The 144179-nt window shown below is 41.3% G+C and overlaps 2 protein-coding genes and 1 pseudogene across 2 annotated transcripts; 2 read left to right on the top strand and 1 right to left on the bottom strand.

The window, feature by feature from the left end:
- The first annotated feature begins 63074 nt into the window (after positions 1-63074).
- JADE3 (jade family PHD finger 3) lies at positions 63075-106944 on the top strand. The gene is made up of 8 exons (XM_040999469.1): positions 63075-63239; positions 74746-74936; positions 76206-76417; positions 81496-81663; positions 84333-84449; positions 99634-100104; positions 101966-102083; positions 103859-106944. The coding sequence occupies exons 1-8, from the start codon at positions 63109-63111 to the stop codon at positions 104776-104778; spliced, it is 2328 nt and encodes a 775-aa protein (XP_040855403.1). The 5' UTR covers positions 63075-63108; the 3' UTR covers positions 104779-106944.
- On the bottom strand, positions 87182-87623 carry LOC121169044 (annotated as a pseudogene).
- RGN (regucalcin) lies at positions 99410-138997 on the top strand. Its single transcript, XM_040999481.1, has 11 exons — positions 99410-99419; positions 104763-104774; positions 115193-115198; positions 116154-116159; positions 123633-123735; positions 124282-124462; positions 127857-128039; positions 134715-134930; positions 136428-136559; positions 136885-137039; positions 138599-138997. The coding sequence occupies exons 6-11, from the start codon at positions 124300-124302 to the stop codon at positions 138647-138649; spliced, it is 900 nt and encodes a 299-aa protein (XP_040855415.1). The 5' UTR covers positions 99410-99419; positions 104763-104774; positions 115193-115198; positions 116154-116159; positions 123633-123735; positions 124282-124299; the 3' UTR covers positions 138650-138997.
- The last annotated feature ends 5182 nt before the right edge of the window (positions 138998-144179 follow it).

The following is a 144179-nucleotide window of genomic DNA, read 5'->3' as shown; positions in this document are numbered from 1 at the left end:
TGAAATGTTGAATCTCCCTTTAGATGAGTATGACATGTTTCCTCATTTATTTAGGTTTTCCTTCATTTCTTCCATCAGTGTTTTTGTATATATGTTTTGTTATATTTATACCTAAATATTTCATCTCATTGGAACTGTTATAAATGATTTTTAAAAATTCAATTTCTGATTGTTCATTTCTAGTGTATAGAGATTGGCTTTGTATTTTTTTTTTCTATTCCTTAATTGCTGAGGTATTAGTTTGAGGAAGTTTGTTGCTGTTGTTTAAAAGATTTATTTATTTATTTGAAAGAGTCGCAGAAAGGGAGAGACAAAGATCTTCCATCCGCTGGTTCACTCCCCAGGTGTCCGTAATGGCAGAACCTGGGCCAGTCTGGAGGTATGAGTTTCATCTGGGTCTCCCACATGGGTGTAGGGTTCCAAGGACTTGCACCATCTTCTGCTTTCCCAAGCCACAAGCAGGGAGCTGGATCAGAATTACAACAGTCAGACATGAACCAGTACCCATCTGGGATGCCACATCAGCCCAGGTTTTTTGTTTGCTTGCTTGTTTATTTGTTTTTAAATAGCAGCTTAACCTGAGATTTTAAATGCAAAAATGTTACCTAGGAATAAGGATAATTTTGTTTAGTCTTTTTTGTAAATTCCTTCTTGCACAAGCTAGAACCTCCGGTATGATACTGAATAGAGGTAATGAGAGAGGACATCTTGCTTCACATTTGTTTTCATGTTTCACAGTTAAGTTCTTCATCAGGTTGAGGAAGTTTCCTTCTATACCTAGTCTGCTGAGCATTCATATCAATGATGCAAAATGAATTTTAACAAATTTTTTTTACATCAATTAATATGGTCATGCCATTTTCTTTTTAATTCCAACTTAATGAATAATTTTTTAACATTAAACCTGCCTTGCATTCCTAGGATAAGTCCATTTGTGGTATATTATTATGTTGATATATTATTATCAGACTTGCTAACATTTTTTAGGATGTTTGCTTATATATTTTGCTATTTGGGGCTGGAGTGTTCTGTGTATGTTAACTAATTCTGCTTGCTTGATGATAGTGTTCAGTTATATATTCTTGCTGCTTTTCTGTCTACTAGTTCTTTATGTTAATTAATTGGAAGTGTTGTAGCCTCCAGGGTTTCAAAAGTTTATTGAAAGTGCATATTATGGGCTGCATGCTGGGCCTGGTGGCTAAATCCTTGTCTTGCTCATGTTGGGATCCCATATGGGCGCCAATTTGTGTCCCAGCTGTTCCACTTCCCATGCAGCTCCCTGCTTGTGTCCTGGGAAAGCAATAGAGGATGACTCAAAGCCTTGGGACCCTGCACCCATGTGGGAGACCAAGAAGAGGCTCCTGGCTTCAGATTGACTCAGGTCTGGCCATTGTAGCCACTTGGGGAGTGAACCAGCAGACAGAAAATCTTTCTGTTTCCCCTTCTCTCTGTAAATCTGCCTTTGCAAGAAAGATAAAACAGATATTTAAAAAGAAAGTGCATATCATGGAAAAACTATGCATACATTTCAATTTTTCCACCAAAATATCCATTTTTGTATGAACTTTTTTTGAAGTATCTTTCTGTTACTGGATTTTTCTGTTTCTGATTTTTACGTCTATAGTTTTTACTCTAAACATTTTAAAGTGCTGTTATCAAGTGCTTCAAAATAATTAGAATTCTTTTTTTAAAAAAATACTATTTTTATCTTTATTGGAAAGTCAAATATACAGAGAGGAGGAGAGGCAGAGAGGAAGATCTTCCATCTAATGATTTACTTCCCAAATGACTGCAATAGCTGGAACCAAGGCAATCTGAAGCCAGGAGTTTCTTCCAAGTCTCCCATGTGGCTGCAGGGTCCCAAGGTTTTGGGCCATCCTTGACTGCTTTCCTATGTCACAGGCAGGGAGCTGGATGGGAAATGGGGCCTCCAGAACTAGAACCGGCGCCCATATGGGATGCCGGCATGTTCAAGTCAAGAACTTTAGCTGCTAGGCCACCATGTTGGGCCCCGTGATTAGGATTCTTAAGAAAACATTTAAAATTGTTAAGTTATATATTACTGTGTTACAGCTCCCTATATCTCTCTTTATCTTTGTAATTTTTATTACTTTTGGTCAGTATTTGCATCCCAAGTTTTGTCCTTTAATTGTTTATCTGTCTATAAAGTGATTTTCTTACAGATAACATGGGGTTTGTTCATGGTTTTAAAATGTTTTGATAATCTCTGTCCTTTAACTGCTATGTTTGTAATATTGCATTTAATGTAATTACTAATATGCTTGATTTAGATTTACTATTTTTGCATTTTACTAGCTTCTTTTCGTATTCTATGATTTTCTGAAATAATTTTTTAGGAGCTGGTGAGATGGCTCAATGGGCTAATCTTCCATCTGTGGATCCAGCATCCTATATTAGGATAGGACATAGGAAGATCTTCAATATTCCAGTTCACTCCCCAGCAGCCTGCAACAAGGGCTATGCCAAGCCAAAGCCAGGGGCCAGGAAATTCGTATCAAAAATGAAAATACTTGGGCTGTCATCTGCTGCCTTCCTAGGACATTAGCAGAAAAGTGGATGGGAAGCATGGAGTAGCTAGGGTTCAAACAAGACACTTTAAATATGGGAGCACTGCACCCCACTGTGCTGCAACATTCAAAGTAGAATAATTTTTGTCAGATTACGTTATTGGATGCTTTATGGTGTTCTACAAATGTAAGCATATGTACATATGTAAGCATAGCTTTGTGCAATCTACTTAGAATTAATACTTTACCACTTAAGAAGAGTGTAGAAACCATGTTATCTGTTGTTAGGAGTGAAGAAATCTTATAATCATTCATAATTATATACATATATAAATGATTATAATCTTATATATATCTTATATATAATATAATCTTATATAATCTTAATAATCATATATAATATATCTTATATATATCTTATATATATAAATGATTATAAGATTATAATCATTTCCCTAAATATTTACCAATTATATTGTTTATCTTTGGTTTCTAGTGTTCTAGGTTGCCGTATAGTGTCATTTACCAACTGTCAAAAAAAATCCTCTAGTAATTCTTTCAGAAAACTATGTCATATACATTTTTATCCTGAATCAGGACATTTTTCTGGGTACAGAATTCTGTTTTGGCATTTTTCCCTGAGTGTGTCAAGCATGTGGGGTCATGTCCTTTTTTTTTAATTTAAGATTTATTTTTTATTGGAAAGTCAGATATACAGAGAGGAGGAGAGACAGAGAGGAAGATCTTCCATCTGTTGATTCACTCCCCAAGTGAGCACAACGGCTGGTGCTATGCCGGTCTGAAACCAGGATGCAGGAACTTCCTCCAGGTCTCCCACATGGGTGCAGGATCCCAAAGCTTTGGGCCGTCCTCACTGCTTTCTCAGGCCACAAGCAGGGAGCTGGATGGTAAGTGGAGCTGCTGGGATTAGAACTGGCACCCATATGGGATCCCAGGGCGCGTTCAAGGCGAGGACTTTTAGCTGCTAGGCTATGCCACTGGGCCCCGGGTCATTTCCTTTGACTTCCATGCTTTCTGATGGAAAATCCAGTCAGTCTTATTGTACTCCCTTTAGGTAACGCTATAGCTCCTGTTTTCAAGGTTCTGTTCTTTGTGTTGTTTTTAGCAGTTTGATTTATGTATGTCTGGTTATGAATGTTTTTTGGATTTTTCTCATTTAGATTTTTTTCACTGCTAAGGTTATTCAAAGTATGAATAAAATGTATTCCAGAAAAGATTGAAGTAATCACTAAAGGCTCCTTCTGAGAGTAGTTTTATATCTTAGGGACTCAGAGCTGTAAATATTTGCTATATATCCAAGACAGCATTTAATATTAGCTTAGTAAATTGTAGTACCTACCACTCCCTTTCAATGATATGGAAAATTATTAGGAATGGAATAGAATGAAGAGAAATGAGCTCCACAGAGAGTAAATTTTATACACCTAGTAAGTTGTAGGTATTAATTTTAAAGTACTGTTTCTATTATTATATATATCTACATACTTATAGAATTTTCCTTCCTCCAGCTTGAAACTTCAGCATATATTTATCATGATTTGCAGCTTTGAAATGTCTACTTTTTGTCAGAGAAAGTCTGAAATTTAAGTTCTTTCAGAGAGGCATCAAGTATTAGCAGGAGTTGCCATATGGGACATGCTAGCCAGGTTTAGGCCACCACCTATTTTCATATGGCCCACAAAATAGAAATTTTGTTTTTGCTCTGAAACTGTTGAGGGCACAGCATGGTGGTTCAGTGGATAAATCCTTGCTTTGCATGTGCCAGGATCCTATATAGGCTCCTATTCATGTCCTAGCTGCTCCACTTCCCATTCAACTTCCTGCTTGTGGCCCGGGACGGCAGTCGAGGACAGCCCAAAGCCTTGGGACCCTGCACCTGTGTGGGAGATCTGAAAGAGGCTCCTGGCTCCTGGCTTCAAATCAGCTCAGCTCTGGCCATTGTAGCTACTTGGGGAGTGAACCAGCAGCTCCTTCTCTCTGTCAGTCCAACTTTTCAATAAAAATAAATAAATCTTGGGCCCAGCGGCGTGGCCTAGCGGCTAAGATCCTCGCCTTGAACGCACCGGGATCCTATATGGGCACCGGTTCTAATCCCAGCAGCTCCATGTCCCATCCAGCTCCCTGCTTGTGGCCTGGGAAGGCAGTCAAGGACGGCCCAGAGCTTTGGAACCCTGCACCTGCATGTGGAAGACCCGGGAGAAGTTCCTGGGTCCTGGCTTCGGACCGGCACAGTACCAGCCATTGCGGCTCACTTAGGGAGAGAATCATCAGACGGAAGATCTTCCTCTCTGTCTCTCCTCCTCTCTGTATATCTGACTTTCCAATAAATAAATAAATCTTTAAAAATAAATAAATAAATAAATCTTTTTTAAAAAGAAACTGTTAAAAGTCTCAAAAGAGTACTATTTCCGTATTTGTAAAACCTAACACTGGATTTAAATTTTTGGTGTCCACAAGTGAAATTTTGTTGGAACGCAGCCACATCCATTTATTTGAATATTACCTGTGGTTTGTTTTGTGCCACAAGGGCAGAGTTGGTTAGGACAGACTAAATGTCCTGAAAATCAGAAAATATTTACTGTTCAGCTCTTCTTAGAACGTTTGCAAATTCTTCCTTTAGAATAATTATCTATTGAATTGAGTTAGAGTGCTAGTGATATGAACTGTGCAAAATAAGTAGTTGCTCTCTCAGTGACTATCCTACATATAGCAAAAGTAGAATAGAAGAATTAGTTGATTACAGTCCTGGCCTGTTAACATAAATTAAGCATTTCAGTCCTGCAGCCAATTCCACATTGTCTATAGTTATGCCATTAGATCAACAGAAATTGATTGAAAGGAAAGCCAGAACATTTTTACCAAGTTATTTAAAGAAGTGTGTTAGTTGGAGACACTTGAGACCTGAGTATAGGGGATTCAAGGACGTTTCCTTGGCTAGAAGATATAAATTTATTTAAATTTCTGCTTTCCTAATTGGATTTTATATAGACCCAACTGCCTGATTGTCTTCTGGTAAGCTTCTTTTGTGAGAGTGTTTTTTTGTTTCTTTTTTTTTTCTTTTCTTTTTTTTTTTTTTTTGTGGGTAGTGGAAAGAAATAGGTAGCTGCTTTTAAGTGACAAGTAAAACCCATCTCTGACCAGGAGCCCAACCTGCTATTCCTCCTCATTCCATTAGCATACCTTTCCTATGTACCTACTGACCTTGCCTTGCTGGCTGGCATCAAAATTCCCCAAAGATGTCCATGGCTTGTTTATTCCAATCTTTTCCTTTTTTCCTCTGCTCCATCTTGAGGACCAGATGAGCTGCATCTGTACTGTGTATGCATTTAAGGATTTTTTTTTTTTGCAGGAGGTGGGTGGAGGCACAAGTACACATTGATGTAAGCTGCTTGTGGGTCAGCTAAGAAGCAACCAATCTTAAATGCATTATGAACATTTTAGCATAAAATAATGTCTTGATTTGGAAACTTAGCTTTCAGATGCCATGAAAGCATCTGTAGTATACATATCTATATACTTTCCATATATTTCTGTTTTATAACTATATATTCATTCGTAGATGTATTCCTAGCATGGAAGACAGCTGTTCTAAATGCTGTGGATCTTAGAGTCCTAGTGATGCAAGCAGTGTGTATAACATTTATTCATAGACTTTAACTAACTCTGGTAGTTCTCCAGCTTCCAGAGAAGTCTTCATCAACTATACTCAACTTACCCTAGAGGTATTCCCTGTGATGTCCTGAAAATATACTCTAGAGTACAGCATGACATCCTCCTCCTCCTCTGCTCTTTCTTCTTAGCACCTTTGGTGGTCTCTGGGGAAGAGTCCTTGCTAGGCTGCTATGCCTTTAAGTCCCTGGAGGCATCTTTGTTTGTATTCCATGAATGCTGTGTCTCTGAGTTGTATGGGAGGCCAAGCCATCTTCATGAGGTTGTGTCACAAGTATGGACTTGGACCAGGGATTTTAATAATGTGATTTTTATATGTGAATTATCACCCAGAGAGCTCCTTTTGGTCCTTCTCTGCAACTGTGCTGTTCATATCCCTGAGCCCAAAGGGGTAGGTTCTTGAACATTGCCTGCATCTCCTCTATGTCATTCTTAGATGGGAGCTTCTTTATTTCTACAACCTAAGTACAATTTAAATGTAATTGTTCATTTGTTTTTACTGAATTGTAGTTGTAGTACAATCTTGTCCCCCTAGAATGAAGCTAAAATTACCTTTTTCTTCTTTTTTTCTTTAGGGGCCGGCACCATGCTATATAATAGGTTAAGCCTTTACAGTGCCAGCATCCCATATGGGCACTGGTTCATGTCCTAGCTGCTTTACTTCCAATCCAGCTCCCTGCTTATGGGAAGGTAGCAGAGAATGGCTCAAGTCCTTGGGCTTCTGTACCTACATGGGAGACCCAGAATAAGTTCTTGACTCTTGGCTTTAGATCAGCTCATTTCTGGCCATTTTGTTCATTTGGAGAATGAACTAATAAGTGGAAGACCTCTCACTCTTTCTCTTTCTGTCTCTCTAAAATTTGCCTTTCAAATAAAAAAAAATTAAACCCTTAATGTAAAAAAAGTATTTATTTTGAAAGTCAGAGTTACAGGGGGCTGGGTGGAATAGAGAAATGTTCCATCATGATTCACTCTCCAGATGGTCATAATGGTCAACACCGAGCCAGACTGGAGCCAGAAGCTTCATCCAGATTTCCTACATGGTAGTCAGGGACTCAAACACTTGGGCCCTCTTCTGATGCTTTTCCAAGATCATTAGTAGGGAGCTGGGTTAGAAGTGTAGCAGCTGGGAAATGCACTGGTGCCTGTGTGGGATAACATCACAGGCAGCTGCTTCACCTGCGCAGCACCAACCCCAAACTTATTTTTTAAATATACGTCATTGCCAGGTTAATTTGCTTGGAATTTTGTACTTTTTGGTCCCCTATACAGGCAGTATCAGAGTTTGTCCCTATACATTTCCAGTTGTATCTAAATGGGATTTTACTCATCTTTCTCAGAGTAAACACTTGGACTTTTCTCATCTACAAGTTCTTGAGATGTGCCTGCTGTTTACTGTTTGCTTTATATCCTGGTAACATGTCACTTCCAACATGGAAGTGCCCTCTCTGGACAGAGTTAGTCACTATACTTCCATGTTCCCAGGACAAATAGTACCTTTCTTTGTTTTGTTATAAAACTTATCACCTTGGGTTGTGATTCTTTTCCCCTCTCCTTATCCCTCCGCCAGAGTCCTAAACCCTCTCAAGATTATAGACCTTGCAATGATATCTTCCAGTGTGTGTAGTAATAACTATGATATCAGACTTCTAAAAAATTTCAAAGATTTGATGAATTAATAAGATTCTGTGAAATTAAAGGGATTTTTAAAAAGATCATTGTCTAAATTCAGATGTTACCATGTCAGTTAATAATTAATTCCTAGACAGCCTTTTTTATGTTTAAGTGTCCTAGTCACTAGCAAGGAAGATCTAAGTACCATGTATTACTGATAGTTCAGCAGACAAGAGTGCAGAGAGTGAGGGAAATGGTGGTAACAATGAGAAAAGAAGGAAGGCCTTAAGTATATGTACATATAACATAAGAGACACTGCCAAGTGAGTATAAAGTATTGTATGCTGAAGGAAAAGTGAACATATCTTAAGTGTGCAACTCAATTAATAATCTCAGCATGAACAGACTCATTCAGTCAGTGCTTAGATCAAGAAAAAACCATTTCTTACCTGTTCCTTTACTATCCCAGAAGTTACCAGCTTACAACTATCCTGAATGTTATCACTGTGGGTGAGTTGGTTTTTTTCTTTGTTTGTTTTGTTTTGTCTTGTTTTCACTTTGCAAAGATGGAGAATATATGTGTGCACACATACATTTATAAAATATATACTGAATATTTGGGGCATGTTTCTCATTTGGAGTTTAAACAGGTATGGCATCTCTAAAGTTTGATATGTCTTTTAGATAAAGTATGTATTTCTGTCAGATATATAACTCAGCTAGGGAATGCATATGTTAAGCATTAATACATTTTGTCAAACAGCTTTCCAAAACCTTTATCCTGATGTACATTCTTAGCAGCGTTATATTGGAGGTATGATTTGCCCACATCTTTGTGTATGCTTGTTAATGTTTTGAATGTCACCATTCTGATGGATAGTGTTGTATTTCATTGTGACTTTCTTATTGCCTTTTTAGTGAAGTGTAATTTTTTTAAGACTTCTTTATTTTTATTAAAAAGTCATATATATAGAGAGAGGAGGAGAGACAGGAATATCTTCTGTCCAATGATTCACTCCCTAAGTGACTGCAATGGCCAGAGCTGAGCCAGTCCAAAACTAGGAGCCAGGAGTTTCTTCCAGGTCTCCCATATGGGTACAGGGTCCCCAGGCTGTGGGCCATCCTCGACTGCTTTCCCAGACCACAAGTAGGGAGCTGGATGGGAAACGGGGCCACTGGGATTAGAACTGGCACTGATATGGGATTCCAGCGTGTTCAAGGCAAGGACTTTGGCCGCTAGGCTATCGCATCAGGCCCTATAAATTTTTTAAGATTTATTTTTATTGGAAAGGCAGATTTACAGAGAGAAGGAGAGACAGAAAGATCTTCTATTTGCTGATTCGCTCTCCAAATAGCTACAATGGCTGGACCCTAACTGTTCCAGAGCCAGGAGCTAGGAATTTCTTCCAGGTCTTCCACATGGCTGCAGAGTCCCAAGGACTTGGATCATGCTCTGCTGCTTTACCAGGCCACAAGCAGGGAGCTGGATTGGAAATGGAGCCACCGGGGCATGAACCAGCAACCATATGGGATGCTGGCCCTGCAGACGGAAGCTTAGCTGTGTTTTCTCTCCTCCTCTTAAATAAAAATTAGGGGCCTGATATGATGGCTCAATTGGCTAATCCTCTCCTGTGCAAGTGCTGGGATCCCATTATAGGTGATTTAGTGCTATCTGCAATTTCAGGTGTCCACTGAGTATCTTAGAATGTATCCCCCATAGATAAGGAGGAACTACCATAAATGTGCTTGAGATACATCCATAATGTTTTTTTTTAAAGATTTATTTATTTTTATTGGAAAAGGAGATATACAGAGAGGAGGAAATATAGAGAGGAAGATCTTCCATCTGATGATTCACTCCCCAAGTGAACACAATGGCCGATACTATGCCGATCCGAAGCCAGGAGACTCTTCCGGGTCTCCCACGCGGGTGCAGGGTCCCGAAGCTTCGGGCCGTCCTCGACTGCTTTCCCAGGCCACAAGCAGGGAGCTGGATGGGAAGTGGAGCTGCTGGGATTAGAACCAGCGCCCAATGGGATCCCAGCGCATTCAAAGTGAGGACTTTAGTCACTAGGCCACACCGCCGGGCCCCCATCCATAATGGTTTTTTTTTTTTTTAAAGATTTATTTATTTATTGGAAAGTCAGATATACAGAGAGGAGGAGAGACAGAGAGGAAGATCTTCTGTCCGATGATTCATTCCCCAAGTGAGCGCAACAGCTGGTACTGTGCTGGTCCGAAGCCAGGATCCAGGAACTTCTCCCGGGTCTCCCACACGCAGGTGCAGGGTCCCAAAGCTCTGGGCCGTCTTTGACTGCTTTCCCAGGTCACAAGCAGGGAGCTGGATGGTAAGTGGAGCTGCTGGGATTAGAACCTGTGCCCATATGGGATCCCGGTGCGTTCAAAGTGAGGACCTTAGCTGCAAAGCCACACTGCTGGGCCCCCATCCATAATGTTTTATATTTCAGTAGTCAATTCTATTTTGTTACTCATATTTCATTGTTTATGTGTACTAGAATTTATTATTGGAGAATGTTTGGGTTTGAGTTTGTTTTTAAGTATTATTGTGGTTATAATTTGTAGTTCCATTCATTTTAGAAGATACAAATGGACAGAAAGGCAGACTGCAAGAGGGAAAGAGATCTCCTGTTTACTAGTTTACTAGTTCACTTTCCTGCTGACTGAAATTTCTGACTGTAGTCTAAGCCAAAACCAAAAACCTGGCAGCCAGTCTCATTCTCTTACATGAATACCAAGGACCCAAGTATTTGAGCCATCACCTGCTGCCCCTAGGACATGCATTAGCAGGAACCTGAAAAGGAGAGTAGAGCAGGGAACCAAACCCAGCCACTCTGGTAAGGAGTATTGGTATCCCAGCTGGTGGCTTAACCACTGCACCTGTTAACATCTTTTTATAAATTTATTGCTATTTGAATATCTTTTGTAAGAAGCCCAGTTAAGGCATTTCAGTTTTGTATTACTGTATTACTTGCTAATGGAAATTATCTTGTTAATAGATGGAATTCTTTGTACAGCATGGATATGATATGAGTCCATTCTACTCTGAGGCCGGACTTGTTACTATTGTAAGAATATCCTTTTCACACCAAAAAAACTACATGGCAGTGTTTATAGTGGCTTTGTTTGTAACTGTCAAAAATTAGAAACCATTTAGATATCTTTCAGTAGGTAAATGTAAACCAGTGTGGTACGTGCTTATAGTGGGGAAAAGGGAATTTTAACTATTAATATATGGAGTTTCTTAAATGAGTCTTGAGTATTATACTGAATGAAGTAAAGCCAGTCTCAAAAACATACATTTTCTATTATTTCATTTGGAAAAATGTTTAAAATGCTTTACTGAGATATAGTTTACATAACACAAAATTCACCCAATTAAATATATAGTTAGGTGGGTTTTTTTAATCAGCTGACCCAGTCACACAACTGTATTCATAATACACTTTTAGAAGATTTCCATGCTTCTAATGAAATTCCTATGTCCATCTACAGTCATCTCACTCTTCTCCCCTTAGTCCTAGGCAACTATTCTACTTTCTGGCCCTGTAGATTGGGCTTTTGTGGACCTTTCATACAAATAGAATCATACAATCAAGGTCTTCTCTGTCTGACTTCTTTCCATTAGTAAGTTTTTTTAGACTATCAATGGTTATATCATGTATCAGTAGTTCACTCCTTTTAATTACTGAATAGTATGACATCAGATTGAAAAATGACTTTTTGTCACACATCTAGGCCTATTAAGAAAGTAATCAAGAGTATAGAAAAGTTAAACAGCACCACCTAAAAAAATGGCATAACTGGTATCTACAAAACACTCCCAAAAGACAAGCAAAATTTACATGCTTTTCAGCTGCACAAGCTACATTGCCCAGAAATTGTTGCTGGGATAATGAAATAGTTTAGCCATTTTGTTTATGAGATTCTGCATCTTGTTTGAATCCATTAATGTGTTGATACATTTGCTTTAGTGATAGTTGACCTGGTTAGGTTTAGACTTCAAATTACAACTTGGGTTCTGTGAGCCGTAGTGTCAATATCAGTTTGGTATTCATTGCCTTTGCACTGCAATTTAGAACTATATCGAGTATGCCACCCACTGGTCAGTCAAGGACCTGAGTGGACGTTTGTTAACTCAATTCTCAGTCTTTGATGTTATCATTAAAATCAAATTTGCACATGAGCAGGTAGGGGTGAATCCCAGGAGTTCATGGGTTTGAACTTTCTTATGTTTTTTAAAGATTTTTTTTTATTGTAAAGTCATGTTTACGGAGAAAAGCAAAGACATAGATCTTCCATCTGTTGGCTTACTCCCCAAGTGGCCACAATGGTGGGAGCTGAGCTAATCTTGAGTCAGGAGCTTCTTCCAGGTCTCCCATGCAAGTGCAGGGTCCCAAGGCTTTGGGCCGTCCTCGCCTGCTTTTCCAGGCCACAAGCAGGGAGCTGAATGGGAAATGGAGCAACTAGGACTTGAGCTGGTGCCCATGTGGGAACCTGGCAGATGCAAGGTGAGGATTTAGCCACTAGGCTACGCTGCTGGGCCCCATAGGAAGCTTTATGGATTTCCTTTCCTGAGCCTTTCCCTTGGCATTATTTCTCTGGTACCTTCAGGTTTCTAGGACTTTCCTCTCTGATTTTATATCCAGAAATCCCCACTTTCACAACATACTACATCTAGATCATAAGGGGCACAGAGACAGAAAAAGATTTTAAAAATGAGATTTGACTTTGCCCTCTTGTAGCCATACTTCTAACAAAGGAAGTGGAAGACTCTTATCCCTCAGAGTTTTAGCTCCTGGGTGTCCTTTTCTTTGCTGCTATGACAGCCTCTACCATGGGATTTCCTAGGTAGGAGAGAAGAGAGAAAAACCCAGGGGATTCCCCCCACCCCACACCAATTTAGTTCCCTCTTCCAAAAAAGCACCTTAAGCCAGAGCATGTGCTCTAACCACAGTGCTTACTTTCAGATTTCATTGTGTTGAGGTCATGCCGGAATAATGGCAGGAAAAGTGGTGAAGGTTGTCACTTCGGTTGTGCTTCACTTTGTAGTGTTCATTCCCGATTGTTTCTAGTTACATACTTTTAAATAGCGGCCCGTGTATTCTTTCAGAATATGTAGTTGAATTTGCTAGACAGAAAGGTGAGTGTATGTTCATCCTGTCTTACCTATAACCAAAAGTCTGAACTAATATTTTGGTAGATATTTTGAGTTGATTTCTCCTCTTCATAGTATTTACATCTCTGAAATAATGGTTTCAGAGATGCAGTGTCTACTGTACTTAGGTGAACAAAAGTGCTAAGGGTAAGCAGAAGAGCTGCATTGTTGACTGGATATATAATAATCCCCTGAAACACAGAGCCACTTTTTTAAAGGCATACATGGTCATCTCCTCTGGAAGTGCAGTTCTTTGTCCTCATGTAGCATATCATTGATCTTGTTGTTTTTCTTGGCCTGCCTCTGTCACAGTCTCTTGCTTCTATCCTATTTTCCAGTAACCTTTGCCCTTTCGGACTTCATTCATCAACCCTTTTCACCTTTCTTCCCTGTTTGTCTCTGGTCTTCTACCTCTTTCCTAACTATCTTGTAATCCATCACTAAACTCTAACTTTCAAGGGTAAGTGTACTGCTCTATAACATTTGAGATTTGAGTACTTGGATTTGAGGAATGGAGAAACTAGGCCGGTTAGATTGGGTAATAAATTTTTTCCTCATTGATTAGGGCCAGACTTGTTTCTCTGCAAGGCATGTGGTGGTCTTGCCAGCTGCTTTTCCAGCCTGTTTGAACTTTTTTTTTCTTTTCTGGTAGCTAGTGGGGGGGCAAGCTATGTAAAGTTCCAGCATAGCTAGGAATGTGGGTCTAGAAAGATGATAAATATTCAAGCCACACTGACCTCATTAACTTGGGAATATGTAAGAGCTTTGTGTGCTGAGTTTGGTTTGGTTTGTGTATAGTTTTGAAACTTAATAGAAGAAACTATTAAATAGCAATTACTTTTATGCAAGTATTTGCTATTATTAATTATGTGTTATAGAATCACCATTTAGGAAGAATATCTTAAACGGGCAAAAACACATGGGCAAAAGCACAAATTTTCTGTTTCAGCATGCTTTCAATATTTTTATGGTGGAAACATACTTCTTTAAAAACCACAGTGGGCTTCCCAGATGTCTATTCAGATCCATTAGGTTCCAAGCCTGCAAAAACTGCTCAACTCATAATATTCTAGGTCTGCATTAACCTTGCAGAAAGAAAACTTGTTGGTACAAAAGATATGGTGCCTTTTGAACAGAAAATCTTCAGGTACTGCATGTTCTCTCATTTACTCCTATTGAAATCCATTATCTTCTTGGCTGAGTGCAGGGCAGCAGCAGGGAGCTGCCTGAATTCTGACCCTGCTATCTTTATGCCAGCCTGCCTTTCTGCCAGAAGGACAGGTCAGTGGTACTTGTTTTCCATTGCTAAGACTTTTATTTATTTTTTTCTTAGCAATAGCCAAAGCAGCTAGTTCAAAAGAAAATACGATAATTACTCTGCATTTTACAAAGGGAATGTTCATTTCGGTAGAATGTTTCTGCGTAAATTACCTTAGCTGTGGAAGCAATTTGATTTTGGTATTGGGAGAGCAAATAATAACTCACAAAAATTGATTAAATAGGCAATAGTTCTCCAGATAACATTGATCGAATTATGTGTATGAGGTGAGCGCAGCATGAGAATTAAAGCTAGTTTTATTCAAGATCAGTGTCATTTTTGTGAACCCTGTGCTTATATAATTTTAGTCCCAATTAAGTGAATTATTTTTTATTGATAGTGAAGTATTCCCAGCTAACACAATTCAGGACTGTGTTGAATGTAGATTGTTGCATTATTTTTTTTTTTTAAGATTTGCCTTTAAAAAAATTGTACTGTATTTTTCAGAACCTTTGAGGTCTAAACTCGGATGATTCAACCCAAGGTTTATAGAACCTGAGAATTAGAAGGGCCTTAGAGATACCAGATCCATATGCCTTTCCAGTACAGGACTTTATTTTTTCTTCACTAAAACAATATATATGTTTCCTTCATACATTTTTGAGGATAGTCGCTCATCTTTGTTTGATGGGGTTATTTATTCCCAAGCCAAAAAAAAAAAAAAAAAAACCTCACCATTATTCCCAGTATCTCTAAAGCCATATAGAGCAGATCTTGTTTGTCCAAAATACTTAAAGTCGTCTGTTTTCCTAGTTCCCCTCTACTTTTTCCCTACTTGTGGTGTGTGTATGTATGTGTGTATATACATATACACATGAAATTCATGATGATAACAGTCTGTAGGTGTAGGTGTTCTGCTCCCTCCCCGTCCTCCCTTCCTGTTTTCCTCTCCTGCTATTATTCTCAAAATTACTTGTCTTTTAGACTAAAACTTTCTTGATTCTTCTAGCAACATGTTTTTTTTTTTATTTCATAGGTTTTAATACATTGGAAAAATTCAAAGAGCAATTTACAAAGTTTGTGGAGTAGTTAAAATATAGGTTAATTAATACAAAAGTTGAAATCTATGCACAATTACTTTGTGGTATGTATTTTCTTTGAACTTTTTGAAGGCCTCTTCAGTATTGAATACTCAGATTCTTCACAAGCTAGAAGAAGAGCTAGAATTACGACCAATTAACCTTTTAGATAGTCTAAAAATGACAATGATTTGAAAATTGTTTGATTTTTAAGATTTATTTATTTGAAACGAAAAGTTAAAGAGAGAAAGAGACACAGAGGCTAGCCTCTTTCATTTTTCTAAACGAAAGGTGTTATAAAGCATTGTAAAAATGGCTATTTTCCCTTTCATCCTTTTACTCTTGTCTCATCTACCTCTAGCCTCAGTTTCATGTATGTATAGGTTTGTATAAACAATATATAGAATTATGAACTTTTAACTTACATAAATTGGGATATTATGAATGTGTCTATGCTTTTGCCTCACAGTAAAATGTCTTAAATCTTTCATATATTTTCTCTGTCCATTTCACTATTTGTGGAGTGAACCTATGAATGGAAAGCTATTATTGGGGCCAGTCCCATAGTGTAGCAAGTTAAGACTCTGCCTGCAGGGGCTGGCATACTTTATGGGTTCCAGTTTGAGTCTCAGCTACTCCACACTTCCAATCCAGTTCCCTAATTGTGGCCTGGGAAAGCAGTGAATCATGGTCCAAAGCCTTGGGACCCTGTACTCATGTGGGAGATCTGGAAGAAACTCCTGGCTCCTGGCATTGGCCTGGCCCAGCTCTGGCTATATAATCATTTGTAGAGTGAACCAGCAATTGGAAGATCTCTGTCTCTGTTTCTTCTCTCTGTAGTTCTGTCTTTAAAATTAAAAAGAATAACTATGATAAGGTCTTCTGCAAATCTGCCTTAGGAATAAATGGACTGGTTATGGTAAGCCACTCAGATTTTAGTTTACTTTTGTTACTCTGGTAAACTTAGCTCATCCTAATTGATTTATACACCCACTTTTTAAGTATTACTGAGTATCTCAGAGTGTAAATAAACCTTATTCTATCCAGCCCTTGACAGAAGTCTAAGTACTTCCTAAATTTTGCTTTGGTAAACAGTTGTCTGTTGATCTTTCTACAAATTTGTGAGAATTTCTCCAGAATATGTATCTGGAAAGGATTTCAGGGTCATAGGGGTATGGATATTTTCATCTTTGAAAGATTCTTTGTTCTCCAAAGCAGCTCTACTGATTAAATTCTCTCCCTTTCAGCTGTTAGTTCTGTGACACCATCCCCAATTCTTTTTCTAGCCTCCATTCCCCTTTTTGGATCAGTTTGGTTCATTGTTGACATTCAGTCTAGGATGTGGTATCCAGTTTTTGTCCAAATGGAGTAGACCTGTTTCTGAATTCAGTCTCCAGTTTTAACAGTTGTAGCACCCTGTCATATTTGCTGACATCAAAACCTGAAAACTATCCTTCTGTATTTAGGAATCAGGTTTTGGTTTATTTAATTTATAGTGACTATGCTGATGCTATATTTCAATTTCAATTTCATATCAATTTCAATTTGCATATCATTCAAATGTTGAATTCTCCCCTTTTCTTAGATGACTCTTAGTTTTCCTGGAGTCAGTAATCCTAAATTTATCTATTACCAATCAGTTTTGAACAAGACAGCGCCAAAAGCATAGCTCTGTATTCTACCATAAAACACATTACTTCTAATTCACCTGCCTGCAGTCTGAATTCTTTAGCTTATCAACAGGAGAATCCTCATAGCCCTTGTCAGCAACTTCTACATATACTGGTCCTGTAAATAATGTTCTTGATAGAGGAATTGAAGTGCTGGCCTTTTGACACAGATTAAGTCACCACCTGCAACCCTGGCATCCCATTATCAGAAACTGGTTGAAGTTCCAGTTACTCCACTTCTGATCAGCTCCCTCCTAATGTATCTGGAAAGGTAACAGAAGATAGTCCAAGTGCTTCTTGCTTTCCCACTCGTTTGGGAGATCAGGATGGAGTTTCTGGCTCTTGACTTAAGCACTGTACCACCCTTGGCTGCTCTGGCATTTAGGGAACGAACCAGTGGGTGGCAGGAACCAAAGTACTCAGGCCATTTTCTACTCCTTTCACAGGTGCCTTAGTGGGGGAATTGGAGCAGCATAGAAGAGCTGGTGTTCAAACCAGCCCTGTGATATGGGATCCTGATATCATAAGGGGTGGCTTAATCTCCTCTACCACAACATTAACCCCTACTATTGTGTCTTTTCCTGTTTTTTTCCAGTCAGTGCATTATTAATGTGTGGAATTTACTTTGAGTATTATTCATGATCTTTATTGGAATCATTTATACACACACACATATACATATGAAAATATGGGAGAATTTTGCCTCTTTTATAGCATTCTGGCTTCTGTGAATTTCCATGAGTAAGTGTTTTAGGGTAAAAACCAGCCAGGATGCCTTTGCTCTACTCCCCAGCACATAGTCTTGTCTCCTTATGCTAGAATCAAACTTGTTCTAAGTGAATTATAAGGACTCCTTAAGCCAGTAGCTCAGAGCATTACAAGATGTGCTTGCAGATGACAGTCTTTCTCTTGTTCTTTGGGATCATCTATGTGTCTAATTCTAGTTACAATTTTTATGTAAGAACTCTTTAAGTTACACATGTCAGAACCCCAACTTAAATTAGCCTAAGGAATAAAAGCAGAGTTTACTGCTAGTTCATGAGCTGCTGTCTGTAAGAGAGTTTATATCTAGTCACTCATGCAGCCCTGGATCTTCTTCCCTCACCTTTGCTATCCTTTTTTGTTTTTGTTTTTATGTGTATTTATTTGAGATACAGAGAGGTGCTCGCTCGGTAGCACATATGCTAAAATTGGAACGATACAGAGGTACAGAGAGTGCTCATCTGCTAGTTTACTCCATAAATGCCCGTAATGCCCAGGTAAAGGCGAAGATCTGGAAACTCAACCCAGATCTCCCATGTGAGTGGCAAGGACCCAGTTATGTGACTCACCGCCTCTGTCTCCCAAGGTCTGCATTAGCAGGAAACTGGAGTCAAGAACCATAACTGGATATAGAATGCAAGTACTCTGATCTAGGCCTTTGGCATCATAACCCCTGCTTTCCTCTGATTTCGTTTTACTGAGGCAGAGCATCTATAGCAAATCATTGCCTCTTTTCAGATACTTATGTGGAAAGTCTTGGGTGCTTTGTTGATCTTGCCAGGGTCATGTCCCTTAGACCCAGGAGGTATGTATGTGTTGAATGAGGTTGCACTCCCTCAGATCACATGGACTGAGAGTGAGCCCTTACTCTTCATGCAGAAATTTTATGAATCCCTGCTATATCCTAGGTATCATCTAGGGGTTGGTGTTACCAGAGTAAACAAGAGTATACATGTTCTCTATCTTCTTGAAGTAGAAATACAAAAATTAGACTTTAGTGTGTTCACAGTACTAATGCTGGAGAGCAGATGCTAGGGATCCTTAGCTAGTCTGGGCAGGTTAAGGAAAGCTGACATGAGTGAGGGTTACATTAACATGGGGTAGGGTGATGGTGAGCAGTCTAGAGTAAAGGATGTGGGAGGATAGCACAAAGAGCCTTGGATGCAGAAAGAAGCATACTCCAGGCACTAAAATGAGGCCTGGATGGTTGCTTCTAGAGACTGAAGACAGAAGTAATAGATGCAGCTGCAGGGAAGTAAGTTGACACCATCTTTGACAGAGCCACATGGTTTGCAAGTGGTTTGAAACCATACAAAGTTTAAGCAGCAAATAAAAGTGATTAATAGCCCTGGTCCACATAGGTAACTCACTTCCTGAAATTTAGCTAACTAAACAAACTCACTGACTTCATTGACATTAAAATCTAGACACACCACAAAATCTGTTGCATGTTCAAACCTAGCTCACACATTGCCTCTTCCAGGCAACAGTGCTTACCGTCCCTTTCTTCTTGCTTCTGGGAGACAGTGAAGTGTTCTTTCATTTCTGTTCCATTAGTTCGCTGCTTGAGCACTGTCGTGGTTTGTTTAGCCCATCCAGATCTGGTCAGGACATGTGGATTGCCAGCCATAATGATTGGCATCTGTGCAAAAACAACATGTTTTTGTAAGCTGTTGTTATCTGCTGTGCCACAGAATACTAAAACTAGTTTCTTCTATCTAAATGTAGTTTAACACTTGCCTGTCCTCTGTTCATCCCCCATACCTTTACCTTTCCTAGTCTCTAGTGACCACTATTCTGCTCTGCTATGAGACCAACTTTTCTGTTTCCACACAACACATCAAAATTATATTTAAGGAGATGGAAATGCTAACTACCCTGATTTGATCGTTATACATTGTGTGCATGTGTCACATTATGTACTTATACCCCATACATATACACAAATATAATGTGATGACTAAAACTTTCTTAGATCCTATTACACACTTAAAAAAAAAAAGTTAGCATAGCAGGTCTGACTTTCAGAGCTTGCTTACAAGGTTGAATCTGGAATGGCATCTGGGATCTTGGTTTTCAGGAGGGTTCCCACCATTCCCAGAACTGATAAGGGAGGCTCATTGTGACTGAGCTGTTTATACAGACAGTGTGATTTATGCTGAATACCTGCTTGTTTGCTTGCTTGGAGTCTGGAATTTGGTATGCACCAGGTACAAGATGCTATGTGACTAGTTTCTCCTCAAACCCATGAAACCCCTGGATGCTGAGTCTCTAATGAGTTTCCCTAATAGCATTTCACATGGGTGGTCACAACTTGTTACTAGGTGAATTAGGCATGTCCTGTGTATACACTGAAAGAGGACTCTTACACTTTTGTGCCTGGTCTCCTCTAGACTGCATCCCATGAGCCTTTTTCCTTGGCTGATTTTGCTTTGTATCCTCTAAACAGTAATAAATTGTAGACACGAGTATAAATATAAGCTGAAACCTGTGAGTCCTTCCTAGTGAATAAGAGAACCTGGGATTATATTGGGGAGCCCTAATGCTTTCAAAACCATTGTTAAATATTTGCTTAATACTTGCTTGTGGAAAGAATGAGCCTGGTGAGCAGGCAGGGCAGGGAGAGGCTCTCTAGTGGCAGCACTGACTTGTTCTGTTAAGCTAAAGTCCTACAAAGACCTACAAGGAAGTCTGGGAGCATTAGGGAGTGATAGGAAGAATTTATGCTGAGTATTGTGAACAGGTTCCCATTTGGGAAAAAAAGAAGACACCTCCAAATCAGGAAAATTTGTGAGAGTAGTTTATTAGATTAAAACTTACACAGCCACCATAATAAAAATAGTATGATGATGGGCCAAAAAAAATTGATCTAACATTCAGATTTTCAAATTTGAGCCCCAGTGCCTTCATTAAACCTTGATGGAGTTCTTCTGTGGGCCTTGTGAGAGTGAACATGTGAGAATCAGTTCCTCCTTGGCTTGACTTCTGAGATAGGTCATACAAAAACAAGTATCTGAACTTGCTTTTAGGTGACTATGATGCTGTCAGCTGTCACAGTAGGAATGTACAGTTTTGATTTTAGAACACAGGAAAGATAATAAGTGAACAAACAACTCTTTACCTACCAGTCTCTTGTGAATTGCGAATATTTCAAATCCGTGCATATTAATACGGGAGAGATAGTTTTGGCTTATCTATTTATTTATTTATTTATAGTTTTTCAGTTAGTAAAACTGAAATATTCCTGTTTCCACAATTTGCTATCATTGTTTTTGTCTTTTTTTTGTGTCAGGAGTGGTGTTTCCTAAGGGAAAACTTAATTAGACTGCAATAATCTTCTTGGGAAAATAGAGAAAGCTGGGCATATAAAATATATTGGATGAAAGATCTTATTAAAAATCCTTTGAAGGAGGAAAACATCCTGTACTGAGGGAACAGAGGCGGGATGATGGAGTTTTGCTGTCCCTGTTTTGCATTTCTAACAGTAAGCTTGAAAGCACAGGATCTTCTGACCATTGAAGCTGAAATTATGTATGCAGTGTTTTTCATGAAATAACATTTACCATAAAAAAGATTGCATTTACACTTGTCTTGGGTGATTCTAAAAATTTCTATGCAGACAATTCTAAAAATATTAACGCAGAAAATTCACCAGTTTAAGGCCACATGAGCACACAAAAAGCCTTACACTGATTACATGTCTGTGTATTAGCCAATCTCTGAAATGGTGTCTCCGAAGGATTAAAATTGAGCCTCTGTTCTGACCATGTGGTGTCAGCTGTGGCCTGGGTGTGTGCCAGTTAGTCAAAGCACCTGTGCCTCCTCGCAGGGTCTTGTGGCTGCCCAGGAAGATGGAGGGAAACTGCCTCACCATTCTAGTCACACATGTGGGGCTAGGAACCCTGCTTATGAGGCTTTTCCTGCTCTGACTGACAAGACTCTCAGAGATGATAGTCTAGCCATCTGGTTCCAACTCTGAGGCAGGCAGGAAAAGCTGAAGAAACTAGAATAAAATCAAGCAACCTTCCCGCCTGTGTGTGCAGGTTCACGTACACACGCACACACACACACACACACACACACACTAGTCTAGCCATCTGGTTCCAACTCTGAGGCAGGCAGGAAAAGCTGAAGAAACTAGAATAAAATCAAGCAACCTTCCCGCCTGTGTGTGCAGGTTCACGTACACACACACACACACACACACACACACTAGTCTAGCCATCTGGTTCCAACTCTGAGGCAGGCAGGAAAAGCTGAAGAAACTAGAATAAAATCAAGCAACCTTCCCGCCTGTGTGTGCAGGTTCGCGTGTACACACACACACACACACACACACCACTAAGCCCACCCTCATAGTAATGATCAGAACACCTTTTTGTCAGCAACCTCTTGAATTAAACAACACTAAAGAATTCTGGGTGTGATGGCCTATTTGCAGTGTGCAAATAGAACATGGCATGTGGGTGTTCAGATTTGACCTAGAAATTTGAGATATAGGAAGAGAGACCTAATATCACACTGGGGACCCACAAGCCAATTATCTTGAGTCTGTTAAGTGGAATACAACCCCTAAAGGAAACTGTTTTGAACTAAAGAAGAAAAAAAAGTATTTACAAGAGAGACTTTATGCATTTCTTTGTTTATTGTACACTCTCAAAAGTTTATAGTAATTAAAGCTCTCTAGAGTAGGTGAGGGCTTTGAACATAAAAGGAGAGAACCAAAGGAAAAAGGCTTTTCTCTCTTATTTTTAAGAGTAAAATCCCATACTATTGGACTGTATGAAACTGCTAATACTCAAATATTTTTATGTACAGCATTTCTGTGGTTCAACCTAATATAAACTCATTTCACAATACAAATTCTTTGAAAATATTCTTATTTATAGTAATTTGGTACATCCACCTCTTATTAAAGTAGTATTTGTTTTAATTTATGTTTAACTTCTCTCTCTGAGAGAATCCCAGAGAAATCCCAAAAACCATGGTCTACTGTCTACAAATTAATGGTGTTGTGGTCCATGGTCTGAGTAGATTGAAGTGACCTGGAATTTTAGTTCAATTATTAGACATGACTTCAAAGCAATTGCTTTTCCAACATTTCAGAACATCTTCAAAATGTATGCTGAAAGCTAACTACTTATTTTCTCACTCAGAATTTTTTTTTTTGAGCTCTTCTTTTTGGAATTAACTTCAAAACCATTTTTATGAGCCACCTGAGGAATTAATCATTCATTTTGTTCATTTAGTGAATATTTACTTGAGTCCTGTATAATGTTGAACACTGAATGGGGAATATAGACTGAAGACATAAACTCGGAGAGTGGTCCGGATGAGGGGTCAGAACAGGTAAATGAATTTGAGAAAGCACCAGGACATGTGAGAAGGCGCAGCTTTCCTGGAGAGACCATTCAAGGAAAATAAGACTGGAAAAGTAGCTGTTGCCACATTGTGCAGTACTTTGGATGCTGGATATACAGCCTTGAAATCTGCTTTGTGAGCTGTAGGGAGCTGTTGTAAGTTTTTTGTGCATTTGGAACTTCAACATGCCAGCTAATGACAGAAGAATTGGTGTTATAAATCAGGCTTGCAGGGTTTTTTTTTCCTCGGCTTGCTGACTAAACTTGGTTTCACACACCTCAATTGCATCTTCACTTGAGTGAATTTTGAATAGTATTTGATTGGTTTCAAAAATCAAATTAACTCTGAAAGGAAAAAAATTGCTTCCATTAACCTTATTCAAAGAAATATGAAATGCCAAAGAAACAGAAGGCAAATTAATCCCCCTCCAAAAAGAATCATAAGTATTTTTGAGAAGTGTTTACTGTCAGTATAAATATTTGCTCCCTAGATGGTCTCTTAGAAGTTGCCCTATAATTGGATGTGTGAGTTTTGGTATATGAGTGTTTGTAAAAATTATTTCAAGATACATGTGTATGATTAGTCTTTTGGCTTGATATCTGCCCTATCTTTACTGGAATGTGTGGAAGGGCAACACTGGTCTAAATAAAGTAATATGCATTATAATTAAAGAGAATAGAGATTTTAATAGCAATGTTAAAGAGCTTAAAATTCCTCAGATGGGCCCTTAGGGGTTCTGTAATGTGTTAGTGTGACATTCTAGTTATTTAGGTAACTGCTAGCTATAGGTGGCACTTCTCTCTGACGGGGAAGGTACCTCATGGCTGCCTTGCATCAGATTGCATGAAAGACATGGAGAGAGATTGACACTTGCCATTTTTTTGGGTGCTATTACAGGCTGATGTTTTAGAGTCAGATATTTGACCACTGTATCATCTTGGCATTAACTGGAATGCCTTCCTTAAGGAATCTCAGCATGGTGGCTATTTGAAGAATTAACTATTGTCTAAAGTGATTTAGTTTAATAGGATAGGTGTGTGATGAAATTGCCATTCTAAAGTTCATCCTTAAAACAACCTTCCAAATTGTATCAATTGATTTTTGCTGTATAACTATCTCTTCTTACATTTATTTAGTTTATTCTGTGGATCCACCTTTGGGTTGGATCCTTCTAACCAGTTCTCCTGTTCTCAGTCTCCCTTACTTACACTTAGGGTCAACTATAGAACAACTGGTAATTCCCTTTGGGGGTTGGTTGGGTTTAAGCCAGGGTGACCTTAGGGGGTAGGAACACCAGGCCACACATTTTTTTCATCTTGCAGCAGCCTAGCCTAGGTTTGTTTTCATGGTAACTAATAATGAACCAAGAATGAATAGATATAGCAAGGCCTCTACTGTGTTCTGTTGCCCTAGAGAAAGTCACAAGGCCAATCAGATTCAAGCAGGGCATCAGTCAAATTCAAGAGTATTGGGGTCTTTTTGCTATTACACAAATATGTATCCCACTCCTTAAAGGCTCTTGTAACATTTTAAAATATATGTGTTCTGTATATTCAGAGTTAAAGATCAGAAACAATAAAAGACTAATCACACAAAACAGGAAGTATTAAAATTGTTCATGTTTTCAGGATCATGGTGCCAGTCCTTTGTATGAGGCTCAATTTTTTGAAAGTTTGATGTTCTGATATCCAGAAATGTCTTGCATTTTGTTTTTTTATTATTTTTTAAAGATTTACTTATTTTAATTGGAAAGTCAGATATACAGAGAGGAGAAGAGACAGAAAGGAAAGATCTTCTGTCCACTGATTACACAAGTGGCTGCAATGGCTGGAGCTGAGCCAATCTGAAGCCAGGAGCCTGGACCCTTTTGGGTCTCCCACATGGGTGCAGGGTCCCAATGCTTTGGGCTGTCCTCAACTGCTTTCCCAGGCCACAGGCAGGGAGCTGGATGGGAAGCAGGGCCAGTGGTACACAAACCATTGCCCATATGGGATCCCAGCATTTGCAAGGTGAGGATGTTAGTCACTAGGCTACTGTACCTGGCCCATGTCTTATATTTTAAATCAATCATTAATCCTGAATCCTTGCTGCAAAATGGTGTAATACCCTTAAATATAGAGTTAAAACATGGCTGCAGGAATTGGATATTGTAGCACTGTAGTTGAGCTGGCAGTTAGGTTACCGGCATCCACTCTGCTTCTTATCCAGTTTCCTACCAATGAGCATGTTGTAAGGCAACAAGTAGGTGATGGGTCAAGTACTTCAGTCCCTGGCACCCCTGTGGGAGCAATGGATGAAATTCTGGCCTCCAGACTTTAACTTTGCCCAGCATTAGCTGTTCTGACATTTGGGGAATGAAGATTTATTTTTATTATTTTTTCATTGGAAAGGCGGATATACAGAGGAGAGACAGAGAGGAAGATCTTCCGTCCAATGATTCACTCCCCAAGTGAGCGCAACGGCCGATACTATGCCAATCCGAAGCCAGGAGCCTCTTCCGGGTCTCCCACGCGGGTGCAGGGTCCCAAAGCCTTGGGCCGTCCTCGACTGCCTTCCCGGGCCACGGGCAGGGAGCTGGAAGGGAAGCAGGGCTGCCGGGATTAGAACCGGCGCCCATATGGGATCCCGGGCGTGCAAGGCAAGGACCTTTAACCACTTGCGCCACCGCGCCGGGCCCCAAATGAACTTTTAATTAAATTAAACATGACTACAGATTCTTTGATCGCCTCAGATGGTGGAGCCCATGTCTCCTTCAACTTAATCTGGGTGAACTAGTCATTATAGCAATACAATAGAGTATGTAACTTCTGAGTCTAGTCGTAATGGCAATGCAGCTTCTGCCTTGTTCGTTGGAATTAAATATGGAACTCCTGAGCTGCCATATAAGAAGACTGACTTCCCTGAGCCATGCATGCTGTATAGATCTCATGTAGGTGCTCTGGAAATAGCCTCCGCAAAGGCTAGCCATTACAGTCAAATGTGTCTGTCAGTGAAGGGTAAAAAAAACAAAAAACAAACAGATGACCCCAGCTGTTTGAATCTTCCCACCTGAGACCCCATTCATGTAGAGTAGGAAAAAAAAGCCATCCTTACTGTTCTTTGTCTGAATTCCTGGATCTTAGAATTCATAAGATGACAAAATGATGCTTGTTTTATGCTACTAAATTCTACAGCAGTTTGTTACACAGTAGTCAGTAACTAGAACAATATAAATAAATGCTCATGAATGTTCCAATAAAACTTTATAGACACTGAAATATAAAATCACATAGCTTTATGTGTCACAAAATATTCTTTATTTTTTCAACCATTTAAAATTTTAGAAACCATTGCTAGTTTCAAGGCTAACCAGAAATAAACAGTGAGCTAGATTTAGCCTATATGCTCTATTTTGCAGACCTTTGAACTAAAAGATTATATAGGATTTGTAAAACTTAAACTTAGAGCCTCCTAGATGAGGTAATATGTTTGCTGAGCTTTGTAAGATGAGTTTATGTATTTTAAAAGAGAGGAAACAAGAGGACCTTCCAGGCAGAGGGAAGTTAGAGGTATGCAGGGCATGAGAGAGGGAATTGCAAGGGTTCATTGCTAGTTGAGCATAAAATTAGAGTAGAGTGTAGTTAGGAATCATGCTGAATAAGAATGTATAGCTTAAATGTGGAAGGTCACGTTGAGCTTGATGAGAACCTTGGTAACATTCTAGGAACAATGAGCATGTGACATGGTCCAGTTAGAGCTTTAGGTATCTGTCCAGGTCTCTGGCTGTTGGATAGAGAATGAATTCGATGGAAACGGTATAAGGAGTACTAAGACCAGTAAGGAAGCTCTTGTTGTACTTTAAGGAAATAGATCCTAAACTGAGAAAATGATAGCTAAGATGGGAAAGGAAAATTGATTTAGAAGAAATTTCAGAGGTTAATTTGGCAAGAGTTAATGCTTAAGTGGATATTCGAGGGTGTGCATTAAGAGATTTTTCTAGATTTCATGACTGTAAGAGGAAGATATCAACTGGCTGTAGGAGAAGGGAGGAAGAACCACTGGAGAGAAGACAACCACCACAGTGCTGATTGATGTTTCCAGTAGGCCGAATGTTTCTCCCTTTTCTGCTCCTATCTCTTCTCTTTTTTAGTTATTTTCCTCACTCCCTTCCTTTCAAATTTCAAGGTCTAGCAAAAGCTCTAGACTTGGACAACATTTCTGGGATCTGTAAGCAGGTGGGTGGGGCAATTCAGAGAACCACCATCATTACAGACTGGTTAGAAGAAGAAAAGTATCTTAGTTAGCATTTATAAAGACAAATAAGTTGTTTCGAAAGAAACAGAGGGGAGATCAGCATCCTAAGTGCAGCACACCTAGAGATGAGGGCTGGGAAATACTTAGTCTTCAGTCCTTTTCAACAACTCTGGTGTGATGTGAACCAGTTGAAGAGAGATCAAGAAAAATGAAGGAGAAAGATTATAGACTATTTTTCTAAAGAGTTTGCTAGAGAAGGGGAAGGAATTGATTATTAGCTGGAAAGAAAAGTAAGACCAAGTGTCTGTGTTAGAATCCCAGCTCCAAATTATAGCTTCCTGCTAATGCATGCTCTTGGGTCCTTGCCACTGATGTGGAAAACCCAGATTGAGTTCCTACCTTCTGCCTGGCCCAGCCCCAACTATTATAGAATGAGATCTTTTCTAAATAAATTTAAAAATTTTAAAACAAGATATAACTCAGGAGTTAAATGACATATTTAAAAGGTGTTTGTTTATGTATTATTTAGAACTATTTAGACATTGGAATAGATTGCCTTCTTGGGTAGTGAGCTCCCTCTCACAGGAGTCGTTAGGCAGAGATTAGATGTTTTCTGGTCATCTGTGTAGAAGGATAAATTCTTAAGTGCTTTCAAGAGTATTCAATTCCCAACAGTTTTCCCAAAGTTGCTGTAAGCATTATAAACTATTGAATTATTTTGTGCACCCTCCTTGCCTGGCAGCTCTCCAGAGATCTGTTGAATCACTGAGTCAGCTTGCTTTATTTGCCTTTGATCTTGAAGGATGAAATTAACTACAGATTCTCGGATAAGAAAATATTGAAACTTGGGGTCCAGAAAATTTTCATCCTGAAAAACAGTAAGCCATATGCTAGGCTCATAGGTGTTTTTGACCAAGTAGTCACATACTCCTCGCAATATAACTGGTTCGAAATTTTGAGGGTTTCGGGGGGTTGGGGAGCGGGAGTGGAAATCCTAGGACCTATGGAACTGTATCATAAAATAATAATGATAAAAAATTTTCAAAACACAAAATTTTGAGGGTTTAAAATCTGTTGATTGTGTAAAATGTTGTTATTCAGAATAATTAAAAACACTTGGACAACAGAAACGAAGAATAATCTGCTTGCTTTTCTCTGATTTTTCCTCTATGAATGTTTTGTAGTTTACACAGAATTTGGTTTTCTAGGGCCAAGAGAAGGTAATTAGACTCCAGCCACATTGCCTGGTGCTCATCTTAAATCGTTAGTGCTCTCTTTAGTTATCATTTGAAATAATGAAGAGGTAATTTGTGCAGTTTTCTCCTGAGTGACTCAGGTATTTATCTGTAGCCAAATCTGTCCTTCTAGTGGTACTGAAGCATGAACAGCATAAGTGACTAAACTGGACTAATTCTCAGAAAGCCACATTTTAGTCAGTACTTTCCAACTTTCTCAGTAATCATTTCTTTGCAGAAGTGATAGAGCTAATCAATTAGAGCTTTATACCTTTTCAAATTATGTGTTTTAAATTCTATTAACCCTTTGGAATGCTAATGTGGAATAGAAATGACTAAAATTCAAGCAGGCAGATGAGAAAATGCAAGTACTGGAAAATTAGCTTCACACTCTCAAAGAAAAATCAGTAACACTAGCTGTAATGAATTTCTTTTTAAGGAAAACTATATACATCCTTGTTACCAACCAGCTTGGAGTATTGGGAGCCACAGATAGGAAGTCGGCCTCCCAAATACCTCCATGTCTGCACAGAGTTTTATTTGTATCTTATCTTGTCTCCTTACTCTAAAAGAATACAGGAAGCTAAAATCTCACAAGACCATAGGATGATTTTCTTTCCTTTCTCAATTTAATGCATCCAAATATGTTGGGAACATGAACAAATTGCCCTTTTTATCATATGCTTGCTTTCTTAACAGTTAATTTCTTTTGCGGTAGCAGATTTTGAGATAATAAACTGGGGAGTTGCAGAAATAGTGTGGGGTAGTTGCTATTCTAGACAAGATAGAATGGGCATATTTCAGTGTATTCCAAGTAAATATAATGATACAGGGAGTTTAAAAGTAAATTGATAGAAAAAGGAGCTACCATAAAAACACTAATCAAAAGAAAGTAAGATTGACTCTAATAATGTCAGATAAATTAGACATAGCAAACAGAATTTATCATAGGATCAACCCACCAACAAAACATAGTAATCTTAAAATGCATAATAGCAAATAACAAAGCCTCAAAGTACATGAACAGAATTCAACAGAACTAAATTGAGAAATAGACCAATTGCATCACCAGATTTAATTGACATTTATAGAATGCCCACTCTATAAACTGATTTTTCCAAATGCAATATGTATTATGTATGAAAATAGACTATATCCCAGACATATTAAAAAAACTCAATAAATTCAAAAAAGCTGAAATCTTAAGAGTATATTCTCTGGCTATAATGGAATCAAAGTGGAAACACAAGCTGGAAAAACTACAGAAAACTCTCTAAGACCTTGAAAAATAAACAATATACTTTTCTCTAAGTCTCACGGGAAATTTCTGAAAAATAAGTTTGACCTGACTGTAAATGAAAATATAGTGTATAAAAGCTTCTGGGGTATAACTTAAATCTGTTCTAAGAGGGAAATTTATAGCACCAAATGCTTATAGGAGGAAAAGATGAGAGGTCTCAAATGAATAAGCTTTTACCTCAAAAAACTAGAAAAGGAAGAGCAAAAATAAACCCAGAGCAAGGAAATAAAAGAGAGAGAAGTCAATGTGATTGAAAACAGAAAAACAATGAATCTAGAAACTGGTTCTTTGATAAAAAAGAGACTTGATCTAATTGGTAACAGGTGTAATTTGAGCAGCAAGAGTTTCATGAACACCCCAGACAATTCCCAGGTGTAATGAGGGCTGAGACCTTCTGCTAGGAAGGCCAGGTACATTTTCTAGGGATTTAATCTACTATTGGCATCTATCTCCCAGGTCCTTTCATTTCTCCTGAGGGAAATTTGAGGCCATTTTCCTTCATTTTTTGTTGCCCTCAAATTCAGTACTGCCTTGTACACTGATTACTATATCTGACTGCTTCTTCACCATGGGCATTGCTCTGACCGTGGGTGGTTTAAGAGCAATCCTCCTTTACTTCACACCCACACCCTGCCTTGATTGGTTCTGGTATTAACTGAGAAAGCCCCTCTGATTGGTTTGTCACACATCATTGGTTACCAGCTTTTAGGCTGTGATCACCCAAACCATACTGACAATGTGTCTGGTGCACCTGGTCCTATGACCCTGGCTTTGCGGGGGCTGAAAGACTGGCTTCTCAGTTTTTCCCTTTTCCCCTTTTTGGTGGGCAATGCAGTGCCTGCCCTCTATTAACATATTAACTGTTGGTGTGTGGTGGATTTGAACTTGCTCAGTAAGTCTGGAATTGTTTCTGAGTGTTTCACCATATATGTGAGGCTTATATGCCTGTTTTCTTACTGAAATTTTGGATTAAAGTTATTTTTCCTCAAATTTAATTAGTTTGATTGCTTTCAATCAAGTGATGGTTAGATGATATTAGGGATACATGTGGGTGAAATTGTCAATGTGGAGGCACCTCACAACAGCATGTAGGATATAAAGAAAATTATTTTTGAAAGAAATTTGAGTTTCTATATGGAGAATTATATGTTCAGTAGTGAAAGAAATTCTTGTTGATTTGTTTATTAAGAGGGTCTACCTGCAAATGTTTTTTTTACCTTAAAAGGAGTTAATATTTCTACATATATATCTCTTGATTCTTAAAATTACCATTTTTTAAATATATGTACATAAGTTAAAGAAAATATATTGCTAAGTTAAAAGTTGCTGGAATAGGGTTTTATTTTCCTCAAAGACATAAAGCAAAGTTTAATTTAGGGTGGGCTAGGTCCATTAAAAATATGTCAAGATAGCCTTACCAAATAGGAAGTCCAAGGTAAAATCTGTATCAGCCAAACAGCGAGCTGAGAAATTGGGGATAAGAAGGGAGAGAATTTTAGGTAGCTGTTAATTCAATTTTATGTTCCCAATTTACAATGTTCTCTTTTTTTCATTAAAAGAAAAAAAATTCTTTGTGGCTTAGACCAGAAGTTGACAAACTGGCCTATAAGCCAACTCTTATTACTTATTTTGACAAGCTGCAAAACATTCAGAATGGTTTTTACATTGTTGGATGATTTAAAAATAATCAAGGGAAGAATACTATTGATGACACGTTAAGATATGTAAAATTCAAGTATGAGTATCAGCATTCTGTTGGAACAGAGCCATGCTCATTTGGTTATGTTCTGTCTATGGCTGCTGTCATGCTACAATGGCAGATTTGAGTAGTTGCAGCAGAGATCATATGGCCCACAAAGTCAAAAATATTTTGTCTCTGGTTCTTTACAGAAAATAAATTACTTATCCCTGGTTTAGACTCAGCTCTCAACCTAACATTCACATCTAGGAGCTTTCTACTTAAGGAATGTGAAATCCCCAACTAAAAAGGGTTAATTGCTTCTCGGTTAAAGAGGGTCAGCTGCCTCCTGGTCGCAGCTAGAGTTGTGGGAGACATTGAAATACTTGTCCTAGTGGCAGGAACCTTCCCACATAAATTTGCTTTTTCTTTTTTCTTTTTCTTTAATGTCTTTGAGAACTTTGGAAAAGAGATCACTTCCAGACTCCTCTCTGGTCACAGGGAACTGAAGAATCATATGGCTTATCTTAATTCTTAAAAATCAAGCTTTAATATGATGAGGCAATAGTCTTTTAGGAAATGCAGAAAATTTTATCTACTTCAACTTCTGATATATGTCATCTTTAATAGAGATGTGTTGGTGAGGTGAATCAGAATAAGTAGAGTATTTTTTTTTTTAATTTTGGGGGGTTTGGTTACTTAGTTTCTAGATAGATGTTTAGGGCTTTAATCATTGAACAACTGAGATGTGGTTTAAATGGAAGATAAGCAAGGTGATCAGGCTTGAAGGGAAGAGTTTTGTTTCCATGACATTGAAGCAGTTATAGACTGAATTGTTTTGTAGAGGGGGGTGAATTCTGAATAAAAGCCTTGGAACTCAAATAGTCTGCCAATATTGTTTACCCCAATGCAGAAACATTTACAGCATTCATGGTTTCTGGTTTAAATAATCTTTGAGGGAGAGAGATTCCTTGACCACAAGGGCGGGAATTGACTCTTAGGGATATAAGAATTGCATTGCTCTGGTCTGTTTCTGATAATGGCTCTTAAGGATTCTTTTCTGAAAGCGTAAGGGACCTGGACTTTCAGATGCTTCTTTACTTAAGGATTACTTCTAAATACCATCATGGATTTATCCTCCCTGGTTTTATCTCAGTCCTTCTTAAACCTGTTTACATTTTCATTTTGTTGTACTTTAAGAGCTGATGAGTTCTCTAAGTTCCCCAAGCATTACAAACAGTCCTGTTTTCCTTTTGATAAAATTGTCTTTTGGGAACTTCAGGGAGAGCTCCTTTGTTACTTAATTCTGTGATTGGGTGAATAAATTCCAGTTCATCTTTTGTACCTTCTTGAGCCTTATCCATTTCTACATCATTCCATTAGAACAAGATTTCTCAACCTTGAAACTGTTGACATTTCAGGCCAGATAAGGCTGTGCAGTAAAGGATCATCCTGTGCCTTGTAGGATGTTTAGCAACATTCTTTCTGACCCCTATCCCCCAGATGCCTGTCATACCAGCTATTGTGACCACCAATAAATGTCTCCAGATATTGCCAGATGTTTTCTGGGGTGTAATTTTGTTTTTCATTTGGGAACCTTGACCTTTGGCTTTTCCAAACTGCAAGATTTCCTTTTTTGCAATATCTTCATGATATAGAGTCTTCTGTACCAATTGGTTGCACTATGCCTCTCTAGATTATTTCCAGCTCTGGTTAATGTTCATCTTGAGTGACAGTAACAGCTACTTTGACAATTCAGTATTCCTAGTCAGATACATCATTGTAGGGTGGCATGGGGACAAATACTTTGAAATCTTACAAGATTTTTCTGATTGCAAATGTTCTGTATGTGTATTATAAAAGCTTGGAGGTTGGGAAAATATGGAAAGAATGTTTTTATCGCTCAGAAATTCGTCATTTCAACTAATAATAGTAAACTAATTTATGAACTCCATGTATTTTATGTATCCCCATGTATTTTATTTCAAGGATATAATTTTACTATAAAACCAAATTTTTCCCAGTTTTATTTCACTTAACATCTTACCACAAATGTTTTTGCTATATACTACAATATTTCAGTGACTGTATAAAATACCACATTATTAGTGTCCTTTAATTTTTTTCTCTTTTGTGATTGCTTTTTCAGTTATGACTTTTTATCATGATGTTTTAATGACAATTTTGTTCATGAATCATTTTCTGTGTTTTGAATTATTTTTCAAAGATGAAAGTTGGAAATACAATTGCTGGGTAATAGGGTATGAATATGTTTAAAATAGAGCCTTAAATGATTTTGTAAAGCCGTTGTATAGTCCCACAGAGGACAGTAAATAGAGGTTCATTGCACTGAACATATATTTCAGAAATATGTCTCATGGATGTATTGTACGAGAGGAAAGGACTGTTTAAGTTCATTACTTTTCTTTTCCTGTGCCTACGTGCAGTTCTGCAGGAATATTAAAGGAGTCAAATAACCACAAATCTGTAGACGTAGATTCCAGGTCCAAATCATCCCAGTTGGGTTGACCTCCAGATAGTGCTCCTTTGAAAGGTATTTCACCCAGACGAGACATTTAACTCATTCGTATTTTGGCTCTTTTAATAATCACCATTAAAATCGGTGTGCTTTTAATAAATGTGCTTGGTATTACTCTAGGAATAAAATCTGAAAACTCATCAAATTACTGTTTTCCAGAGTGCAAAGTAAAGTCTGTTGCGTATTTCATTTCTTTCAAAACAAAGGGATACATTATGAAGATAAGGGAAAAAAATGCCTTTCTAAAAAGTTGTACTCTAAATAGAAGACAAGAAAACAGCTGAATTATATACTCACATATTAGGCATTAAGGCACATCAAAAGTTACTCCAAGACGGCACTATACTTATTTATGGTTTTATTTAACAGAGTGTTTCATTCCAGGATATTTTTTGTCAATACAGATAAAAGCAATTTATCTGTCTTCTATCTTGTTTTATGCTCTTTTTTTTCTCAAGGAGTTACTTTGATGATCACAGACCTTATCAGACCTCCTTCCCTTCTAATTCTTAAGTGAATATTTGTGACAGGACTGTCACAGAAAACAGTTGCTTGCCTGCAGCACTGTATGCTTTCTGGGTGTCATCGGGCATTGTGCTCAGTCCCCAAGCTGCTGTGACTTTGTGATCTTCCTGGTAAGCTAGGGAGGGCTAGTCCTATGGGGTTTTCCTTTTCTCTCTGACATACAAAAAGCTGTACACAGTTAATGTATACTTTGAAGATGAGTATACACTTGTGAAACTCATCACAATGTTTGCCATATTGTTCATTGCCTCCAAAAATTTCCTCCTCTCATTTTCTGATAAATTTGTTTGACTATTTAATAAGTATATAATATAGTGTTATTAACTATATGCGTTATATTGTATGGTAGATCTGTAGGACTTACTCTCTCATGTGGTAATTTTTAAATGTACTAATGAATAAAGATTGACATGTTTTCTTAAATATGGATGCCTAGAAGCAGAACTGAAACAGTATTCACATGTACACTATTTATTAAGGAGTGATTTCACAAGAAACAAGTAAGACCTTGGAAAAACCTAACATTTGCCTGTTTAGGATACTGGTGGGCAGGGGGAGAAGGAGAGTAGAACAACTGGCTGATGATTACACTAACAGAGATAACGGAAAAGGGCAATCCCTAATTTTTGCTGGTGGGGGTTGGAGGCTGTTCCTGTAAACCATTAGCAGATCGCAAACAGTAAGTAGCTGGGAGCTGAGTACACTAAGAGCTGAGTACACTAGCTAGGTGAAGAAGAACTGGGTGGTGCACCACAGTGTCTGTTGCCTTTTTCATGTTTATTTTGTGCGGGACACTGCTGAGAGCTGGAGACAAGAGATGAATATTACATAGTCCATGCTTTCAAGATACTTGGGTTATATTGGAAGGGCTGACCATGTGAAGAATTGTTCACAATATTAGTGCTTTTTGCAGAATTACATAGAACATAAAGTAATGCTTATGGGGGAGGGTTGTCTGAAGAGATTCATAGAAGGAATCCAGCAGAATAATAGGAAAATGAGTTTATCAGGATATTCTGGGGAATCGTAGGCAGAAGGAAGCACCTCATACAAAGGCCAGCAAGTATGAAGCAAGATGTTTGTGGACTCACATGGCATACCACGTGCGAGATGATTGGGAGACAAGGGAGTAGCAGCTTCTGAGGTCTGATAGACTATAGCCAGAATGCTATGGACCTCACAGAGACTCTAAGGAGTCTGGACTTAGAAGAGGCTGCATTCCTGTTGCCATCCCTCCAGCCTGCCTGAGGCATCAAGGTCAACTGAAGTGCTGCTTTTCACTGACTGTACCTTCCTGCTCTGCCCTCTGGTGGCCAGCCATGTGGCTCCAAGCATGTTACTTCACAGTTTCTGAACCCCAATTGCCTCATCTGTAAAATGGCTGCTGATAGTATTATAGGACTGTTGTGATTAAAAATAATAGACGTATCTTACCATTATGGGTTCATTCTGACATTTACTATTCTGTTATTTTTTTTTACAATAATCAAAACAGCAGTGGACAGAGAAACAGAAATGGATAGGTACAGATCAGTGAACTTTTAACACCCCAACCCGGAAATTAGTTTGCTTTGTTTTCAATTCTGAAGTTCTTTGCCAGTAATGCAGTAACTGGCTTTAGATGATCTGTTTCCAAGACTTCATTGATAATACATTTTTTGCTTTGTAACTTTTAAAAATGGTTCTTATTATAATAGTTTAAAGAGCAAGACATTTTAGAATCTCAAAAATCTCTTTTTGTCATGAACAATTTGGCAGATCTTTCATTTAAATAACAGAATATTATAGAGTGGAGAAATTATTTTGTCCAAAATAAGGACATGTTCATCACCTCCCCAAAAGAAGCCTTGTACATATTTGCAACCAGTCCCCAGCCTCGCCCCCAATCTAGACATCACAAGTATATGTCTAAGCTCTGTAGATACGCCTGTTCTGGACATGTCATATTAATGAAATCATAACAATAAGTTGTCTTATGTAAAATTTCTTTCACTAGATACAATGTTTTTTATGTTGTTTTAAAATCTGTTTTATATTTGTCTTACTTGTTGTATCATGTATCAGTATTTATTCCTTTTATTGCTGAATAGTATTTAATAGTATAATACCACAGATTATTTAACCATTCATTTACTGGAAAACATCTCAGTTATTTTTAGTTTGTGTTTATTGTCTGTAAAGGTGCTAGAAACAGAAATGCGGGAATGCAACATCTGGAGTGTATGACACTTGCCTGTTTCTTCTTCTTCTTCTTCTTTTTTTTTTTTTTAGCTTTATTTTTATCACAAAGTCAGATATACAGAGAGGAGGAGAGAGAGAGAGGAAGATCTTCCGTCTGATGATTCACTCCCCAAGTGAGCGCAACGGCCGATGCTATGTTAATCTGAAGCCAGGATCCAGGAGCTTCTTCCAGGTCTCCCACATGGGTGCAGGGTCCCAAGGCTTTGGGCTGTCCTTGACTGCTTTCCCAGGCCACAAGCAGGGAGCTGGATGGGAAGTGGAGCTGCCGGGATTAGAACCGGCTCCTATATGGGATCCCAGGGCACGTTCAAGGCAAGGACTTTAGCCACTAGGCCACGCCGCCAGGCCTGGTACCTTCTATTCTTATGTCCTGTCTCTCTTCTTGGGGAATAGAATCTGAGCTCCAGCTCTGTTGCAAGAGAACGAGTGGTAACCTGAGATCTCCTAAGTTTGGCTCTCCTGATACAAAAGTCCTACCCCACATGGGCTGTCACTGTAGCATAGTAGGTTAAGCCTCCACCTGGATCATCAGCATCCTATATAGGTGCTAGTTAGAGTCTTGGTTGCTCCACTTCCGACCCAGCTCTCTGCTGATGTGCCTGTGAAAGCAGCAGAAGCTGGCCTAATTCCTTGGGCCCCTGTGTCCACATGACAGACCCAGAAAAAGTTCCAGGCTTCCAGCTTCAGACCAGCCCAGCTCCAGCAGTTGCACCCATCTAGGGAATGAACCGGCAGATGGAATATCTGTCTCTCCTTTTCTCTTGTAAATCTGCTTTTTGAATTTGAAATATATATATCTTTTTTTTTTCAAAAGAATAATAAAGTCTATACCACAACTTGAGGTTAGGAAAATCAAACCATCAGTATTCCTGGTAACACCACACACAGGCATGGCCTCCATCCCATGCCTGGGAACTGAGTAGAAGAGTGCCCTCAACTTACAGTCACATTTTCCTGAAACTTAGCCTCAACAGCAGGTGTTTGGGAGCAAAATGAAGAATACTGATATTCTGCACTTCCCAGAAATAAAGGTTTCTAAATGGGAGCTGAGGATAAGGTGTGTTGTGTTCTTGACCATACAAGTTTGTGTTTTGTTTGTTTTTATGACTATGCAGGTTTATTTTATTTTATTTTTATTTTTATTTTTGGTGTTTATATAGTTGACCAGAGTGGAAAGGGTCAAGGACTGTGGGAGTGTGAGTGAGACCATTGTTTTCAAATCTTCCCCATCTTCCTACTCTATCTAGGGGGAAAGGGGAAAATTAGGGGAGAAGCCACACCCAGCCTCCCTGCTGCCCCAGTATGCAGGCATGGGGAACGGTACCCCAATACCATCCCAGGGTCCCTGATGGGTCTGTTCTGAGTTCCACTTGAGTGGTTTCAATGATTCTGAATCTTGCTGATGCAATGATGAGGAAATGCTTCCAAGGTCTGTCTGCTGACACAGTCCACCCCAGAGTCTTCATTTGTCCAGATATTTGTCTCAGTGCTTGGCTGGGGCAGTTCAGCAATTTATTCTGCTCTCCTTCCTCTGCTGTAGTACCAAATGTCCCCTACAGGCCCTAATGGACTGCCATGTCCTCCATGTGCATCTGGGCATGCCGTCCACTGCTCCATCTTAGTCACTGAGGAAGCCCAGTTCTGACACATGTACTCCACAGTCAGTCCACAGATCCTGCTGTTCTCCCCATGGTAATAATTCTGAGTCCAGCAGTTGGAAGGATCCTCACAGAAACCTTATCTGAGGTGATGTAAGACTTGACTCCTGTGTGTGCCAGTACCGGGTCCAACTGATCTGTCACACATGCCAGCTTACACACACACTGGTAGTTGCAATTGCTGGGTCAATTCTATCTCCAACCCCATCTTTTAAGTAAACTGATGGATGCTGTGGCCCAGCCTATCACTGCCCACCATACACTTAGCTCTCACGTACACCATTGGGAGCAGGACTGTGCAATTCTGATGTGGCTACTTCTAAGGCTCTAACCAATGCAGTACCAGTCATATCCTGTGGATTGCGCTTCCTGCTAAGACTAATAATATATGTCCTTGCCCAATCTTCAGCACACTTTGTATTAGAAAAATTGGTAGTATTCATTTCCCATTTCACTGGGTCATTTGAGCATATTCTTGATTGAAACATTCATGTTCCATGATCTGCTTTCTGCTGCTTCTGGGATCTATGAGACAGCATTGACTGCTCTCTGGGGTGGATACATGTGCACTGTTTCATTCAGTGTTGTTCTCTTTCCCAGGATGCGCCAAGATGAAACGCCATAGGCCTATCACCAGCAGTGAGAGTTCAGATGAGTGTGAGTAGAACTGGCTGGAGGCTGGTAGCCCCTTTATCTATACTCCTTGAGGATTTCTTCTTTGACTTGATAATAAACCCTTTTTATGCTTCTTTTAGTTAAAAAAATGTTTCTGGGAATGCAAGCTCTGAGCACCATTATTCTTATTTAATTTCATTGAAGATAAATTAGATGTAAGAATTGATTTTGTGTGGCATATAACATTTTATTTTTCACTTTCCATGTATTTAAACAAAAGAAATATCTAGCAGTGTTTTACTGGAGACTGTTTAGAAAGGAAGAAAAGTATGACACATGAATTGTAAGCCCGGGTTCTAATTGTAGTTCTGGTACTAAATATTTGAAAATGGATCAATCATAATTTGTAAAATTGACAGCATCATTACTTACAGCCTTTATGAAAGTTCTGAAACATGCACAGGTTACTTGTTCTACAACTTCAGGTTTTCCATTTGTCTTTGTAGATAACCTTTTCCTTTGTAGATAAGTTTTTTAATAATATGAATTGTGTTATTCCAAAATACTCTTAAGATATAGGTGCATCAAATTACATCTTCCCAGCCTTATCAATGTTGATGATTCTGTACTCTGAGAGGCTACCTATAAATGTTATTGAGCTCCATTATGGGATTATCTTGGATATATTTTAAATGTTTTCTTCAATAGAATGAAATCTTTGTGGTGGTCTTCTTCATTATTACCTTTAATATTATTACATGATGCTTGGTTATGTTAGGGAGTAAAACATCTCAGTATTTTTTCTAATTATCTTTTCACAGGTCCTTCTACTTCCAGCTCAATGTATAGGGGCAAGTTAAAAAGTCCAAAGCAGCAAAAGAAACCTGCTGAGGTGAGATCAGATGTTCAGCTTTTAGATAAAAAAAAAAAAAGCAGTTGTATGGCTGTCTCTTGCCTGCTTATATACAACACTCAGAATCTAAATACATGAAAAGTAAAGTATGTGTGAATGGATAGGCTTCTGCTCTGATGAACTCTTTTCTTGATAAAGATTCCATTTTCTTACCCTTTTAGGAGAACAATAACGTTCACATTGTAATTTCATTTTCGTGATGACACTTCTGGTTTGGCTTTAGAATTACCCTCTCTTAGCCAGGCAGTTATAGGGAGTCAGAATTGAGAAATTGGGTACAATCCAGAGATCTTCTGGCCTTTAACTAGAAAGAGGTAAGCCGACAGGTGGGAGATGCTATAGGAAGGGATAGGTGAAGAGATTATAAAAGGGCCAGGGTAGAGATCTGGACTGGGAGTGATAATGGTAACATCTTTTAGAGCCTTATCCTGGTGATCCAGGAAGAATGGGTCCCTGTTTGTGAGGCTTGTCATCTTCTGACCATTAGCTGCAAAGTGCCATGATTGGACTTTGTCATGGTATAGTGAATCCTGTAGACTTTTCCTCTGTGGTAATTAAATGACAAAAAAACTAACCTTACGTATCTTCAGTTCTATCATGAATAGGCTTCCTTGACTATAAAGAAAAATGTATTAGTTACCTGTTGCTACATTACAGATTATCACAAAATGAGTAAGGCAGCATACATTTATTATCTCAGTTCTTGTGGTCCAGAAGTCTGGGCACTGCATGACAGGATTCTCTGTTCAGGGTCTTTCAGGGCTGCAGTCACTGCATTAATTAGAGTACATTCTCATTTGGAAGCTTGAGTAGAGAAGAATTCACTTCTTGAAGTTATTGGCAGAAATCATCCTTAAACTGGAGAACCTTGCATCTGTGCTGTTTTAGCAGAGAAATACTCTCAGTTCCTGAAGCTTACAGTTCCTTACCATATGACCGTCTCCATAGGTCCTCTCATAACATGGTAGCTCACTTTTTCAGTGCCAGTAAGGAGTCTTTCCCTTGACTCTGCTTAGATGGAGTCTTATGTAGGATAGGTGTAGAGGTGACATCCTATTATATTTACCATGTTCTGTCGGTTAAAAGGAAGTCACCTTGGGCCCAGTACAGTAGCCTAGCAGCCAAAATCCTCACCTTGCATGTACCAGGATCCCATATGGGTACCGGTTCATATCCCAGCAGCCCCACTTCCCATCCAACTCCCTGCTTGTGGCCTGGGAAAGCAGTCGAGGATGGCCCAAAGCCTTGGGACCCTGCACCCGAGTGGGAGCCCAGGAAGAAGCTCCAGGCTCCTGATCAGCGCAACTCCAGCCATTGTGGCTGCTTGGGGAGTGAATCATCGGATGAAAGATGCTCCTCTATCTCTCCTCCTCTCTGTATTTCTGACTTTGTAATAAAAATTAAAAAAAAATCTTTAGGAAAAAAAAAGGAAATCACCTTCCCTCACAGAAAAGCGGTAACCAATTGAGGACCATGTAGAGAGCCTTCCTCCTTTTCTCAGCGGTCACTTTTAATTTTCTCGTTATGCCAGATTTTTCTGGGCACAGTAGAATATGTGAGCATATTTATGTGAGGGTACTTCAGGAAGTTTATGGAAACTGGGATAGATTTTTTTAAAGATTTATTTATTTATTGGAAAGTCAGATATACAGAGAGGAGGAGAGACAGAGAGGAAGATCTTCTGTCCGATGATTCACTCCCCAAGTGAACACAACGACTGGTGCTGCACCGATCTGAACCCAGGAGCCAGGAACTTCCTCCAGGTCTCCCACATGGGTGCAGGGTCCCAAGGCTTTGGGCCATCCTTGACTGCTTTCCCAGGTCACAAGCAGGGAGCTGGATGGGAAGTAGAGCTGCTGGGATTAGTACAGGCGTCCATATGGGATCCTGGGGCGCGTTCAAGGCAAGGACTTTAGCCACTAGGCCATGCCGCTGGGCCCAGGAAAATGGGATAGATTTAAGTAAACAAAATTTGAATTCATGGTACAGAGAGTCTTCAGAAGAATTCATAAGAAAAAAATGTATTGTGGAGAGCTAGTGTTGTGACACAGTGGGTTAAGCCAACACTTTCAATGCCAGCCTCCCATATCAGAGTGCCAATCCAAGTCCTGATGACCCAAAACCCAGCTGATGCTACTGGGAAGGCACAAAAGATAGTCTAGTATTTCCTCTGTTACCCATTTGAGAGACCTGGGTTGAGTTTGTGGCTCTTGGCTTCAGCTTGGCCTAGATCTGTTACAGGCATTGAGGAATGAAGCAGAATGTGAACAAAAATAGAATATGTATTTCTCTCTCTCCTTCTTCCTCTTTATCTCTCTCTGTGACTTTGCCTTTCAGAAAAATATTTTCTGCACAAAAATAAATCTATCAATTTCATTTCCATGAACTTTTTGAAGTCCCCTTGTATGTGTCTGTTACACAGGAAAAACTTTGGGAATATGAGGCACGTAAAGAAGAGTGGAAGAAATTTCTTATCTTTCCATAGAAGGTTTTGACTATAGAATGGTTAGAAGGAAACCTTGCTACCTTAAGGGCACAGCCAGTCCTAGGACATGAAGTGATTCAGGGACACTGAATCTTGAGGTTGCTGCTAGGTCAGGGGAAATGGCAGTCTTTGTTGCAAAGGAGGGAACATGTACTGCTAGGAGAAAAAATTCTCACTTATAGTTCACATTCTGTAATAAAAGGAAGAACCTGGGAATATTCTAGGACAAAACTAGCCTTTCCCTTAAAGAGCTTGATTCTCTTCTTTGTTTGTTTGTTTCATCTCTCTGAAATCAAAGTTTTGTCACCGAAACTTGGACATTATCATACCTGCTTTTCATAGTCACCATTTACTAAAGGAGGTAGCTGTACCAACAACTTTGTTTATATTACATAATCTGCTTGTTTCCCAAACTTAAACAATTGAGACTCTTTGTGTGCTTATTAAAGATACTGATTCTGGACACACCCCACCCCGTGACACTGGTGAATTGGTGTTTCAAGGAAAGCCCCTGGGATCTAGTGTTTTAGAAAAAGTAGCTCAGGTGATTTTTATGATTAGGCACATTGGGAAAATAATATACTCCTGTTTCATCTGTCAATAGCATTATAAAGTAGGTACTGTTCTTTCTGCAAGTGACAGTTCTAAGCCTTAGGAAAGTTACTTGCCCAGAGTCATACAAATGAGAACGAAGCTGAAATCCAGACTCTGGTTCACTTGAATCCCGTCCTGTTAACCAGTGTATACATTGAAAACATTGTGTATGATACAGTAATCACTTAGTATACATTTGCTAAAACTTCAGCAGTTAAGAAATAGGGAACTCAGTGAGTGTTTAGCCTACTGATTAAGATGCCTGTACCCCCAAATCAGAGTTCCTAGATTGGTTCTCGGGTTCATCTCCCAACTTCAGTTTCCTGCCAGTGCCAGCTCTGGGAAGTAGTAGTGATGGCTCAAGTAAATGGGTTCATGGCCCCCACTTGGAGACCTGCATTATGTTCTAAGCTCCTGGCTGCAGCCTCAGTTGTTATGAGCACTTAGGGAATCAACTATGAACTCTCTCCATCCATCTCTCTTGCACATGCCTCTGCCTTCTCTCTGTCTCTCTCTGCCTTCCTTCCACGCCTACATTCCAATTAAATTTTTTTAAATAATATTTTTAAAAAGAAATACAGGACAGCACTATTTTCTAGTATTGTTATAATCAAAGTTTCTGTGATGAAGGGAGAACAATGAAGAGAACACAAATGCCTGTAATTGAGCAGGGGCTGGGAACCCAGGCAGTGAGCAAAATGTGAAAGGAACCCTCGGTAAAAGAGAAATGGAAGCAGGAATTAGTGGAGGTGCGAATCATGCACATAGACTAGCTTTCTAACTATAACCTATATGAGTCCTAATACAAGAAAACATATTCAAGGAGTGCACATTTGGCTTAGTAGTTAAGAAAGCCATGCAACCTGGGTTTGATCCCTGCCTCTGGCTCCTGACTCCAGCTTCCTGCTAATGCAGACCCTGCGTGACAGTGGTGATGGCTCAAGTGGTTGTGTTCTGTCACCTTTGAAGGAGGTTTGGATTGAGTTTCTAACTCCTGGCTTCATCAGGCCAGGTTTCAGCCATTTGGGGTAGTAAACCAGGAGGTAGAACCTTTATCTATGAAATAAACGAAAATATTTCTGAAAGAGGAAGGCATATTTCATTTTTAAAAGAGGAGTACAGTTTTTGGTTTCTTAGTGTTCATCTTTTAAGTCACTTTCCATGTGTCTTATATACTTCAGAAAATTGATATCTTTGCTTCTTTTACTCAGTATTTCTGAAAACATTCCTTTATCATCCAAACCACTGATTCATCTGGATTCAGTCTGATGGTTTTTTTTTTCCTAATAAAATTTCTGTTTGGAAATTGTTTTAAATTTACAGAAAAGTTACAAAGAATCGAGAGTTTCTGTATATTCTACACTTGGGTTCATTTTCCTAGAATGTTAACATCTTACATTCTTACAGTTATATTTGTCAAAACTGAAAAACCAATAATAACTGTTACTATTATTAGCTATTATTAGTTACTGATATGAATAATCTCTATAGCTAATAGTTAGTAGCACTATTGACTCTAGACTTTATTGGAATCTCATCAGTTTTTTCCATTAATGCTCCCTGTCTGTTCCAGGATGCAGTTCAAGGTACCACATTACATCTAGTTATCCTGGCTTCTCAGTCTCCTCTGCTCTGAGTTTCACAGTTTTTCCTTGTTTTGTATTTACCTTGACAGTCTTGAATAATGTTGACTATCCCATATAATTTTTTCCAATCTTGATTCAACCAATGAGTAGATTGCAATTCTTGTTTGGAAGGGAAATGCACAGAGATGGTGTGCTTTTATCACATTATATCAGAGACCTTATCTTTTTGTTTTAATGAGATGTCTCCATTGTAAGATTACTATTTTCCCCTTTTGCTATTCTATTCTTTAAAAATCATTAAGCCTGGCCTATCGTTAAGGCAAATGATGTTGGACAGGGATTAAACTTTACTTCCCAAAGAAAAGAGTTATAATCAAAATTTCTATAATGAAGGGAGAATAAAATGTTAGACTAAAGAGAACAAATGTCTGGAATTGAAGAGAAACTTGGAACCCACGCGGCAAAATTAACATGGAAGGATCTTTGGTGGAAGAAAAGTAGAAGTAAAATTTTCTTTGTGCTTTGGGTTTGTTTTGCTCTTCTAGATTCTTAGGTAATTCGGTTATTAATGAATAATATACCTTAAATATGTCATCTGATAATTTAGAAGGAAGATTTATCTCTTCTATTAAAAATTCATATCATTACAGAAGCATTTGTATTTGTTTTCTGCTTTGGGCTATGATCTGTTGTGATTTGATCAATATTTTGCTGCCCAAATTCATGCAGCTGTTTAAGCCCCCAAGTGTATATTAATGGTTAATGGATTAATATTCATGGTTGATGGTGTTTGAAAATGGGGCCTTTTGGGAGTGATGGGATTTGATCAGATTGCTAAAGAGAAGTTCTGTGATCAAATCACAATGGCCTTATTCTTATTAAGAGAGCCAGATAGGTGTGGAAAAAGCATGCTCCCTTACTCTGCTTCCTGACTCATGTTATTATTCTGTCATCTCTGGCTTCACTAAATGCCTGAACTTACCTGATCTCAAATTGTGACCCTCCCAAACTGCAAACTGAAATTGATGAACTTTCCTCTTCCTCCTTCGTAACTTGTTCCTTTCAAGTGTTTTAGTTAAATTAATACAAGACTCTAACATAACTCAAAGTTACTATATAACTTAATATTGCTCAAATTCTTTAAGTCAACTTGGTTCTTGTTTTTTTTTTTTTTTTTTTCACGTCCATCTCTTTTTTTTTTTTTCGTTTCTTGTTTTTATTTTTTTCCTTTTTTTTCTTTTTTTTTTTTCTTATTAATAAATTTTATTTTGACATTCTTTACATAGTTAATTAGGGTAAGAAGGTTCAAGGGCTACAGGAAAGTGGATAATACTAGTATGTTTTCCATATTGTTACCTTCATATTCAAAGGGGGGTATTTAAGGGAGAAGCCCACCCAATTTCCCACCCTCCCCAGGTCCCGGATATAGGGCATGCTCTGAGGTTCTTGCTCAAGTGGTCTTGATATTGCCACAGTTATGAATCACTGTCAATCTTGCCACTCCAAGCACTATGAGATCTTTGAAAAATCCACTGATTGACATAGTCCATCATAGCTGAGATGGTTGGTTGACCTGTTCTGTCTTCTCTCTTTTCTTCGTTAGGGTTCTGAGTCCAGCATTTAGATTAGGAAGATCTCCAAAGAAACTTCTTGTATGTGCTAACAAGTACAGGGCCTGGCACCGTCCATCGCTCCAATCAGCTGGTGGTTGCAATTCCTGGGTTGGTTCTGTTTTCACTCCCGACTTCCACTGGAACCAATGGGTGTTGCAGTCCAGCCTGGTTCTGCCCAGCACATACTTGGCCCTCACATAAACCAGCAGGAGCTGTAGCCTAGGTTGGAGCGACCCACAATAACCCCACCAGGCCCACCCCCTACCCTGGTTTGCCAGTAAGTGTAGCAGTAATCCAGTCTGTCCCACATCCCATTCCACCCCAGCCGCTGTCTTAGTTTTATGTCCTCCCATGGAAGTGGTAACCCAAGAGGGATGAGCCCACTATTTCCCTCCCAGGCCTCTCCCACTCCCAGATTCCAGTTGATGCTGCCCAAACAAACCTCGCCCACTTTAATTTTGTTTGCACCAGTAGGAATAATCCGCCCAGCCTGGCCTTTCCCTGATCTAGTCCACATGAGGCGCACAGGTGTGGTAGCTCTGCCTAGTCTGGTCTGCCCCCATCCCAGCCCATGCTCTCCTGTGGAAGTAGCTGTCCAGCAAAGGAACCCTCCCTTATTCCCCTGCCAGCTCTGCCCACTTCCTTTCTTGTTCTCAGGCTGGTTGGGCGCTGCAGTCCCTTCTGGTACAGGCAACCTCACCTCGGCATTCCATAATGTGCACTAGTCTTTGTTGCGACCGAACCTGGGTCGACCCACTCTGGTGCCTGGATTTGCCAGTGGATGACGTGGACAGATTCAGCCTGGTCTTGCCCCCACGTCTGCCAATTGTATGCCAGTGGGTAGTTTTCCATGGCTTTTTCTGGGCTGTTTCCTATCATGTTTCTTGCGTTTACCTGCTGGGTCTGTGCCCTGCCAGAGGAGTTGCCCAGGCTCCTCCATCAGAACCTCTCCCAATGCCAGGTTTCACGCTTACCAGTGGGTCCATGAGCCAACCCTACTCAGTCCACCTCCTGTCATAGCAGGAACTGTGGCTTTTCCTGACTGGCCTTCAACCCAATCTGGTTCTTGCTGTTGGATGTTCCAGCCCAGACATGGTTTGCCCATACCCACGTATGGCTCACACATGGCTCAGTAGGGGTTTGAGACCCTGCCTAGTCCATCCCACATCTGCCCTGGTCCTCCAGAACACCAGGGGGAGTCGGGGTCCGGCCCAGTTCGGTGCATTCAATCCCAGTCCACACTTGTGCCAAGGGAGACTACAACTGTTTCCAGATCAGAACGCAGCCCCCTTCCAGGCCACGCGCCTCTTGGTGGGAACCTCAGCCCAGCTAGGGTTGTCCCCTTTGCTCCCCAACCGGGTCTGTTCCCAGCCATAGATCACATGCCTGCCAAAGGATGCTCTGACTCAGCTTGGCACAGCCCCTCCCCTGTCCCGAACTCTGCCTTAGACACTGTGGCTTAGCGTCCCAGGCTCCCACAGACCAGCAGGTACAAGAGCCTAGCTCGGCATGACCTCTGCTCCCTCCTGGTTTCTAGTTTTACTTGTGGGCTAAGGTTTGCTCAGTCGTGCCTAATCTACTCTGTTCCATTACCAGTTGACACTTTGGCCAGCTGTTGGAGCTACTTGTGCAGGACAAGCCCCAAGCCATAGCTTCTGCATGACTGGTATTTGGTGCTCAGCATTATTAGTGATTACAAGTTTTGCTAAGGAAGAGTTACTGCCTGTTTCAGGTCCAAGAAGAACAATGGGTTCAACCTGGAGCTAATTAAGCAGCAACTCAAAGAACCAAATCCCCAGAGCTCCCGGGCCGGGCGGCCAGCAGGCGGAGCCTGGCACCAATGGCGCACTGGCCGCCAGGGAACGGCTCACCATGTGCCCATGGCGGCTGTCCTGGATCCAGGCATGAGACGCCCCGTCCTGAGACCCACCAGCTGCCAGGAGGCTGTTGGAGGTTTAAATAACCCAGGCCCAAGGTCGCGCCCCTCCCAAATCCCATTCACCGCCCCATGAAGGCGGCGGGTGGGCCCCGGACCTGCCCAGTCCCGGAGGCCTCCCCCCCTCGGTCTACTCACCCCGAAGGAAGCGGCCCCCGAAACCCAGCAGGCCCGGGGAGAACGGCTCACCATGTGCCCATGGCGGCCGTCCTGGATCCAGGCATGAGACGCCCCGTCCTGAGACCCACCAGCTGCCAGGAGGCTGTTGGAGGTTTAAATAACCCAGGCCCAAGGTCGCGCCCCTCCCAAATCCCATTCACCGCCCCATGAAGGCGGCGGGTGGGCCCCGGACCTGCCCAGTCCCGGAGGCCTCCCCCCCTCGGTCGGTTCTTGTTTTTTTAATTCAGTTAACCTTTGCTCCTATTTTTATTCTTCTTCTTTGTGTTGGGTTTATTTTGTTCTTCTAGATTCTTAATATGGGTGCTTAGGTTATTAACTTTAGGTTTTTCTTCCTTTCTTGATAATTTTAGTGCTATAATTTTTTCAATTTTGTTTTAATTAACTACATTGATTTTGGTATGTTTATTTTTTGTTTTGTTTTGATCTAGTGACTTTTTATTTTCCCTAATACTACCTTCAATTATAGACTGTTTAGAAATATATTGTCTCATTCCCAAGTATTTAGAAGTTTTCCTGCCATCTTTCTGGTACTTGCTTCTAGTTTGAGTCCATTTTTGGCAGAGAACATAGTCTATAAGAGTTTTAACTCTTTTCCATTCATTAAGTTTGGCTTTTTGATCTAGGATATGATTTATCTTAGTGAATATTCCATGAGCACTTGAAAAGAGTACGTATTCTGCTGTTGTTAGGTCCTGTTGGCTGGTTGTATTCTTCTGTATTCTCAATGAATTTCTGCCTAGAAATTCAGAGAGCCCTGTAGAAGTCTGCAGTGGTAATTGTGGATTTATCCATTTCTCCTCCCAGTTCTGTCACTTTTAATCTATGTATTTTGATGCTCTATATACATATTTGGCATTATCATGTCTTCTTCATGAATCAACCCATCTGTCATAACATCCATCTTTGTCTTAGATAACTTTATTTGCTTCAGAGTCTACACCATTTAGAATTATAACATCTGAGATGAACTCTGGGAACATGCACTTCTGAAAGCAGATAAACACATGAGAAGGCAACTTGAGAAGAAAAAGAAAGTTTATTAGAAAGATTTTTTTAATTCCTGTGACATAGCCAGGAGGGGAAAGATTGTTCCATTGCTTTCTTCTGAGGATTTTTATATGTAAAATATCAAACATTTCTTTCAGAACAGATTAAAAACTGTTTTTGGTCCTGTCACGAGAGCTATTTATTTTCACTGTACTCCCAAGACTGATCACAGTGGCTCCAACTACCTGGCCTTGTATGTGGCCTTGAATCCAGAGCCTGCTTTTCTTGCAAGTAATCAACAAAATTCTTTATGTCTCCTTCATTATCACTTCCTAGCTCAAGCTTGTTTTCCACCTACGTTATAAACATTTTCTACTGCTGGAAGGATCCTTGGTCCTTTCTATCTTCCTACTGCTCCAGTTCTGACTCCTGTCTTGACTCCTTTTAATATTGTCTCTGAATTTGTTTCAATTAATGATTTCATGACTTTTTTATCCATATAGTTTTGTATGTATGTATACATATATATTATGTAAGTTTCTCATAAATGAGATACAAATGGATCTTTTTTTTTATAATTGGGTCATTTTTAAAATGCACTCTATCAATGTCTTCTGATTAATATATTTATAACTTTTAATATATTTTGGCTTACATCTGCTATTTTACTGCTCATTTTCTATTATTTGCTTTCTTGGTGTTGCTTCTAATTCCTCTGTTTTTTTTTTCTTCTGTCTTCCTCTGGGTTATATAAACAATTATTGGAATTCCATGATTTGTACTTATCAGTCTCTTGATCTTTCATTTTATCACCTTCAATGAAGTGTAAAAATTTTGCAACCATTTAATTTATATCAACTTGATGATTGTCTTAAATATTTTATCTGCCTTCATTAAGAACCACACTAGATATATTTGCTCCAACAATCAAGTGTATTAGCCAGCAAAGGATAATCTATTTACCATATTCCTGATGTTCCAGTTCTTTGTTGTGTTTGAAGAAGTTAATTTAGTCATCTTTTATATTTGTTCGTTAAATTCACTTTTAAAATTTTTGTTAACCTATAATACTTACACATTACTTACACATTTTTATGAGATATAGTGAAATGTTTCAGCATATACACAAAGCATAAACCAATCTAGCTAGGCCCTGGACTGGGAACCAAAGCCTAGAGCCAAGAACTCAATCCTGGCACTACCATATGAGTGGCAGTCACTTAAACTATCACTGCTGTTTCCCAGGGTGCATGTAGGCGGGAAGCTGATGTCAAGAACAGAGCTATCAAGCCAATGTATCTAATATGGGATAGAGGCGTCTCACCCAGTGTTTTAACCACTTGACTCATCCCATGGGCATGGGTTTCTTTTGGTTTATCTGATTTAGAGTATGTCCAGCTTTTTGAATGTGCAGTTTATCTGTTCTTCCAAATTTGGGACATATTTAGTCATGTCTTCAAATATATTTTTAGCTCCGCTTTCTTTTTTGTGACTTAAATTACATAAATGCTAGATTGCTCATTATTTTCCCACTCTCAAATATTATGGCATCCCCCTCACCCAGTGTACCTTCTGTCTGATTTTGAGTAATTAATTTTTCTTGTTCACTGATTCTTTATTATATTGATTACATTCTTTAATTGAACCTAACCCAAAAGTTTATTTTCTGTATTGTTGTAATATCCTATTCTAAAATATCCATTTTGTTATTCTTTCCTTACTCTTTTTTTTGCTGAGACTTTCTGGTTTGTTTTCTTTTTTCTTTCAAAAAGTGTTTGTGGGGGCACATAGCAGTTAAGATACTGCTTCTGATGACCACAACATCCGAATACCTCTATCAAGTGTTGGATGCTCTATTTGTGATCCAGCTTCTTGCTGATGCACTCTCTGGGATGCAGCAGATGCCTTGGGTTGGGAGACTTGGATTGAACTGTGGCCTGCTGACTTCAACCTGACACATTTCTGGCTGTTGCAGGCATTTAGGGAATAAACAAATGGATGGAACATTTCCCTTGCTCTCACCCTCTCCCCTACCCTCACTTCCCCTTTCTCCCTACCTTTCCTCCTGCCTTTCAAATAAAGTGAAAATTAATATTTAGAATTGCTTATCATTTCTTATTGAGGTATTTTTATTATAGTAGCTTTGAAATCCTTGTCGGATAATTCTAACATCTGTATCATCTTGGTGTTCGTACCCATTGTCTTTTTTCTTCTCATTTCCGGGTCTTAGTATGGTGAAAGATGTTCTGGTGTACCCAGGAATTCTTTTATATTATGTTACAAAACACGGAGTCTTGTTTAAATCTTCTGTTTTAGCAGACTTGCACTTTAACTGAGCCAGTGGAGAAAAGGAGTGCTGACTCTTTACCACTAATCCCAGGATTCCCAGGTTACCCATCTTATTACCCCTGTGGGAAGCAGAAGGCAGAAATCCACTGACAGTGGGAAATGTAGTGGTGGTCAGAGGCATGTTACTGAGGGACACACATGACAGCACAGGCTCTAGCTGTACTCTCCATTGAGAAAGAGGGACCTTTAAGTTGGTATCCACTAACACCACAGTAACCTTTAAAAACATTTTGACATCTTCGAAATACAATTTTTGTAGCACACAATTCACCAATTTAAATGTATAATTCAGTGAGTTTTAGTATATTCAGAGTTGTGCAAGCATCATCACAGTCTAAATTTAGAATATTTTCATCACCCTAGAAAGAAACCCTGGACCAATTAACAGTTTATTCCTGACTCTTCCTAACCTCATTACCTGACATCCATTAATCTACTTTCTATCACTATGAATCTACCTGTTTTGGATATTTCATATTAATGGAATCAAATGTGACCTTTATCTCCAGCTTCTTTACCTCTGAAAGGTTTTTAATATTTCTATTTGAAAGGTAGACTTTTTTTAACAAAGAGAGAAGAGGAAATATAAAGGGATCTTTCGTTAGCTGGTTTACTCCCCAAATGACCACAATGACCAGAGCTGAGCCTATCCGGAGCTAGGAGCTAGGAGCTTCCTCCAGGTCTCCTGTATAGTTGCAGGGGCTCAAGTCCTTGAGTCATCCTCTGCTACTTTCCCAAACCATAAGCAGGGAGCTGGATTCAAAGTGGACTAGCTGGGACTTGAACCAGTGCCTGTATGGAATATTGGAACCTCAGGTACCTGCTGTGCCATAGTGCCAGTCCCTGTGACTTCTTTAACTTTATATAAGGTTTTCTAGGTTCATCTGCATCATAACATGTCCCTGCATCTCATTTCTTTTTTATGGATGAATAGTATTGTGTTATATAAACATATCAAATTTTATTTATCCATTTGACAGTTAATAGACATGTGGATCCTTTTAAAGATATTATAATTCTGCAAAAATTCATGTACAGATTTTTATATGGACATAGGTTTTCCATTGTCTTGATCATAACATGTAGGAGAGAGGAATTGTTTGTTCTTAGCCATTTGAGGAGTAGAAAGGCTGTTTTTTAAAGCAGATTCATCATTTTTCAGCACCTTAAGCAATGCATGAAGACATTTCAGATTTTGTTACCAATATCCAAGTACAGCTTGTTCGCTTTATTTTCCCTATATTTCTGATAAGCTTGAGGTTTTGGTTTCTGACACAGAATAGATAAAATGTACTCAGTTGCCAAGTGAACACCTTTACTGCGCAGGAGGAACATTGAAGGAAGTTAGAGTAACATGGAAGGCAAACCTCAAATGTCATCTTTGTTAGAACTGCCCAGATCTTTATATTAGCTGTGATTGTTCTCTCTCCTTCATTAGCAGGATGCAAACATTTCTTTGGTACAAGATAAGGTGAATAACTTATTAAGCAACCGAAAGCACTTTTTTTGTTGTAATTGATGTCCTATTTAGGTGGCTCCACATTGAGCCACCAAAAGTACCATTTATGGTTTGTAAGAAGCAGATCTGCCATATGACCCAGCCATCCCACTCCTGAGAATTTACCCAAATGAAGTGAAATCAACTGTCTGTGCCCCCATGTTGCAGTTCAATTCATAATAGTTAAGATATGGAATTAACTGTGATGTCCATCAACTAATGACTGGGTAACAAAAATGTGATAAATACACAATATGAAAAAATACTCAGCCATAAAAAGAATACAATCCTATCTTTTACAATAAAATGGATGCCACTTGGAACCATTATGCTTAATAAGCCAGTTGCAAAAATACAAATATATATTTTATCTGATATGTAGCAGTTAATACAAAAAATAAATTGCGGGAATGAAATGGCCACGTTGGCATAGCATTGTCATTTTTAGCTCCTGTTTATACTCCTGTAGAATTGTGTTCTTACTACTTTTTATGTGTTCAAAGTTATGATCTGTGGTGAATTAAGCGTGTAAATATAAAGTGGATAAAAATTATGTCTTTGCAAAAATCGATGAGGACGGGGTAAAGAAAGGAGAAATGGAGATTGGGTGGGAGCAAGTGAGTAAGGAAACTGTAGTTGTCTTCTTGGAACTGAACCTACAGAATGCATAAAATCAGTTTTATTTATATTCATTATAAAAGTAAATAAAAATAAAATTGGCCTAAAAGGGAAACAATTACTTTAAATTTATAAAATTAGAATTTGAATATACTTTTCCATATTGGAAAAAAACATTGTAGAATATAGTCTTAAACAGTACTGGGTGTCTTTGTTACCATATAAGACTAAGCTTTTAAGATTTTAGGCATGGTGTTCTCTGCTAGGTTTTTCTCCTTTTTAAATAGTTGATGTTTCTAGATAACCTGGAAATTTTTTGTTGTCTTCAAAGTGTATAATTACAGCTAAATCCCTTTGAGTAAATATAGTTAGCATTTTTGTGGCTGTTTTACAGTGTGAAGATGATATATCAGTTTGTGGTCAGTTAGGTGTAGATTCAGCTATAAGTGAATCTGAATCAGAATTGTTCAGTTTCTCTGTTTCATTGATACTGACCAGACACTGTTGCCCTTTGTGTCATATAGAAAATAAATGTTTTGACTTTTCCTCTGAGTAATGTACACAAATGTTTAGACTAGCTCTTCTTGAAGAAATTGCTCACTAAGAGATGTTAATAAGAGCAGTAACAATCAGAGGTATTTGTGAAGAATATTTTCATTTTGTGCCTCTGGCAGGTTAAGCACCAGTGTTCCAGTTGAATTCATAGTGAGGCCTCCTTTGTTTTACAAGCAACTGAGAGGCCAGATGCATATGCAGTATTGGACTTGGCATAGCTTCTAGACTGTATGTTAGCCTGTGAATTCCCCTTTGACCACAAATGAACAGTTATCTGATAAGTACAAAGCCTTTTTGTTTGAGGAACTTTTGGGGAAACTACCAGTGCATGTAAAATAGGCACACAATTAAGAATTTGTGAAACTTTGCAACTTCATTATCCATTAAAAGTCAATGTCAACATCTAAATCCCTCATTCATGATCCATTTAACACCAAATGGCTGTGTTCTATTTTGTGAAGTTTCTGCATTGCCTTGTAGACTGTGGAATTTTGATTAGCTTTTTTTTTTTAAGTTTTATTTATTTATCTTTCAAAGGCACAGTTACAGAGAGGAGGAGAGACATACAGAAAGAAGGAGGTTTTTCCACTGGCCCACTCCACCAGTGGCTGAAGGTGGGCCAGTCCAAAGCCAGGAGCTTCTTCTATGTCTCCCACATAGATGAAGAGACCCAAGCACTTGGGCCATCCTGCTAATGGATGTGTGCCAGAAGTGGAGCAGCTGGGACTAGAACCAGCATCCATATGGGATGCAGGCGTCACAGGCAGAGACAACCTACTATGCCACAATGCCAGCCCTGGTTAACTTTCTTGATGGGGCTCTTGCTTGGAAACTTTGTATCTGAGAGCTAAGCCACACATGTTTTGGTTGAGCTATGAACTCACATCTCTTTTATCAGCAATTGCTTTATGGACCAGAAAGAAAATCTAAGCTTTATGCTTCTTTCTGTTTTTAGAAGAAAAACTGAGACTAGGATGATGATAGTAATAAAATAATGACATCTAGCACTTATTTAGCAATTATTTTGAGGCCCAGACCATTCCACTTAATCCTTACCACCTGTGAGGTCAGTGTTATTATTATTCCTACTTTACAAATGAGTAAACTAAGATACAGAATTTTCATAACTTGCCCAAAGCTGCTAAATTAGTGAAACCAGTAGAACAATCTAGGTAGTTTGTCCCAGAAACCGTATTTATTGCTCTAAGAATTTTTTAACTGTGGAACAGTTGCCTGATTGAAAAATCAAATACACTCGTAGGGACACAGCTTTTGTCTCCCTCCCTGTTAAGTTTGACTGTCACCCAAAGTTTATATATTAGAACCTCAATCCCCAGTGTAATGTTGTTTGGGGTTAGGACCTAATAAGAGGTGTTCAATACTGGAGAAGTGAGATAGTTAGCATTGGGGTAGATTTGTTGTTTAAGGTGAGCTTGACCCTTTCATACTCTAAAGCTCTCTTTCCCATCTATTATGGGATGACTCAGCACAAATGTCCTTGCCAGATTTGCTACCGTACACTTAGACTTCCCAGCTTCCAGAGCCATAAACCAAATATCTGTTCTTTATGAAACACCTAAACTCAGGTATTCTGTTATAGCAGCATAAAACAGGCTAAGACTCTCTTCTCCCTACTTTCTTCCCCCGCTGCAGATTCCTTTTAAAAGATTCTGGATTACCCTTGTATTGTTTCTTCATGAAAAAAATATATATACAAAAGTATGTGTGTATGCTACTGTATATGTATAAAATCACATTGACAAAGATATGTTGTAGTTATTTTGTTAACATTCAGTTTAAAAAACTTAATAAATGCCTTTTCTTATCTGAAACAGGTTCATGAGACTAGCTTGGTGAGTACATTTTATGTTGTGTTGCAAATAGCTGCCTAAATGCTGAACTTACCTTCCTATCTCTTCTTCAACATTTTATGTTCTACCTCATGCTGGAAAAGTTGACTTATACCACCAGATACAGCGGGCCCTCGCCCTCCACCTTTAGTTGAAATGCTTCTCTAGAAAACTGAAATCTGATGATATTTAATCTGACTAGCTTGTAAAATTCAAATTGAGTTTGTCATATAAGTATGCTTTTACCTTTTCTCTAAAGGGAAAGAAAAAATTATAGTCATTGGATTTATCTTTCACTTAAGAAAAATAAGTGTGAGTTGATTGGTGTTCTGTAATTCAAGGTTTCTTATACTTCATAGAGTACCTATTCCCTGGAGGTTTGGTATTCTTAAAACCTTGGACAGGGACAGATTTCATTGTTCTCTCCTTTTGTAGTCTTTGTCTAGAGTTTTTAAATTACTCTCCTGCTTGGAGAAATATGTTATTAGCTTCCTAGATCTTCCATAACAAATAACAATAACCTGGGTTCCTTAAAACAGCTGGAGTTTATTCTCTTGTAGTTCTGGAGGCCATAAATTAAAAAAAAAATAAAATAAAAATCAACTAGTCTGTGCCTCCTTTCTATGTTTTAGAGATTTCTATTTTTTGCCTATTCCCAACTTTGAGTAACTGTCAAAATTCATTGTTTTTGTCTTCCATCTCAAATCTCCCTTTATCCTTGCCCAGTACAGACACTACTCACTGAATTTGGGACCCACCTAAATATTTCAGAATGCTATCTCAGAATCCCTGCAAACACTCTTTTTCCAAGTAAGGTAACACCCACAGGTTCTGAGAACTAGGATGTGGATTTTTTTTTTTTTTGATGGGAGGGACACCGGTCAACCAACTATGCTGTGATTTCAGGATACTGGAACAGATTTTATTAAAAAACTATATCAAGAATAAAGTCATAGCTTATGTCAGAGCTGATGTGCTAATGTAGTAGGGTAATTTGCCACCTCCTGTGCCAGCATCCCATATGAGTACCACTTCGTGTCCTAACTGTTCCACTTCCCCTCCTGCTCCCTGTTTATGGCATGGGAAAGCAGTGGAGGATGGCTCAAGTCCTTGGGCCCTTATATGCACATGGGAAACCAGGAAGAAGTTCCAGGATACCAGTGTCAGATCAGCTCAGCTCCATTGCAGCCTTTGGGGAGAGAACCAGCAGATGGAAGATCTTTGTCTATGTATGTGTGTCTCTCTTTCTCTGTAATTCTAACTTTCAAATAAGAATAAATCTTTTCTTAAAAGACATAGCTTATGCTGTGTGATTATATGTCACAACATTATTAAGCTGGAAGCATGGTATTGCAATTAGTTAATTTATTTTGTAAAAACAATCACTTCTAACCTATTTTAGGATGTTGACAAATACTTGGCTCTAGTATTCTTTCCAGATCTCAAGTAGGATTTCCTGCAGAACTGCCTTTCCCCGAGGACAGTGATTTAGCACAGTTATAAATTGTCACCACTACTTAACCACTGGCTCATTAAAGGCACTCTAGTAACTTAGAGAAATGAATTGTTCAGCAAAGTGGTGATTCAGTGTCTCCCACAAGTTACCCAGAACACTCAGCACCGTGTAAAACATGTTAAATGAGTGTCTACAATCCCTCTTACCCAGTAATACAAAGTATTATGTAATAAACAGCCAGTCTTTGTTTCCCGTAGACTTAGCTTTCTGCCTGTGTAATACCCAATTAACTTTAATTATCCAGGGTTCTTGGTAGGAAGGTCATTTTGTTGTTACCTGGCCACCAGCATATTTAAAATGGATTTTCTTCTCTACTTTGTTCCAATCATATTATAAGTGAAACTAACAGGCATTTCCAGAATCGGCCCTGAAAAGTAGCAGATAGATTAAACTCTTATTCACTTAAATGGCACCATTTGATTATATGGCATACCAATCTATGTATAACTTCATATGAAAATTTATTCCTTTATTGCTTCCCACAGTGCTGGAGCTCCCTTCCAGTGATAAGATTTGAGCTCTCACCTGAAAATCTCTTGGTTGCTCACTCTTGAAGAGTTCATTGATGGCAATAAAAACTGATAAGCAAGATAGTGAAAGATTGAAAAAGAAAATTAAACAAATGAAAATTATAAGAGATTTAAACATAAATAAGTCTAGGGTACTAGACTATCTGTGATTATCAATACCTGCAATGCTACGATACACTGAATAGCAGAATGTTAGACTTCTGACTATTGCTGAAGGACTATACTGCTGTAATAATATAGGGGAAATCAGTCAGGGTTGAGGGAAAGGGGCGAATCCAAGTGCCTATGGAACTGTATCATCAATAAGTTTTTAATTAAAAAAATTATATGGCAGGCAGTTGGTCTAGTCGGTCTAGTTGGGATGCTTCTGTCTCACATTGGAGTGCCTGGGTTTGGTTCCCAGCTCTGGGTCCTGTTTTAGCTACCTGCTAATGTGAACCTTGGGAGGCAGCAGTGATGGCTGAAATAATTGTACTTCTGTCATACAAATGAGTATTCTGTATTCCTATTTTGTCTTGGTATGCACGCACGCACACACACATTGTCGTTTCAGGGAGCACTCTCTGTCTCTGGGTATGTTTGCCTCTCAAAAAAAAATAAACATACATCTGGTAGAAAAATAAGCATAACAAATATAATATGAATAATTCTAAAATTTGAGAGCAAACAGTAATAGTTAATACATAGGAATACAGCACCTCTTAAGGAAAAATATTTTCATTTTGGTTCGCAAAAGAAACAACCATATGTTATGTACCAAAAATACCTGGCTAGAAAGGGTAGAAATAAAGAACTAGATAAAGGTATGTCAGAAAAATGAAAGGAAAAATATTAGGAATAGTGATCTTAATATGAATGAAAGTAGAATTGAAGCCCAAAAAACAAAGTGGGGGACTTTTAATACTACATAATATCATTCTCCACGATGATATGATACTTTCCAATATGTATATAGTGAATAACATACCACCCATCTGTATGAGACAAAAACTGTAGGAGCAAGGATATGTAGTGATCATAGATTTAGTATCAGACATGTTAAATAAGCAGAAGAACAAGTGAGGAAATAAAAGATCTAAATAACAAATAGTACGGTAATTCTGATGAATATCTAGCAAACTCTACACGTTGATTTTATTTTACTTTTTATGAGAAATTTTGTTTTATGATACAGTTCCATTGGTTCTGGGATTGCCCCTGCCTTTCCACAAGATCCTTTCCCCGCTTCCCCCTCATTGATTTCCCTTCTAGTCCTACAATGGATGTCCTTCATGAACAGTCACAAGTCCATCATGCTGCTGTTGACGTGTCTCGACAGTGTAGGCATGGACATTGTCAGAGAGTCCATCATCTTACTGTTAGGATATTATCGATTCTTTCCCCGGGAGTGCACCCTTCAGTCTGAATGCATAGAGACACACAGCACTTTGTCTCCATATCTGAACATCTCAGTCCCCACTACACTTCCATTATCTATCCCCTAAAATACAGAACTACACATCGATTTTAAATGCAGTAGATGATACACCTTCTTGAATACATCTGGTACCTACACAAAATATGATCAAGTATTAAGTCCAAAAGAAAACATCAATAATTTCCATTAGGTAGGCATAAATGGCGCTTTTATTACAATACATTAAAATAAATTAATAACAAAAATAAGTCCTCCAACATGCAAATTTTTAAACCTGTTTAAATCACTCTGGTGAAACAGAAAACAAACTGAAATTTTAATTTTTTAACTTAATAACGATGAAAACATTACATCTTAGATCCTTATGCTATGTGTTAGGTTAATGGTGAAAAGAAAGCAAATATTGTTCATCCTACTCTTTTTTTTTATATACCAAGAAACTATTATTTTTAAAGTTTTATTTGTTTTACAGCCAGAGAGGGAGAATATTCTATCCTCTGGTTCATTTCTGAAATGCCATAAAAACTAGGGCTGGTTCAGGCAGAACCAAGAGGCAGGAACTACATCCAAATCTGCCACATGGAATGCAAGAACCCAAGTAAGTCCCAACCTTGCAGATGCATTGGCAGGAAGCTAGATGGGAAGCAGAGGAATCAGGACTCACACCAGCATTCCAATACGGGGTGTCTTGATTCCAAATGGGAGCTTAACTTGCTGAACCATAGTACCTGCTCCTTATCCCTTACCCCTTAATAAAATTCTCCTCAAAGAAATACAGCACTTTCATTCTTAATGTTTGTAACATTGTTCTTATAGAATTTTAAATATTGTGCTTTTTCCTCTTTTCTATACATATATAACAAGAAACAAAAGTTTCTGTTATTTTGCCAACATGTTTAAAGTTCACAAAACAATTTTTTCTCATAATAAGATTGATTCTTATGGGTTCATCATGTGTTATATATATGTTCCCACACAAGTATTCACAGTGAAACTGACTATGTAGATCTCATAGATAACCTCCTTTGGTTAAGAGTAGAAAGCTTAAATCAGTTTCCAGAGAAAACGAGTAAGGAACTGATTTATAAAAAAGTATCATGAACAGATGTAGAGATATTAGCCAATACAATTAAAAATAAAAGAACTCCATTCGAAATATGACTACATGAAGAGGTTATAAAATTCTATTATAAATCATACAATAGCATATCTAGAGAACTGTAGAAAATCAGTTGCAAAATTAAAACAGTAAAATAGCTCAAGTAGTAGAATATAAAATCATATAAAAATGAATAACTTTTATAACACATTAAGGATATATAAACATGCCTAGGGTATGTTGCAGTGTTAGAAATTAAGAAATTTTCCAGAAGAGATGGAACATGTCAAGAGAAGACACCGATCTGGAGACATTCCCTATAGCCTAAAGTAGAATAGTTTAAACAATAAAATAACTAGTAATATTGAATTACTAAGAGAAATCCATGGTATTATGATAGAAATAAAAATAAATAAATAAATAAATTGGAAATAAGTGATAGAGCTTTGTTATAGAAAAAATTTCTACTAATTAATGTGGAAGGAATGAAGAAAACAGAAACCACAGCAATAATTAGAACACCACAGTAATAATTGTGCAGCCAAGATAGCCACCAATGCATATTAAAATTAGTCCATGACAACCTGAGGAAAACAGGATATTTTTGTAGTCTCCAAATATTTAATAATCTAACAGCAAGACATTGCCTGAGCCAAGTGACTGAATTTAATATAACCAGTAATTAGCATCGTACATCTGTGATGTTAATGAAATGACAAAGATACAACAGCATCTCTGTTGTATTCTTATCAAAAAGCAAGTCATCTTAATCCTGTCATAAGAAAACAAACATCAGACAAGCCTGAATTGAAGGCAAATAATACAAAATAACATGACAAGCACTCTTCGAAAGTGTCAAGGTCATAAAAGACAAAGAGAGATCGTCATAGATTAGAGGATACTAAAGGAGATGTAATTAATTACAGTTACATCCATTGTGACCATTTAGGGAAATGAACCAGTGGATGGAAGGTCTGTCTCTCCCTGTCTCTAATTCTGAATCGAAAATAAGTCTTCTAAAAAGAGAATTGTTCGCTTTACAGAAACTGCCTAACTGCTTTAAAGTAACTTTTATTGATAATTTACACTCAAGAATCAGAAAAAAAAATTCAGGAAGGATTCCTTTACCCTTTATTAAAATCTAGAATAATCTAGCTTTCCTGTCAATACTTCAAACCTTTACAAATAGAAGTTGCTCTATCCATTTAGAAAGTTAAAGATGTGGAATGGTGTGATCGGCAGCAATTCAGAACAGTTGAAATATTGGAACTACTTGAGCAGTGCCCTCGGAACATGCCCCACTTCGGGTTCCCTAGGATGGTTGGGAGGGTGGGTGTGGCTTGTCCCTTTGTCTCTCCCCTGCCCCCAGATACAGGAAGGAAAAAAGAGAATGTGGAAACAACGGTCTTACCCACTTTCCTGTAGCCCTTGACCCTTTGAACCCTAATCAAGTATGTAAGGATCATCAAAATTTAAAAAAAAAAAATCTAAAAAGAAAGTTAAAGGGATTTCTTTTATTTGAAGCAGAATGGATAGGAATGAGCTTTCTATTTGAAATGCAGAATTGCATAGAGAGGAGAAATCTTCCTTCTGCTGGTTCACTCCCCATGTGGCAACAACCAGCAGCTGGAGTTGAGCAAATCTAAAGCTGAAACCTTCTTTGGGGTCTCCTATACAGCAAGGACTTGAGCCTTCCTCTCCAGCTTCCCCAGGTCATAAGCAGGGATGTGGATTGAAGTGGAACAGCCAGGAGTCATATGAGGATGCCAGCTCTGCAGGCAAAGGGTTAGCTTGTTATGCCACTGTGCAGCCCAAGGGGATGATCTTTTCAGATTGGTTTTAGGGAGCAGATGTTTAACAGATCAAGATTTCTGCATTCCATTTCAGGAATTCCTGGTCTCAGGTCCTCCATCTACTCTCTATTCCAGCTTCCTGCTGATACACACAGATGATGACTTAAATAGTTAAGTCCCTGCTACACATATAGGACACAGATTGAGTTCCTCGCTCCTGACGTCAGCCCGACCAAGCCCTGGCTGTCATGGGCCTTTGAAGAGTAAACCGGTGGATGGGAGATCTATCTCTGTGTCTTTCTGCCCCTCTCTGTCTCATTTCTCTGCCTTTCAAACAAAAATTTTAATGATATTATCCAATAGTGATGGCCTTCTCAAACTGCGTGCACTATTTTCCCAGGTATTCCGAAAGGACCTTATCAGTGCCATGAAAATTCCAGATTCTCATCACGTTAATCCAGACAGCTATTACCTCTTTACGGATACATGGAAGGAAGAATGGGAAAAAGGAGTCCAGGTACCAGCCAATCCGGACCATTTTCCACAACCTTCCCTCAGGTATTTGCATACTTGCATCTTTGGTTTGGAAACTGGATGTTTCAGTTTTGTGTGTGTACTGGTTATAGACCAGTAATACTTGTTGCTAAAGATTCATTTTATTTTTATTGGAAAGTCGATTTACAGAGTAAAGGAAAAACAAAGTGTTCCATCTGCTGATTCACTCCACAAATGGCTGCAATGGCCGGGGCTGACTGGGCTGATCCAAAGCCAGGAGCTGGGAGCTTCTTCCAGGTCTCCCATGTAGGTGCGGGATCCGAAGGCTTTGGGCCATCCTCTACTGCTTTCCAGGCCACAAGCAGGGAGCTGAAAGAGAAGTGCAGCCTGGTAGACAAACTGGAACCCATATGGGATCCCGGGTATGCAAGGCAAGGACTTCAGCCACTAGGCCACTGTGCCGGGCCCCAATAATACATTATATCACATTGCAATAGGGCAATAGTTAAATTAAGATTCATTACTTATGAACATAATTATGTGGCCATTTATAGATGAAATTGAAGTCCAGCCTGGAATAATGATACATTTTTAGAGACCAGGATTTCCAAGTATGACTCAATTATCAATAGTGTTTATTAGTCTTCAAAGAGAAACAGAGCTCTGATTAACACAGATGAGAACTTGCTTCGGTAGAATAGGGGCATTATTGTGATGGTGTCTGTAAATAGTGAACTAAAACATAGAGTTTATAAAAATGTGTATTCGCAAATGAAGAAGGATTATTGGAATAATTGGGTTGACTGCAGGCACACAGCCTTCATTTGCAGACTGAAGAAGAAAGTTGAAATAAGAGAGAATACTTTGCTTTTAACAGAGGAGAGAAAGCCTTTTCTGCCAGAGTAAGCAGTAAGTTCCGTTCTTCGAGAGTAGTGACTGGTTTGGAGGCCATTTTTTCTTACTGGTCTCTGTGTTCTTGGTGCTTTACACAATAACTGACACGAAATAAAATGTTCAATATTTGATTGAATTGAGAAATCACTGCTTTTTAGATCTCATTGTTCATCTGTTCTCTACTCTGTCAAGTTCTTAAAGACAGAGGTAAGCATGCCCCTAGCTGCAGATACTCAAGACCTACTCATGCTCCAGAACTTCTTGTGAAATCACTTCTAGAAACCCAAGCCCAAGCTATTCCATTCACAGAGAAGCTGTTTTATACTTCTTGATGGAAAGCTCCACAGCCGATCCAAATTCGGATGGTAGGAGCTTCTTCTGGGTCTCCCACACAGATGCAGGGTCCCAAGGCTTAATCCCTCCTCTACTGCTTTCCCAGGCCACAAGCAGGGTACTGGAAGGAAAGTGGAGCAACCTGGACACAAACCAGCACCCAAATAGGATCCCGGCGCATGCAAAACAAGGACCCCAGCTGCTAGGCTGTTGTGCCAGGCCCTAAACCCATACTTTTATTTCATTTTTTCATGACCTTTTTTTATGTATATACCTGTAACTGCCCTGGTTATTATTGAGAGTAACTAACATGTTTACTTTGATCTTGTTGGTAAGTCAGTCAGTATCAAAGATTTACTGATGGAAATGATTTTAATTATTCAGGCTAAGTGGAAAATTTCAGTGTGCTCCTTTAAAATGGTGTCTATCTGATAGTAAACCATATAAGTTGGGTAGCAAGAATGGAGCAGTAGTTTAGTAACAATTGTAAAAACTAAAAAAGCTTATTCTCAAATAGAAACATGATGCCTAATACATATAAAGCTTTAATATCCTTATATTTGTTCTGAAAGTTTAGAATATTTATCATTTTAAGTGATAGGATAGGAATTTTTTGCTAAATCTCTTCTGTTTGGCACATTTCTTTGCCACATGCAACTTTTAATTTTCATTGAACACTAAGACTATTAAATTATCTGTATTAATTTCTTAGTGAAATCCTGAACTAATTGCTTTTGGTAAATAGAGTGTATAGATTTCTACTTTTTATTTTTAAAAGATTCAACAGATGTAAAAAAAAATGTACATGTTTATGGGGTACTATGTGACGTTTTGATATGGGTGTGCATTGTAGAATGTCCAACGAAGGTAAATGTCTCTTCAAACATTCAGCATTTCTTTGTGGTAAAAATATCATAAACCCTATCTTCTAGTTTAATTGTGATGGTTTTTGATGGGGAGAAATATGCAGTGTCTAAACTGTCTGTGGTCATGGTTCTTATTCCTAGCTAGCTGTGTGACCCAGTACCCATTGCTAAGCTTTGCCCCTTTTCTTCCTCCCTGCCTCTGGTAACCATCATTAACGCCTGTGAGAACAGCATTTTTAGACTTCACATGAAAGTGAAATCATATAATTGCCTTTCGGTGTTTGACTTTTTTCACTGAAGTAATGATTCCCACTTTCATCCCTGTTGTTATAAATGACAAGATTTCATCCATTTTCGGCTGAGTAGTATTTCATTGTGTACATGTGCCACATTTTCTTTATAATTTGCTTGGTTTTTAGAAGGCATCATTAAGAATCTTACTGTAGGATATAACATTCCCTGTGGAACAGTGATTCTCAAATTTTAGGATGCATCATAATTACCTAGAGGGCTTGTTAAACTTTTTAGCCCTATTCCCAGAGCTTTTGATTCAGTAGATCTGAGGTGTGGGGCATCAAATTTTGTATCTAACAATTCCCTACATGATGCTGATGCTACTAGTCTAGGAATAACACTTGGAACATAATTGTTATGGAATATGTTCATCTTATTTCCTGAATTGAATAGAAATTTCCATAATTCTGTCAATTGCCTTGTGTTTTCCTTTTGGTTTTCAATATGAGTCAACCAGTTTGGAGGCTCAACTAATGTAATATTGAAGCTTTATGTTTGAAATAGATCATCTCCTCAACTATAACTGCTTAGTGCATCATCTTACAGGTCCCAAACTATGTCGTGTGATTTTTGCTTTTTGCTTTTTGTGGGCTACCTTAAAAATTTTGTGACATGAAATGGTATTGGAACATTGATGAAAAATTAGTTTTTATGTTCATAAAATTTTTGAAACAAAATTTAACATTTTTACATACTAAGTTCAAGGTTATTTATTTAGCACCATGTTGTGAAATTACTCCCAGATTGGCTGTTTACTTAGGTCCTAGTCTTAAGATTTCCTTTTTGCCATCCATATAAACTCTTCGGAGTTTTGACAGTAATTTTTTAAAATAATTGATACATGAATCCATGGAATCAAATATGTGCTTTGCAAATATTTTCCCAGTCTACCATGAATGGTCTTTTTATCCTCTTTGTAGGGTCTTTCACAAAATAAAAGTGAGTTTGATGAAGTTCACTGTATAGAAATTTTATTTGTTTGTATCATGCTTTTAATATCCTTTTTGTGAAGTTCCCACATAGCCAATGTCTCAACAATTTTCTCCTATGTGTTCTTTTAAGAGTTTTATAGTTTTACATTTGACAGTTAAAACATATAATTCAGTTTGAACTTTTGTTCTATAAGATGGGAGGTATCGATCTAAGTTCAAAATTAGCTAAATTGATTCCCTCCACTTTTTTTTTTCCAAATTACTGCAGCTGTTCTAGTTTCTTTATCTTTCCATACAAATTTTAAAATTATATCTAAAGTCCTGCTGGTAGGACTTGGCATTAAATCTTTATTATTTGAGGAAAAAATGTCATTCTTACTAAATTGAACCTTCCTTTTTTTTTTTAATTTATTTGGACCTTTGATTTCTTTTTTTTTTTTTTAAGACATTGTTATTTGTTTTAAAGGCAGAGTGATGGGGATGGGAGAGAGAGAACTTCCACCCACTAGTTCAATTCTCAAATGGCTGGAACAGCCATGGCTGGGCCAGGCTGAAATCAGGAGCCCAGAACTTCATCCTAGTCTTCCACGTGAGCAGTAGGGGGACCCAACTGCGTGAGCCGTTACCTGCTGCCTCCCGGGATGCACAGCAGCAGGGAGCTGAATTGGAAGTGGGGCATGCAGAACCCGTCAGGACCTGTGTTACCAACATTACAAGCAGCAGCTTAATCTACATCACAACACCGACCCCGTCTCCTTCATTTCTTTCATCAACATTAAATAGGTTTGCTTTTAAAGATTTATTTATTCTTACTGGAGAGTCACATTTACAGAGAGGAGAGACAGGAAGGTCTTCCATCTGCTGATTTCACTCCCCAAGTGGCCGCACAAGCTGAGGCTAGCTGGGCTGATCCAAAGCTAGGAACCAGGAGCCTCTTCCGAGTCTCCCACTTGGGCACAGGGTCCCAAGGTTTTGGGCCGTTCTCTACTGCTTTCCCAGGCCACAAGCAGGGAGCTGAATGGGAAGCAGAGCAGCTGGGAAACAACTGGTGCCCAGATGGGATCCTGATGCTTGCAAAGCGAGGATTTAGCCACTAGGCTACTGCACTGGGCCCAACATTACATACTTTTCAGTAATCAAGTCCTATATGTAGTTCCCTAGATTTATACTTATGCTAAAAACTTTTTAACAATTTTAATAGTGTTTCTAACTTGATTGCTATGTATTCACTGATATATACACACAACCAATTTTTTGTCAGTTTTATCCTCATTGCCTTGCTGAATTGTGTAGTTTTGTCAGTTTTTCCAAAAATATTCCTTGAAATTCCCTATCTGAACCACCTTGTCATGTGAAAAGGGTAGCTTTATTTCTTCCTTTCTGATCTCTTTATCTTTTCTTTCTTTTCCTATTCAGATGGCAAAACCCTCCAGTACTGTGTTAATAGCAGTAGTGTTAGCATTTTTCCCTGTTCCCAATCTTGAGACAGCTTTCCTTGTTCCCATTCTTTTAATATTGAGCATGATGTGAGTTTTAGGGGTTTTATAGATACTCAATACTCTTTACCAAGAGGACGTTCACCTGCCTTACTCCTAGTTTATTGTACTTATACTATAAATGGGTGTTGAATTTTATCACAAAATTTCTTGTCCATGATCATGTGACTTTTCATTGTTTAACCGGTTAATATTACAGAGTACATTTGTTGAATTTGTATTATTGAGCCAAGTTTACCTTGTTGGGTTAGACCCCAATGTATTAGATTACAGGTACATAACAAAATACCATCGGATGGGCAGCTAAACAACAGAAATTTCTCAAAATTCTGGAGCGAGAAAGTCCCACGTAAAAAACTAGCAGGGTTCAATGTTCTGTGAGGGCAGTCTTCCTTGATTACTGGCTTCTCACTGTGTGCTCCCGTGGCCTTTCCATGATGTGTGGGACATGGGAAGGTAGGGAGAGGCAACCTGACAAGCACTGGTGGATAAATCCCCCATCTTTATGACCTTGTTTAATCTCAGTATTCCACATGGACCTGTTCTCCAGATAGTCACAGTCAGAGTTCAAACTTCAACATAGGAGTTTTGGAGGAGCGTAATTCAGTTCATTGCATCGAGTTGGTCATAGTTCATCGTTCTTTTTTAGATACTGTTTGATTTGGTTTGTTAACACCTTGTTGAGAATTTTTGTGTCTATGTTCCTGAGGAATATTAGCTAATACTTTTCTCCATATGTTTTTATCTGGTGTTATATCAGGATAATCATTGCCCTATACAATTAGTTGAAGAGTATTCCCTCTTTTTCTCTTTTTTAGAAGCATTTGTTTAGAATTCCTTTTGGGAGCTTATTTTATCTTCTACTTTTTAAAAGAAAAATTTAACAGAAAGCTTTAAAGGAAAATTTTCTGGCTGAAAAAAAAAACTTTTATTGGAAAGTCAGATATACAGAGAGGAGGAGAGACAGAAAAGATCTTCTGTCTGTTGATTCATTCCCGAAGCAGCCACAACAGCTAGAGCTCAGCTGATCCAAAGCCAGGAGCCAAGAACCAAGAGCCAGGAGACTCTTCCAGGTCTCCCGCGCGGTCCCAAGGCTTTGGGCGTCCTCCAGTGCTTTCCTAGGCCACTGGCAGGGAGCTGGATGGGAAATGGGGCTGCCGGGATTAGAACCGGCACCCATATGGGGTACTGGTGCGTGCAAGGCGAGGACTTTAGCTACTAAGCACTGGGCCCTGGGTGAAAATACTAATGCAAGGAAAAAAAAAATACTTTCCCGCCCTTTATAAAGGTGACAAGAATTTGAAAACCTGGATCCTTTAAATCATTCCTAGGCTTGAAGGACCAGCAGAATTCAAAGGGCTGCCCTTGCCTGCATGTCACAAGGTGGTCCATGTTGCAGCACAATGCAGCAACGTTCCTCTTTCATTGTGCCTGGTATTCTGAACTCTGCAGTCTCCAATTCCCAGTCCCCAAAGCTGCCATTCTCTCAGTGCTTAATTCTTAATCCTTGGCAGTGCCCCCGCCTCTAGCAGCCCACCCCAACCCCAACAGGGCTCTGCCTATTCCCAGGAAAGCCACAGGCATCTCTCAGGACAAAACTCCAACACTCCAGGGGACAGTGCCCCACAACCTCCCCTCACCCCACCTCACTCTCCTAGGACTCTCCTTACCCTCTGCCATTCCCACCAGGTGCCACATGCTCCTGGCTGGCATAGCAAAAGATCACGTGGGCTTTGCAGGCCTGGGGCAGTTGGTGAGTTAGGCAGCCCACTGCTGCCTAGATGTCTGCCACCTCAGCCTGGCCAGCACCCTGGGGACCACGGAGGGGTAGAGGTGGGGAGGGCCATATGCAGCATTGTCCTCATGGCTCAAGGGTACCCAAACCAAACTTTTAAAATATTTTTTTTGTGACTGATAACTAAATTACAGGAAGGGTCCCTTAGGACACCCACCCCCGGGGTAAATTTCTTCCGGGAGGCCATGCCCCTTTCCATGCCCACTCCTCTCCCCACTGCTCTGAAAAGAGTTGCGGAAAATAATTTTAGACTTTCCTTGGAGGTGAGAGCCCTCTACTCTGAAGCAAGCTGCTTCCTCGGCTTTGTGACATCAGTGAAAAGTACCAGCGTCCTGGAGGGAATACACGGATGGGTGGTGCCCTCATCACACCTGCAAGACACCTGCTAGTTCTCTGGCTGCCCACTTGTCCCTCCTCCCTGCTCCCCCCCACCCCACCACAAAACAAAAACAAACAAGCAAAAACCCTGAAAGTAGCACTTCCACATATCAAGAAATGAGGAAAGCTTTTCCAGAACCTTCCTTAGGCCTGGGCTCTGCATTTTGCTGAGAGTGAGCTGCATCTTGTGCACAGGGTAGTCAAGGTACTTTGACCATTGTTTAAACATTGGTTAAAATTCAACAATGGACTTGGAGACTTGTGTTTTGGGAATTTTTTTAGTAGATTAGCATTGTAGCACAGTCAGTTAAGCTGTTATTTGAAATTCTGGCATCTTTTATCAGAGTTGATTTAAGTCTTGCTTGCTCTGCCGCTAACCCAGCTCTCTGCTGATGCACTATGAAAAGCTGCAGCTGATGACCAAAGTCCTTGGCTTCCTGACACCCCCATGAAAGGCCCAGGTGAAGTTCCTGGCTCCTGATTCCAGTGCGGCCCAATCCTAACAGAGAATGAACCCTTGGAGATGAGATCTCTCTTTCTTGCTCTCTCACTCTCTCTGCTTTTGAAATAAGTTGTTTTTTTGTGGGGTTTTTTTTTGTTTGTTTGTTTGTTTGTTTGTTTTTTTTTACATTATGGAGCTATTTAATTTACTGCATATTTTGTGCCTTTGGGTAGCTTGTGTTTTAAGGGGTTGATTTGTTTTAGCTGTCAAATTTATGTGTATATAATTATTCGTAACGTCTTTTCTGTTGCTTTCATTTTAAAATTTAGCAGTCTTTACCAGAATTCCATTTACAGAAAGGTAGAATTAACTGTACTTTTCCCTGTGCTTCCCACTGAGTACAGCTCAGAGCCCTGAACATTTTGTGTTATACTCACATAAACCTCAAGCAGTCAAAACAGCACCAGTCCTTGAGATCTGAGTAAACAACAAGGCTGTATATTTTCTTGGCTTTCTTGTTGTCAGACTTGGTGCTGGAGAAGGTGACAATCCAGAAACAACCAGCAAAGACTTTTTTCTCAAAAAGTCATTAAAAGCAGCTTGTTTTCTCTAGCCAATTGGTTACAAAGGGACAACATATCAAATCAGAAAACATTTAGATAATATCTGTTCTGTTATAGCCCAACACCACAGAAAAAACTTTGGGCCACTCCAACCATCTCCAACAAAGGTGGTGGCAAACCTAGATTTCCACTTCAACCAGGAGTAGTGATGCACCCTATTTAGGGTGGTTTCTGAGCAAATTTAGCAGCAGATCACAATGTGCACCTTTGTCTAGCAGTAATGAAAACACCTTAAGAATAACAAAAACTTAGTTTGATCAACCAATAAACACCAAGATGACAGATAATAAATAAATAAAGATAATAAGGCACTCATCATAAAGATGCTTCTGGGGGAATGGGGACTGGGGAAGATGTTTCTGTGAGTGACTGTGTACACACTTGAAACAAGAAAAAAAATTATATCCCTCTTTAATTCCTGATGTTGGAAATTTTGTGTCTTTTTTTCTTTTGCAACTGGCTAGTTACACTGAACATTTTGTAAAGTTGTTGCTTCATTATATTTTTCATTTTTCTGGTTTTAATCATACTGATTTTTGCTCTAATATTTATTATTCCCATCCTTCTGCTTACTTTTGAGTTTACTTTGCTCTCCTTTTTTCTAGTTTGAGTTAAAAGCTTATTATTTTTGAAACTTTCCCTCTTCTAATGTAAGCATTTTGTGCTGTAAGCTTCCTTCTGTCTTGTTAGCTGTATTTCATAAATTTTGATGTGTTCTTATGTTCTTATTTTCATTGTCTTTTAATATTTTCTTCCCTTGAAATTTCTTTTTTTAATGCTTATTTACTTTTATTAGAAAGGAAGATTATCAGACAGAGAAAGAAAGATCTTCCATTTGCTAGTTTATTTCCCAAATAGCCGCAATGTCCAAAGCTGAGCGGATCTGAAACCAGGAGTCAGGAGCCTCTTCTGGGTCTCCCACATGGCTGCAGGTTCCCAAAGACTTGAGCCATCCTCCATTGCTTTCCCAGATCATTAATGGGGAACTAGATTGGAAATGGATCATGTACTGGAATCCATATGTGATACCAGTATAACCTTAGCTGCTATACCACAATGCCAACCCTGAAAGAATAGTGAGAATGTTTTATTTATTTATTTATTTATTCATTCATTCATTCATTTATAAAGATATATTTTATTGGAAAGGCAGATGTACAGAGAGGAGATAGAAAGATCTTCCATCCACTGGTTCACTTCCCAAGTGACTACATTGGCCAGAGCTGAGTTGATCCAAAGCCAGGAGCTAGGAGCGTCTTCCGGGTCTCCCATGTGGGCTAGCAGGGTCTCAAGGCTTTGGGCCGTTCTCTGCTACTTTCCCAGGCCACAAGCAGGGAGCTGGATAGGAAGTGGAGCATCTTGGACATGAACCAATATCCATGTGGAATCCTAGCACTTGCAAGGCAAGGATTTAGCCACTGGGCTATCACACCAGGCCCTGTTTATTTCTTAAAATATATTTATTAATTTAAAATCAGAGAGAGACAGAGATACAAGTAGAACCACCCCCTGGTTCATTTCTCAGATAGCTGCAGCAGCCCAAATGGTTTAGCCCCTATCACCCATGTGGAAGCCACAGATGACACCCCTAGCTCCTGACTTCAGCAGGGCCCAGTATTGGCCACTACAGCCATCTAACAAGTAAATCACCACATTGAAGATGTTACTCTTTTACCTCCCTTTCTCTATATAACTCTGTCTTTCAAATAAGTAACTATTATTTTTTAAAATATTTATTCATTTGGAAGACAGAGGGAGAGAGCAAGAGATATGAAACTGTTCTATGTACTAGTTCACTCCTCTAATGCCTTAATAGCTAGGACTGGACCAAACTAAATCCAGAAGCCCAGGTTTCCTGTGTGGATCACAGTAGCCCAGGTACTTGAGTCATCACTGCCACTTCCCAGGGTACACATAAGCAAGTAAGTAGAATCAGAGGCCAAGTCGTGCTGGGGGACGGAGTGGAGAGCATTGTGGCACAGTGGATTAAGATGCTGCATGCAACAGCATCCCATATCAAAGTGCTGGTTCAAATCTCTGCCAATATGCATGGGAAAGCACAGAGATGATGGCTTAAGTACCTGTTCCCCTGCCACCCTTGTGAGAGAACAAAGAGTGTGAAAGAAATCCTTTAAGAATCCTTGTCTTCCCTTCAGCCTATGTTTTCCCTTTGTTTCACTGGCTTTTCTGTAGTTTGCCTTGTAGGGTAGGAGAACGTGGTGGCTGAGAGGAACAGTGCAGAGAAATACTTAGCTAGTTTCCATTGTGCACTACAGCTGCTTAGCAATTTTTTTGAAGTGAATTCTACAAAGATTATGTTAACCCTGCTACATGTTTCTAGGTAGACTATGGATGATTTTGACATTAGTCAATAATAAATAACAGGGGTGGACATTTGGCAAAGCACTTGGGTGGTCTGCATCCCATATAAAAGAGCCAGGGTGCAAGTTCTTAGCCTCATTCCTTATTCCAACTTCCTGCTAATGGCACACTGTCAGTGCCAGCAGGTGATGTCTCAGGTACCTGGATCCCTGCCACCCATGTGGGAGATTGAGATTGAGTTCTGGGCTCCTGCCTTCAGCCTGACCCTGCCCTGGCTATTGCAGGCATTAGGGAAGGGAAACAGGATCTTATAAGGTATTTCTGGTTCGTTATCTGTCTGGCTCTCCCTGTCTCTGTTTCACACTGATCAAAATAAATTGTTAAAAAATTTAAAAAGCAGCAGGTGTTATGGCATAACAGGTATTCCACATGCGCACCAATTTGTATCCTGATTATTCCACTTCCAATCCTGCTGATGGTCGAGGAAAGCAGTGGGAGAAGGCCCAAATATTTAGATTCTTAAAATCCTCATGGCAGACCTAGATAAAACTCTGGCTTTTGGCTCCTGGCTCCTGTCTTTGACTTGGTCGAGTCTCAGCCACTGAGGCCATCTGAGGAATGAACTGGTAGATGGAAGATATCTTTCTTCCCTCTCTCTATAACTCTTTCAAATAAATAAATCTTACTAAAAAAAAACACTCAGGTGTTTTTAGGATATCAATAAACAAGTTTCAAATCTTATACATTTGCTTTAGTTTATATTGTAATAAGATTCCAATGAGAGGAAAATATTGTTTTTTTATGTGAAAATAAAAACACATTTTAAATTTTATGTTACTCAGTGATTTGTTGTGTGTGTGGCCTTTTTGTGTATGGGTGACAGGAACCGAAGTATTTGATCAATGACCAGCAATGGAGATTCAACTTGTGATGTAGCCAAGATTTGTGATGGTAGATGAGAGCATGTTGTTAACAACCTCTGAGTAGCAGATGACAAAACTAAATTTTCAGAACCATTTGCTTCCTAGAAAGGGAACTGCCATACCTCCTGGCAGGCAAAACAGAACATTTACCCAGGGCGAGAAGTAGATCATCTAACTCTGCTGTATGTACAGCCTCAGAGTTGTTGGGCCCATGCAGTCAGTGCACAGAGTCTGTCGTTTGTTGATTTTTGTCTTTGTCTTGCTTTCCTAGGGTTACAGCTGAGAAAGCGAAGGATGTCCAGTTTGTTCAACCCCGGAAATATATTCAGTGCTCCAGCTCTGAGTCCACAGAGCCTGGCTGCCCTAACATTCTGGAATTGGCATCTGCTGTCTGCCGCTACGACCTAGATGATATGGATATTTTCTGGCTTCAGGAACTTAATGCAGACCTTGCAGAAATGGGTGAGTTATCTTCTCATAAGTAAGTTGTATCTTGATTCAACTCATGATGTTTTGGTTAAGTTGTCCAGAGCCTTTAATGTGTTTTTATCTTGTTGCTTCCTTTATTTTCTGCCCTTTTCATTTGTTTTTCTCTTTGATCTTAATGAAGTGTTTCCACGGATACATGAATATACTAAAATAGAACAATAACACTTAAATCTGACTTTTCCATTCATGATAAATATCATAGATCAGGGAAGGCTTGTAGGTTCTATAAGGCCGCTTTCTTAATTCTGAATGTGATTGATTATGATCATGGCTGATTTAGAAGGATTCTGAGACCAAGTCTTGGCGCTGCTCTGAAAAGCGCTCTGGTCAGAAAGTTTTTACCTCTACCAGGAGGACGAAGAGAAGCTCCGTCTTTAGCATTGGGCAACACCTCAAAAGTTTACAGATTGCTGGGACTGTATCACTTAATACAGGACTTGTATTTCTTATTTATTTATTTTAAAGATTTATTTTTTTATTGCAAAGTCAGATATACAGAGAGAAGAAGAGACAGAAGGAAAGATCTTCCGTCCGCTGTTTCACTCCACAAGTGACAACAACAAGTGAAGCCAAGCCAATCCAAAGTCAGAAGCCAGGGGCTTCTTCATCCTGGGTGCAAGGGGCCCCAGGATGTAAGCTGTCTTTCCCCTGCTTTCCCAGGCCACAAGCAGGGAACTGGATGGGAAGTGGAGCAGCAGGGACATGAACAACACCCATATGGGATTCTGACTGTTATAAGGCGAGAATTTAGTCACTGAGCCATCGCACTGGGCCCAGTATCTGGAATTTTTATGGCATAATATGTTTTCACTTAAAAAAAATCTCTTGCATAACCATTAGATATACTCAGTGAAGCTAATTTTCTAAGAATGAATTACTAATGTCAAAATAGTTACATGATTTGATTTTAATTATTTTATTATGCTACAAATTAAAGTGTTCAGAATTACAAAACTCTGGATTATCTGCTCACAATGGGATTAAAAATGTAGAGAGAGATTTAAAAGGAGACTGGCTAAAATTTAGACAAAATTGAAAGGGTCAGTAATCTGTCTGTTAAGCAATATGGTGAAATGTATTTCTCCTTTCATGTGTCAAACATTAATTTATAATTATAGGTAAATTTTATTTCAGAGCAGATAATGGATGGTTTTATCATTCAGAATTCTACTGGGCTTACAGTGATGATCTGCAGATGACAGCTGACCAATGGGTAAATTGATTGGTTCTGTTTCTGTGCAGGTTACGACCCAGTTGATGAAAATCTTTTGGAAAAGGCAATAGAAGCCATGGAACGCCGATGCCATGAAAATATGAGCCACGCTATTGAGACAGAAGAAGGGCTCGGCATCGAGTATGATGAAGATGTGATCTGTGATGTGTGCCGATCTCCAGACAGTGAAGAAGGAAATGATATGGTATTCTGTGATAAGTGTAACATCTGTGTGCATCAGGTTAGTGAGAATGGAGACCACCACCTCCCCCCAGTCAGCCCTTCTGAATCTCAGTAATGATCTCCACCAAAATCTGGGTAGTAGCTTGCATTTAAGGGTGAAAATTATAATTTGGCCTGGCAGTTATTCAGAAATTTCCTCCATATTCAAATACTTCTTATGATCCCTTAGATAACTTACCTATAAACTTTACTCAAAAGGACTACCTTCTGATCTGCATTTTGTCACTTCCTGCTGTATTCAATCTCCCCCAGCCCCCAGGGGTGACTCCTTGCTGCCTACCTGGTAATCTTTTCATCTGCCTTCAAATCCCTGTGACATCAGGTTACACTTAGGGTCAGTAACTTTGGTGAGTTTACACTTGCTACAGACATAAATCAGGACTCCTTAGCTTCATACCCAAGGCCTTCTTCCATCCTGTAACGTATCACTCCCAGGAAGCTTAGCCCACCCCACATTTTAAATTTTTTACCCTTTTATTATAGACAGGTAAACAAATGTAGAACTCCCTCTGATTCACTCCCCAGATGACCAAAATAGTCTGAAACTCAGAGCCAGAAAACTCAATCAAGATCTCCCATGTAGGTGGGAAGAACAGTTACTTGAGCTATTACAGCTGCCCCTCAAGAATCTGCATTAGCAGAAAGCTTGAATCAGGAGCTAGAGCCAAGAGTGGAATATAGGCACTCTGGTGTGAGACATGAGCGTCTGTTAATTGGCCATTAACCTGCTAGGCTATGCTAGCCCCATGCCACTTAAAAAGACTGTCATACTTTAGAAATATAAAGGACTAAATCCTCAGTTCAAAGCACTCTGCTAAGGAGAGGTGAAGTAACTTAGCTATCAGTGTTTGTACACCATATCGTTTAAATAATGATGATTACATCAGTGCTGTTTTCAATTCTTCTCTGTTTCCCCCACAAGCTTTAGGCACTAATGAAATTAGATTATCCAAAATATATTAATAACCCTTTGTCTTTATATGTCTGTAACACACAAATTTAAAAAGGTCTCCCACCTGCAGCTATCAAAAACCTACATAACTTGTAAGATCTACTTTGGTCCTTTTGTGAACTCTACTCTTAGCCCAAATGATGTTTCACTCTTCTGAACCTACTTGTATATTTCATTCATGTCATTGATTTATCTAGTAAATAGGTACTCGGCACCATCCATGGGCCAAGACTGTGCTGCATGCTGAGGAAACGGTCAGTGCTGAAGAGGCAGACATGCTATCTGCCCCCAGGAAGATCTTAGTCTGTCTGCTGTAGGGGCCACAATGAAACATCCAAGTTAGCATAATATGCAGGTGTTTTTGGACAGTCAAGTCCAGGATGCTGTGGGAATTCTTGGGAGAGAAAGAAATCAGGAATAGCATCCAGAAAATGGGACCCATAGTGAGTTTTAATCAAATCACCACAGCAGATGTCAGGTAGACCACCAAAGTATGTTCAGAGAAGGGAATGTGTTTCGATGCAATAGGAAGAATAGGTGGAATGTATCCAAAACTACTCTGAGTGCTTCAGAACTGTAGAGCAGTGGGGTGGAGTAAGGAAGGCATGGAGTGTGAGGGTGTGACAAACTGAGAAATTCACACTTTACAACATTACCCTAAAGGGATATTACTCTATTATACCAAGATCATTACAGCTAAGATGAATGAAATGATTATAATAGATTACATAAAAAATAGAGAGAACTTCCGATTGTATTACTTGGACCACCTAACCCCACCCTCTGTATGTAAATGATCCTCAAAATTATTCTGTGATCAATTGGGTCTTTTTCTTCCTTCAAACTAGTAAATTTTTAAAATGTTCTTCACTCTATCAGTTACACGTATATCACACTTTCAGTAGGACCAAAAATACTTTACCACTTAAATATGAACTTCAGTATCTGAAAAAAAAATGACCCACAGTCCCTTCTCCACAATTCAATAATCATAACAACTTAGAAAACTAGTTTGCTGATGTTTTACACCTAAACTGATTTAGAGACAAAATTAAAACCTGCCCAATTCAAAGCTATTTATAGTCTTTATCTGTTTTGTTATCCAATTCTACCCATTATGAAGTTAGGTAATATATCATGTATGTACCAGATTACTTTCCAAAGATTTCTCAACCTCAGGTTTTCAGGTAAATTGTTACTGACCTGTAGTAGATTTGTAAGGTATAGTAAAAATATCAGCTACATAAATTCTCCGTATTTTTGCTTCATGATTATGTCAAAATATTAAGGAATCATTTTCAGTTATCCAACAAAATTAAATTTAACATAGCAGTCCTCCCCAAGGAATTATATTTGTTTTTAAAACATATCAAACAATGACTGTGATAGCCCTGCCTCACCTAGGAAGAAATAACAGTAGCAACTGATCAGGCGTTCCAGAGTGTAAATCGATATGTATTCGAGCTGGGCTGTTGGTACCATATGAAGTTTCACATGACAGACCAGTCCAGAGTGTGTCAACTAAGATCCTAGAAATACCTAGGTTAGAGCTCCCTCTCTTGACTAAAGAGTGATTTACCAGTATTTGGAAGATTTCGTTTACTCCTGACAGAATCGGGACCTGCTGGCATCTAAATATATTAAGTATGATTTTTCTATGTTAAGTTTTTGTTTTTCAGTGAAAAATATATGCTTCAGTCAGTGCTTTAGAGGAGAAGTGCATATGAGTGGATTTTTATGCTTTAATGATGAACATTTCTTTTTAATAAATGAAAGTTAGCATTATTTTTCTGCTTCTTAGTTCAACTGAACACTCATAAGACATCACTTAATTTGCCTAAAGATGCATATATTCTTGCAGGTTTTTATTTTTAATGTTTTTTCTTACCATTTTTACATGTTACATATATATGTAATACTTGATACTGACTTTATTTGCTCCCCAAGATTCTAAATAATTATACATAATATGAATATATCAGTGCATGCATGCAATTTTCTCAAAAAACTCTACAGGATCCATCATTTTATGGTCCAGAAAAAAATTGAGAGTCACTGCTATGAAGTATAATCTTCTATGATCTTATCACAATAAGTAAGTCCACAAAAAAGGCTTAGTAAATTATTTTCTGCTTGATATAATAGTCAGAAGATAAAAGGCATTCCTAGAACTGGCTACTGGCCTCCCTTCTGCCAGTTTGAAAGAGGCTCTATTTTAGGGAAGAAGCTTGCTTTCATTTCCTGGTAAACATTCTAGACTTCAGAGAAGGAACAGCTTCAAAGATTAGGAACTTTATAAAAATGAGGCTCCTCTGTCAGGAGAGCAGTGTGAGTTTCCAAGCTACATTAATTTATTCTATGAAACCACACAATTGAACTCAGCATAGGAGGCATTCCAGGTAAATACATTCCAGATAAATGATTGCTGTAGCCCCAGTGACTTCAGAATCTCCCCAAGAAGATGAATGCAACAGCAAAGCAGAGAACAAGAATACACCCTGTTGACTATGTAGTTTATGAAGGAAATCACACAGAGTGGCAGACAGAAGTTAGGCAGTGGAGTAGATACAAGGTTCTTGTGGCCTGAGAGAGGTTCTTGGGAAAGACCTGGGGTTTGAGCCAGGTGCAGAGGGTCAAAAGGTTTGATTGCGAAAAGAAGTTGACTGTGTGGAGCAGGAAAACTGTTAGACCCAGAAGAAATAGAATGATCAATTATACGGTAAACCAGGAGGCCTGCTTTTCCAAGTCAGGAGCTGTATGTTTGGGTGTGATGGAGCATGAGAACACAGTGAGGAACCGCACACTTCAGATCAAGGGCCTGGAATGTTTTGAACTTTGCCTCCCAGGTACAGTTTCTGTTACGTATTCTTATAGCCCTTAAAAATGGGAAAGCCATTCTTTTCTTCTTGGTCTAACTGGCCTTCCGTAGTAGCTAACATATAGTTTTTAAATAGGAAAGCAGATGGAAGCAAAAGGAATCGTTGAAAGTTTTGTCACCAAGAGATGGTATAGAAGCTTTGTTTTAGAAGAATATGACAGCTAAATAGAGGAGGGGAAATGAAAGCACAAAGAGCGTTAGAAATCAATCAATACAAGAATGGTATGAGGAGAACTTGGATGGAACAGCTGTGGTGGATATTCAGAGGAAGGCAGGAATCTTGGGAATCACTTTGTTGGGAATAACAAGCCACAGGGACCAAGATTGAAGAAAAGTAGGTGAAATGAATCCAGAAATATGGATCTGAAAGAAAGAAAACTGGGTGTGATGTACAAAGAAGTTTGGAAAAGGAACAGGTATTTCAGGGTAGGTATGATGGCAACTGTTATTACTTGAGGTTGAGCTAAGCATGAATCTCCTGCAGCAGACTTTTGAAGCTGCCATGTTGAATCAGTGATGAAGGGTCTTCCATGCCACACAGGTGGAACTAAGTGTCCCCCAGGTTTAAATAGAGTAGAGCAGTAAGGAAAGGATGGATGGAAATGGGGATACAGAAGAAATCTAGAATGTTTCCAAATCAATCTCCCACTTCCCCCAGTAATTCATTTATTAGTTCAACTTATATAAAGCATTTGAAGCAGGATTCATTATGGATTGTTATTATTAGTATAGTATTCTATTCAACATTCATTCACAAGGCCCTTTTCTTGAACCCAAGCAAATAATTGCTGTGATTTGCTGAGTGTTTTTTATGCACCAAGCTTCATTACACTTTATAAGCATCAGCTTATTTGTTCCTCACAACGCTTTTTTTTTCTTGGTTACAATAGTACCCAGCATGTAGAAATTGTTCAACAAGTTTGAGTAATTGTAATACATACTAATTGGAGAAATTCTAGAAACAGGTAATCCTAACAGTCAGGTAACAATTGGGCTAGCGTTTGGGTCTTTCTCCTTCTAATCTTGTTCTATCATCCTTGAAGCCAGTTCTCAGAAACCAACAGCTGATCTTGGGACAGATGCTTGGCATTACTTTTTTAATGTGAAATAACTAAATCCTGGGAATGCACTTTTGCTTTGCTTTGGTTGCCTCCCTTGAAAGCAAAGGTTGTGTGGCTATCAGAACAGACATTGACCCTGTAGAAAAGATGCTGACTATTCTCTCCTCTCCTCCTCGTGCCTCCAGGCCTGTTATGGCATCCTCAAGGTCCCTGAAGGAAGCTGGCTTTGTCGCTCCTGTGTACTAGGCATTCAGCCACAATGTCTGTTATGTCCAAAGAAAGGAGGTGCCATGAAGTCCACCAAGACAGGGAGTAAGTGGGCTCATGTCAGCTGTGCCCTGTGGATTCCAGAGGTAAGAACTCATCCAGGCCTGGGAGGCTATTTGCTTCAGCATGTCCTCGATCCCTACAGTGTTAAGACTGACTTGGACCTAGTATAAAGATGCTTGATGCTTGCCCATGTTTCTGAAGTAAGTAATGCTTCCGCTTGAGCTCCCTCAGACCCTTTGGGGTACAAGTGTCCATGGAATCCCATACTGAATAGCTTGTAAGGGATTATCTCAACAGTTGGAGAGGAAGAGAAGCACAAAAGATCAAGGTAGAAGTAACATTTTTTTTTTAAATAAAACCTACCTTAACATAGGAAATATTAAGTTTAGAGCTTCATAAATTTTGTATATGTTTTTTAATTTAAATGAGCTCATACAATATGTACTCTGTGTGGATAGCACTCCATGATGTGGTACAAAATAATCAGTACTGCTTTAGATTGCTGAGTGGTTTTCTATTATACAGTTATACTATTTATGTATCCATTCTTTGTTATTTCTAATTTAGGGCTACTACATATAAAATAAGCCTAGTTCTTTTTTTTTTTAAGTATGAATTTTTATTTCTTTGAAAAGCAGAATTACAGAGAGAGGGAGATCTTCCATCCATTGGTTTGCTCCCCAAATGGCCACAGTGGCCAGAGCTGGGTTTATCTGGAGCCAAAAGCATCTTCTAGGCCTCCCACCAGGGCACAGGGGACCAAGAAGGGATCTTGATTGGAAGTAGAGCAGCCAAAAGGTAGTTCTACACACTATACTTCAATGCTGGTCCCAGCAGTAGTTCTTTTACCTACTATGATTATTGCCCTTTATTTTTTTGAAGATATATTTTTTGAAAAGCAGAGAGACAAAAATCTTTCATCCGTTGGTTCGTTCCCTAAATGTCTGCAGCAACCAGGATTATTCCAGGCTAAAGCCAGGTGCCTAGAACTCCATTTGAACCTTCCACGTAGGTAACTGGAACCCAAATACTTGGACCATCATCTACTACCTTCCAGGACACATTAGTCAGAAGAAGGATCAAGAAGCATAGAGTAGCCATAACTGAAACCTAGGCCTTCTGAAGCGGGTACAGAGATCCTAAGCAGTGGCGTAACCTGATGCGCCAGAATACCCAGGCTTATCTTTTACCTTTTGGAACGTTTCTTAGAGCTTCGGCACAACATTCTTTACTTAAAACCTTCTTTACTTAAAATCCTGCTTTTCATTATCTGACTTGGTCTTTCAGCAGATGCTATTTCCTGGAGGGCTGTATGTACACTAAGTCAGTTGAAGCAGGGCAGCCAGACATTTCTTTTTCTTATATCTTATGGCTGTGTGTCTCCCCTCAATTTTTAGTTGTTCAGATATTCCTCACGTCCTCTCTCCTCAACTGCATCCAAGCTAACAAATTTGTTAGGCAGTTCAACTGCATGACAAGAGTATACCATTCAGTTAATTGGAAACTGGTAGTACCGTATTAGTAATTCACTTACTGTATTAGTAGTTCATCCCTGGCTTTAATCTTGTTAATATTGGTATTAGGGGAGTTGCTATCTAATAATGAAGTTTGTAGAGTTAAACTAAAAGCCCCACATTGAAGGTTTTTTTGTTCTTAAGCTTATAGACATCAGTATTTCTAAACACTCAAATACAGTAGTAGCTTCTTTTTCTAGTGAAGAACTTCCAACTTACAGAAGTTTAGAAAGTAACTCGGGTTTCTGGCCTGAGAGTGATTGTTTTCTAGCAGCAGATTCCCCAACTGACAAAGCAGTCTCTGTCAGTTCATAAAAGTCAGAAATATGATTCGGGAAGAGTTATTTAACAGTAGAGTAAGCCTTCACAGCTGTTGAAATTCTCTTTGAATTTCTAGTTCTTGCTTTCCAATACCATTTTGAACTCTGTTTGCTTCCTAATGTAGAAAGCATTTATACTGGTTTAACCATCCTCAGTCAACAGCACTCTTTTTGAAATTGTCTCTAAGAAATGCATGTACATGTTTGTCCAAAAAAAAGGGGGGGACAGGAAGGAATATACACAGTTACTTGATTTCTTATTTCTACACAGAAAAAAGTTTCCTTTTATTAAAGCATTCCTTTCCTTTCAGAAATTTTCCAAAGACTAATTTCATTTTTAAGCTACTTGATTAAGAAAGTACACTGACAATAAATTTGTTTTAGAAATACTTATCAGTCTGATCTTTTCAGCTTATATGCTTCAGTCTCTTCATTATATCAATTTACTTCAGCTTTCCAACAATAATTATGCTTCTTTGTAAATCAAATGGAAAAACTTGCTACTTCCTCTGATTTTCATTCTTACTTGATTAAATGAAATAACAAGTCACATGACACCATCTCTAAAATACGAAAGGTGCTAGAATTTGTTCATCTTTATTTTTTTCTGTAGTAGCTTTCCTTAGTTTCTATGTAAAATATTTATAATCTTATCCATTGAGATAATCATGTGGAGTCTAGATTCTTGCCTTCATCCCATATATGAATCATTTATATTATTGGAATTGATAGAAGAATTATGCAGTGGATAGACAGGTTTCTGTTTATTCTTGGTTCCATATTAACCTTAAGAGATGTGCCGCCTTACTTCACTACACTGGTCATGTTCGGGAGCTTCATGTGACATCATTTATGGTTTGGGAAAAGTACTTCTGGGATGCCTTGGTGCTTCCTGCTTACATGATGTGTTATCTGTAGGTAAACATCGCTTGCCCTGAAAGAATGGAGCCAATTACAAAGATCTCCCAAATTCCACCCAGCCGGTGGGCCTTAGTCTGCAGCCTGTGCAAGATAAAAACTGGAGCATGCATCCAGGTAAGGCCTCATGAGAAGTAGTGGAGCAAGCTAATCACACATTGGCCAGATTGATACTCCCAGTGAGAGAATTGTAGTTCCCTTAACTGAAAGATCACTTGGAAGGCTACTCACTCCTACGTCTCCACCACTGCATAGGCAATTTCTGGAAATCATTGTTAGCTGTTACCTCTGACCTGTCCAGCTTTTCCTTTCCAGTATTCATAGGAATATCTCCATCCTTTGCTGTCAAAGTGTATAAATTGCATTCTGAAGCTAGATGATACCACCTTAAGTGAAAATAAGCTATAGCTCTAAAATAGACAGGCCCACATTCTGCGGCTCAGTCACTGTGTATGGACTAAGGCAAGATGATTTGATGAGTAGTACCAATGTTAGAGAAAGATGCCTTTGAGTGGATTAATTCTGGTGGCTAGTTTTGGAAGCCAGTCTTATAGTCATTTGTTCCATATATAATGCAAGTAAAATTTCTGAGACATAGACACAGGAATTCAGTCGTTTGAAACAGAAGTAGCAGCTAATGTGTAACCTAATAATAGCAGCTGGTAGGATCAAGGGCTTGGAGAAGACTGGAAAAAGAAGTTGTCTCCAGTGAAGGGATAAAGGTTGACTCTTCATAACTTTACTTTCTAGTCCAAATGTAGCAAGGTGCTTTGCTGAAAAGAGGAAAGGAAGGCTTGGCCATCTTCTACTCCTTAGACTGTATTCAAATAACCTGCAGACTAATTGGAATTAGGAATTGCCTATTAACCTTTACTGAAAAGATGCCATACAATGGTATAGCTTAGGCACAGTAGCTCCAGGTTCATTTTTTTTTTAAGAAATTATTTATGTTGGAAAGGCAGATTTATGAGAGAAGAGATACAGAAAGATCCTCTGTCCACTGGTTCACTTCCCAAGTGACCACAACTAATGAAGCTGAGCTGTTCCAAAACCAGGAGCCAGGAGTTTTTCCAGGTCTCCCATGCGGTCTCAGGGTCCCAAAGCTTTGGGCCGTCCTCAACTGCTTTTCCAGGCCACAAGCAGGGAGCTGGATGGGAAGTGGGGCAGTGGGGACACAAACTGGCTCTAATGTGGGATCCCAGCGTGTGCAAGGCAAGGACTTTAGCCACTAGGCTACCATGCTGGCCCTAGCCAAGAGCTTTTTCCAGGTCTCCCATGTGGATATACAAGAAGTTGAGCCATCTTCTTCCTTCCTAGGCACATTAGAGGGGAGCTGGATCAGAGGTTTAGCAGCTTAGACTCAAACAAATGCCCTTATGGGATGTCAGCATTTCAGGTGGTAGCTTTGTGTGTTGTGCCACAGCACTGAATACACCCTTCTCCCAACACACACACCAGATTCATCTTGCAGATTTCTTTTTTCTTTTTTAAAGATTTAATTATTTTCATTGTAAAGGCAAATTTGCAGAGAGAAGGAAAGACAGAGAAAAAGATCTTCTGGCTGCTGGTTCATTCCCCAAGTAGCCGCAACAGCCAGAGCTGAGCCAGTCCAAAGCCAGCAGCTAGAAGCTTCTTCTGGGTCTCCCACATGAGTGCAGGGTTCCAAGCCTTTGGGCCATCCTTCACTGCTTTCCCAGGCCATCAGGGAGCTGGATGGGAAGTAATACAGCTGGGACACAAACCAGCACCCATGTGGGAGAATTAGCCAATTGAGCCATCACACAGGGCACTTGCAGATTTCTTTGAATCATACCTGGAATCCACTACTTTCCCAAGTAACCCCTGATTCTTTTATTGGGAAGGAATATTTAAATAATACAATCTAGGCTCCTGAAGGCCCTTTTAATTTTCTAAATTAATTTTTATATCTAGGAGAGTTAGACATTTCTTCATGCTTTTATTTGTGTTTTTTTTTTTACTTATTTTAAGTACAGCAGTTTGAAAATTATTTTAAAAAAAAATATCTAATGGTCTTTTGCCCTAGCTCATTGCCTGTTTGTTTCAGGTCTCTCCTAGTCACTGCTCCTCATATGTGAGCCCCTTAAGAGTCAAGACTGTATAATTCTTTTGTAAATTTCCTCTGGTACAAGTAAACTACCTCTTCATTGTTAATGCTCAGTATTTATCTAGAAAATATATTTTATTGTACCATAGATTCGTTTGTGATGCACATTTTTTTTACTAAAATATGAAATATCTTCCATGCTTTTGTAATCATTTAATAGCTCATTGACCTTATGTCCAATAATTTACTTACTGTCCTTGCTATAGTGCCTGTATTTGTATTTTCTCCCTACTTTTGCTGTCTTAAGGGCTGTTTTTTTTATAACCTTTAATTGCTAGCAGCATAACTATGGTAAGAGGAAATGTTAACCTTGACCCTAGCAGGCCTGGATTTACATTACAGCCCTGCGTTACCTACATTTTTCCCTTAATTGTAGTTATTTATGAGCTTATTTCCTCCCCCTTAGACTAAGCTCAGGTGGCTTCACCCTTAAATTCCTCCCAAGCCCTGACATAACTTACAGATAATAACAATTAGATCAATGGATTAACAGATGGATTGATGAAACTTTCTGAAAGAGGTTCCTTATTTTCATGGATATTTTTCTTTCATTTCTTAGAGTTCAGATTCTTCATTTTATAAAGGTCTTGCCAAATTGAAGCCCTCAATTTTTTTATTTTAAGAAATTACATCTATTCTACAAATGTCTGTGCCTAATTATATGCCAGGCTTTGAGTCTGTTTGAACCAACAGAGTTTTGTTCTATGGAGTTTTTTTTTTATGAGTCAAACGTTTATTTATTCATTTCTTGCATTTGAAGTATTCTTCAATGACATCTTTGGCTTGAGATTCTTTGCCATAGTCCTTAAGGACTACACAACTGCAGCCAACCACTTTACGGGGTTTCCCCTCTCGGTCAGTTTTACAGAGGCCTACCCATTCCCCAAGTTTCTTGTTGTCATCAACCTTAATGAGGTTGATCTGGTGTTCGGCACACAGGGCCTCTACCAACTTGGCATACATGGCTCATCACAGTTGGATGCCAGCACACAGAGGTGGGCTCGGCGCTTGTCTAAGGCTTTGGCAGCTTTACGGATACCACGCGCGAGGCTGTTGTGGATGAGGGCGGTTTTGAGCACCTCTTGCAGAGCAGTGTTCACGTCCATTACAGCTCCAGCAGCGATACCTTCCTCAGCCATGGCGGTGGGTTACGAGTGAAGCTGAATCTTGAACATACTCAGGCCTCGTTTCCACGCAGCTCGGCGGCAGCAGCAGGAAAGAGCACTCTATGGAGTTTATATTTTAGTTGGGAGAAATAAATGAGAAGCACAAAATGTTAAGCAGCATATTAGAATGTGGTTAAGTGCTATAGAAAGGCAAAAGTGTGGCGTAAGTTAAGATAGGCAGGACAGGAGCCTGAGTTTACAATTTAAATAAAATGGTCAGGGTAGGACTCAGTATGAAAATGAAATGTCAGCATAGACTTGAAGGCAAGAGAGGGCAAATGTAACAAGTTCTGGGTGGGGTTTTTTTTTTTTTAACTTATTTCTAATAGTCTGAAAGGCAGCTAAAGAGAAACAGAGACAGAGAAAGATCTCCCATCTACTTGTTCACTCCCCAGATGGCCCCAATGGGCAGGATTGGGTCATGTCAAAGCAAGGAGCTTCACTGGAGTTTCCCACATGGGTGTAGATGCACGAGCAGTTTGGCCGTCCTCTGCTGCTTTCTCGGGTACACTTAGCAGGGAGTTGGATCAGACATAGAGCAGCTAGGACTCAAACCAGCACCCAAAAAGGCCACAGTTTAACCTCTTATACCACAACTCTGTTGCCTGTTTAACTTTTTTTAAATTTATTTTGGGGCCCGGCGCGGTGGCGCAAGTGGTTAAGTCCTCGCCTTGCACGCCCGGGATCCCATATGGGCGCCGGTTCTAATCCCGGCAGCCCCGCTTCCCTTCCAGCTCCCTGCCTGTGGCCTGGGAAAGCAGTTGAGGACGGCCCAAAGCTTTGGGACCCTGCACCCGCGTGGGAGACCCGGAAGAGGCTCCTGGCTTCGGATCGGGATCGGCATAGTATCGGCCCGTTGCGGCTCACTTGGGGAGTGAATCATCGGATGGAAGATCTTCCTCTCTGTCTCTCCTCTCTGTATATCCGCCTTTCCAATAAAAAATAATAAAACTAAATCTTTAAAAAAAAATTTATTTTGAAAGAGTTATAGAAAGAAAAAGGGCCTGGTGCAGTGGCCTAGCAGCTAAAGTCCTCAACTTGAATTGCTGGGATCCCATATGGGCACCGGTTCTCATCCTGGCAGCTCCACTTCCCATCCAGCTCGCTGCTCGTGACCTGGGAAAGCAGTCAAGGACAGCCCAAAGCCTTGGGACCCTGAGCCCAAATGGGAGACCTGGAAGTGGCTCAGCTCCAGCTGCTACAGCCACTTGGGGAGTGAATCAACGGATGGAGAGGGTGAAAGATCTTGCTCTCTGTCTTTCCTCCTCTCTCTATATCTGACTTTGCAATAAAAAAAAAAAATAAATCTTTAAAATAAATAAGAAAGAGACATTTTCCATCTGCTGGTTCACTCCCTACGTGGCCGCAAGGGCCAGGGCTGGCTAAGCTGAAGCCAGGAGCTTCTTCCAGGTCTCCCATGTGACTGCAGGACCCAAGCACTTGTTTCATCTTCTGTTGCTTTTCCCAGACCATTAGCAAGGAAGTGGATTGGAAGTTAAAGCAACTAAGACTATCATAAGCTGATGTCACAAGCAACAGCTTTATCTACAATGAGAGTCCAACAGGTTCTGGTATTTTCCAGTATTTTGGAGTGACTGCGGCTCATGATCATGTGTTACATTCTGTATAAAGAACTAGAACAGTAGACCTGGTAGGTTCCAAACACAAAAACAAGCAAATTCAAAGGCTGGTTTGCCCGCTCTTTTTGATTTACCGGAATATGTGTTTAACTGTTGTATTGAAGCTTTTAAAAATATGCATGTATCCCATGCTAATCCAAATTTTTAAAACAAGAGTGGAAAAAAGGAACTATGCAGATTTTGGAGTAGAAATATTCCAAGCAGAAGAAGCAGCCAGTTAAAATCCCTGCAGTGGAAGTGATCCTGGAATGACATGTATGAGAAGAGCTCAAGGGGCCTGATTGGTTAGAGTAGTGGTTGGCAAATTTTTAAATAAATGGCCAGGTAATAAATATTTTAGGGCTGTGTTGGCAATGTTATCTCTATTGTTTATAGACCTCGAAATTTAAGTTTTCATATAATTTTCACATTTTATTTTTTCACTGTTTAAGAGTATTAAAACATTCTTAGTTCTTGTTGTTAGCTTGTAGACCACACATAAACAAGGTTTTTCTGGAACACATCCTAAGATCTGGGTTCAACTCAGGTTCCCCGGGCAACTGTGAATTTTGACCAGACCCTGAACACACTCTCTCTAACCACCAGCGTTCCCGGAGTTCTGTAGGGTCCTTCTATCTCTTTTTCTCAAGCCCATTCAATCTAGATCCAAATGTTTTAGATCTTCACTGAGGGAAAGTGTAGAATAGTTTTAAACTATGGCTTTGGAGGCAGACTGCTGGAATTCAGATCCTGGTTTAACCTGTGACTTGGAGAAGGTACCTAATATCTCTTTTCCTCAGTTTCCTGTACAGGCCGGCTTAGCCGGTGGCATGGACACGGCGAGGGCCAGGGAATCAGACACCTACAGGAGACCAGTAGTGGTGGAAGAGGTCTCTCTCAGCCTCCCTTTATTCAGCCATATATACCTTTCCCCCAAGCCTCTAGCAGAACAATTGGATGCTAATGAGTCTGACAGACAAGGTGCCACTAGCCTCCAAGCCCATTTCCTGCAGGAGCCAAGCTTAACAAATGCTAATCAACTCCTCAGCCCAACAGATCTCCCTTCCTTGTTTTAAAGCAGACTTGTCTGCACCTGTCTTAGGTTGTGGACTCTAGGTTACCAGCCTTACCCGTCATTGGGAATCTCCGTAGCATGATGGAGCCCCTGTCTTAGGTTAGTCAGTGCCCGGTCCATCTTACCTGTCACTGGCTGCCATCCAACACGTTGTCTGCTGCAGCTGCACAAACCATACTTGGGGAGGTTGGTTACCCTGTTCCATGGCTAGGAGTGATTTACCTCGGTAGCAACGAGCAGGCAGCAATTCTTGGGCTTGGGAAAACAAAGCACTACACAGGTGAAACATACATAGAGGCATAATGGGAGACAAGAGGCCCTGACCATAGAAACATCTTAGTTCGGTAGCAATGCGCAGACAGCAATTCCCGGGCCTGGAGAAACATACTGCACTACAGGGGTTACACACAAAGAGGCATATGATGGAATACAGGAGGTCAAACCAAATCTCACAGCATCTGCTGTTCTATGCCAACAAATCAACCCACAGTTACAGCGTAAGCATGCCCAACCCTCATGTTCATAGTAAAGTCCTGTTGTTCCATAACACTGGCAGTCAGATCTGCGACCTCGATCACTGTCACCACGATAACTGCTGGTGGCGGCTGCTGATGTACTGGCTACGATGGTCGCCGTTATGCCAAAGTCTCTTTTGAGCTTATCAGGCCAACAGAGGCCTCTCCGTCAGTCCCAACAGGCACAGGCAGGATTCAGGGCGGCTGCAGGATAACAGCAGAATCACAATAGCCATTCTAGCATGCTGTAAGAGTGCACTGGAACTCGGTGTCATTCACTTTAGAGGCCTTTTCTGTATGTAAGAGAGAAACATAGGGATAATACAGGCAGACACAAGTTCAAAATTCAAGGAGTTTTGAGGTACATCCACGTGAGCGAGTCCTCTAGTCCAGAGGAGAGATGGAACTGATAAATTCCATAGGAATAATTACATTCCTAAAGAAGGGAAAAACGGGGTGCATGCCAGTGCATGTCCATACCCCACAAAGCTGCCACATAGAAATGGTGGGTATTTTCCCCGTGGTAATAACAGGGGAATAATAAGAAAGAGCACAGGCAGAAATTGAGCTATTATAAAGGTTGGGCCAGACCCCTAACAGCTGGGGTCGCACACCAGATAGTCTGATAGTCTGGTTAAAGGAGAAACTAGCATGAAATCCATAAACAAAGAAAATTACTGCCTTCCATGGCACTTTGCCTTGGGACAAGAGGCCACAAAGGTGCCAGACATAGGACATTCCATGCCTAGGGCAGATGTGTATTACTTCTTCCTGCCCTCCTTTCAATGATAGAGATCGGCCTGAGGCCCTCCCACAATGGCCAGAGGTAGTGGCCTATACTTCAGGTGGGGAATTGATATGTTAATAGCATCCTTGTCCCTTGGTAAATCTAAGACACGGTGGGGGATATTATATTTTTTGAGAAAATGACTTGGGTACCCAATCTAACTCCTCTCTCAATAAGACAAAGAAAAGATAAAGAGAGGGGTGCTTACCAAATACTAATATACTTATATAAAGGTCTAATATACTTGCTTGTCCCGTCGATCTTCCGATTCAAATGCCATCATCTTGGCCAGTCTTGAGCTTTCACAAGACTCAGCAGCAGGAGCTTGCCGGACAAGCCTCTCAGGAATCCACCTTGGAGCATTTTCCTTTTCTGGGAAAACACAAACTGAACCTCGCCCCCATATGAGGACGGGATCTGGGCCTTGCCACTGCCCAGTCAAGGCGTCCTTCCACATCACATAACCCTTCTCCTTATGAGATGGATTCCAATGACGATCTGCAGCAGACCGTCCTTCAGCATCCAAAGTTAGGAAATTTAAGATAAATAATACAAGGTTCAAATGATCTCGGGGAGTGCTATACTCCCCCTTTTTAGTTTTAGTAAGATAATCCTTGATAGTACGGTTGGCACTTTCCATAATATCTGTCCTTGAAGATTGTAAGCAAGGAAGGCTTAAATTTGAGCTACCAGGTTGCTTACTCTAATGGGGACAGTATAGAGTGAAAACTGTCAAATAATAGCTTTATTCAAAGTAAATGAGTTTGTTAAAATCATTTAGATACTTTTATAGTCCTATCAGAAAGCTCTGGGAGTGCCTGCAGAATTCAGAGCTCAAGGCAACCTGCATTTACTATTGATATGCAAATTATGTGTCCTGGGTTTGCAGCTAAGGATCCAGATAGCTGATGAGACAGATGTGCAAATTTACCTGCTTTTTAAAATGTTTCCTACAGGAAGTTTAAACTTAATTCACAAAAATCTAGAACATTTTCTGACTAATAAGGAGACAGTAACACATTATTACAATTTTAAACAACTTATACAGAAGACAAACTTAAGACACATATGTGTGCGCGCACACACAGACACTTTTGGAGACTTAAAAAAAAATCGTTCTCAATTAAACTTAGTAGTAGTAGTGTTCACCAGAAACCAGTAGCTGAAAAACCATCAAGTAAATAGCTTTGAACCACGACTTTGAGAGAGAAAAGTCACATTTAAGAAATTCTTTTATCATAGTAAGAATGCGAATTTTAGTCTTTTCGGTAAAATAGCTATGCTAAGAATACATAGTGAATAACCAGATACAACTGCAGAGCTAAACCATTAAAAGTGTGTAAACTAAAATTTAAACCTTCACAATTCCATAGGTGTGTACATTATGACACGACAAAATTTTACTCCACTTAGCAATAATCTTAATCCAATCAGCCTGATTAACTGTCTCCACAAAACAGGAGATAAATCCATTGGCATTCCTGAGGCTTTATACGAGTACCAAGGGAAACCCTAGAATTGGAAACTTGAATTCTTGGATGCCTCTTTAAGGATGGCTAAGAATATCTAAAAGGTTTTTGTTGTTAGTATAACGCATTATAGATTAGACTCCGTATTGACATGAATCATCACTCAAATACCATTAAAACAAATACAAAACCTTTACCAATTTAAAGCAGTGAGAAATTTGATAACCAGCCAAAAACACAAGACTTATTTAAAACTATAAAAATGCTTTGTATACAATACCACATTAATCTAACTTATACCTTGAAATAATTTAGTACTGCGTTAGAGTTTACTTCTAAAACAAATATTTGAGATAAAATTTCACATTTTTGAAAGTATCACAAATGAAACTTAAGAGATCTGCCTTGTATTACTTGTATTTCTTAGAATTCTAAAACCCTAAAAGTTGCCATGGGCCATGGATATGCAGATGAAGCTAGCTTGCCAAACATTTATCACAACAAAAGACCTACCAAAGTACAATTTGCAAGCCTACAGGACAAGTTGTGTAAAATCTTTTTTCTTGACTTTACCTTTTTTCCTGATCATATTATAAAAATATTTAACAGGTGGACAACCAGGCAACAGAAAACTTAGAGTCAGGTATTGGAGGTCTGGATGAATCAAAAAGCAGACAGCAAAAGCATTCAGCCAAATTTCCAATGGGCGGGGGATCCTCGGAAGACTCACTTCCATCCTCTACCCCTTCCTCGTCCTCAGAAGAGGACTCTGAATCTACTTTGCACAATTGCTCTAGACTTTGTCTGTTCTGTGGTTTCTTTTCCTTATTTGCCCTGGTTTGGAATTCCTTCTGTCTACTTACGCTGGTTCGATGTTCCTTCTGTCTTGTATTTCTGGCTTGCAGCTCCTTCTTTGTTACCCTGGTTTGGAGTTCCTTCTATCTACTTACTCTGGTTTGCGGTACCCTCCCCCTTCTTACAGATAATTTTTGAAGGAAGGGATGCACCACCGCTTGACGGGATGACAAAGCAATATTTACCAAGTGCCACAGGAAAAAGGTGGCTACAAGGAGAGCAAACCATGGGGATACGTCGCAGATAGTTTCAACGAACTTCTGCGAGGCCTTAAGCTTACTGTCGGTGCCTTGTGAGTGGAGCAGATCTCGGACTCCCTTAATTACCTGCATTTTAGTGAATTATTGCTCCCTGATAAATTTACTTATGCCCCTGCGAAAATTTTTAAACCTGCCTCTACATTTCCGGGGTCCCTCAGATTGTCCCTTGTGCCCCTAAACAGGGAGAAGGTCTGGGGATTAAATCAATTATGCCCCTCCAAAGTTAAATCCTAAACTTGCTTCTGCATTTCCGGGGTCCCTCAGATTGTCCCTCGTGCCCCTAAACGGGGAGAAGGTCTGGGGATTAAATCAATTATGCCCCTCCAAAATTCCAGGGGTCCCTCAGATTGTCCCTCATGCCCCTAAATGGGGAGAAGGTCTGGGGATTAAATCAATTATGCCCCTCCAAAATTCCAGGGGTCCCTCAGATTGTCCCTCATGCCCCTAAACGGGGAGAAGGTCTGGGGATTAAATCAATTATGCCCCTCCAAAGTTCCAGGGGTCCCTCAGATTGTCCCTCGTGCTCCTAAATGGGGAGAAGTTCTGGGGATTAAATCAATAATGCCCCTCCAAAGTTCCAGGGGTCCCTCAGATTGTCCCTCGTGCCCCTAAATGGGGAGAAGGTCTGGGGATTAAATCAATAATGCCCCTGCAAAATTCTTAAATTCTAAACTTACCTTCGCAGGTCCAGGGGTGCCTCAGATGTTCATGCCGTGCCGTGCTGTGCCGTGCCGTGCCATGCCCCACGTTAGGCGCCACCTGTTCAGGCCGGCTGGCCGGTGGCATGGACACGGCAAGGGCCAGGGAATCAGACACCTACAGGAGACCAGTAGTGGTGGAAGAAGTCTCTCTCAGCCTCCCTTTATTCAGCCATATATACCTTTCCCCCAAGCCTCTAGCAGAACAATTGGATGCTAATGAGTCTGACAGACAAGGTGCCACTAGCCTCCAAGCCCATTTCCTGCAGGAGCCAAGCTTAACAAATGCTAATCAACTCCTCAGCCCACAACAGTTTCCACACCTACAAAGGGAAATTATAATAGTACCTACTTAAGGTGTTAAAGAACATAACACAGTGCGTAACTTGATGTTAGTGGCACTTGACGTAGTACTTGTTCTTGCTCATTATTTCCTAGAGTTAATCTGATTTTCCTAATGAGAAGACCAAGCACTCATCCAGCCATACTGAATAGAATCATCAGACATTTGAGGTTCAGATAAAAGCCTCTTGACATTAGAGAGATCTGGACATGTCAGAGGTCACTTATAAGTATATTGACATCAGAAAAACTTGGTGGGTCATCATAAGTTTACTGTCAGGCTAATAAGGGCTTGACTATGAAGGAAGTGAACATAAAAAAAAAAGAACACAAAAATCTTCAGCTAATAGGGAAGTGGTAAACAAATAAGTGCATGTACTTAGTGAGCCAGAGGGAAAATAATAAAATATTTAGATAATTTAGAGAAATGCTCCAAAAATGAACAAAGAGGCCTTGATAGATATTTTTCCTCACAGATTTCAAATTTTTCAGTAGAAATTGTAGAAAGGACAGTCTGGTCCTTCAGGAGTCTACATATGTAGTTGGTTAGAGTTGAGTAATACTTCAGTGACATCTCTTACCAGACCTAAAGACCCTTAGGGTTAAAGAGATCAGATGGGCTAATGGTCAGTATTGGTATCAGAGTTTCTAAGTACATGGTGACTAAAGTGAGCTTGTTGGATGGTTTGGATCATTTATGACATTGTCTCTGTGAATCAAAATGATCTGCCACCATTCATTTGTCTGTTCATGAATTATTGGAGATTAAGGGCAACTGAATGGACACCATCCTGTGGCAGAACAGGAACCACTGAGGACATAGGCACTGGGCCCTTCGTGTCCCAGACAGGTGTCACCTAATTCTTGAGAAGAACAAAAAGACACTTTTCTGTTTGAAAGCAGCAAAATATTCCTTTAAAGAAAAAAGAAATGCTCTAGTTCCTACATCAGCCATGGTGTTCTTTTTCAAGGTCTTTATCCAGCCATGCTATCTGACCCAGTGCTCATCAAACAAAAAAACTCTCCTTATGAATGTGAATGTGTAAAGGTAGCGTTTTCTCTCTACTAAAAGTATTTCTTTTTTTATTGTTGTTTACATTGTATTATGTGGTACAGTTTTATAGGCATTGGGGATTCCCCCTACCCCTCCCAATATTTTCTACAATTAGCATAATCATATAGAGGAAATTTTAAAAGTAAGCAAATCACAATGAGATACAACTTGATATGCGTAAACGATAAGCACTGTTGACTAGAATGCAGAGAAATTGGAACCCTTGTGTGTAACTGATGGAATTGTGCATGTGTTGTGCAAGAGACAGTTCTTCAGAACATTAAATATAGAGATACCATATGAATCAGCAATTCCGAAGTGTGTACCTGCAGTTGAAGAACCTAGGAATCCTATCAGGTTCAATAATTGAGTAGAAAAACTCACAGAACTCAGAGAAGCTGTCCTACTCACAATTATGGTTTATTGCAGTGAGAGAATGCAGAATTAAAATAAGCTAAGGAAGTAGACACATAGGTAGAACTTGGTGCCAAAGAGACCAGGAAGGGAGCTTCCCGTTACCCTCTCCAAGTTCAGTCAAGCGGACCATGCTTATTTCTCCAGGTACAGTATGTTATATTGTACACAGGGTATTCTCAATGCAGCAAGTTCAGAAATCCTTAGTATTCAGATTTGATTTTAGCTGCTTAGACACAGCTGACCATGGTCAGCAAGGCTGACCTTAGTCTCTGATCCCTCCAAAGATCAGGATGATACTCTAAGGCCCAAAGCATCCACCATAAATCACATCATTAGCAGAAACTGACTTGGCCCAAGGCCTCTGGCTAACAGAAAGTACTCTTATCAGGTAGTGTGTTCCAAGGGCTTAGAGGTTGCTTCTCAGAAGCTAAGGGCAAAGGGCTAACCCTCTCTTTGGACATGATTAATACTTTGCTGCACAGTACCTAAGACAAATAAAAATATGTGTTCACGAAGAAATTCATGTGAATTCTCATAGCAGTACTCCTCTATAATAGCCAGAAAAGGGGGGGAAAAGACTCAAATATCAACTGATAAATCAACAAATAGTGTGTGAATGAATGAGTATTTGGGATCCATAAAAAGGAATAAAGTTGTAATTCATGTTACAACATGCATGACACGTAAAACATACCAAGTAAAAGAAGTCAAGCACAAATGACCACAAGTATATGATTTCAGTCATATGAAATGTCCAGAGAGGAAACATGTAAAGAGACAAAGGTAGAATAGTGGTTACTCAGGGCTAGGGTTGGGAACAGAGAATAACTAAAAATGGACATATTTCTTTAGTAGAGGTGATGAAGATGTTCTGGAATTAGATAGTGGTGGTGATTGTGCAGTTCTAAATACACTGAAAACCATTAAAATACATACTTAAAACAGGTGAGCTTTATAATTACATAAATCTCAAAATTGTAAATGTTAGCTGTCTCACAATGACAGAAGTGCTAGTTCAGTTAAAATTTTTTTTAAGAATTTTAAAAAGAAAGATGTTTTGAAAAGAATGGGCATAAATACCTCCTCTTGTCACCTTGGTAAAAATAAGGTTTTTATTTTTATGCATTTATTTTGATGCAAAAAGAATTTTTAAAGCCATGCATAGCTTTTCGGTTGAAAGGCTTTTTGAAATCCATTAATACATGTTTTCATAATATACATTTTGAAGACCTTTCATTTCATATACATGGATCCCAAAATTTTTGCAGCAAAATAAACTAATCATTTATTTCCTTTTTCTGTGAACTTTCTTATGTGTTTTAGAAAAGAGTAAATAGGAACTTGATGCCAGCATTCTATAGAGTTAAACCTGAGAGAAGTGATTTTTTTATTTGTATATGCAGTATGTATATATGTCTATATCTATGCTAGAGGCAGAAAGAATCATATAACAAAGTTCCATTGACTGATTCAGTCCCCAAACACCAACAACAACCAGGGCTAGGCTAGGCCAGATCCTGGAACCCCAAACTAAATCTGTGTCTCTCACATGAGTGATAGGGAGCCAACTACTACTTGAACCATCATCCGGCCTCCCAGATTTCATATTGGTAAGAAACTAGAATCCAAAATGAAGCCACAACTCAACTAAGCACCCCAACAGGAGATGTGTGCATCCCAGCTGGCATCTTACTTCTAGGTCTTACACCCATATCAGGTGATTTGTATTTAGCTTCTGGATGGTAATATTTTTATGTCATATGTCCAACCCCTAGGGAAATTCTTTTACATTTTCGTGTGTATGTTATTATATAACCCTATATCATACATTATATTAGCTATCGTAAAACAGCATTATGCCCAACACTTTCATCTTTTGCATAAGAATTCCTTTACTACCTACTTTTAACATTATTTAGAGATTTATTTTATTTGTTTGAAGAACAGAATGACTCAACGAGAAAGAAAGTCTTCTATCTACTATTTCACTGCCCCAAATGCCCACACTAGCCAGAGCTGGGTCAGGCCAAAATCAGGAATCCAGAGCTCAGTCTGGGTCTCCCATATGGGTGGCCTATCTTTCCAGGCACATTAGCAGGAAGCTGGATCAGAAGCACAGAGTATTTAGGACTTGAACCAGGCACTCTGATAGGACATGTAGGTTTCCCAAGCAGTAGCTTAACCTACTATACCACAAAGCCTGCCCTGCTACTTTTAAAATGTCTGACTATTTTCTTAGCCAAGGGAAAATGAAAGCTACCCATAAAAAAAGTATGTCTTGAGTTTTCATCATTCTTGTTTTCATGAGGCTTCTCAAACATGTGGAAGTTCTAAGGGTTACTTAGATATTGGAATTCCTGTGACTAGTTTAGAACTAATGGTTGCTCTGGTAGTAATACTGACTTTTCATTTTATTTGTTCAAAAACATTCTCTGGACAAGTTCTTATCCAATAGTTAACAGCAGTTCAACAGTTCGTGACATAGCTGCTGTCTTTTAAGACCTCTGAACAAGATTTTGACAGTTACAGTACTACTACAGGCACACTACTAGAAGCGCCATTATAGAAGCATACTATATAGATATAGATATGGTGATTCAGGGGACACAAAGACACTACATAGTTATTCATGGTTATTCCGTCAGAGAATTCATCTCAGAAAAATTTACAGCTTGAATTCTGGAGTTGAAACCCTAAGCAGGGGTGTGGGGGGGAGGTGTGCTGGGGACGCTGGCATTTTTAGTTTTCTGTTTTTGGTATTTTCCATAAGAACATACTACCTGAGTTACTTGAAAAGCATGTGTCGCGGTCTGTTTAGGACTAACTTTGTCTTTTGCTCCCTGAAAACTTTCAGTTTCAGCCCTGAGACATGGAGCTCTCCCTCTCCTCACAATTTTGACACCTCTGTTCTTCCTGTAGTGTTCCGTGAAAAGTTGTATCACTGCATTCCACGTTACCTGTGCCTTTGAGCACAACCTGGAGATGAAGACCACACTGGATGAAGGGGATGAAGTGAAATTCAAGTCATACTGCCTCAAGCATAGCCAAAACAGGCAGAGTCTCAGGGAGGCTGAGTTCCCCCCTTCTAGGGCCGCAGAGCAGAGCCAGGCCAAAGGCGAGAGAATCAGCCCGAGGGATCAGAAGCTTCGGGAGCTAGAGGAGGAATTCTATTCCTTTGTCCGCGTGGAAGACGTGGTGGAAAAGCTGGGGATGCCCACACTAGTTGTGGATTATATCTATAACTACTGGAAGCTGAAGCGCAAAAGTAATTTCAATAAGCCATTGTTTCCTCCGAAGGAGGATGAGGAAAATGCGCTGATACAGCCAAAAGAAGAAAACATTCACACCCGCATGCGAATGTTTATGCACCTCCGGCAGGATCTGGAACGGGTAAGGTGACCAACTGCGACTGATCTTAGTCTGTATACAAGTGGGGGGAGGGGGGGCCCATTCCCACTTGCTTCTGTTCAGATGTCATTGTAGCCCCAGACATTAGGCTGTTTACATTTTTGGCGGCCACATTCAGCAGATTGGACAGGCCTCATTTATATGCTCTAAACTTCAAGTCATGCAGATTCTCTTTTGGTTTACTTTTATTCACTTTTAAGCCTAAATTGACTCAACTATATTTTACTAATATACTTAGGAAACTAAATTTCATTCAGGGAAGTGTTAGATCAGGGTTTCTCAAACTCAGCACTGTGGACAATTTGGGCTGCATAGTTGTTGTAGGGCTGTCCTTTGTTGTAGAAAATATTGAGCAGCATCCCTAGCCTCTACTCACTAGATGCCTCTAACACCCCCCACATCCACGCACCCAACACAACAGCCAAAAATGTCTCCAAATTACCACCTGTTCCCTGGGGATCCAATCACCCCTGGTTGAGAGTCACTCCACCTAGATAATTCACCGTAACTCACCTCGATCATATCCACTAAATCAGCTGCTATGGGGGTTTAAAGATAAGTTATGCCCTGTGTTCATTCTAAAGAATTGCATAATTATAAACTAACTTGATTTGTTTCTCTGCTACCAAAATTTCTCTTTAAAGATGTATTTATTTTTATTTGAAAGGGAGACTTAAAGAGAGAGGAGGAGAGAGAGAAAGCGAAACCTTCTACCAGCTGGCAGGCTCCCCAAAAGGCCGCAAGGACCAGAGCTATGCCGGTCAGAAGCCAGGACCCTGGAACATCTTCCGGGTCACACACATCAAGCTACCAAAAATTGAAAGAAAATTGAGATATCTGGCTCACTTTCAAAAAGCTTAAGGTGTACCTGTGAAGTACTTATTTATTCTGTTGTAAACAGTGTTCTATTAATTATATAAAAATTAACTGATTAAATCCTAGTGTGCCTCTGAAAATATACTATTACCATACTTGTTATAAATATATTTATTTATTTTATTGGGAACAGAGTTTCAGACATATCTTTCATTTGCTGGTTCACTCCCCAAATGGCCGCAACGACCAGAGCTGGGCCAGTCCAAAGCCAAGAGCCCGGGGCCTCCTTTGGGTCTCCCACATGGGTACAGGGGCCCAAGTACTTGGGCAGTATACTAATGCTTTCCTAGACCACAAGCAGGAAACTGCATTGGAAGTGGAGCAGCTGGGACTCGAACTAAAACCCAGTGCCCACCCATATGGGATGCCGGCGCCACAGGCAAAGGGTTCAGCGTGCTGCGCCACAGCACCCACCCCATCCGTGTTTACAGGTGAATAAACTGGAGCACAGTATAAAAAGGAGTGAAGATTTCACTCATGTGGTTGTGGAAACTTGGATGAGCTGAAAGTATGAGCATAAAAACCACTTCCATTCTTCTCAGCATACTTTTATCCTGCTGGTCTGGCACTTCTTAGAAAAGTAGGTGTACTGGATCCAGCATTGCCATCATTTGTACTCAGGGATCCGAAGGAAAGGCTGAATTGGTAAAACTCTCAGTTGGCGTACCAAGCCCGGCTATTCAGATAAATGTTAATCCCAGGATACCACAGGTAGAGTAGGTTTCAAAAGACTATCGTGGAGCCTTTTGCTGGTGCTGCTGATTGATAATGGGCGCTATGATCCCACCATTGGCTATGCCATGCACATTCACACGGAGTGACTCTCATTGTGCAGCCCTTGGGTTCTCTTCACCAACTCCCCAGCCCCTCATCTGACTGCAGTTGTCTCCAGTTTAGCTAAACAACTTCAACTGTCCGATTGTTTAATATGATGAACGTCTCTGCTTGCTGGGCATTGGGCTTTCAGGTCCGAAATCTGTGCTACATGATAAGCAGACGTGAGAAGCTGAAATTATCACAAAACAAACTACAGGAACAAATCTTCGATTTGCAAGTCCAGCTTATTAACCAAGAAATTGCTGCAGGTAACCTGTATGTTCAAGATGTACTAATATATAAGTCAACTCTGGTTTAACCTGTTTTAACAATTTTGATTGAATGCCAATTGTTTACACTGAAATTTCTTTAAAAAAATTTTCATCCAATATATCATTTGCTTCCATCCAGTACTACTATAGCATTGTAGTATCAACTCATAAGACAAGAAATCCCACGGTGAGGTTGAGGATATTGCAGCTCTAAGACAGATGACACACTGTGGACTCAGAACTGCGCTAGAAGATAGAGCAGTTAGCAAGACTGAATCCTCAGTGTGACATACATTGCTTACTTGCTGAGAAAAACAGGACAGCATAATGATAGCGCCTTAGGCATGGGGAGCTTGTCTGGAATGACAACAGTCAATAGTGAGCGATACCTGCAACCTCACTGTGTCTCATTTAACACAAATGGGTGGCAGAGCCTGCATAACTAGAGGTCACCAGGCAGGATGTGCAGAATCACTTCCTGCCATGTGCCAGCCACAGAGCAGAAGGAATACTCAGAAGTGAAGTGTCGGGTAGACTGTACAGGCTCTGAGGGTATCTGTTAGTGGCAAATGCCACAGAGTGGCATACAACAGCCCAGCAGGCCTTTCCAACTACGGGAGCAACATGACAGACAAAACAAGCAGAACCAAAGGGCAATAAGGAAGAGTTCCCTCATCCCCTACATGCTGAGGAAATTGGTTCCTAGTCACATGGCTTCTGATTGATAAGAGCCAGCCTCTCTACAGCTTGCCTAGTTTACCCTTGGCAGAATTGGAGCAGTAGATGTTCAACACGGACCCTCCAGGATTTGGGACACCTAAAAGATGTCCTCTCAGTATTTTATTTTTGAGCCTAGGATAAGATGGTAATTGGAAAAGGTCAAGTAATATGCAGAGGAATCCTTTGGTAGTGTTTTTTGTTTTGTTTTTGTCTCTTCTTTGCTTGGGGTTTTTGTGGGGTTGTTTTGTTTTGTTTTGTTTTGTTTTGTTTTGTTTGAGTTTCAGAACACTGAGAATAATAGAGGAAGATCTAGCCTGTGACTGTACAGTCACATTACCAGGTAGCTGCCTGCTAGTGCTCCCCAGGCCACACTTGTTGCCAGCCGTTCGCGGAAATAGGATTCTTTTATGCTTGACGTACCACGGCAATATCTTTTCCACAGCTCCAAAAATTTGTGGTCAGGGTGTTATTCTAGGTTGAGTTCCTAAAATCTACAGGTACTTGTAATGCCAGGTCAAAATGCATAACACACCACATCTGCACTAGCATAACCTGTGCTGCATTTCTGAATGTTTATATGGGGTTTGCTTTAGGGAGGCCTGTAGATGTCAGAGGAGGGGATCTGGAACATCTGAGCTTAAGGCACGTGCTAAGTTCTTGGTAACACCCACATATGCACACACACATGGAGGAGATGCTATTATATATAGCTAGTGATGCTGTGTTTGGAAGTGGGAACAGGCAGATTTGCAGCTGCAGGAGATGCTCTGTGTTCGTTTTTATGTCCTGAGAGAGCTGAGAACAGATTGGAAACATTACCATACAGCAGACAGTAGTAGTGCTAAGTTTTCATCTGAACCACTCACAGTTGCAACCTCTGGTTCAGCTTACTGTGGCTAGCAGGCTCCCCCGTGGTCTACCTCCCTATTAAAGGCAGGGGGCTCCTGAGATATTTTGAAAAGTAAAAGTATACATGTGCCCCTAATTCTGCTATAAGCACAGACTGTTTCTTAAATAAGTTGCTAAAATGAATCTTTTCTTTTTGAACTCAGGACTTCCTTTGACAATTACACCAGAAATCTCTCTGTTCTACCCACCACCAAGAATTACCTTGAAGTTAAAAATGCCCAAATCAGCCGCAGAAGATTGCCGAAATGGCTCCATAGAGACTGACCACCAGTACTGCTCTCGTGACAGCACCTCTTCTGCTCAGGACATAAGAAGCCTGCAGGCCCTTCAGGAGTCTCTGGAAATGAGAGTGCAGTCACTCCAAAGGCTTCCACAAGAGAGCAAGAATAACTGTTTGCCAGCCACTCTCAGCCATTCCAGAAGTGGAACCAAGGATTCCAGCCCCAGCTGGAGAAGTTCAGCTTTGGAGTTCCACCACGGGCAGGCACAGGGAAAGCCTATAGTTCTTCAGGAAGCCATCCAGGGACAGTCTTCCATTGGGAATGGGAAAAGTCAGCCGGGTGCCAAGTTTGCTGTATCTAATGGCCTGGAGGGCAGCTGGTCTGGGAATGTCTCCCAAACCAACAGCTCCCAGGAGATGTTCTCTAACCAGGAGACCATGAGCACCCCCAACTTGGCTAGTCAATGCAGCTTTAGAAAATCCACTGTGGATCACTTCAGCAGGTCTTTTAAAGAGCCCACCAAAAGGTGGGTGAAGTCCAATGAGGACCTCCAGTGCTACATGAAACCAACTAAGCATGTGACCCCCAGGGAACAGTTCTGGGATATGCAGGTTCTCAGGCAGTCTGCAGAGCAAGCTCCCTATAATGAGAATGAGAATGATGGGTATTGCCCAGATGTGGAGCTGAGTGATTCAGAAACAGAAAGTGATGGAAATAGAGGAAAAGTCAGGGTAAAGAGAGAGAGCTCAGATAGGGAGAATCCTCCCCATGATTCCAGACGACGGGAGTACCATGGTAAAAGCAAGGCACATTCCTTTTCCCACAGTTCAACACAGAGGTGATGAGACACTCTGAAATGATGATGCGGCCTTTTCCTTTGTCCCATAAATTGGGGAAAGCCTGTAGACCAAAAGCATTCCTAGTGTATGTTAGAGGGAGTTGAGAAAAGAATGAGAATTTTCCATGGTAAATTTGCTTGCAGTTTTTTGAAAAGATCACAAGTCTCATTTTCACAAGCACATTACAAAAATTGCACATTGTCCAGAGGTTGGTTTGTCAGAGGTTATTGGGAATAGCTGGGCCCAGAGTATTTGTCAAATAAATACAGGACAGCTTTCCAATTACATTAACACATTGACAAATACATGTATCAAGAGTCCTTGCATCACTAACAGATTTGCAAGAGACCATGATTACCAGACACTAAAACTATTTAACTTTGACAACTACAACATGTGACTCTGAGATCTCCTGTCTGTAGTAAGTTTCTAACTCCACTGGTATCTCTAAACTTTAGAGGGGAGACCAGGAGGATGACTCTCGGATACTGTCAAACTCACTACCCTCTTCCTTTGCTCTGTGCAAGGTTGAGTTCCTTTCACAGTATCTTGACATGTACTGACTCAATATTGCTACTGCCTACCAAGTGTCCAGTGCCTGTTCCTAGAGTTGCTTGTTGGGAACGCACTCATAACTGTTGTATTTCATACAGCTAACAAGTGTAAGAGGCTAACTTGTTGATAGTGTTTACAGAAGTACGAAAGTACTCCTTTCAAGGAAAATGCTCTGATTCTCTGTCTGGTCTTTTGTGAGGAATCCCAGAGCCTTTCCCAAAGTTGAGATTGCTAGGGTATTTGTACCAGGTCAGGGGTTTTGTGTTGTTGTTTTCAAATCAATTTGACTAAAATTAGTTTGGCTGACAGTTTTTGTATACCTGCTTTAATGTTTATAAAGTTTTTATTGAGGTATAATTAAATATAAAGTGCACAGAGGTTAAGTATTCTTACCTGCTTTAATTTTGAAACAGATTTTTATTGTCAAACAGAATTTGAAAGCATGTGTTTAACACATGGATATAATTTAGCTTTGTAGCAATTTTGAATCCAAGGCAAGTTCCCAAACAGAAAAGCTGGAGCCATTTTTTCAGAAATTGCTTATTACTCTGTTCCCAAACTATTAGCCTTGAAGAATTTTTGGGAGAAAGAGAATAATTGTATTTGGGGAGGGTGAATAAAAACATGTCTGCTTCCCATTTAAAGAAAAGAGAAATGTTGCAGGTTTTAGAATGTGAAGCAGAATATGAGTCTCAGCTCTCTTTTCTTCTTAGCCTTAAGTTAATATTCTCTTTCTTCTGGTTTGGGAAAGTGTAGTAGTTATAACATTTTTGGACCAAAAAAAAAAAAAAAAGGTCACATTGAATTGTTAAAAGTTTCTGACTGGGGCAACCAGCCTAAGTGCCAGTCAGTCAAGCAAGGGCCCTCTCGCCATCCATATGGAAAACTGGGAGTTCCTCCCCGCCAGCTGCCACTCGGCTTTTGTCCATAAAGCCTTGTGATGGGGTTCCTTTGCTTTTTGCTCTCCTGTTAAATCGTGTGTATTTTGCTTCTCCCTTGACCACAAATTTGAAAATTGCTTCTGTGCCTATGTATGTGTGTGAACATGCCATAGCATGTTACAGGTGTCCTGTATTTTGTTTGAATGGAAAAAGCTATGAAAATTATCCAACGGAGGAAGAGCCTTTCCCCCGTTGGTGCACTAGATTTCTATGCTTTGTTCTTGCATTCTCCCGGGTAACTGTGCATTTGGCACCTTCATGGAAATGAGATTCTAATGGAGCTATGTTGTAAACTCCTTATCTCAGAGGCCAACGCAAGAGCCGGGCTGCTTTCATGCCGTGCAGTTCCAAGTGAGAGGAAGAGCAGCCATCAGAAGAATGCTTCAGCCAAAATCCATAAGTGTCATCATTGGGAGAGGATTGACTACAGATCATTCCAGTCAGGGAAATAGAGTTATGATATTTTTACAGGATTTTCCTAGGTAAATGAAGGAGCCTTTCTGTTACCCCAAAATACGTTTGCTACGTTTTCTTGTTATTTGAAGTATTACCTCTAAAGCTTCTTTATTAATTTCTTTTCATTTTGTCTTATATGGCCCCATTTTCCAAGATAAACTCGGTCTTTTTTCAGCTGTCTCCTTTTTACCAATACTTTTTCATTAAATTATGAAAACTGCTACCTGCTGTCAGTGTGCTAATTGTGTATGTTGGTGAATTGGTTTTTAAAGAGCTGGTATGTGTCTTTATATATTTTTAAAAGATGTATTCAGTTTTTTAAAAGGAGGAAGGGGAGGAAAAACAAAAGTTCTAGAAGCACAAATTTCATGATTCATGTCAATACCAGGGGACAAAGAGAATGCTGACTATTTTTATTCCATCCAGAATGCATGATGCAGAATGCTCCTTAATAAACCTTAAAAAAAAAAAGACTACAATCCTAACTTTTTAAAGATTTATTTTATTTTTATTGGAAAGGCAGATATACAGAGAGGAGAGACAGAGGAAGATCTTCCGTCCGATGATTCACTCCCCAAGTGAGCACAACGATCGATACTATGCCGATCCGAAGCCAGGAGCCTCTTCCAGGTCTCCCGCGCAGGTGCAGGGTCCCAAAGCTTTGGGCCGTCCTCGACTGCCTTCCCAGGCCACAGGCAGGGAGCTGGAAGGGAAGCGGGGCTGCCGGGATAGAACCAGCGCCCATATGGGATCCCGGGCGTGCAAGGCAAGGACCTTAACCACTGTACCACCGTGCCGGGCCCTACAATCCTAATTTTAAAATGACCAGACACATGGATCCTATCTCTTCTATCCTATCTTTTGATCAGACTCCACAAAGTGAGGCATCATTGACATGGATATTCTATTTTTTTCTCTAATTTTATTTTTGGTGTTTGCATAGTTGAGAGGATGTGCCCATGAGGACCACTGGTGACAGTGGGAAGGGTCGAGAAAAAGGAAGGTAGATGAGACCATTGTTTTCCATTTTCTTTTTTCTTCCTGTATCTGGGGAAAGTGGGGTGAGAAGGGAAGAAGCTGCACCCAGCATCCCAACCACATCAGTACCCAGGGATGGGGAACGGTCACCGGAAATCATTCAGGGTTCCCAGTATGGAGCATGTTCCAAGGGTACGCTCAAGTGGTTTTGATAGTTCTGAGATGCAATTAATTTCGTTGCTCCAAGGATGAGGAAATCCTTCCAAGGTCCATTGGCCCAGATACTTGTCAGTGCTTGGCTGGGAGAGTTGTTTCAATTTGTTCGGCCCTCCATCCTCTGCTAAATGTTCTCTGGAGGCCCCAGTGAACTGTCTAATCCCCCTTGTGCATATGAGCATGCCATCCACTGCTCCGTCTTCAGCAACTGAGGTGGCCCAGTTCTGCACATGCAGTCCATGGTCAGACAACAGATCCTGTAGTTTTCCCTGTAGTTGGAGTTCTGAGTTCGGTGGTTCACTTGGGAGGGTCCCCAAAGAACCCTTATCTGAGATGACCTCAGACCTGACTCCTGTGTGTGCCAGCCATTGTGGGGTCCAGCTACGTCCATCAGCACATCAGCCTGCACACACACTTGTGGTTGCAGTCACCTGGTCAGGTCTGTCTCCAGCCCCATCTCATACACACACCAATGGATGGTGCAGCCTGGCCCAACCCTGATACCACACACTCAGCCCTCAAGTGCAACAGCGTGAATTGCAGCCCAGCTGGAGTAACCCCCAAAAACCCCCACCAGGCCCATCACCAGCCCTGATTTCTGTGTATGATGTATGTGCAACAGACTGGTCCAGTCCAACATCCCATTCAGCTTTTGTATATACCAATGGGTACTGCAGCATAGCTCATCACAACCAACCCCACTTTCCAGCCCACACTTAATGCTAGTGGGTGCCTCCAGCTGTCCAGCCAGGTCCACTCCCAGGTCTGGTTCTTATGCTCATTGGTGGGAGCTGCAGCCCATCAGGGGGATGCCCACAAGTTCCCTAACAGACCTGCTCCCAGTCCTGGATCTTGTACTTTCCAGATGGTTCTGCAGTCTACCTTGACAAGAATTGCCCCCATTTCCAGCCCCTGCAAGCTGACAGCAAAATCCAGCCATTCTGCACTTACTCTGGCTCATGCCTGCACCAGTGGATACAGCTGCTTAGCCCAGCCTGGCTCTCCCCCTAACCCAGCTCACATGCAGATTTAATGAGTGTTGGAGTGCTACCCAGCCTTGTCTGACCCAGGTCCCAGCTCTCACGTTCACCAGCGGAAGCAGTATCCCAGAAGGGGAGTCCTCACTGTCCCCCACCAGGCTCACCCTCCACCCCGAGTGTTATGTGTGGTGGGTGCTGCAGCCCAGTCTGGCATGGCCCACTTTACCTCGGCATTTGCCAGCGAGTGCTGCAGCCTGGCCCAGTCTGGCCTGCCTCCAATCCCAGCTCATGCTGGTGAATTCACATAGATGTTCTTTACAATATTCATTTGGAATCCTGTGCTCATATGAATGTCAAAGAGATTACACAATGTCATAGGAAGACTTTGAAGAAATAATGATTTTCATGATGTTTGAGAACCATGCTTGCCGAAGGTCATTAGGTAAATCAGTAGCGAAGACAGATAAAAGGTGAGATACTTTTCCTAACCTGTGCCTCCCTCCCCCTCCCCTGCCTGTTAATGAGTAACTGTTTTGTCTCGATCAAATGTTAGGTAAAATGCTAGAAAACTGAAACTATGAATACACACTGTTAGGGCTGCCAAAAAGCTATTGGATTTATCCCAATAATGTGTACGTTTCCAATGGGGAGGAAGCAACTTCTAAATTCAGAAGATAAACCAGAAGATGCACACTCCTGAGTTCCCTTCCCACCTCCCAAAACTTTAAAATCCTCGCATGTTTGCTCAGCCTTAAGAGTGTAGGCAAAAATATGTATGTGAGAGAAATAAACACTTCTTCACCACTGACTAACTTGCACACAGTAGCTTCCCTCCTTCCCACCCCCAAAATAGCACAACAAGTTGTATTAGATTTTCATGATCTCAAGTCAGCTCTTCTGTTTTATAGAAAACAGTGATTGTGTGGTGATTTTTTTTAAAGTAATTTTTAGTTGATCGAGACTCATGCTGTGGCAGGCACATTGCAGGTAGCTTCGTGGCACTGGGTCTGGCACCAGGAAATGGAGGCTCCTGTGAACCGTGTTCATTCTACTTCGTGACGTGGCACTGGGGAGGCTGACCCCAAGTATGCCCTGCTCTATGCACTGATGGTTTCCTTTGAATCCCTGAACACATGAACCATCTTGATGAAGTCTCAGCGCATTCTGCCCTTTCTCATCTGGTTAAGATGCATTCGGGTATGAGCACTCCAAGATCAATAACTGAGCACCCAAAACTTTCTACAGAAGAGTTAGAAGATATTCCTTCTGCTGATTCACTCCCCAAGATGTCTTCAACAGCCAGTATTGAGACCAGGCTGAAGTCAGGAACTCTTCTCTGGGTGACCCCATGGGTGGCAGGACCCCAAGACATCTTCCTCTGCCTTCTCAGGCACATTAATAGGGAACTGGAGCAAAAACAGTTGCAGGAACTCAAATTTTTGCTCATATGGAATGCCAGTGACACAGGTGGCAGCTTAACCAACTGTGCCGCAACACAGGCCCCCACCACCTCAAGCTTTAAATGTCCCTCCCCTCCAGTCTTCATTCTTTCTACCCACCTTCTCAGTTTCATTCATCAAAACTGAATAACACATTATCAACCACCTGAAAAAATGGAATTGGCTGTTTAAGTTGAACTAATATTACATAGGTAATCTGAGTTTGAAAAAAAAAAAAAAAAAACTTGGTATTTGCAAGAAAAAGGCTTCCCATCAAGGCCAGCATTGTGGCCAGCATCCTGGTTCCAATCCCAGTTGCTCCACTTCTGATTCAACTTCCTGCCAATGGCCTGAGAAAGCAGCAGAGGAAACCCAGGAACTTGGGGTCCTGTACCCACATAACAAACCTGGGTGGATTTCTGGCTCCTGGCTTTGGTCTGAGCCATCCCTGGCCAGTTGCAACCATTTGAGGGATGAACCAAGTGGATGGATGATCTCTCTCACTTGCTCTCTAACTCTGCACTTCAAATAAATAAATATATATTTATATAAATAAATATATATATATCTTGCCATGATGTAATGAAGTTGCTTTGGAAACTCATACATAGAAATGGATCTTATTTTGGATTTATTTCTCACATGATGAAACAAACTTCATTCTAAAAATGGCTGAAATTGTTAAAATTATAATCTTGGAGCTCTGCCATGGCAAAATAGATTAAGCCTCTGCCTGTGGCACCAATATCCCATATGGATGGTTTTAGTCCCAACTGTTTTGTTTTACTATTGATCCAGCTCCCTGCTAATGAGCCTGGGAAAGCAGCAGCAGATGACTCAAGTGTTTGGGACCCTGCACCCATGTAGGAGACCCAGAAAAAGCTGCTGGATCATGGCTTCAGACCAGCCCAACTTCAACCTCTGCAGCTATTTAGGGAGTGAATCAACAAATCTCTCTCTCTCTCTCCTCTTTATAACTGGCTTTCAAATAAAAATAAGTCTGTTATTTTAAAATATTTATTCATTTATTTTGATTTCAAAGTCAGATATACAGAGAGGAGACAGAGAAGATTTTCCATCTGCTGATCCATCCTCCCTGCCTGTGGCCTGGGAAAGCCTTGGGACCCTGCACCCCTGTGGGAGACCTGGGAGAAGTTCCTGGCTCCTGGCTTCAGATCAGTGCAGCACCGACCATTGTGGTCACTTGGGGAGTGAATCATCAGACGGAAGATCTTCTTCTCTGTCTCTGCTCCTCTCTGTATATGTGACTTTGCAATAAAAATAAATAAACCTTAAAAAAAAAAAAAAAAACAGGCCAAGCTACAGAGAGAAAAAGAGGGAGGGACAGATCTTCCATCTCCAGGTTTGCTTCTGAAATGACTACAACAACCAGGATTAGGCCAAACTAAAGCCAAGAGCCAGGAGCTTCAACCAGGTCTCCCACATGGGTACAGGGTCCCAAGGACTCGGGCCATTCTCTGCTGCTTCCCCGGGTGCATTGGCAAAAAGCTATATCAAAAGTGAAACACCCAGGGCTCCAAAGCGGCACTCATGGGATGCCAGTGTTGCACACAGAGGCTGTTACGCCACAACACTGGCCCCACGTTCCCTCTTTTCATCTCAGCTTTTCTACTTTCCAAAATGGGATTTCCGGTTAATGTTTCCCCTCCTTATGATTATGCAAACAGAGGTAGCCACAGGGGTAAGGCCAAGGATGATGTGAAGACTGTGTTGGTTGTACAATCCTGTGGCCGACCCACACAAACACTGACAAGTGATGCAGCCTTGCCTGGTCTGGCCCACCCCCAGCCCTGGCTCTCGTTCACCCCAGTGGAAGTTATGGTCTAGCAGGGGCTTCCCCAAATTCCTCTACCAAGCCTGCTCCCAGCCCTGGATGTCAAGTGTGCCAGCAGGGACAGTGGTCCTGTTTGGCATAGTATGCCCCCAGTTCCTGCCTTTGCATGCGCAGGTAAGTGCTGCAGCCTGACCCAACCCAGCCTTCTAATCCAGCTCCTGTGTCAGGTGGATTCCTAGAGGTAAATTCTGTGATCCAGCCAGCTCGGCTCATCACTACCCCGAGCTCTCCAAGTAAACCAGTGGGGGCTGCAGCCCCATAGAGCCAAACCCACAATTCCCCTGCAGAATCTGCCACCAAGGTTGGCTCTCTTGCTTTCTGGTGGATGCTGTGGTCCAGCCTGACATGGCCTATCCCTCGCTCTGACACTCCCGGACTAGTGCTGCCCCAGCTTTTGTGTGCACCAGCAGATGGTGGGTGATGCTATTTAGCACAACACAGTTCTCCCACTTGGGTGAGTGCCTTGACCTGATCAACTCAACATGCCTGCAAGTTTCCCTACCTCCCCAAACCACTTCATCTCAGCAACCTTCACCTACCTGCAAGTGCAGTGGCCCGGGGCTATAGAAGACCCCAAATGTAACACCCTCCCTAACAAAGATGCTCTCAGCTACCCCCATTCCAATGTATCCCCAGGCAATTTGTAGCACCTGCCCCTTCCCTGACCCCGCCTCAGGGATAGGTGGTGAGTTCCTGCCAGGAGTTTCCCACCTTGCCCAATTATAAGAAGAAGAAGAAAGGAGGAGGAAGAGGAGAAGAAACTATGCTGGCATTCTGGTATAGTTATCACGAACTTGGCATTAACCAGGCCCAGAATGCCCACCAGCTACTTGTTGCTTTTCTCCCAGCAGTGTAACACTTGCCTAGGTACAAGGCAACCTAGGCAGCTGCCTACAGCTGGGGCATACTTAGCCTTTTAAAGTGTTAATTTCATATTTTTCTGAAGCTGGTTCCCTCTGAATATTTTTTTCCTTCTCTTTTAATCCCCTTGGGTACCTTAAAAGATTAACTGATAAAAAAACATTCAGTTCTTATGTGTATCCTCTAGAAAGATCTTGTTCAGCCAGATAAACTTGAAAGTGTCTAAAGTCGGGGGGTCGGGGGGATGGAGGAAACATCAAAATCTGTTTTATGTTGTGGATACTGAAAACTATGTTTACATAATAAACAGACTTTGTAGTTACAGTTATGACCCAAAATAATGTAATTCCAAGATAAAAGAGACTTTTTAAGATTTGTTCTTTACTTGAAAAGGTGAAGTGACAAAGGGAGAGAGATTTTTCCATCCACTAGTTGACTCCCCAAATGTCCACAACAGCTGAGGGTGGACCAGGCTGAACCCAGGAACCAGGGACTCCATCCAGGTCTCCCAAGCAGGTGGCAGGGACCCAAGTATTTGGGCCATCTTCTTCTAGCTCCACATGGGAGTAGCTGGAACTCCCAAACAGCACTCGGGTGTGCAATACTGGTGTTGTAGGTGGTGAGTTAACCCTCTGTAACACAATACCAGTCTCAATGAAGAAGACCTTTGAGTATGAATAAATTTTTTTAAGTCGGTTTACCATTGTGTCAAAAAATAATATAAGCACAGTAACTTGGTTTATAAAAATCAGTATTGGGGCTGACACATTGGTCAGGATCCCACATGGGTTCCAGTTCATGTCCAACTCGCTGCTTATGGCCTGGTAAAGCCTTGGGACCCTGAACCCACGTAGGAGACTCAAAAGAAGCTCCTGGTTCCTGGTTTCAGATTGGCTCAGCTCTGGCCATTGCAGTCACTTGGGGGGCGAACCAGTGGATGGAAAATTATTCTCTGTCTCTTCTTCTCTCTAAGTCTGCAATCCCAATGAAAATAAATAAATCGCTTTTAAAAATCAGGGTTGGGGCTGGCACAATGGCTCAACTGGCTAATTCTCTACCTGCAAGCACTGGCATCCTATATGGGTGCCAGCTCATGTCCTGACTGCTCTACTTCCAATCCAGCTTCCCACTTATGGCCTGGGAAAGCAGCAGAGATGGCTCAAATCCTTGGGACCCTGCACTCACGTGGGAGACCTGGAAGAGTTCCTGGCTCCTGGCTTTAGGTGGGCTCAGTTCCAACCATTGCAGCCATTTGGGGAGGGGGAGAGGGGAGTGAATGAGTAGATGGAAGATCTTTTTCTCTCTCCTTCTCTCTGTAAATCTGCCTTTCCAATAAAAATAAATAGATCTGAAAGAAAGAGAAAGAAAGAAAGAAAGAAAGAAAGAAAGAAAGAAAGAAAGAAAGAAAGAAAGAAAGAAAGAAAAAAGAAAAGGGGCCCAGCGGTGTGGCGTAGTGGCTAAAGTCCTCACCTTGAACGTGCCAGGATCCCATATGGGCGCTGGTTCTAATCCCAGTAGCCCCACTTCCCATCCAGCTTCCTGCTTGTGGCCTGGGAAAGCAGTTGAGGACAGCCCAAAGCCTTGGGACCCTGCACCCACGTTGGAGACCTGGAGGAGGTTCCTGGCTCCTGGCTTCAGATCGGCACAGCACCGGCCGTTGCTCTCACTTGGGGAGTGAATCATCAGACGGAAGATCTTCCCCTCAGTCTCTCTCCTCCTCTCTGTATATCTGACTTTGTAATAAAAAATAAATAAATCTTTAAAAAAAAAAGAAACAGATACCAAATATTACTTGTTGACATTATTTTTGTTCTTGTCCCTAAAATGGAACTGACCTTATCAAGCATAAATTCAGGAAAAGTAGAGAGTGGACAGAATTTCAAAACCACAATTCTCAAAGCTCCATGCGCTAGGTTATCGCCATTCTCCTATATGGCAGTAAGACCTGTCCCCTCCAGGAGTCACGAGCTATCGCTTTCCTGTTAGTAACAGAGTTCGCCATGCATTTAGGAGATAGTTGCAATCCTAGATGCTACTGATGACAAGATCCCTGCAGGGGACTCACACACTACCTGTGCCTTCATCACCGACAGTATGAGCTCCATGATCTGCCTTGAGACCCAGTGGGAATGACAGTACGGGGTCTGTTAGCAAATGAAATGATCAAAGTCCATGGTATTGATCCTTCAGTCCATGATTCCTAACTTCAAACCTGTTTATTGCTTGGTCCTGATTACCGGGTACTTGTTCCATTGGGACATTTTAAATGAAGATTTCTCAGGAACTTTCCAGAAACTGCTGATTGCAGAAGTGGACTGCTTCAGTCCAGAGTTCATTTCTTGATTGTTCAACAGCCATGCTTTGCCCGTGGTCACTCATGTGGCTGATTGTACTTGACATGCCCCTGCAGCCCACTGGAAGGTCCCTCCATCTATTATCCTTTCTCTTCATCCTATGACTTTTGACCCCTGACAGTCTTATCCCACTTAAGGAATTCAAGCATTCTGATGCGTTTTTCTTAGACCATAGCTGCTGCCCTGATTTAACTGAGTTCACAAAAAAATCTAATCATTGTCCCTTGAACACTTGAGAAAGCACACTTCCTATGTGTGGGTCCCTTAAGAGCTGCCTTCACATCAGTAATCTCAAACTTTGGTCTCATAAAAATTATCTGTGGACCTCAGTTGTCCTTTGACCTCAAAATTGTTCCTGGCATCTGCTGATATTATTACTTACAATCCTATTAATAAATTCTTGCTCATCAAAAATGAGAGCTAATACTGGGGCTACACCTGATTTGCCCTGTTCTGCTTTTCAGGAACTGCTGAACACTCAAGGAATCTGATCACTTCAAGGGACATGGCACTTGCTCATGCCCGATGATCCGTATGCTCCTGGTAGTCTATGTGCCACCAGAATAGCTAGTACACAGAGAGATTTCAAAAAGTTGGGGAAGGGGCAATTCCAAGGTCTAGTAGGTTAAACCTTTGCCTGCATCATTGGCAGCCATTTTGGCGAGTGAGCCAGTGAATGGAAGATATCTCTCTCTCTTCCTTTCAAATAAAAAAATATATATATCTTTTTTTGAAGTTTGTAGGGGGAGGTACTGATGCCATGGCATAGTAGACTTAGAATGGTGCTAGTACTGGTATGCTATATGGGCACCAGTTCATGTCCCAGGTGCTCCACTCCAGTGGCCTTGGAAAGCTGTGGAGGATGGCCCCAACTTTTTGTCTACAGCCATGTAGAAGACTCAGAAGAGGCTCCTGCTCCTGACTTCAGATTGGCTTGGCTCTGGCTGTTGTGGCCATTTGGGGAGTGAACCAGCAATTGGAAGATCTCTTTGTCTCGATGTCTTTCTCTGTTATTGCCTTTCCAACAAAAACAAATCTTAAAAAAAAAAGTTTGTGAGGAAAATGAAATTAACACTTAGGTTTGTTTTGGTGCAAAAGAAATTGAAATCCATCCATACAAGGGGTCTTCAAAAAGACCAAAATGACCAAATGTCACCCTATCCTGGCTCAGAGGAGTGAATCATGCTTCTTTCGGCCCTTTCGTTCTCCTTACCTTCCAGATTACAACTAAAACAATCTCAGAATTACCCCCTATAGCCCAGCAGAATCAAATCCTTGTATTCTGCCCAAATCACTGGATACAAAGCCATATCCTATAACCTATTCTTTGAATAACCCTGTTAGTGGGCTGTTCCCACAGTTTCCAATAGCGTTTGTTCCTCCATCCTGATTGCAAAGTATGGATGACTTTAAATTTGTTGCACTGCAGGTGAACTTTGAATGAAGGACATTGACATTTAGATTATAAGTAAACATCTGAGAACCACCTTGTAGAGAGAGACCACCAAACCAATGGTTCTCCATGTGGGTGATAAGCGGTGCCATCAAGTGTAAAGATGGGTCACAGTATATGAGCAGCTGGTCAGAGAGCCAGGTGAGTCAGTGGAGGCTTGCGGAGCAAGGGGACACGCAGCTGGATCTGAGATTGGCACCAACCCCAAGCACAGGTAGAGAGGATGGATTAGTGGTGGGAGAAAAGCATTGTCAATAGAGAGAATAGCAAGCTCAAAAGGCAAGAAGCAGCTGGTGTGGCTAGAATTTGACAGAATTCAAGAATGAAGGGTCGACAGCTGAATAGTACCCTACATTCATTTTAAGGTGTATAGCAGCCGGTTGTGTATAAACTAAAATTGAAATGTCAATGAAGTAGTCACAGGTTGTGGTTAAGAACTTGCATTTTCTAACATATCAGTCACTCAATAACATGTCAATTAACTCCATAATGTTGTAAATTGTTGTTGATGTTATATTGTGGCTTTTCATTGGTCGGGATGATATTCTGCCAGCTCTGCTTTCAGACCAGAGATGGTCTCCCCAAGAAACTGTTGAATTGATCTGGACAATGAGATGCTGGACTCTATGCATGGTCCATGCTTGCAATGAAAGAAGCATGACTGGATTTGAACTGTAACACTGCAACAAGTTGGAGGAATCCACCATGGGGGGTGGTACGGGGAGGGGCTGGGGGAATCCCAGAGCCTATGAAACTGTGTCATAAAATGAAATGTAATTAATTAAAAAGAAACAAAGAAGATTTAAAAAAAAATGAAGGGTCTTTCATGTTCTTGGCTCCACTGAAAGATAGTGTCATTAGGTTGCATTTTGTTGTTCTTTTTTAACTTTTTTTTTTGTTGGAAAGGCAGATTTACAGAGAAAAGGACAGAGAGATCTTCATCTGTTGGTTCACTCCCCAAGTGGCCATAATAGCCAGAGCTGAATTGACCTGACCCGAAGCCAGGAACTTCTTCTGGGCCTTTCATGCAAGTGTAGGATCCCCAAGGCTTTGGGCCATTTCCTGCTGCTTTTCCAGGCCATAAGTAGGGCACTGGATGGGAAGTGCAGCAACTGGGACATGAACCAGCACCCAAATGGGTTACCAGCACTTGCAGTGGGAGAATTAACCAATTGAGCCATCATGCCAGCCCCTGGGTTGCATTTTCCAAAGATTCAATAACATCATCTTGTGATCCAAGCTAACAAGTCAACTTTATTTCCCTCCCACTGCTGAGGGTACAGCATCACTTTTGTAGTAGTGTTAAAAAGTATAACCAGAACTAACCATGAGGCAAAATCAAGTTATCTCAAATTAGTGATATACTACATTAAATATATATATGTACATGTGTATATATATATACACACACATATATGTATATATATATACACACACACACACACACACACAATGAATGTATGTATTTCTTTAAAAGGCAGAATGACAGACAGGTAGAGAGAGGGAGGGAGAAAGAGAGAGAGGGAAAGAGTGCTTTCCAAATAGCTCAACAGCCTGGCTGAATCAGGCCAGTGCCAAAAGTCAGAAACTCCATCCTGTCCCCCCACATGGGTGGCAGGAGTCATTAGACTATTAGCCACTGTCTCCAAGTGCATCAGCAGGAAGCTGGATCAGAAAAGAGGCAGCACTGTGATCAACAGGATACTAATGTCCCAAGTGACGGCCTAACCCTCTGCACTCACAATCCCAGTCCCACAGTCTACATTTTGGACTCCAAAAATGTTAATGTTTTGAAACAAAGAAAAGCTGAGGGGCCTGGCGCAATGGCTTAGTTGACTAGTCCTCCCCCTTCAAGCGCTGAGATCCCTTATGGGTACCAGTTCATGTCCCAGCTGCTTTGTTTCTGATGCAGCTTCCTGCTTTGAGATCCTGCACTCACATGGGAGACCTGGAAGAGGCTCCTGGCTCCTGGCTTTGGATTTGCTCAGCTCTGGCCATTATGGCCACTTGGGGAGTGAACCACAGAATGGAAAATCTTCCTCTCTGCCTCTCCTTCTCTCTGTAAATCTGACTTTCCAATAAAAATAATTAAATCTTTAAAAAGAAAAAAAAAAAAACAGGAATTCTTCCAAATGAAAGGTGACTGAAGACAGCCCCAATGTCAAGCCTTCGTTCCCAGATGAGATTAAGGCATGAAGTGCTGTTTTCTTTTTACTCCTTAGGTTATAAGGTACAGTAGTGAGGTAATCAGGAAAGTTTTGATAAGATAATACTGTGCCCGTGTTAACTGCCTGATTCTGATCGTTGTGCTGCAGTTATATGTGAGAATGCCCTTGCTTTCAGGAAATGCACACCGAAGCACTCATATTTAGAGCTAAACAAGCAAGATGTCTCAAACTGTTTCAAATACATTTATGCTTGTGAATGACAAACTGTCCAGTGGAGCACAGTCAGGAATTCTCTATAGTTTCTGGGTGATTACTTCTCAGCACATGCAAGCACACGCGCACACAGAGAACTCAGCCCTGTCAGGTGGGAGCCCGAGAGCCAGCCCAGCAGGTTATTTTGGCAGCAGATCCAGGGGGTGAGACACAGCCTGCAGGCAGATGACAACGGTGTGGGCAAGACAGTGGGAAACTCCGAATGAGCGAAGGTAGAGCCAACGCCATCAGAAGGCCGTTGGAGGGATAGGACTGCGATCTGCTGACCGACTGGACTTAAGTTAGGGAACAAGAACAGGCTGGTGAGGTATCCGGGCTTCTTGGCATGGTTGACCCATTGGTTGACATGGTCCCATTCACCAAGGCGAAGTGCCCAGAATTGTGGAGAACACACTGATGGGTTTGGGATAGCTCGGTGCGGCTGTTGAGAAGAGGGTTCATCTAAAGGCTTGGCAGGAGGGATCTGAACTCAGACACAGGTTAGAGAGGCACCAGCACCTAAGGAGGGAAGAGGAAGTGATAGGATAGGAAGAGATTCTCAGAGACAGGGCACAAGGCTCATTCTGCCACTGTGGAGCTGTGGGCTGTGGGCTGCCATTTGCAGCCCCTGCAGCCCCTGGCAGAGAGCTGGTTCAGTCCTGGTTGTTCCACTTTCAATCCAGCTTCTGGTTAATGCTTCTGGAAAGGCAGCAGAGTGCCCCCAAGTGCTTGGGTCCCCCACCACCCACCTGGGAGAGCTGGGTGGAGCTCCTGGCTCCTGGCTCCCTGCTTCAGCCTGGTCCAGCCCTGGCTGTTGCAGCCATTTGGGGAGTGAATCATTGGATGGAAGATTCTCTCTGTCTCCCTTTGCCTTTCAAAGAAATAAAGCAGGGACAAGCACAGTGGCACAGCAGGCTAACCCTTCACCTTGTGGCACCAGCATCTCACATGAGCTCTGATTCCAGTCCCGACTGTTCCACTTCCCATAAGCTCTGAGCTTATGGCCTGGAGAAGCAGCAGAGGTTAGCCCAAGTCCTTGGGATCCTACACTTGCATAGGAGACTCAGAAAAATGTCCTGGTTCCTGGCTTCAGATCAGTTCAGCTATAGCCATTGAAGCTGTTTGGGGAGTGACTTAAAGGATGGAAGTCTCTCTCTTTCTCTCCTCTCTATAAATCTGCCTTTTCAATAAAAATAATTAAATCTTTTTTTTTAAAGATTTATTTTTATTATTTTTTCATTGGAAAGGCGGATATACAGAGGAGAGACAGAGAGGAAGATCTTCCGTCCAATGATTCACTCCCCAAGTGAGCACAACGGCCGATACTATGCCGATTCAAAGCCAGGAGCCTCTTCCGGGTCTCCCACGCGGGTGCAGGGTCCCAAAGCTTTGGGCCGTCCTCGACTGCTTTCCCGGGCCACAGGCAGGGAGCTGGAAGGGAAGCGGGGCTGCCGGGATTAGAACCGGCGCCCATATGGGATCCCGGGCATGCAAGGCGAGGACCTTTAACCACTTGCGCCACCGCGCCGGGCCCTAAATCTTTTTTTTTAATGAATGCTGGAGATCCCCACCATCCGGGGGTCCCTATTCCACTCCTTGCCCCACCCAAGAAAGGGCCCCTGTGGTTTGTTTCTGCTGATGACTTAAACTATTTGCCCAATTGGCAAGTCCCTTCTCTTGGTAGAATCAAGTTTTACTCTGTAATTGGAGACACTGAAGGGTAACTGTCTTAAATACCTCCCAGGGCCAAAGGAAAACAATCGTGGCCCTAAAGTGCTCATTAGTCTAAGATACAAACCTCACATTTTAAGCTGACATTGCTACAACCATATCCTGTTTGCCCCAACCCTTTTGCTGCCTTTAGATATTAACTTCTGACCTTCCTTAATGAGATAAAGACCATTAGAAATCCAAAATGATTGTGATTGGAATGAACTAAGGGCTGTTCAGGATAGTCCAGAGAGCAAAGAATGGGCTGCTGGATCCAGAGATAACTGGGGAGATAACAGACCTTGGATTCAATATGTGCAATAAAACGTACATATTGAATCCAAGCACACCTAGCACACTCCATTCGGGTGCCCAGTGCTCCCTGCCTCCCCTCACTCCTGTTTGCCTCCCCTTCCCTCACACTGCTGCAATGTTTTAAACCTGTTGCAGGGGCCAGTGATAGAACCTGGGATCTCACTGGGAATGTGACATGCAGGGCTGCCCCAATGGTTCAGGCCTCACGATATCTCTTGCCATTGAGTTTGAAGGTTCTATGTCTTTATTTGAACAGCACAGTACAGAAAAAGAGGGAAGAAAAGAAAGAGAGAGAGAGAATCTTTCACCTGCTAGTTCACTCTACAAATGGCCAGGTTGAAGGCAGGAGCCTGGAGCACTCTCCAGGTCTCCCATGTGCGTGCAGGGATCTAAGCACTTGGGCCGCCTTCCACTGCTTTCCCAGGCACATTAGCCAGGAGCTGGACTCCAACCAGTGCCCACATGGGATGCTTAAGCCCCAGTGCCAACCACGCAGGCCTCTCCACATGATTTCAAAAGCAGGTCACATGCAAGTCACATGAGGCCTTTAATCTTCCGCCACCAACAATGTTTTGCAAAAGTTGGCCTCCAGTCATGGAGTCATCCGGGTCATCCCCACTAAGGGGAGACAATTTGTTAACTACTTCATTCTTTCCTTTTTTGTTTGTGGTTAATCAGAACCCTCCCAATCTCTCGAGCATTTTAACAAATTGTTGTTGTTGTTGAAGTAAGAGATGAACTTTAGATACCCGTCCAAACTCCAAGGTCAGCTTTGCCAGGGTGGGGTGTGTTGTGGCCAAGGCCACAGCTCCCCAACTCCCCAAGGTCTGGAGCCATCCACCTGCCAAGTGGCTGGTCCCCAGAGGCACCGGGCCTCTTCCCCGCCGGGCTCGGCTGCCCGCCCTCCGGCGCCGCTAGGACCAGTGCCCGGGTCGTGCCAGCATCCCCGCCCCCTCCCTGGCAAGGAAAGGCCTTGGCAATAGTGACGGTGGAGCGAGACCTGCTCGACCGGCCCTAGCCGCAAGAAACAGGCCGGGTGCGCAGGGAGGGCCTGGGCTGCTTGAAGCGCGCGCCGAGGACGAGGCAGGTTCAGCCCTCAGCTTCCCAGGGCCTCACCGTCGCCGTCGCCGCTGCTGTCGTTTTCGCTCAAGGTCACAGTGCTCTAGCAGATTGTTCGAAGACCCCGGCTTCCCTTCACCCTCTCAGGTACCCACCCGACCCAGAAGCATCGCGGGGCAGGGATGGGCCGGGGGACCTTGACGCCTTATTCCCGCGTCCAGCCACCGTTTTGGGGCTGCAGTAACCGGCAGAAATGGATAGCTGCCCGGCTCTTGCACCACACAGCGTCGTGGGGGGGAGGTTAAAAGTCGCTGTTGCAAAACTCCCGCTTCTGATCTTGGAGCCTTATCTAAGCCTGATAGCACGAAGGCCTTTGGAGTCTGCGCCCACTTTTTACCAAGCAATGAATGTAAAAATTCTACGACGCTGGCCGTGAGCATTGGCCACCGCTGTGAGTTATATGTTGAGAGAGAGGGGGAGAGAGAGAAAGGTTATTGAAAGGAATCAGGCCCCAAGATTCTTTTCCTGTGTTGCATTTCTATTTATTTGCCCACCAATGTACGATGCGCGGGAGCCCTTTCTCAGAAGAACTCCGAGCCCTGGGAGGAGTTGCAGGTGCAAGCAATTTTTATCATTGCTGAAAAGCCACCTCCTAGGGGCAAGTTGAACCGGAGAGAAGCTCTCAGAAGTTGCATGCCTGCTTTTCTTCTCCCACACAGGATTCTTATCAGATCAAGGTTGTCGTTTTTTTCTTTTCTAATAATTGTTATATTTTTCCTTCCCCAGTTCCCTGGTCACAGCCCCTGCCCTAAAGTCCCAGCCTATAATGCTCCTCATCTGTGGCGTTCAGTTGGCTCCGTGCCTTCCTAGGAATAAAGGAATATCTGAGGGGCTGTCTCAGCGCCCCCTGGCTCCATCTCCTGGCCCTATCCCCCTCCCTCCCACCCTTCCAACCCCCACCCCAGCTCCAGGGTCTTTTCCCCGGTTCCTTTCATGGTCTGATTTGAAAAATGGATGTTAGCTATAATTCAGTGTCTGATGGCTGGTGACTGCGTTTCTAAAAATGCAGATCAAAAGGCTGTGAGCTTTGTACCTTCACAGGAGGGGTTCAGCTGCATAGGCGGGGGCGGGGGAGGGGGAGGGCAATGGGAGAAGGTGACCTGCAGACACCCAGAGGGGCCACCAATGAGAGAGCTGCCCGCCCTCTGACCCACCTTGGAGGCTAGGGAGCTGACAAAAAGGGCAGCCTTGTGCTGTCTGAGCAGCCACTGGCTCGCTGAGCGTGACCCAGTGACTAGCGCACCAAGGTGTGGATGCCCAAGTGTCGCCTTTTAGTTATTTTCAAGACAGCTTGAAAAGAAGTTACTGGTAAGTTGACCGAAGGTATCTCCTGTTTTCACCTATTAGCTTTCTTCTTTTTCCTACCTGTCTCCTACCGTGCAATCACGGATCATGTTCTGGCTCCAGGGACCCACATTTTGCCTGTCCAATTTGAATCCCAAACAGGCAAACCCGTGACGATCCCGTGGCTCCCAGTGAGTCATGCCGCTTTGGTTGGACTTCCCAGTGCATATAAAAGTTATGTTTACACTACACTATTAACTAGTATTATTAGCACTATTAACTAGTCTATTAACTGTGCAATAGCACTGGGTCTTAAAAAATACATGCCTTAATTTAAAATACTTTTATTGCTAAAACAAAACAAAACAGAAACAATAAATGGCACCAATTCACTTGCTCAATGCCAGGTTGCACAAGCCTTGAACTTGCCAAAAAAAAGAAAATGCAACATTGGCAAAATGCCCTAAGGCAAAGCCAAGGAAAATGAGGTAGGTGTATGCATCTTAGTAAGATCGGAAGCCAGGTGTTTGAACTTGCATCCTACAATTGCATTTTCTCTGCTAACTTCAGGAGCTGTGCCCTGTGACCATGTCGTCCATTAAGATTGAGTGTGTTCTGCCCGAGAGGTGCCACTGCGGTGAATCTCCAGTGTGGGAGGAATCATCAGGCTCTCTGCTCTTCGTGGATATCCCTGGGAAAAAGCTATGCCGGTGGAATCCACTCACCAAGGCAGTGCAGCGAATGACTGTAGGTAAGGAGAAAGGCTGGCCTCGCATCTTCTCAGGCAGACGCCTGTTCCCAGGGGAGGGGCCGCCACCCAGTGTTCCTCATTCTCCCAGGACCTTCTGGTTAGTTTTTTTTTTTTTTTAGTGTTTATTTTCATTTATTTGAAAGATTTACCAAGGGTTGGAGTGGAGGAAGGGGCAGGAGAGAGAAACAGAGGTCTTTCATCTGCTGGCTCACTCCCCAAATGCCAGCAACAGACAGGGCTGGGCCAGGCTAAAGCCAGGAGCCTGGAACTCCATCCAGGTCTCCCACATGTGTGCAGGATCCCAGGCACTTGGACCATCCTCCCTTGCTTTCCCAGGTGCATCAGCAGGGAGTCCGAATGGAAGTAGAACAGCCGACACTCCAGTAGGTGCCCATATGGGCTGGTGTCACAGGTGGTGGCTTTAGCTGCCATGCCACAATGTCAGTCCCAGGAGCTTCTTGTTAAAGCTTCTTGTTGAAGCTTTAAAAGCTTCAAGGATTGCCATGCTCTCTGGGTGACAATCCAATCCATGACTTTGACCCAAGAGGCACTTAGGATGATTAATTCAGAGGCGTGGCAAATAGTCCCAGTGTTATTTTGATGCTGAGGCACTGTAGGTTCCCTTAGCACCATCAGATAACAGCATCAGCCCTAGCCACTGCATAGCCCACTGGAGTCAGGCTAAGAACTCCATTATCAAACCCAAATCCAGAGCTGTCCTGATCTCTTTGATGGTGGGTGGGCGGAGGGGTGGGAAGGAGAGCCCGTGATTTCTGGACCAGGGGCGTAGCTCTGCTCTGGAATGGGCTTGGAATGACTATGGATGCATTGAGAAATTCTTTGTTTTATGATGGTGTTCTTGAGCGTAGATGCCAGGGGTTCTTGTAACCATGGCAACTCCTTGCATACCTTTCCATGAATCCATTTGGGATTCCACTGCAGACCAACCCTTGCTTGATTCCATCCATCCTTCTTTCCTTCCTTCCTTCCTTCCTTCTTTCCTCCCTCCCTCCCTCTCTCCCTCCCTCCCTCCCTTCGTCTCTCTCGCTCCCTCTCCCTTTTTCTATGAGAGGGAGCAGCTTTCTGACTCACCTGGGAGCTTGATTGCGGAGAGAAGCAAGTGGCTCTGGGTCATGAGGGTGGTGTTGGCCCTCCCCAAGCTCGCTCTATCCCTGCACACCATGGGCCCACCCCAACTCTGCAAAGCCCGCAACCATGGGAAGGATTTGTGGTATCAGCAGGAACTTGAGGAAGTCTCAGGTGACAAGGTCGGGATCCTTGTGACAGATCCTCCCAATGGCATTCTGCAAGGTCCCACCCCGCCCCTCCATGGCTTAAATCAGCAGCCAAGCAGGAATTCTCAGCACACCCACTGCTGCTGAGCAGGGCTTAGGGAATGTTTGCACAATAAAATCGGGTAAATTCATTTCCTGTGACTGCTTGCTGTGGCAATCAGCTCTCCACTCCAAGTCTGCTGGAGCCTGGCACAGTGACATAGCAGGCTAATCCTCCACCGGTGGCACTGGCATTGCATATAGACACCAGTTTGTGTCCCAGCTGCTCTATTTCTGATCCAGTCCCTGCCTGTGACCTAGCAAAGCAGCAAAAGAGGGTTCAAGACCTTGGGACCCTGCACCCATGTGGGAGACCCAAAAGCAGCTTCTGGCTCCAGGCTTTGAAACGGCCCGGCTCCAGCCATTGCAGCCATTTGGGGAGTGAATCAGCAGATGGAAGATCTCTCTCTGTCTCTCCTTCTCTCTCTGTAAAGCCTGGCTTTCCAAATAAAAATAAAACTTTTAAAATAAAGAGAATAGTCTTCTTGTATATGCAAAAAATTAAACCCAGAGAACCTAAAATTTAAAACTACAGAATATAGTAGTATGAGCAGTCTTTAAAACATTCATGAAAAATGAGTATCATGGAAAGAACTGTGTGTGAATTTCAACTTCTTGCGCCAAAATAAACTTGTTTTAATTATATTTCCTCCATCTTTTTCAAGTATTTTTGTATTATGAAGAGATGTGATTGAACCTTTGCTACATCTACATTTCTTGCTATTTATTATTTTTTAAAGATTTATTTCTTTTTAGTATAAAGGCAGATTCACAGAGAGGAGAGAAAAAGAGAAATCTTCCATCTGCTGGTTCATTCCCCAAAGGTCCCAATGGCCAGGAGTTGAGCAGATCTGAAGTTAGGAGCTTCTTCCAAATCTCCCACACGGGTGCAGAGGGGCCCAAGGACTTGAACCATTCTCTACTGCTTTTCACAAGCAGGGAGCTGGATGGGAAGTGGAGCAGCCGGGACACGAACCGATGCCCTTATGGGATGCCGGCACTCGCAGGCAGAGGGTTAGCCCTGCTACTTATTATTTTTATCACACTTGCTGTCTGACAGTATTTGGGGAAGTAATTTTCAATTAAATATATAAAATATGTCCTCACACACATACAGAGAGAAATAAAGCACAAAAACTTAAATTTGAGAGACCGAAATGCAAAGAGAGAAAAATTAAGAAGTCTGTTGTTGATTCCCTGCCCAAATGCCTGCACTGGAAGGCACTGGCCCCCACTAAAGCCAGGAGCCCAGGTCAGTCCGGGTCTCCCACATGGGTGGCAGGGATCCAGTTACTTGAGGCATCGCTTGCTGCCTCCTAGGGTGAACTTGAGGGTCAGAAGCAGAGCTGGAACTGGAACCCAGGTATTTGGGCATCTTTTTTTTTTTTTAATTCAGTTTTTAAAAGATTTATTTATTTTTATTACAAAGTCAGATATACAGAGAGGAGGAGAGATAGAGAGGAAGATGCTCTGTCCAATGATTCACTCCCCAAGAGACCCCAACGGCCGGTGCTGCACCAATCCGAACCCAGGAGCCAGGAACTTCCTCCAGGTCTCCCACACAGGTGCAGGGTCCCAAGGCTTTGGGCCATCCTTGACTGTTTTCCCAGGCCACAAGCAGGGAGCTAGATGGGAAGTGGAACTGCCAGGATTAGAACCATCACCCATACGGGATCCCGACGCGTTGAAGGCGAGGACTTTAGCAGCTAGGCTACTGTGCCAGGCCCAGATTCATTCATTTTTATTGAAAAGGCAGATATACAGAGAGGAAGATCTGTCCGATGGTTCACTCTCCAAGCAGCTGCAACGGCTGGAGGTGAGCCAATCCAAAGCCAGGAGCCTCCTCCAGGTCTCCCACATGGGTGCAGGGTCTCAAGGCTTTGGGCCCTTGGGCATCTTAATGTTGCTCCAGATACCTAGTCCCTATCCTTCAACTTGGCAGAGAGTGTTCCCATCATCCACACAGCTGGATGCCTTCGCTAAGAGATGCAGGAGACATGAGTGTCGACGCCGCCACTGAACTGCTTGCTGCCTTCTAACGTGTGATTTGGCCTCTGCAGAAGCGCCGGTCTCCTCGGTGGCCCTGCGCCGGTCTGGAGGCTATGTCGCCACCATTGGAACAAGGTTCTGCACTGTCAACTTACAAGATCAGTCAGTAGTTACCCTGGCCACAGTGGATAACGATAAGAAAAACAATCGATTCAATGATGGGAAGGTGGATCCTGCAGGAAGATTCTTTGCTGGTAAGATGACTTTCTAGAAACTACTTTCTGAACTTTGGAGGAAATTATGAGAGAACTTCAAAAAGTTTCTGGAAATCTTGCGTAACTTTAAAAAAAAATTTATTTATTTTTATTGCAAGTCAGATATACAGAGAGGAGGAGAGACAGAGAGGAAGAGCTTCTGTTCGATGATTCGCTCCCCAAGTGACCCCAAGTGACCATAACAGCCAAAGCTGAGCTGATCTGAAGCCAGGAGCCAGGAGCTTCTTCCAGGTCTCCCATGCTGGTGCAGGGTCCCAAGGCTCTGGACCGTCCTAGACTGTTTTCCCAGGCCACAAGCAGGGAGCTGGATGGGAAGTGGGGCCGCCAGGATTAGAACCGGCATCATTATGAGAGCCTGGCAAGTTCAAGACGAGGACATTAGCTGCTAGGCTATTGCGCCGGGCTGTTAAGTTTACTTTTTAAAATCAACATTTCTTCATTCCTTTTACAATGTATGAAGAGACACAAAAAGAAACAGAGCGATCCCATCGCTGGTCTGCACCAGTGAGGGCTGGGTCAGGCCAACACCAAGAAGCAGGAACTCAGTCCGAGTCTCCCACATGGTGAGGTAGCTCCCAAGGCTTGCCCCGGCACTGATGTTTTCCAGGCTCTGCACTGGTGAGACTGATGGCAGGTGTCAGAGCTGGACACTGAACCCTGGCACTCCAGGGCAGGATGCGGGCCTCTTAAATACTAGGCTAAATGCCTGGCTCTAAATGAATTTTAGATTTTTTGTAGCTGTGGATATTTGGATTGGAAATTATTTCCATTTATAGCAAAGAAGTAAGACTAGTACAAACAACACTTGGATGCTATTTAGTTAGATCCACCTGTTGTTAACACTTTGGTTCTAACATTTGCTGTTCTATCTAACCATATTAATGCTCCAAATCATTTGATAATAGGTTGTATATATATATATATATATATCCTGTGCCTTTACTACTGAAATCCTTCAGCGTGAATTTTCAAAAAAAAAAAAAATGACATATTTGTACACAACCAGAGTTACCAACGTAAAGAAGTTTAGCATTACTATGCACATGGTTTATTTGACACCCCATCTCAGCCCCAGTTTTAAAAATTGACCAAATCATGCCCTTTTTGTTTTTCTCCTCTAGGACAGACCCAGTGTGAGATTGCTTTGCCTTGAACCTCTTAGCCTGGAACATTTCCATAGCTCATCTTTGTTTTTAATGCCATTGACATTTATGATTACAGTCCCATCCTAGACCCCCTTTGTGAATTTTTGTATCTGTCTGATGTGTTCTTGTGATTAGACTGATGTTAAACTTTCTTGGCTAGAATTCTGTGTGATGTTCTGACCTTTTTGTGGGGTCCCATCTGGAGGCACACGATGTCCCTCTGCCCCCTAAATGGTGACAAGAATTCTGATTCCCCAGCCTGTCAGATGAACGCACTGCAACTATTTTTAAAATTTCAATTTACAGGCAATGTGGGGGGTTTGCTAGCTATTTGTTGCCATGCAACACCTTACCCTGAAACTTAGTGACTTCGTCTATTAATCTCGTAGAGTTTCTGAAGGTCAAAAACCTGGGTGCAGCTTAGCTGGATGGTTCAAGGATGGGTCTAGTGAGGATGTATGCAAGCTGTCAGTTGGACCTGAATGCTGCAAAGGGACATGGAGTGTCCGCTTCCAAGCCAGTCCTCATAGGGATTGGCAGGAGTCTTCAGTTCCCTGCATTCTGGGCCTATTCAAAGGGCTGCTTAGGACATGTGTTTCCCTAGAGCCAGTGATATGAGAGAGAGAGAGAGAGAGAGAGAGAGAGAGAGCGAGCCCACCCAAGATGGAAGCCCCAGTCTCGTTACCAACCATTTTGGAGGTTGCACACCATTACTACTGCCAAGAGTCTATTGATCGCCACACAGACAAGAATGAAGAGAGTCATCCCGAGCTGTGACTCCTGGAAGGCCCAGCTGAATGGGGGCTGTCTTGGAGACTGGCTGCAATAGGGAGCACTGCTTACAGTCTCTGCAGACCCCCTACTCCTCCCCAGACGTCCCTCCTTAGGTTTTTCATCTGTTGATTCTTGCTTGAACCAATGTTTATTGTGACAGTTGCAGAATGATATGCATACAGGTTTAAAAGGATTTTGATTCTAGATGTAAAGAGATAATGTATATCACTTGCATTTCTCATTTGCCTGCCCTCTTAATAACCCCAAGATGTAGGCAAAGAGGATTTGCTGTCTTTGCTGTCTCTCTCTCCTTGACTTTCCGATGGAAAGCATGAGATCTGAGCTGTGCATTGCTCCCCACCTTCCTAGGCTTGGCATAACCACAGATATCATCTGGGAAAGGCTGAAGGATTAAAGACAAGAAGGCATGGGAAGTCCTCCTGCCAGCTGTGTCTGTCACACACACACACACAATTGGCTGCTTTGCTTCTTGATACAATTAATCGTCCCTCTCCCCTATGACTAGAAATTTTAAAATGCCATGGCACTTCATGAGACAAAAATAAAGATGTCCTCCTGCAGTCCCTGGGCCATCAGGAGACCTTTAAAAATTGTGGGTGTCACCATGGGTGTCATGGGTGGACTTGAAATGCCAACGGAAATGCCCAAGAACCCTTTACTAAAGAGAAATCATAGCTCCCTGCAGGGACACAGAAGTTTCTCGGGCCTAGCAAAGTGTGGGATCATCTGATAGCCTAGAATGGAGTCTCAGTGTGATTGCTCCCTGAAGGAATAGCCAAGGTGCGACCTGTTATGCCCACTACTAGCTCACTAAGAGAGTCCTTTCTTTTTTTTCTCATTTTCAGTAAATATATCAAGTTTGTGCTAAACACAGAACTATTGAAATGGGAACATACGCTCAAGTACAATGTAGTTCTTGACTTCTTTATACCAGGTACTTTATAATGAGTCAGACAAGTTAACAGAATGTTAAAACTGTTTTTAAAGTCAATGAACTGATTAAAGTAACTTCATCCAAAAGAAGGTAGCCTATTCTGCCCTCTCGATTCCGAAAGCAGCAGTGGATTCAGTCACATTCAGGGCATCTATGGCCATGAGGCCCCTGGTGTGGCGCAATATCCAGGAGGCAAACCCCACCACTCCCCTGCAAGGAACTAGTAGCTAACATCCTTCTTGTCGGGGAGGGGGGGGCTACCATGTCTTTTTCTTTTTTTAAGATTGTGATTGTGTGATTTTTATTTTATACCAGGTGGTGGTCCTTAATAAAGTTCCCATTGTCAAGATGCAGCTAATAGTTTCATTGGGAGTCCATCTTTGATCTGGAAGTAGAGATGCACACTGCACTGCATCCTCACATCTGGACATGATAGTCCCCATTACACAGTCTCCACACATCTCTCTTAAATGAAAAGCCACGATACAAAATCAATAACAGGAAGAAAAAAATAGAAATTTACAGTGCCATGAATTTCTCAAGAGGTTTTGATAGTTTAACAGTCCTGAATTGCTGTTGATCCCACCACTCCAATTCGGATGAAATCTCTCCAGAATCCACTGGCTGCTATGGTCCTCCTAGAGTCTCCATCTGTCCAGATCTTCACTGCCAATAATTGGCTGGGGTAGTTGATCAATTTGTTCTGTCCTCCGTCCTCTGCCATGGTACTAGGTGTCCTCTGGAGGCTCCAATGTACTGCCCTATCCTATTTTTTTCAGTTCTAACATTCTCATTTGGCTATTCTTCATATCATCTACTTCTTTGCGGATACTTTCTGTTTTGAGTTTTGTTTGAAGAAGGCAAAAATTGCTCGTTAGATTTGTGTACGAGCCACTTTGGTTTTTTTAAGATTTATTTATTTTTTAATTGGGAAGTCAGTTATACAGAGAGGAGGAGACACAGAGAGGATGATCTTCCATCGCTGGTTCACTCCCCAAGTGGCCACAACAGCTGGAGCTGCACCAATCTGAAGCCAGGAGCCCAGAGCCTCTTCCGGGTCTCCTACATGGGTGCAGGGTCCCAAAGCTTTGGGCCGTCCTCAGCTGCTTTCCCAGGCCACAGGCAGGGAGCTGGATGGGAAGCGGGGCCACTGGGCCCTAGTTTTTGTCAAGTAACCCCTCCATCTGTGCCACCTCATGTTCAGCATCTGCTGATTGACTTTTCCTGCGTGAGTTGAGCCTTCCATACCTTTTTGTGTTGCCAGGTAATTTGGGGCCACATCATAGACATATTGAATATGATGGTATGAGCCCTGAGTCTTGTTTATAATCCTTTGGGGAATGTCACTGTAGTTGCCTTAGTAAGCAATGTACAGTCATGTAGAGCTTAACAATGGGGATACGTTCTGAGAAATGCTTTTTTCACTCTTTATTTATTTGAGAGTCAGACAAGCAGAATGAACTCACATTCACTGGGTCACTGGCTCACTCCCCAAATGCCCACAACACACACTGTTGTGCTGAACTGGAGCCAGAGGTGGATACCAAATGCACAAACTCTCATAAGAGATGTGAGCATCTTGACTGGCTAGACTAAATACCTGCCCCCATTATAGAGTCATCTTAACACCACCCAGGCTGGCAATGAGGTCACTAGGTAGTAGAGATGCGGTCTGTCACTGGCTGAAATGTTGTTCATTCATGACTGCAGGTGCTTAAAGTTTTGGATTCCTGCTAGAGTCTGTTAAACTCTGTTGCTCATGTGTGCCACCCAGTGGTCAGCCTGGGACCTGGCAGGAGATGGATCCACTAGCTCTGTTCTCAGTGTTTGATGTGTTCATTAGAATCCAGTCCATGTATATACAAGTTAAGGATGAGCCTCGTTGAACTTAAACAGCTTTCTAAGTGGCTCCCTTCCTGAGAAACTGGTTTTTTCACTGATTCTCAATGCAGTTTCTCCCCCAGTTTCATCCCTCGAGTCAGAAATCACCCATGTCTGTGGTTGTGCGGCCAGAGGGGAAGAAAGTATAAAAGCAACAGCGTTTGATTCCATTCTTTTGGAGTTGGTCTCACAGAATGCAGAGGAAAGTTCCTGCCTTTGAGGTTTTCGTTCAAGTAGTTTCTTGTTGCTAGAACCCCCTTTGCTGTTGCCACGCCTACTTCAGCGCTATCTGGGGACTTGTTTAGGAGAGGATGAATTAAAAGCAAGGAGAGTAACCCAAGGATTTCTTCCATTCTCTGCAAGCTTCAGGGGGGTTTTGTGTTTTGTTTTTGTTTTTGTTTTCTGCTCCATGAGCCAGGTCTAGCTTCTTGGACCACTGTCTGTCTGCACTAGAGTGCCCACTTCCAGATTTCCGGGTGAGTAGGTCATGAGCGCCTGGAGAAGAGAATGAAGAACTGGCCACTGGTGAGCTGCTGCTCATCCCTGGGCTGCCTGCTGATGCTCACTCTGCAGACTTCTCAGAGAGCCGTGCCTGCCTTTCATCCAGGTTTTACAGTTGCGCTCCTAGGAGCAAATTATGTTGGTGCGCCTTCAGTTCTTTTCTGACACCAGAACCTGCCCACATCGTTGTAATTTGCATGATAGATGATGTAGTTGTTATTTTAAAATTATACACACACATAGAGGACAGGTATTTGCAGTTAAGTCGTCAGTTAAGATAGTCACATCATTTCATATCAGAGTGCCTGGGTTCAAGTCCTGGCTCCAGCTCCTGATTCCAGCTTCCTGCTAATGTGTATCCCGAAGCACAGCAGGTGATGGTTCAAGTCAAGGGACTAGAGTCCCTGTCACTCACATGGGGGATTTGGATTGAGTTCCCAGCTCGGGCCTGCCTGCCTGGTCCTAGCCTCATGGATGGGACTTCTATGTTTTTCTCCCAATGCCCTCTCTCTTATCTCTGCCTCTCAAATAAATAACTTTTTAAAAATAAATAATACAGGGTCAGCCTAATGGCTCAACTAATTAATCCTCCACCTTCAAGCACCAGCATCCCATATGGGCGATGCTTCATGTCTCAGCTGTTCCAACTCTCATCCAGCTCCCTGCTTATGATCTGGGGAAGCAATGGAGGATGACTCAAGTCCTTGGACCTTACACCCGCATGGGAGACCCAGAAGAAGCTCCTGGCTCCTGGCTTTAGATGGGCTCAGTTCTAGCCTTTGCTGCCATCTGGGGTGTGAACCATTGAGTGGAAGAGCTTTCTCTCTTTCATTCTCTCTATAAAAATCTGCCTTTCCAAAAAATAAATAAATAAACAAGTCTTTAAAAAATAATTAATACACAGATGAGGATTATATAATAATTTCCTTAATTCAAACACTGGAAAGAGGACCAATTGTGTGGCACAGACAATTCAGCTGCTACCTGCAGTGCTGGCATTTCGTATCAGAGCTCTGGCTTATGTCCCTGGCTGCTGCACTTCCAATATAGTTCTCTGCTAAGGCGCCTGGGAAAACAGCAGAAAGTGATCCAAATACTTGCGTCCTTGCCATCCATGTTGGAGACTCAGCTGGAGTCCCTGGCTCCTGGCTTTGGCCTGCTGTAGCCCTGGCTGTTGTGACATTTGGAGTGTAAGGATGTGAACCAGCAGATAGAAGATCTCTCTCTCTGTATGTGTGTGTATTTGTCAATGTACCTTTAAAATAAAGCTTAAAAGAAAGAAAAGCAAGGAAGGAAGGAGCCCTGAAAGGCTCCTTGTGAGAAGCAGTGGCACCGTGCACGGACACGGCCATAGCCACGCAGAGTGTGGCTGAGCTCGGTGCTCTTTGCTTTGTGCAGGTACCATGGCCGAGGAGACAGCCCCAGCAGTGCTTGAGCGGCACCAAGGATCCCTGTACGCCCTCTTTCCTGACCACCAGGTGAAAAAGTACTTTGATCAAGTGGACATCTCCAATGGTTTGGATTGGTCCCTAGACCACAAAATCTTCTATTACATTGACAGCTTGGCTTACTCGGTGGATGCCTTTGATTACGACCTGCATACCGGACAGATCTGTATGTACCTTTTCATTCTTTTCATTCACGCTTAGCCAGGCACCTTTCCTTCCACCTGTGAAAACACAGAGAACTTCCCAATGTTAGTAGTTCAATGTAGCCATTATTATATAGACTGGACCATGCCACCAGTCAAACCATGATCCTCAACACGAACATGAGCACAGTTGGCGTAATCTGAATAAACCCTTTGTCTCCTTCCTTGCCGCCATCATCAGAAAAGGGGATCCCTGGAAAATGGATCCTGTGCTACCAAGAGATATTTAAAGGCAAATTAGATGTAAAAGAACGGAAAAGCAGGATATTAAAGTTTGTGATTGCTAGTTCTTACTTGTTCTTTAAAACCATGGGCAACCACAGAGGCAACCTCACAACCTTTCCAAGTGGAAAACGCAAGGTTGTTGCAGGTTGTTCAGTTCTGTCAATGGGCTTTAAATTAGCCCCAGTTGGAAACTGGGAGGGAAGGAATCATGAAGAATTTAGAAACTGATTCATGAGACGTGCCAGACCAGAAGAGCAAAAGCAGCCATACAAATGACTTGGAGGGGATCACAAGAATCTCCATGCACATGTAATCAGAAGTAAAATATTCCAGTGGGAACGCTTGGCCTTGAAATATAAAGGGCTCCTTTTTTTTTTTTTTTTTTTTTTTTTTTTTTTTTTTTGCAGGAGGGTACTTTTTACTCATTTTCCACACACGTGGTTTTAACATTTTGCCAATATATCTTGATGTGATCCCTGAGGGGTCTGGATTTTGTAATGTAATATTCTTCTGGACTTTGATGTTGGTTTTGGGTAGACCCTTTTAAGGTCAACCAGTGGGATTTTAGAATGCTCCGTCCTCTCAGAAGAAGCAAGCTCTTTTCAGAGTTCATCTTGATTTTTAGAACCTTCTGTCAGGCACAAAGGAAGACTCATATATTTTACGAAGTTTTGCGCATAAGCTGTTCACATGGCATCACTAAAGTCACTGTGCAGGGTTTGGAGTTAAAGTAGGCATCTTTGAAACAACATAGCTAGGGTCAAGCCACAGATGGAGGGATAGCTGAGGTGCAGGTGGAGAACTGCAGTTCGGGCGAGGGCAGCCTCAAAGAGAACTCTTGGTGTTGGACTAAAATTTCTGCTTTCATTTTTCTCTCTTCCTCTAAACGCTTAGATAGATAAGGCTGTACCCAAACAAAAGGAAACAGATGCACCCCAAATCATGTAGCTAAAAAAAAATCCTTTGTTCACCTCCCAAACACTGGATACACAGAAGTGATGCGCATTTATAAGGATACTTCTAAACGTTCATGGGAAATGGAGTTAAAAAATAGCTTTTGGTGTAATGCTTTTCTTGAAATCCATACACTTTTCTAGTAACATGCATTTCCCACAGATGTCTTCATTACCCATCACATCAGCTTGTGAGTTCATTATTTAAGTCTCAATATTGGGTGACTTACTGCTTTGTTGTGTGTTTTGAGTCTTGTTTCTATTTTTGGCTTTTAACCACAGCCAACCGCCGGAGCATTTACAAGCTGGAGAAAGAGGAACAAATCCCAGATGGAATGTGTATCGATACTGAAGGGAAGCTTTGGGTGGCCTGTTACAATGGAGGAAGGGTGATCCGCTTGGATCCTGAGACAGGTAAGCACACAGTAACACGAAAAAAGCCCTGCCAAGTCTAGAAAACATCACATACTAGGGAATGGAGAAACCTCATCACTAACACGGTTAGAAATCTATCCAATGGTCCCAGTTAAAATTAAAGGCAAAGATGTAGCCCAAATTTATGGCCAGAGCTGCTTTTCCTGTGGAGGTCAAATCATTTGGCTCAAAATGAGTTAAATGCATTAGTGAATTGTGCTCTCCCCAGCTTTCTAGAAACTTCTGAATTACTCTACCAAGGGCCCAGGAACCTTGGACAGGTTGGAAATTGCTGAAACTTTAAATAAAATATTTGGTGATCTAGGAAAAAGACTCCAAACTGTGAAGTTGCCTGTGGACAAAACAACTTCATGCTGCTTTGGAGGGAAGGACTATTCTGAACTGTATGTGACTTGTGCCCGGGATGGGCTGGACCCCAACAGTCTTTCACGACAACCTGAAGCTGGTGGAATTTTCAAGGTGATATGGTTGTTGCTTTTATTTTGGAGAGGGGTGCGGGGTCTTCTCTTAAATAACTAGAATCTGATAATTTTGAGTATTGCCAAAGCACAGCACTATTTAGCTTATTATGCTACACTTAAAAGCATTTTATTTAGACTTTCTAGTTTTCTTTCTAATTAACTTTTTAGTTATCTGAAGCTGAAGTTGCAGAGAGAGAAGGGGAGAGAGGGAGGGAAGGGGAGAGAGGGAGGGATGGGGAGAGAGAAAGACAGAAAGAGACAGAGAGAGAGAGAGATTGCATCTGCTAATTCATTTCACTAGATGGCTGCAATGGCTAGGCTGGACCATGTCAAAGGCAATCGTCAGAAACTCCATCCAGATTTCCCATGTGGGATTGAGTGTGAGGGACCCAAGTACCTGAGCCATCCTCTGCAGCTTTTCTCAGGTGCACTAGTGGAGAGCTGAATCAGAAGTGGAGCAGGTGGGACTCCAACCGGGGCTCATATTGGATGCCAGATTCACAGGCGGCATCTTAGCCCACTGCACCATGACATCAACACTTGAAACTTTGAGTAAGATAATTTGATTATTTTGATGTCATAAAAATGTTTTCAAGTTCTTGTCATATTTGTTTGCAACACAACTCACATATAAACATTGCAGACCTGGGCGGGGCATGATACTGTGGTGTTAGTGGATCCCACAAAACTAATATCCCATACAAGTGCTGGTTTGAGTCCTGGCTACTCTACTTCTGATCCAGCTCCCTGCTAATGAGCTTGGAAAAGCAGCAGAAGATGGCCTAAACTGCTTGGGTCCCTGCTCCCAGTTAGGAGACCCGGATGAAAGTCCCAGCTGCTGGCTCCATTGAAGCCACTTAAGGAGTGAACCAGTAGATGGAAGATCTCTCCCTCTTTCTGTCTCTTGCTTTCTCTGTAACTCTATCTTTTAAAATAACAAATAAACAAATCTTCAAAAACAAGAGATCATAGATCTTATGAGCTGAAAGAGAAATGCCAGTGCAATGGCTCAAAGGCTAAATCCTCCCGTAAGCACTGGGATCCCCTGTGCGACCGGCTCCTGTCCCGGCTGCTCCACTTGCCGTCCAGCTCCCTGCTTGTGGCCTGGGAAAACAGTGGAGGACAGCCCAAAGTCTCCTGCATGGGAGACTCAGAGGAGGCTCCTGGCTCCTGACTTTGGATCGACTCAGCTCCAGCCATTTGCAGCCGTTTGGGAAGTGAACCAGTGGGTGAAATATCTGTCTTTCCTTCTCTCAGTAAACCTGTCTATCCATTTTTTTAAAATGGAGTAACCTCTTTTCTAACAAGTGCAAAGATGATAGAAATAAATTCAGTTTAAAATTCAAGTTAATTGTAAATGGGTACAAATTGGATTATAATATATGTGTGACTAATTGGATTGTAGGCAAATATCACATATATTCCTTTTTATGATAGGAACTAGAGCATAAGTTGCTAAGTATAAATGTTAATCATAAAAGTGTATTTGAACAATATTTTTGAGTGACTTGTTTGTCAGAGTTTTTCTATTTTTTGCTTTGTTTTTTTTTTCAACAGATAACTGGCCTGGGCGTTAAAGGAATCGCTCCCTATGCTTATGCTGGATAAGTGACAGGTGTTCCTTCGTGCCAGAGGAAGCTTTGAAAACAACAGAATTCTGGGGCCAAAACTGCAATCAGCAAAATGAAGCAAGGAGATAATTAAGGCTAAATTGTAATCTCACTTAATTTTTTAAAAAAAGTACAGCCTTTTTAATAAGCCATGATAACACACTATGAGATCGTTTGTAAAAATGCAAAAAAAAAAAAAATTGTTCTAATGTCCCCAAAGCCTCTTGATTCTTTAAAAATGGGCTGAGAGGGTGTGGAGGTGAGGACTGGGACAGCTGTTCTGTATTCCATAGTCAACATCCCTAAGGCTTCAAAAATTTAAAAAAAGAAACACTAATAAATAAAAACCTGGCGATGACTTGGTACAGTTATTTTTGCTGTAATCTCATAAAATATACCACAATGCTAGACGACCTTGATAACGCTCTTTCTGTGAGTGATTTTACAGGCCAGGAGAGACACTGCTGGAGGGCAAGACACTTTAGCAAAATCATGGTTCCTACTGCCACCTGCTGGATGCCACAAGTAATACATCACTTTGGAAACATTTATTATTTTTTAAAATAATGATTACATGGTTGATCAGGGTGGGAAGGATCAAGGCTTAGGGAAAATCGGGTGAATTTGTTGCTTCCAAATTTGCTGTTTCTTCTTGTTGTTCCTGAGGTAAGGGAAGAAACAAAGAGGAATGCCACCCACAACTTTCCATACATCCCAGTACCCAGCGGTGAGGAACCGCCACCACATATCAATCCAGAGACTCCATGTGTACATATTCCAAAGGTCCTGTCCAAGTGGTTTGAATAGTTCTGAAATGCTGCCGATTTTACGAAAAACTTAAGAAAAGTTAATTTGGGGGGGGGCAGCATTGTGATGCGGCAGGTTAAGCAGACAGTGAGCACCGGATCATGTCTAGACCACTCCACTTCCGGTTTAGCCCCTGGCTAATTACCTAAGAAAGCAGTGAGAGACGGCCCATCTGCTTGGGTCCCTGCCACCCCTGTGGGAAACCTGGATGGAGGCCCAAGCTCCTGGCTGCAGTCTGGTCCTGCCCAGCCCTGGCTGCTGTGGTCATCTAGAGAGTACACCAGTGGATGAACGGTTTCTTTATCTCTCTGCCTCTCCCTCTCTGTGTAACTCTGTCTTTCAAATAAATGCATAAATTTCTTTTGAAAGACTTCTTGCCTTCATGGTTTCTGATAAGAAAACCCCAGTCATTGAAAAGCTTGTCCTTCTAAGGTACTACAGGAAATGGATGGATTCTCCCACTGCTTGCAAGATGTTTTTATCTTGTCCTTAGTTTTCAGCAATTTAATTATGGCGTTTCTGGATGTGGATTTTTTTGGCTTTATTCCGTCTGAGGTTTGGTAACTTCTTGAATCTGTAGGTTTGTGGGTTTTACCTAATTTATATATATATATATATATACCTAATTTATATATATATATATATCTGGCACCATTATTTCTACACGTTTCAGCCCATCTTCCTCTGTGTCTTCAAGTTCACACACTTATTCTTTTACCAACCCTATTCTGTTATTGAGTCCATCTGGTTTTTAAAAATTCTTGCCTTTTCAGTCCTAAAATTTCCATTTGATTAACCCCATATGTCTTCTCTTTCCTGTTCTAGTAATTTACATCTTAAGATTTCTTTTGAGAATTTTATGGTTTCTCATTCAACTATTTTTTGAATAGCTTTTTTAAAGTGCTTATCAGCTAATTCCAGCATTGGCATGGCCTCACTTTTGGCATCTTTCGTTGTCTTTCCCCATCAAAGTTGAATATTCCACTGTTCTTTTTCTGCTGAGTAATTCTGAATTTTATCCTGGACAACCTAGATAGTTAGATTCAGATCACGAGTTCCGTCCTGCGTCCTGTGGGTGTGATTTCAGTGTCAGTTCAGTTTTCACAAGCTTTGCACTGTTGTTTGGGTCTGTCCACGTAACACTCAGTGGTTAGTCTGAGACTCAGGTAGAAAGCTCAGCTTTCAGTATTTGACATGTTAATTGAGATATGATCTGTGCATGTGGAAGTTGGAAGCTGAGAAAAGCAACTCTGTACAGTTGGATGCCTAAGGCTCTGACCCAACCTGCAAAGGCCTTTTCCCTGGGGCTCTCCGGAGCTCAAGGCAGACATGAAGGCTCAGGCCTTCTGCCACTCACCGCTAAACTTCACTGCAGTCTACCAGCTGTGCATTCTCTTCTTGGTTCATTCCCATCCCTGTGTCTCAATCCAGGGAGTTCAGAGAGAGAGATAGGACTGGACACACAGATGTTCCCAAGGCTCCAAAGAGAATCTAGAGACCTCATTGTAGACCTTCAGGAGAGCAAGGGTGACCTGAAGCCTAGTATAGGGCACCTGTGCCCCCAGATTAGCCCAGTCATTTCTGGCCCATTGCTCAGTCAGGATGGACCAGAGGGTAACAAATGGCTGAGCCACTCCCTAGTGGAGTGTTTTCAGAATTCCCAGGAGGGGTTCTACAAGAATTGGAGGTGATCCTGAGTCTCTAGATGATCTCTCTTGCCTTCGCTAGGACCCCTGGACCTGGGAACTCAGTCTAGTCTCATTCCCCAGTGGCAGAAGCTTCCCCCAGAACAAATAAAACCTCGCTGTCCTAAGTTGTTTTTGCCCAATTTCTTTTGCTTTATTGGAAAGTCAGATTTACAGGAGAAGGAGAGGCAAAGAAAGAGTTTTCATTTGTTAGTTCACTCACTCCCCAAATAAAGCAATGGTCAGAGCTGAAAGCCAGGAGCCAGCAGCTTCTTTGAGATCTCCCATGCAGGTGCAGAGTCCCAAGGCTTTGAGTCATCCTCAACTGCTTCTCCAGGCCAGAAGCAGGGAGCTGGATGGGAAGTGGAGCAGTGAGTATATGAACCAGTGCCCATAAGGGAAGATGGTGCTTGAAGGTGGAGGATTAACTTATTGAGTCACCATGCTGGCTCTATCTGTCCAGTTTCTTGAATAACCATCTAGTCAACCAAACTTTTACAAAGGACTTGATTCACTGGTTGACAGTGAATCAAGACATCTGGTCAACCTGTAAATTCAGACTTAAAGTCAATGTCCTGGTCAGAACATTTGTTAAACCACAAAGCTGACCATCTGATTAATCTGACTTGCCAAAAGACAATCTGCCATAATCTCCCAGGGTCCCTACATGTTCTTCCCAGGCACACCAACAACACGAACCACTCTTTCCAAAGCCCAATTTTCAGCAAGCTCCCTCAGGATAGGATACCATCTTCCAGACCAAAAACTCACTGGCTATTGCTTGCTACAAAAGCTGTGACTCCTCCACACTCCGTTTTCCTGTCCTTGTGTGCCACCACCCACCTTGTGTACAGGGTTGCATTCAGGCCCATCTGCAGGAGCCCCCTAACACCTAGCAGGCCCGGGGATCCAACGCAAGCAGCAGGCCGACACCCTTGCTGTCTCACCTGTCACTGAGACGGCTCGCATCTGTGGCTCGTACCCGTGAAACAGCACAGCTTGGTATCTTGCAAGTAGGACAAAGTCTCATCTGTTTCCACCTTGGGGGTGAATTTAGCAGGAAGCTAGACTGGAAGCGAAGCAGCTGAGGCTTAAACCATGTGCTCCAATAGGTGCCTTTAACCACTGTACACAATGCCTGTCCCTAAGGCGCTTATTTCTGTGCAAAGACCAAGTCCCAATGTTTAAAATACATATGTCTTTTTTTTTCTTTATTCATTTGTAAGATACTCCCCAAATGGCTGCAACTGCCCAGGACTGAGCCAGGTTAAAGCCAGGAACCAGGAGCTTCTTCCAGGTCTCCTATGTGGGTGCAGGGTCCCAAGCACTTGGGCCATCCTCTACTGCTTTCCTAAGTGCACAGGCAGGGAGCTGGATGGGAAGTGGAGCAGCTGAGACTTGCTGGTGTCGCAGTCAGAGGTTTTACTTACTATGCCACAATGCAATCCCTAACTTCCAACTTTCACAGGCAGTCATTGAAGCCACCCAGTTTCAGCCTGGGCACTTTGATGATCAGATTTCACATTCAGAGGAAAAGGAAAAAAGAGGAACCAACAGAGAAAGTTCCAAAGAGTTCCATAGAAGAGGCAGTGTACTTGCAGACCAGATCCTGGGGAAAGCAGAAACGATAAGAAGCTATAAGAAGGGCCCATTGTGGTAGCCTAATGGCTAAAGTCCTTGCCTTGCACATGCTGGGATCCCATATGGGTACCGGTTCATATCCTGGCTGCTCCACTTCCCATCCAGCTCCCTAATTGTGGCCTGGGAAAGCAGTTGAGGATGACTCAAAGCCTTAGGACCCTGCACCCGTGTGGGAGACCCAGAAGAAGCTGCTGGCTCCTGGCTTCGGATCAGTTCAGCACCAGCCATTGTGGCCACTTGAGTGGCTGGGGTGTGGCACATGCTTGACAACTCATTTTCTCTCTCTTTTTTTTTTTTTTAATTTTTATTTTTGATGATTTTTACATAGTTGATTAGGGTGGTAAGGGTCAAGGGCTACAGAAAGCTGGGTGAGATCATCATTTCCACATTCTCTCTCTTCTTTTTCCTTCCTGTATCTGGAGGAAGGGGGAAGATAAGGAGAGAAGCCACATCCAGCCTCCCAAACGCCTCTACATCCTGTGCAGCCTGTCTTTGCAATTTTTGGAGCATAGAAAGTGTAGCTGTTTTAGCTGCTTTTATAATTTTTAGAGGAATTAAGGATGCTTTTATTAAAGAAAAATGCTTTTAATTATTGTTTCATTGTTTATGGGGTTGTAGAGTCTATAGTTGTAGAGGGATTTAACATTTGAAACTTCTGTTTTAGATTTTACGTTTTTTTCCTTGTAACCTATTTTCCCATTAAGTGATGGGTAAATTGTAGAAATAGAAATGTGGTAGCAATATACTACTGATTAGCAGGTAATCGCATGTGCCTTGCCCTTGGAGTCCTGGCTGTCGCTCCATGGCTACTGTTGAAGAATGAATAATGGCTTGCTTTGAAGAATATGAATACAGTATTTTGCAGAATTATCTTTAGGGGCACCTGCTTAGCCCTGAAGTGCAGACAGAGTGACCAAATGTCTGTACATGCCCCCTTAGTCATGAAGTAAAAAATAGAACAATTAGTTGTGTAGAGGCTGTAATGTGTCTGAGTAAATAAAAAGGACAGCTTCTTCTTGAGCTGTAGCAAGAGCACATGAAGTGACAGTGTCCGTGTCTTTCTTTATCGCCGACTCCACATACCCTTCCCGAGCTCCGAACTCGGCTGGACCTGGATTCCAGCACATATACTCATCAAAAGGGACATTAGTGGGCCTGGTGTGTTAGCCTAATGGCTAAAGTCCTAGCCTTGCATGCTCCAGGATCCCATATGGGTGGTGGTTATAATCCCTGTGGACCTGCTTTCCATCCAGATTCCTGCTTGTGGCCTGGGAAAGCAGTTGAGGACAGCCCAAAGCCTCAGCACCCTGCACCCATGTGGGAGACCCAGGAAAGGCTCTGGGCTCCTGGCTTCAGATCAGCGCATCTCAGCTCTGGGCGTTGCAGCCACCTGCG

Source organism: Ochotona curzoniae, unplaced genomic scaffold (assembly GCF_017591425.1).
Source record: "Ochotona curzoniae isolate NIBS_2020 unplaced genomic scaffold, NIBS_Ocur_1.0 contig_1274, whole genome shotgun sequence".
Taxonomy (NCBI): Eukaryota; Metazoa; Chordata; class Mammalia; order Lagomorpha; family Ochotonidae; genus Ochotona; species Ochotona curzoniae.
Note: the sequence above shows the minus strand (reverse complement) of the source record. Positions and strands in the feature narration are given on the sequence as shown.

Coding starts and splice junctions, on each gene's coding strand:
- RGN (XM_040999481.1), top strand. CDS start 124,300: ATGTCGTCCATTAAGATTGAGTGTGTTCTGCCCGAGAGGTGCCACTGC. Junction 134,931..136,427: donor CCTGCATACCGGACAGATCT/GTATGTACCTTT, acceptor TTTTAACCACAG/CCAACCGCCGGAGCATTTAC. Junction 137,040..138,598: donor AAGCTGGTGGAATTTTCAAG/GTGATATGGTTG, acceptor TTTTTTCAACAG/ATAACTGGCCTGGGCGTTAA.
- JADE3 (XM_040999469.1), top strand. CDS start 63,109: ATGAAAATTCCAGATTCTCATCACGTTAATCCAGACAGCTATTACCTC. Junction 63,240..74,745: donor TTTCCACAACCTTCCCTCAG/GTATTTGCATAC, acceptor TTGCTTTCCTAG/GGTTACAGCTGAGAAAGCGA. Junction 84,450..99,633: donor AAACTGGAGCATGCATCCAG/GTAAGGCCTCAT, acceptor TTCTTCCTGTAG/TGTTCCGTGAAAAGTTGTAT.